Raw genomic sequence first — 144,179 nt, 5'->3', positions numbered from 1 at the left:
ATCCTTTACCTTCTCTTCAATCCAACAACAACAAATTGAAAAAAGAAGAAGGAGAAGAAGAAGAAAGAAAGAAGAAGCAGCAACTGCAAATCCGCCCAATTGCAAAATCATCATCGATAATAAAACTCTAATTGCAAAAGAAGAAAGAAAAAAGAGAGGCACATTCAGGAAAAATAGAGATCAGAAAAAGAAGAAAGGGAACCTGTGTTAAGTGAAAAAAAGGGAAAAAGAGGAGTTATGTTTGTGCCACATAAAGTGCCACAATTTGTGTTACAGCTCGCTCACGTGATAAGTTGTGAATGATAGAGAGGTGATAGTGGGTTCATGTGAGGACACCCCTCTACCATTCACATTCACAACTCGTCACATAAGTGAATTGTGACACAAATTGTGTTACTTTACGTAGCACTACTTTACATGACTCCTCAAGAAAAAGTGTTTGTTGGAGTAAGTGGAAAATAATAAAAAAACATGAGAAAAAATATTATTTAAATGAAAGAGTTTGTATAATAGATAAACTAAAGCGGATGTTTTTGTAATATTTAGGTAAAAATAAAAAATAAAAAAGGTTATTATGCGAAAATAGACGAAAACTTTAGACATACTTATTCGAATGCTCTATAACAGTGTGGTTAATTTACAAAATCTTTTGTAAAGTAATTGTGTAGGGTAATTTCTGTTAAAACTATGTGTAGTGTAAGCTGGACCTAACATACACATACATGGTTACAATATATATGTTATCACCTGAGCTAATCGAGAAACCATGTTCTCTTAGAATTCGAAATTGCAATGCGGTTCTGTAAAGATCGCTAGTAACGTCTGGATGTTGAAATTTCAAAACCTCTTCTATCTCTTGCTCAAAGTGGTAAGACACTCCTAACCGCTGCATTGAATCTATAAGCCTTAGTAAGAAATTTTGGTCTTTTGTGGATGTTAGCAAAGTTTTAATGTCTTGCTTCAACCCCTTAAGTCGAGTGCCATGGAACTCATACTGCAACACAACCAAAATATTCATATAGTAAAGATAACTAATTAGTGCATATATGTCTTAATAAATGGGGAAAAGAAGTGTAATACAATAAGTGGACTTACTGAGTACGGAGTGGTAAAGGACTCAATGAGTTTCTGGTCCCAAATGCTTGGGTGATAATTAGCTGATCGCCTTGGATTCACTTGTGTGTCATTGAACTTTGAGACGATGATGAACATGGGTGATACTGATAGCCCTTGCTTGCGGCATTTAATAATTGTTGTATGCTTCCTTGTTAGTGCAGCACTTCTTTTGTAATTTAATGTAGTGAGATATGAAGGAGAGGAAGAGATTCTTCTTAGTTCCATCAGGAAGGTGTTGTTTCTTGAACAAGTTGAGATAGAAATGGTTGGTGATTTTCGAAATCAAAGAAAAAAAGGATTTAGGTTGGATTGAGTTTGAAGCTTAATTATATATATAGGAGGATGATGGGTGAAAAAAACTTGAGGGAGAGAAATATCTTATTAAACAATTGTTAATGGCTTAACAAGTTGACAGCATCCCATGTGACTAATTCAAATTCAAATTTTAAAACATGTCGCCATCAGCCCACGTGAATAATTCAAAAAACATGTCTAATTCAAAGTAAATATTGAAGAGTACGGATAATTTATTGATCAAAAGCACGGCCTCATCATTTTTTTTTTGGCTGAATCAAAGACTTATTGAACCACATTAGAAACAATAGCCTGGGATGCCTCAACAAAGAAAACATTAACAAAACTTGGTGGGCCAAATCCCAGATCAAAACAACCAAACAAAGAGGGTTAAGGGACCAATTTTAAGTTAGCGTATAATGACAGATATTTTGAGAGGAGAGATTATTTAAAATATTCAAGTAGAGAAGATTTGACGGTGTAATTGAGATAAGAGTCTAAGAATCTCTTTCTTGTCAAATCTAAATTTTATTTGGAATTAGAATATTTTTTATGTGAGTATTTTGACTAGTAGTAAAACTATTTAATTATTCAAGAGTTTTAATGATGCAAGCGAAAAAAAGTTTGGATTTATTTTCGATAAACTGGACATTGTACCTGTAGATTTTTCTATGTTTAGTAACTTAGTGTGCATTTGGATTGAAATGAAAAATTAAAATTATTTCACTATTTAGCTTATTTTTGCTATTATTCATGAGCCTATTGCACTTTTTGACACTATTTATGAGCCCCATTGTACTATTTCAACTAACTTTTACTTTTATCTATAGTGTTTTTAGTAATAATTTTTCAATTTCAATAAAATAAACAATATCCAAACACATCCTTAATCTTTTTCTATACCTTTATACATTAAGCGTAGATAGAAGGTACAAAATTTTTGGGCCTATTTAATAGTGTTGTTCTAGTAATATTATTTATTTTTTTTAAATATATGTAAGTGAAAATATATGTAACGTCGTTTAAAAATGAAAATACGTGTACACGGATATCAAAGGCCCTTCTTGTTTTGCACAGATTTTCTTTCAGTAGTAGTGCCGACACAGGTGTTTTGCAAAAAGCTTAATGCGCCTAGGCTTTGAGTTTTGACATGCCATCAAGAAGGAAAAAGCAAGAGGAAAAGAAACAATGGTTGTTTTTCTTCGTAAGAGCATTTGTAGCAGTGGAGCTAAATAGCTATAATGCTATTTTAGCTCCACCAAAATACCAAATAGGGTCACGCAGCAAAGGAGCCAAAGCAATAATTTTTAGCTGAACTACTACAGTGCACATCTATAGATAGATGTGCACTGTAGCAGTCATCTAAAAAAAAAAAAAATTTTATTAAGCCCTCCCGATTAAAATAATGCTTGGCTGTTTATTTTTTTTCATTCTTTTTATTCTTCATCTTACCGTCCTCTCTCTCATCACTCTCAAGCTCCCATCTCTCCATCTCACCTCTCTGAAACCATCCGGTTCACTCTCACCATCTCACCATCTCATCACTCTCAAGCTAACTGACGCCGTCCCAGCCAAAGCTCGACCCACCGCCATCCCAGCCGAAGCTCGACCCACCGTCGTCCCACCCGCCGATCTCAGACCGAGCCGTCCCAGCCACCCATCTCTCTCAGACCGCCTCAGACCTCGCCGTCCCAGCTGATCCACGTCAGGTCAGTGAATTTTTTCATCTCTTTTTTTTTTTTTTTTATATGAATTCGTGAATTTTTTCATTTGGGTGTTCTTTTTTTGGCTTAATTTTTCTAGGTTTGTGTCATCATTTATGGAGTTATTTTGTGGTGAAAAATGGTGTGTTGTTGGGTCAGTGATTTTTTTCATCTTTTTTGATGAATTAGTGAATTGTTTCATTTGAGTGATCGTTGTTTTGGCTTAATTTTTCTGGGTTTGTGTCATCATTTATGGTGTTATTTTGTGGTGAAAAATGGTGTGTTGTCAGGTTAGTGATTTTTTTTTTTTCATTTGGGTGTTCATTGTTTTGTCTTAATTTTTCTGGGTTTGTGTTATCATTTTTGTTGTTTTTTTCCTATGGCGGCGGCAACGGCGGTGGTAACGGTGGCGGTTGAAGGTGGTTGTAATTGTTATTTATTGTATAGGATATATTATTTTATTATATTGAATATATTATTTTATTGTAATGGATATATTATTTTATTGTGATGTTTATATTATTTTATTGTGTTAAAAGCTAAAATAGATCCATTGCTGCAGTATATATATAGGTAAAATAGATAAAGTAACTTTTAGTGGAGCTAAAAAGCTAAATTTTTAGCTTCACTACTGTGATGCTCTAAGGCCATGTGCCTCACTTGTATTTTTTTTTTTTTTTAATGAGAACTTGAACTTGTACTTATCACCTCAAAAGATGACGGTGGCAGGTGGCATGAGATTTTGAGATGTTAATGGTGGCCGGTGGCAGAAAAAAACAAAAAAAAAGAAGGTAGGAAAGGTATTAGCGTAATAATGTCCATGAGTCTTTGTTTTTCTTCTGGTATTATACAGCACGTGTTTTAGCCTTATTTCTAGAGCATTAATGGTGGCAGAAAATAAAGAAGATATATTAAAGGCCTATTTGGCAGCCTACTCAAACATAAAATTACATATTTTAAATAACAGAACATATATTTTTACACACTTTTTTATCAACACGTATATTAAAAATGCTTAAACAACATTACTCAAACTAACTCACCAAATAGGCTCGAAGAATTTGAGGATTTTTTGGATATGAAATATTAGTGGAATATTATCGGATATTTTTAATAGTTTTTCTTCTGACCGAATACCATTATAAGTTTTTTTGAATTATTTGATTATTGAGTAAACTGTGCTTAAAAATTGTCTAAGTGATATTTAAGGATTTTAGAGAAAGTATTAGAGAGAAGTTCTTTTGTGGTGGCAGGTGGCATGAGATTTTGATATGATAATGGTGGCACGTGGTAGAAAAAAAAAAAAAAAAAAAAAAAAGAAGATGGAAGGAAAGGTATTAGCGTAATAATGTCCAAGAGTCTTTGTTTTTCTTCTGGTATGATACAGTACGTGTCTTAGCCTTATTTCTAGAGCATTAATGGTGGCAGAAAATAAAGAAGATTATTAAAGGCTTGTTTGGCAGCCTACTCAAACATAAAACTACACATTTTAAATAATATAACACATATTTTTACATACTTTTTCACTCACACGTATATTAAAAACACTTAAACAACATTACTCAAACTAACTCACCAAACAGGCCCGAAGAATTTGAGGATTTTTTGGATATGAAATATTAGTGGAATATTATCGGATATTTTTAGTAGTTTCTCTTCTGGCTAAATACTGTTATAAGTTTTTTTGAATTATTTGATTATTGAGTAAACGGTGCTTAAAAATTGTATAAGTGATATTTAAGGATTTTAGAGAAAGTATTAGGGAGAAGTTCTTTTGTGGTGAGCTAGCTGAGATAAGTAACCTTATCCTAATTGGGCTTATTTTGCTTATACTACTGTATTTTAACTACTGAAAATTGTTTACAATTGTTACAATTTTATTTTAATTGCTTAGCTATATTGATTTAAAGTAAAGAATAAAGAATTATCACAAATATATTTGATAATTGAACATATGATTTTATATGTATTTGAGTGAAATATATTTTTTGTTTAAACTATAATTTGATATATATGATTTTAGACAATCTAACTAGGTTTAGACTCCGATACCCAACCAATGGAGGTTATTCATTGGTTCTCTGACACACAGTCAATGGGGGTTATTCATTGGTATTGAAACTAATTCTATCTAGGGCATCACAAGTCTATCGTATTTTTGGACCCAGTTAATGGGGGATATACATTAGCACAGAACTAGTTTCATCTAAATCTGATGCCTAGTCACGGGGATATAGCGTGACCATAGTCATAAAGGTTGTTAAGAATGTGAATTATATTTGAATATTTGAACTGTTTTAAGTCATTGAAACTACTTATGTGTTTTTGGAACCTACTGTAAATTATAGCTTTGATATATGGCAAACTGATTATTTTCTAATCCATCTATGATATATTTGTAAGATTTAAAATATTTGATCTCCATACAATTTATTATTTTACAGATCTATTTTCTTGATAGAACTTATTAGGACTTTGGTTACTTATTAAGTTGTTAACTCCCCCCCCCCCCCCCTTCTCCTTTCAAATTCTAATCAAGAAAAGTAACATATTTTTGAGCTTCCGCTGGGATGCGCATATGAGTGAAGTTTAGGAATCATTGGAATAAGATTTGGACTTTAGGTTTAATATTGTCTTTTTTTAAGACTTTAGTCTCAAAGATTTAGTTTATTTTTTTTATGATGTTGGAAGATTATTATTTTGGAGATTCTTTGAGAATTGAACTATTGAAGATATTTTTGGATTTATTGATGAAATTTTCTTTGAAGATAATTTTTTAGTTCTTAAGAAGGCCTTTCACACTTGTAGGGTGTAAACTTTATAAGTGTGTGGCTGTTGTCACGTGCCTAGCTCTTACTTGGGTTCGAGGCGTGACAAGGTTCGATTAGGCCATCTAAATTTGGAGGAACATTGGGAGAGGAGGATTGGAAAACTTAGGAGAATTTGGTTGAAAAATACTCCCCAATATCTTTCCTGTCCATCAGTCAAAGCCCATTTTCTTCTCTTATCTATTTAATAAGAATTCTTCTTCTTCTCACCAGAGTAGACAGATAAAAAAATCTTGTATTTTGATCTCCTTCTTTGATCCATAACTCTCTAGATTTTTGTCTCCATTTAAGATCCACTCTTTCCAGCCATTCATCCAGCTCTAAATATAAAGTTGCTTCCAACTCCAGATTCTCTTTAGTAGGAGCTCTCTCTTGTACTTCTTTTATTCTTGCTTCTGTTTCTTTAATTTTGGTCTTAGCATAGCCAAACTGATTCCTATTCCAAACCATTAAGTCTTCACTGGTTTGCTGAATTTCCCTAGCCAACTTGAAACATTGAGAACCTTCTACATTACCTTGCCAAGCTTTTTCTACAATCCCAAAGCTTGATTCATCTCTAGCCCACATTGCTTCAAATCTAAAGGGCTTTGCCCTCACAAACCAATCCAAATGAGTGTCCAATATAATTGGAGCATGATTTGAAGTAGAGGCAATTAAATGTTTAACTCTAGCTTTTGGAAAGAGACATTGCCACTCTTGGTTGCACACAGCTTTGTCTAGCAGCTCTTTAATGTTAGCAAGGCCTTCACGTTTGTTGGACCAAGTGAATCGAGAACCGATAAAACCAAGATCAATTGGCCCAGTGCCATGAACAAAATTGCTAAAGCTTTTAGTCGAACCTTCATTGAGATATCTGCCACCTTTTTTATCCAAATTACTGTATAAACAGTTAAAATCCCATATTACTAACCAAGGGCTTGAAAACGCATTAACCAAGTTCTCCAAGCATTTCCAAAACCTTGCCCTGCCATTTGCATGGGGAGGGCCATAAATCAAAAGAAGGAGCCAAGGTGATGATAGTGGATCAGAGTAGACCAGATGCAATAACATTTTTGTCAGAGTAAATAATCTCTAAATCCACACCAACTTTCCAAAGGAGGGCTAGTCCTCCAAATTTACCAACAAGCTCCACACAAAACTCTCTACAAAACCAGTACTTGAGTGAATTCTTTCGATCTTTCATGACTTGGATTTAGATTCAGCTATAAAAATCACATCAGGACTTTCTTCCCTAATAAGAACCCTGAGGGCTCTAATTGTCGGGGTTTTACCAACACTCCGATAGTTCCAATCAAGGGTCCTCATGGCAAGGGGTGGGGCTTGATAAGGCCCGCCTCCTCGGCCATTTGGATATTTAAGGAAAGGGAAGACTCACTTGGGCTATCTAGCCGATCTTCATTAGATACCCTGGAGTTCAAAGGATTGCTAGCCACATTCTTAATTCTAGCAAGAGCCTTTAGAGTGGTTTTGGTTTTTGGACAAAAGCACAGCCTCATCATATATATATATATATATATATTAAAGCTGAAGCATAAAGAAAAATAATCCAACTGAATCCAAATTAGATTTCAAGTTTAATTTTTCAAATTTTAATGCCAAAGGTGAGGACCACAATAATAACACTTACCTATATATATAAAATATTTTGTTAAAGGATGCCCTAAAATTATTCATTAAGAAAATATTTTAAAAATTTTTTATATGAAAAAAATAACTAATTCTTTTTTTTATCAAAAAAAAAAATTCTAAAATTATTCTTTAATAAATGTGTTAAGAGCACCAGTTAAGAAGACCTATAAATAAATATCAACTTATTATCTATATATAAAAAGCGCTAACTATAATAACTTGGTTTATTCTAACTTGGTTTATTCAATCCGTTGCACTGTTTTGCTGCCTTTTACTCTTTTTTCTTTTTTTTTTTTTTTTTTTTTTTTTTTTTTTTTTTTTTTTTAGGTAATATTGTCTAGCAATCCTTTTTTAATTTTTATATAGAGCTATTAGTTAACACAATAAATTGTCACAATATTTTCACAATTATAAAGGTGTTAATTTCTTATAGGTCAAAATAAAATATCATATAAGAACCAGCCACAACTAAAAATAAAGGTATTGTGAAAAAAGAAGTAGTACATCCACAATATTTTTCACAACACTTTCATAACAAAAGTGTGAATGTGTAAAACTATAGTATTAGCTACATTTTTGTTTTGGTTCAAGTTGCACTGTGCACTAGCCTTCTTTTTATTTTTGGTAATATTGACCAATCAACTCTTTATATATATATATATATATATATATATAGCTGTTAGTTAACACAACAAATTGTCACAATATTTTCATAATTGTTAAAATGTTAATTCCTTATAAGTCAAAGTAAAATATCATACTAGAACTAACCACAACTAAAAATAAAGGTATTGTTATACTAACATAACAAATTTTATAATATTTTCACAATTATTGAGGTGTCAATTTCTTATAAGTCGAAATAAAATAATAAAATATAAGACTGTGACCAACTACAACTGAAAATAAATATTTTGTAAAAATGTTGTAACACTTGTTGTGTGGATCAGTGAATGTATAAAAGCCACTGTAGTAGCTACATTACTTTTTGATTTATCCAATATGTACTATTCATCACTTCATTAGCCCTTTCTTTTTTTCTTTCTTTTCTTTTTTCTGGTCATCGGTTTGTGCTCTTTTTTTAAATATTTATATGAGCTAGTATATATATTTTTATACTAACACAACAAATTTCATAATACACAATTATTAAGGTGTCAATTTTTTATAAGTTGAAATAAAATAATAAAATATGAGACTATGATCAACCACAACTGAAAATAAATATTTTGTGAAAATGTTGTAACACTTGTTATTATCAAGATATTTTCACATTGAGAACTCAATTTCTTCTAGATCAAATAAAAAATTGCTAAGTCCACAACATTTTCACATTAATTTCACAACAAATTATAAGTGATAAGCAACTATTGATGGATAAAAAAAATGATATCAGTTGTGGGTCCATTTTAAAATTAGTAACAACTTGGCATTTAGAATTTGTTATGTAAATATTATGGAGATAGCATTTCAATAAAAAAAAAATAATATATCAAACCGAAATTTACAATGGTTGAAAATAAAAGTATTGTGAAAATATTGTGACATTTTATTATGTTCCTAGACTTCTTTTTTCGTTTAGTCAAATTTGGTGAGCAAAAACTCATTGTTTCTCGCACAATTTTCTTTTGTTGGTTTTTTTTTTTTTTTTTTTTTTTCATGCATATTTTAAAGTGGCTGTCCCAATTAAAAATCAATAATAATTTACTATCTAGGATTTGTTGTGAAAATATTTTGGATGTAACATTACTCTAAAATAAAATTTTAAAAGATCATACAAGAGCCCACCATAGCTAAAATAAAGGTATTGAGAAAATATCGTGACATTTATTGTGTTCCTGACATTTTTTTTTTTTTTTAGCCAATTTGTTGAGCCAAAATTCATAGTTTTACAAATAGTTTTCTTGGTTTTTTTTTTTTTTTTTTTTTTTTTTTTTTTTTTTTTTTTTTTTTTAACACATTGTTTAAAGTAAAAAACACATTGTTTTACCCAAAAAAACAATTATAGAAAAAAATACTTTCCCCCTTTATGTTTGGAGTAGTTTCATCCCCTCAACTTTAAAGTTGAATAATTTCCTCTATCATGACATATGTGATTCAATGTTAGGAACATATGTTAATATAGTATTGGCTAATCCTTTAACAAAACGCACTTTACTTGTAATTGGGTAGATCTAGAATGTGTTTAATGTTTCAAGGAACAAGGTTTCAAGATCAAGTGTTAAAACCATGTAAGTCTGTCCAAGAAACTAGTGAAGAAGTGCTGGATTTTAAAACTCGACAACTAGTATCTATTGAGGTTTGAAAAGTTGCTGAAACCCGATGCTCGACAGCTATCTTGATAGATAAGCTATCTATCAAGGTTTATGAAAAACATATTTTCATCTCTGATTTTCATCCAATCTGGGGGTATATATTTGAGCTTTCTTTTCTCACAATTCTAAACATATATAAGGATTATTTTAAGGGCCGTAAAAGGTTGCGCGAGTGTGAAGCAAAGTTGTGTTCACACAAATTGTGGTCGGAGACCGAATTTGGCCTAATTCATCTTTCTCTTGAAGAAGCTGCTGCGTTTGTACACCACAAGGTTTTGTAACCAAGGAGTTTCATGATCTTTATCGTGTTGATGAATTGAAGAACTTTGCAGCCAATATCTTTCTCAAGTTGGTGAGTAAGTCGCGTACTGGGATTCGCGCATCAAATTGGTTAGTCATGTACTGGGATTCGTGCATCAAAAGGAGAGATTGTCACTACAGAATAAGTCCAATTGGGTATTGGGGTAAGGGTTCAACTATATGTTGTGGTGATTTTAAAATCACCTGGTAGGATTTTTGCCATGTAGGTTTTCCCCAATCGTAAACAAATCACTGTGTCAATTTAATTTCCACTGCATTTAGTTAATTGGTGATTTGTTTGTGCTACCATGCGTATTGCATGCTAAATGAATTAATTAATTAACTTGGCTAATTAATTTGTTAATTCATCACAATGGGTCAATACATTCTTGGCCTATCAAGTGGTATCAGAGCAGGCACAATTTGATTAGGGTTAATCTTTGCTGTGTGATCCATTAACCCCTGTTGTCATGGCTGCAACTGGCTTGAAGAGATCTTTGTTTTCAAATACATTTTGTTTTTCTAATTTCTACTTGTTTGAGTGTATCAGAAAATGCAAGTCTAAAAGTTATTTGAATTCTATTATGATGACTATTGAAAAAGATCTCAGTGTGACAAAGAAGAAATTAGGCTGTCGCAGAATGAAAATGTGCAAAAGAGTTTGTTTGAGAAGAGTGAAAGTCAAAGACTTTGTTCATAAAAGGCAGATGAGAGAAAACACCATTCTCACTAATTTGTCATCTAAGCATGAAGTATGTTTCGTGATGAAGTCCGCATTTAAGGTTATGGACACATGTTTGTGGTACCTTAACAGCGGCTGCTCAAGACCATGACTAGAGACCGATCTCTCTTCAAGGTTTTCGAGTTTAAAAAAGGTGATAATGTCACTTTTGGTGATGGGAGCAAAACACAGATTAAAGGAAAGGGAATCATCTCTCTACTTAGACTGCCAAACATTACAAATGTTCTATATGTAGAAGGTCTGAAAGTGAACCTATTGAGCATAAGTCAGATATGTGATCAAGACTTCATGGTATTATTCTCAGAAGGGAAATGCCTTGTCATGCATGAGTCTGGGAAGAAACATATAAGTGGTTTTCGCACTCTAGACAATTGTTATGGCTTGGTTCCCAATGCTGATATTATGTGTAATAGCATTCGTTTACCTAATGAAGATCTATGGCACCCAAGGATGGGACATGCTAGTTACAAACATCTTTCAATTTTATTTAAGCATGAGTCAGTTTTAGGGATACCAAAGCTCAGTAGAGTGAGTAATATGGTGTGTGGACCATGTCAGCTTGGAAAATAGACGAAAGCTAAACATCCGGGCACTCAGACATTCACTACATCCAGACCATTAGAGCTACTACATCTGGATCTCATGGGTCCAACCAAAATCTAGTCTCTTGGTGGAAAGAGATACATCATGGTTGTGGTAGACAACTTCACTAGTTACACTTGGGTCATACTCCTACAATCCAAGTCTGATGCTCTTAAGCACATTGAAGCCTTGTGCACAAGATTGCAGAATGAGAAGAGCCTGACGATTGATCAAATTCGAAGTGATCATGGTAAAGAATTCAAGAACTCATATATGGAATCCTTTTGCACGAGATCAGGTATATCTTAAGAATTCTTTGCTCCTATTACTCCTTAGTAGAATGTAGTAGAAAGAAAAAACAGGATTATTTAAGAGATGGCTAGAGCCATGTTGCACAACAAGGATGTGGCTAGAAACTTGTGGGGAGAAGTCGTTAACATTGCATGTCATACAATTAATAGGGTGTATTTTAGACCCGGTACCAAGAAGACTCCATATGAGTTATGGAAGAGAAAGAAGCCAAATGTAAAGTATTTCAGAATTTTTGGAAATACATGTTTCATTCTCAAGTATAGAGAGAATGTGGGAAAATTTGACTCCTGAAGTGATGAAGGATATTTCTGTGATACTCCTCTATAAGCAAGGTTTATCGGGTATACAACAAAAGAACCATGAAGGTAATGGAAATGGTGAATGTTGTTATTGATGAATCTTTAGAGTCTGGTTCTGAGAAATTTAGTAAGGAAATCCCCAAAGAGATTCTTCCTCCCAAGCCCAAGGAAGTTCAAGAAATTGTTGAATAAGAGCCCGCATCTCCAAGTACTCCCAGTACTCCAAGTGTTGTAGAAGATTCAGCAGATATATCTACTTCACCTGATTCTGAATCCCATGAAGAGAAAGGACCTTCCTTCAGGATCAAATTGAATCATCCTCCTGAAGTTATTGTGAGAAACATGAATGAACTTACACTAAGGAAGCGTACATTTGATAAATGTGTTCCTAACTTTGTGTTTTATTTTTGTTACTTGTCACAGGTTAAACCCACTAAAGTTGAGGAAGCTCTTTAGGATGAAAGCTGGGTTGTGCATGATGAACTGCTTCAATTTCAGAGGAATAATTTCTGGACTCTAGTACCTAGACCGGAGGGTGAGCACATCATCAGCACAAAGTAGATATTCCGCAATAAGACTAATGAGGAGGGTAATGTGATCCACAATAAGGCTCATCTTGTAGCTCAAGGATACTCTCAAATGAAATGAGTAGACTATGATGAGACATTTGCTCCAATAGCCCGTATGAAGTTCATCAGAATTCTCCTAGCCCTAAAATGTCACTTGAAGTTCAAGCTTTTCCAAATGGACGTAAAGACTGCTTCTTGAATGGGTTCCTTAAAGAAGATGTCTATGTGGCTCAACCAAAAAGATTCATTGATCCACACTTTCTGGATCATGTGTTGTACCTTAAGAAGGCACTTTATGGTTTAAAGTAAGCCCCTAGAGCTTGGTATGATCAGCTCGCACAATATTTGGTGTCACATGGGTTCATAAGAGAAAAAGTAGATCAAACTCTCTTCATCAAAAGAGAAGACGGTGAGTTGATAGTTGCTCAAGTCTATGTTGATGATATCATCTTTGGGTCGACTAAGGATGAACTTGCTCATAGTTTCTCAAAACTCATGCAGGCCAAGTTCGAGATAAGCATGATTAGAGAGTTGACTCACTTCCTTGGCTTGCAGATTCGTCAACAAGATTCAGGTATATTCCTATCTCAATCTAAATATGCAAGAAATCTTGTGAAAAAGTTTGGTTTGGAATCTGCTAGTTCTGTTAGAACCCCTATGAGCCCAAAGGTTAAACTCACTATTGACTTGTTAGGTAAAAGTGTAGATTCATCTCTTTATAGAAGTATGATAAGTAGTCTTCTTTACCTTACTACTAGTAGACCTGACACTAGTTACAGTGTGGGAGTGTGTGCTAGATATTAGGCAAATCCCAAAGAATCTCATATGATTGCTTTGAAAAGGATCATCAAGTATGTCAAAACCACTACCGAATTTGGTGTATGGTATAGCAAGGACATAAATGATGTCTTAGAGGTATTTAGATGCAGGCTGGGCTGGGAATGCTGATGATAGAAAGAGTACATCAGGGGGGTTGTTTCTATGTGGGTAATAATCTTGTCTCCTAGATGAGCAAAAAGCAGAATTTCATCTCATTATCTACTACAAAAGCTGAGTACATCGCTACAGGCAGCTGTTGCACCCAACTTCTATGGATGCAAAAACTCCTCCATGATTACGGTATTTGTCAAAAATATCTTACCATCTACCGTGACAATACTAGTGCCATCAACATCTCTAAGAATCCAGTTCAACATTCTCGAACTAAACACATAGAGATTCGACATCACTTCATTCGGGGGCTTGTCGAAGATGGTACTCTTACTCTTAAGTTCATTCACACCGATGATTAGAAGAATGATTTGTTTACCAAATCTCTTGATAGCAAAAATTTGAAAAAATGCACTTTACTTGGCTAATCCTTTGAAAAAACGCACTTTACTTGTAATTGGGTTGATCTAGGATGTGTTTAATGCTTCTAGAAACAAGATTTCCAGTTTAAGTGTTAAAGTCATGCAAGTCTGTCCAAGAATCAAGTGAGAAAGTGCCGGATTTTAAAACTCAAAAGCTAGCATCTATCGAGATTTAAAAGCTGCTAAATCCTGTGGCTCAACAGCTAGCTCGATAGATGGCTATCTATCGAGATTTATAAAGTTCAATTTTTCAAGTTGATTTTCATCCAATCCGTGAATATATATTTGGGCTTTCTTCTCTCAAAACCCTAAACATATATAAGGAATATTTTGAAGGCTGTAAAAGGTTACACAAGTTGCACAAGAGCAAATTCCACTAGTGCAAATTCCACAAGTGTGAAGAAAGGTGTGACCGGAAACCTAGTTTGCCCTAATTCTTGAAGAAACTGTTGTGTTTGTGAACCATAGGGTTTTGTGACCAAGCAACATCATTATCTTCATCATGTGATAAACAGAAGAACTTTGCAACCAACATCCTTCTCTAGTTGGTGATCAAGTCGCGTACTGGAATCCGTGCAATTGGTTAGTCACATATTGGGAGCCATGCATTGAAAGAAGAGATTGTCACTACTAAACAAATCCAATTGGGTATTAGGGTAAGGGTTTGTGAGAGTGCCCTTTTCGTGACACTCAGGCCCAAGGATCCCGGGCCTAAATGAAAAGGAGGATTTGGTGGACCGGGCCTTGACTCACCGCAGCTAACGAGCTGTTTAAGAATCAAGTGGGATGCAGAGAATACTCCTGACAATATAAAGAAAATGACAAACAAGGATATCGAAGAGTGCTAAAAAATTAACAAGGTAAATTCAGAAGGAAAGAAACAGGATTAGCAAAGCGATAAAAAATTAGTGCTGTGGGGATCCTGGGAAATATGAAGCAATGTTTCATTAATACATTATCTGTTTGATTACAGAAAGCTCACTAGGACGTGATACAAGGTTCAGTCAAGCTCAAAAATTGTAGTCTTGAATGGCTATTTCAGCCTTCAAAACTTGCAAAGTTTGATTCTCGTTGAATCCGAGTATGTGCAATAGTGGCTTTTACAGGATACCGGGAAGCAATACTTGTTTTTCCCTTAGTATTTTCCTTTCTGCACAGATTCTCTGATAGTTTTTTCTGGAGAATTTCTTCTTTCTTCTGTTTTTTTCTTTTTTTCGCTGCCCCTTCTTCACAACCCATCCCCTCCTTTTATAATGGAGTTTTTTGGTCTTCCTGGGGAATCGTTGGTTCCCCTGTTTTGCTCTTTTGCAAACAGAGCATGTCCTGTTCTCATCGTCTCGATAAGTCCCTTTTCCGTTTTTTTCTCATTCTTTCCTTCTTTCAGCTCTGATTCTTTTGAAAGTTCCTGGTTGGCCATCTTCTTTAGGACGTGCTGAGGTATGCCCTTCTCGGCATCCCCATTTCTGGCGTCTTCCTCTTTTCCCTTTTTTTCCTATTTGGGCGGAATCCTGTTCTGTCATTTTGAAAGTTGTTTGTTATCATTCTTCTTCCCTGTCTTGGTTCCCCAAGGCCTTTTCTATCTGTGCTATGAGAGGTCGCTCGCGTTCTTTTTTTGCTTTTTATTTCTTGTTTTCTTCTTCTGTCTTCTTTCTATCGAGCTGTCTCAGTCTTCCTTTTTCTTTGTGCCTGAAGGGATCCGCACCTATTGATGGTTCCTGAGGATCCTTGCTTCTTATACTTTGCCGTGGTCCTCTTTTTCTTTTGGATGCTTCTTTTTCTAGGCTTCAGGATCCTCTGGGCCTTTCTTTTATTCCCTCTGTATCTACTACTTTGGGCTAAGCTTGAATTTCCCTTTTGGGCTTGACTTATTCTTTTTTGGGCTTATTTCACTATAACCCTTTTTAGACCTCAACATTTAGCCCCCCGAGCTCGTGGGTTGCCTGAAGCCCATGCGTGAGTGATTTAGGTTTCCTAGGATTTTCGTGGGATCCCTTTTTTCTCAACTTCTACTAGGTTCCCTTCCTTTTTACTTGGGATCCTGGCCCTTTTCTGCTGCTTTTGGTCACCTCCTTTTTGCGTGTCGCGTTTCTTTATAATTATTACTTTTTGCAGTTTCCTCTTTACACGAGACGTGGCAGTTAAGTATTTGAGGTAAAACTCCTCTACCCACTTTTCTCGTTTCTCGTTACTTCTCATTAATAACCGCTGATTAATCCCTTCTTCAAATTAAATTTTTTGGCAATTGGCGCGTCTTTCCATAAACTGTTTTCCCCAACTGCTATTTGCGCCTTTATTGTAGCCGTTTCATCTTATCACTTTGCTTCTCTGAGTCTTTCACTCTTTGAGTTTCTCTTTCTTTTTCTCTTCTTCTCTGTTACTCCGGTCTTCCCCTTTTTCGCACTTTCAATCTCCTTTCTTCTCATAGTACGTGTTTTTTCCGATGGCTTCTTCTTCTTCCCGAAAGAGGAGAGAGCGTACTCCCAGTCCTTCTGAGGGTGAAGGTTCTTCTGGTTCTGCTTCGAGTGATTCTCATGAGGTTACCGAACGTCCGGCCTTCCCTTTACGGGATCCTTGGTATTCTCCCAGTTTATTTTTCCCTCATGTATCTCATGGTGAGGCTCCTCCATCCCCTCATGTTTGGATGTTTTCTGGCCAAGCAGGTTTCGCAGGTTCCGCCCAAGTTCCTGACCCTAGAGAGATTTTCGATCTCCAGGTTAGACAAGGAATCCGAGAGGTAGTTCCTATTTTCTTTGATTTTGTTCCGGGAAAGATTCAGGGCTGGCCTATATGGGTAGACAAGGAACTGTCTGATGCTGAGTTTGTGGGTCGCTTGGAGCGCGCCGGTATCCTAAAGGCAGTGGCTATTTCCAGAAACCTTGAGGGCTTCAGAGACACTAAAGGGCTCAGGCATCTGGTACGTCGTTGGTGCCCTTCCCTTCATACTTTTTTCTTTTCTGCTGGTGAATTGACGATCACCTTGGAAGATGTGGTTAATAACTTCCTCCTCCCGGTGTTTGGTAAAGAGAGCCCCTTTGATATTAACCTTTCTGGTGAGGATCTCGTGGTAGAAGATAAATTGTTTGGTCATTTTGGTGGTCGCGCTGCCTCTTCTGGTGGTAAGCCGGCTAGGATAGGGAGATGGGTGATGACCCTTTCTCATGAGAAGGATAAAGAAGTGAGGTGGGCCGGTTTTCTGGCTTTTTGGCTTAGTAAGTTTTTGTTTAGTGAGTTCCCTGGGTACGGAGTTAAGTCTTCATTTTTTCCGTTGGCAATCAAGTTGGCTCGAGGTACCCAGTATCCTTTGGCCCCTCTGTTTTTGGGTCATGTTTACTCTCAATTGGACCAGCTTCATGGAGATGAGACTGAGGGTGATTCTTGTTATGTGATCACTTCATCTCTTCACTGTGCTATTCTTCAGATTTTCATGTGGGACCGTTCTGCAGCTACTTTGGCCAAGTGCAGGAATTTGAAATTCGTGAAGGACAAGTTCCAAGGATCCCCCGACATAGTGAAGGGTCTTTGTGGCAATTCTACCGATGCCTTTCCCATCATCTTTCGTTGGATTAGCTTGAAAGGTGGCGGCCTCAATCTTGTGGAGTTATTTGACCAAGCAGGGAGCTTATATTGGAGATCCCCTCGTGAGTTTGGCCCTGGCTTTGCGTGTGATTCTGTGTTGTCTTCTTTTTTATCTTCTACAGGTAATACCTTTGACTTGCGTCGTGGTGATGAGGGCAGTCTGGCTTATCTTGCCTGCATTAGCCCCTCCTGGCTTCCTATGCCTTCTTCAAATGGCCCAAAATATACTCATTATTCAGCACACCGGGTGCTCCGACAATTTGGTTTTGACCAGGACATTCCTCCAATCTTTAAGGACGTGGTGCCATCCCTTCCTTCCTTGGATCCTTTCCTGAGGCTGCAGGCCTTTTCTTATTGGTCACGGAGGAGCCCCCAATTTGCAGTGCCTAACTCCCAGAGAGGAGTCTTTACTTCTAGTGGCTATACCAGTTATTGGAGAAGAGTACAAAAGTCTTTTGTTAACTATGTTGGCTCTGGTACAGTTTGGGAAGCCCCGAATCTTAACATTGTTTCTGCTCTAACATCCAATAGGCATTTATCCCTTCCTACTGCTGGGATTGTTTCTGCTGCTGCAAGCAGCAAGACTGGGTTCGCAGAGTGGCATGCCTCCAGGGGAGGTTGGGTGACTTATGGACATGATTTTCCTGAGACTTGGCTGGGTGATAGTCTCATCATTGGCGCTTCCTCTGGAGTGTCCATCAAGAAAGGTGCAGTGGAGACGATAAGTGCTGCCACTGCTCCGAGTAAAGGTAAGGATGTCAGGCCGAAGAAGATGAAAGCTGTTGATGTTGGTGAAAGTACAGGGGGTGTGGAGATAGGTTCTGAGACGAAAAGAAGAAAAACTGGGAAATCTCAAGCACACTTGGCATCTCAGGAAGGCAAGGATGTCAGGGAACCTTTGGTTTCAAGGACCCGGAAGAAGACCAAGGTAGAGTCTTCTTTTTCCCAGGTTCCTGTGACTGCTTCAGTCCATGGTTCTTTAGGATCCTCTGGTTTGGTATCCCAGCCTCCTTTAGGACCCTCTGGGCGTACTCGTAGTAAGCAAAAGACTTCCAGAGAATCTGTAGAGAGAGAGAGAAGGGCAAGACTTCTTTCCTTCTTCTCTCTTTTTTTTACCTGTTCACCTTGTTGCACTTATTTCTATTTTGCTGACGAGTGGTGATTTCCTTTGCAGTCCAAGCGCAAGTCTGATCACAAGAAAGGTAAAAGCCAATCTTCTGGTGACGACGTGGTATGTGTGTTCCCCCCCCCCCCTTTTTTTGTTCTCTCCCTTTTGTTCTGACATTGTGTTGTTAGCATTTTCCGTTGTTGTTTTTTTTTACTTGGCGCTGCCTTTTCCTCTTCTTCTTCCTTTAGGTGGAGGTATCCCCTCCTATGACTGGCAAGGCTCTGGGAGAGGAAACTGTCACAGCTTTTTCTGTTGCTTTTCCTGCTGTGGGGGAGGAGCCCCCTACTGGTGGCCCAACTGAGGAAACCGGGCAATCGATGCAGGGTTCCCAGGATTCTCAGGATCCCAAAGCCTCTAGGATTCCTTCATCTTAAAGTCCCCATCTTGAGCGCACTCCTAATCCCATCAGGACTGTGTTTCCTCAAACCTTGTCAGATAAAGGCGCTTTGGGAGACACCCCTTTATCCAAACAGACAGGTGAGCCTTGTTTCCTTGAAATAGCATTATATCTTTATTTTCTTTTCCAGTTTTTTTTTTTTTTTTTGAGTTCCTCCTTTTCTTTCTCCCTTTTGGTCAAACCAGTGAGAAATCCGTTCCCAGTGTTGCCTCTTCTTTAGAATCAGAAAGCTCAGAAGGTGAGTGCGAGCTGCTCCCATTGTGTTTCCTTTTCTTTTCTTTCCTTCCCTTCGCCCTTCTCTTTCCTTTTCTTTTATGGCGAAGCCCCCTGCATCTATTCCTTCCTTTAGCCATTTTGCCGTTGGTCCTTCACCTTTTCTTCAACTTGCCTTATGTTTTTTCCCAGAATCCTCAGGGAAGTCAGAGGATCAGGAATAAGAGGCTCTACCCCAAGAAGCCGGAATTGGTTTGTCCTTCTTTTTCCCCTTTTTTTTTTTTTTTTTTTTTTTTTTTTTTTAAGAATAAATCTGTTCTTCCTTTTCTTTTCTTTTTGAATATAGATACAGGCTTTGCAGGTTCTGAGCCTGTTATCCCTGAAGGAATTGTGAGACCTGTTTAAGTTGCTGACCTTCATCCAGAGCGAAAGGCTGCAAGTCCTCCTGTCTCTACAAGTGGTGACACAGTGATGGGGGATGCCTCGAAAGTGGCTGCCTCAGATCTTGATTCAAGGCTTTCCTTCTTCCTGGCTCGCTTTGATCTCTTGGAATTTAACAGTCTTCCTGCCAGCCACTTCCATGTTGTTGGGTCTTCTTATGGCAGCTTCCTGCGCTTCTCTGTTCCTGTGGAAGGCCTGCCGCTGCTAGAGAGTCTGTTCAAGAGTCACGGGGATTTCACCAATGGCTTTAGGGGAGGCGTTTTTCTAGGCAATATTTTGATGGAGTTGCTGTGTGCTGTGCTGGTTTCCCTGAGGAATTCCTCTGTAGATTCTTTGTTTGAAGAAAAGCTTCTGGAGTGGAGAGGGGTGGTGCAAGACTTTCTGGAGGCCAAGTTCAATTTGTCTTTTCTGCTAGATCACTTGCATCTGCTGGCTCATATGCTGTTTCAGAGGCAATCATTCAAGAGTATAGACATTGAGATAGCTGCTGCTGAGGAAGTTTTGGCTCATGCTCACAAGGTTTTACAAGACTTGAAGGTCAAGCGGCAGAGGATCCTTTCTACTTTGACCGTGCCTGTTATTTCTTCGGATGCCTCCTTGTTGGCCGGCCTCATTCCTTAGCTTATTTTAGATTTACATAAACAATTTGGGGTTGTATAAGTTTTTTTTTTTGAACATTGCTTTCCTCTTTGTTTCCTTTTTTTTTTTTGTTTCAAAACTGCTTCTCATTTCTTAGCATGTGAATCTGCCTTTTTCTTTGATATATTGTCTTTTCTTTCCTATGACTTTTTTTTTTTTCTTTCCTGAGTCCTGGACCATGATTTCCACAGGCTTCATTGTAAGTTCTGGTCCAGGTACCTAGTAATCTATTATACAAGTACTGAACTGGTATCTTTTCCTATACATATTTTTGAGATACGGTCCCAGTTCATGAACTTTGACAAGTTCCCCTTTTGCCAAGTGCTAGGCTAGGTATCCTGGATACTTTACTTTTATCTGTGATCCTAGACCTATGCACTTGGAACTGTCTGTGGGATATCTGAAGTTATTTGTGAGGTGGATCCTGGGCCATATGTAAAAGGGTATTACATACTTTTTTTTTTTATTTGACTCAGGTATCCTTCCTTAAATCTATCCAAACTTGGTCTTTGCAGTATTTAAAGAAAGACTTAAATGTTGAAGAAACAGGAACTTCATTAAAACATGGTCATTTTTAAGGAACAAAGAAAAAAAAAATCATTTAGTGCAGTATTGACCACAAAGTGTCAATCTATCATGTGTTCCTGAACAAAATCATCTTAGACCAGAATTCATGATAAAGGCTGAAAAATAAAAAGATAAAAATAAAAAGAACTTAGCAGATAGTGAAGCTGGTAAAAGGATCCTGAGGTACCGGGATCCCCTTGTCCTTATGTATAGTATTGCTTCAGCCATTTCCCGTTTATGGGTTCTGTCAGGACTGTCCCATCTTCTTTGGCAAGGAAATAATACCCACTCTCATGAGCTGCATTGATGATGTAGGGTCCTTCCCATTTTGGGGTGAACTTGGAAGGCCCTGGCAGGTTTCTCCTCACGTGCTCCGCCATCCTTAGTACTAATTGCCCTTTAGGGAACACTCTTGAGCGTACTGCTTGTGCATATGCTCTGGTCATTCTTTGCTGGTATCTCTGGCTCCTTTTCTTGGCCAGCTCTCTTTCTTCTTCTACTCCTTCCAGATCTGCTAGCCTCTTTTCATTACTTGCGTCCTCACTTTCTCCTTGATTTTCCTCCAGAACTACCCTTGGTGTAGGAATGACTAACTCCACAGGGCTGATGGCTTCTGTTCCATAGACCAGGGAGAATGGGGAGAATCCTATGGCTGTCTTTACAAAGCTTCTACATGCCCAAAGCACATCTGCCAAATGGTCACTCCATTTCCCTCCATACTCATGCTTCATTTTCTTAAGGATTTTCAACATTACCCTATTAGTAGCTTCAGTTTGGCCGTTTCCCTGTGGGTAGTATGGGGTAGATCTTCCATGCTTGATGTGGTATGCTTCAGTTAATCCCTTCATATCTTTGTTTATGAATGGAGTTCCATTGTCACTGATCAATCTTCTGGGGATCCCGAACCTTATAATAATGTGGTCTCGAATGAAATTTGCTATAGCTGCTCTAGTAGCTTTTTTCAAAGGGATGGCCTCTACCCATTTTGTAAAGTACTCTGTGGCTGCCATGATCCATATATAACCGTTGGATGGAGGGTTTATAGGCCCTATGAGATCAAGCCCCCAAGTATGAAAAGGCCATGGCGTCGTCATATCCTGTAGGACATTTGGGTGAGTGTGAATTGCATCTCCCAGGACTTGGCAAGCATGACATGTTTTGACCAGCTCCTCAGAGTCTCTTTTCATCGTTGGCCAGTAATATCCCAACAATAGTAACTGCTTGTACAGCCTTCTCTTCCCTGGGTGACTTCCACAATCTCTAGAGTGTACCTCTCTGACTACTACTCTAGCTTCCTTTGGTCCCAAGCACCTGAGGGGATCCCCATGGTATCCCTTTTTGAATAAAATGTCGTTCTGCAGGAAATACCGACACGCTAGCTTTTTGAGCTTGTGGGCCAGCTTCCTGTCGATTGGCAGGATCCCCTGAGCTAGGTATCCTATGAAAGGAACCTGCCAATCTTCTGCAATAAACACCGCGTAGCTTTCTTCTTTATCAATTGCCAAATGACATTCCTGGTATTTCCCCTGTATGATCGCTGCTTCCTTGTCCATATCTGGCCAGTAATACCCTATGCGTTGCATCCTTCTGTATAGGCTGACCTTTTCTGCAACTCCACATGCTTGGGCGTGTAATTCTTCTAGTTTCGACTTTCCTTCCTTCTTGGCGATACATCTGGACAATATTCCTCCTGGTAGCCTTCTATACAATTCTCCTTCTATCTGAGTGTAATCCATTAGTTCTTTGATGTTCCCTCTAGGGCCTACTTCTTTCATCTTTTCTTTGACTTCATCCCTCCAGTCCCACTGTTTGGACTCTCCGGGGTACATCCCTTGGAGGATCCTTACAATAGAATGTTCCTGCCTTCCTATTTTTATCAGCGTATCCCTCCCATTAAATGGTATTTAGGATCCCAGGGTGGCGAGCGCATCAGCAAACCTGTTTTCACTTCTTTGAGTGTACTCTATGCTGAAGGTTTAAAATTCCATCTCCAGCCTTTGTGCCCAAGTCCTGTAGGCTGCTAAGCTTTGTTCCCGTAATGCAAAGTCACCTTTCACTTGGGAGACTACAAGATTGGAATCTCCCAACACTCTCATATGTTTCACTCCTATGCTGAGTGCTATAGTCAACCCAGTTAAGTATGCCTCATATTCAGCTTTATTATTAGAGCATGAGAAACCAAGCTTGAAAGACAGGGGCATGATATCCCCATTTTCACAGCTTAGTACAATTCCTATCTCATTTGAAGTTGCTGTAACCGACCCGTCAAACCTCATGGTCCATTTCTTCCCTAGGATCTCCATCACTGCTACCTCACTAGGGATTTCTTCGCTCAGCGGGCCTTCCTCCTTTCTTGGGAATTGAGCTAGCAAATCTACCATGGCCTGGCTCTTGACAACCTTGGGAGTTCTTATACCTATATCATATTATAAGAGCAACACTAGCCATTGTGCTATCCTTCCTGTGAGAAGGGGCTGGTGTAGGAGTGCTTTTATGGGGTGGGACTTGGTTACCAAGAGGATTTGGTGAGCTGAGAAGTACCTCTTCAACCTTTGGGATGCATAAATGATCACTAGGCAGGCTTTCTCTATTCTGGGGTACCTGGTCTCGGTATCCTTGAGTGTTCTGCTTACATAATATACGGGTTGCTCATTTCCTTGGTCATCTTCTTGTGCCAGCAAAGCTCCTATTGCCTGAGAGTTCGATGCTAAGTATAGCAACAGAGGTCGCCCACGTACTGGTGCCTAGAGGGTGGGCAGATGATTCATGATGCCCTGAATTCTTTGAAAAGCTTCCTGCTGCTTTGTCCCCCAGGTAAATTCATTCCCCTTTTTCAATAGTTTGGATAGGCCTGCTGTAGCTGAGGCTAAATCAGGCACAAATCTCCTAATATAGGAGACCCTTCCCAGGAAGCTTTTGAGTTCCCTAACAGTAGTTGGTCTTCTCATCGTGGCGATAGTTGTGGCCTTGGCTGGATCCACGCTTATGCCTTTGTGATGTACCAGGAACCCAAGGAACTTTCCAGCAGACACTCCAAAGGCGCACTTCATGGGGTTCATACGTAACTTGTACTTCCTACATCTTTCAAAGACTTGCTCAAGTACTTGGAAATGTCCTGTTCTGGTTTTTGACTTGACCACAATATCATCTACATAATCTTCCATCTCCTCATGCATCATGTCATGGAAAATGGCTGTCATGGTCCGCTAATACGTAGCCCCCGCATTTTTTAGGCCAAAGGGCATTACAGTGTAGTAAAAGTTCCCAATCGGAGTTCTGAATGTCGTCTTCTCTGCATCTTTGGCTGCCATGCGGATTTGGTTGTATCCACTGTACCCATCCATAAATGAGAACATTGAGTTTCCTGCAGCTGAATCTACAAGGAGGTCGATATTGGGCAAGGGGAATTCATCTTTAGGGCATGCCTTGTTCAAATTGCGAAAGTCTACACAGCAACGGATCTGACCATTTTTCTTCTTCACAGGTACAATGTTGGAAAGCCATTTTGGGTGTTGGATGGGTTTGATAAAACCAGCTGTTAGCAATTTCTTGACCTCTTGAACTATTTGAGTTTCTACCTCAGTGTGGAAGACCCTAGCTGGTTGGACTACTGGCCTCATCCCTGGGTCCACATTAAGAGAATGGACTACCAACCCTGGGTCTAGACCAGACATCTCATCATAGGTCCATGCAAACACATCTTTGTATTTTTGAAGCAAGGTTACCAGTTGTTCTCTTTATTGAGCCACCAATTGACTGCTAATGAAGACAGGTTTTCGGGATCCTGGTTCTGTCCCAAAATCTATTTCCTTTAATTCTTCCTCAGGCTGAACCTGGGCCTCCTTAACTGGTTCTTCTGGGATTTCTTCTTGGGCCATCATGCAGCTTGGTGGTCCGAGACCTTCCTGCACAATGCATTCGGGTCCCGCACACCTTCACAAACGATAAATTAGCCTTCCCCCAGGTTCCCGCACCACCACACATTCTCGGGATCTTGAAGAGCTGGGCTCCCTCTTTTGTCTTTTTCATTCTAGAAGGTTCCTCAGGTCACGGGTGCCTCTCCCTCCTTCGTCTTCTTCTAGGATAGGTGCCCCTAGGGTCCTCGGGGCGGGGTTCTCATCATCTGGCTCCAACTCATCATAAAATATCGTTTCTGCAAAGTTCACTTCTCCCTGGCTGAAAGGATTATGGTTGGCAGGGATCCTTATGGGCCTCCCATTCAGTCTCCCTTTAATGCATTGATGGAACGTGGATGAAATAAGGTGATATTTATGAAGCCACGGGCGTCCCAGCAACACGTGATAAGAAACTTCTGCATTAATCACATGAAACCTTGTCAGAGCTACTATTGGCTCCACCCTTAAGGCTAGCTGCACGTATCCTTCTATTGATTCCACCGATCCTCCAAATCCTGTTATTTCCATGGGAGCCCCCAGGATCCTTTTGTTAACTAAGCCAACAGCTTCTAGGGTACTTAAGGCTATAAGATTGAGTGATGCCCCCGTATCCACCAGTGCTTTTCTGACTTGACGCCGTTTATGGTGGCCATTAGATAAAGGGGTCTACGGTGGTCTGGGTGCTCAATCTCCATGTCTTCATCAGTGAAGGTTATTGCATTGGTTGTCTCTAGGAAAGCTCGACTAGCATGTGACTCAGCTGTAAAGCATTCCATCCCTGAATCTGCTGTTATGCTCATGAAAGACTCTGTGGCCACCCTTCTTGCTTCTGGTCTGAATCCTAATTGATTGAATAGTGACCTGAACTTAGGATTCTTCTGGAGGGTCCTGACTGTGCTCGGGTGGAAGGATTCTCCTACTTCTGCCGGGTTCCCATGTATTACTACTGCTACCACCCCTTTTCCTTTGTGGTTAGGTAAGGGGTTCCTTTGCACTTCCGGCTCCTTCTGAGTGAGCTCCAGGGTTCCTTCTCTCAACTTTTTGTGGAAGAGTCTGTGAAGGGTCCAGCAATCCTTGATGGAGTGCTTGACATAATTATGGATTTTGCAAAATAAAGGGTTCTTCCTTTCTTCTTCAGTTGGTGGCCTGGACACAGTGAATGGCCTAACAACCCCATCTCCAATCCATTTGTCTAGGACATGGCTTAACTCCTCAGCTGTACATGGGATCACTGGTGGTTCCTCGAACACCTTCCCATCTGGTCTCTTCCTTTTCTCTCCTACTGATGCTATCATAGCTTGGGATGCGGGCAGCCTTTTTGTCCTCATGGTTTGTGCCATCCTTCTGGTTCTCTGTAACAGATCAACAAACTGCGTGATACATAGATTTTCAAGGTTGAGCCTATAATCAAAAAGCATGTTGGCTATACAGGTTTCCACGAGCTCCTTTTCTTCATGGTCCCCATATCAGTCTAGGGACACATCTTCAAATCTTTTAATGAATTGAACAGGATCTTCTCCAGGTCTCTGCCTCACCATTTGCAGATTCTGGAAAGTGATTTTGTCTTCACCAGGGTAATATTTGGCGCAGAATTTTTCCATCATCTCATCCCAGGTTTTGATGGACCTGGGTCTCAGCGTGGTGTACCAAGTGTATGCCCTATCCACTAAGGATTTGGCGAATTCCCTCAGACATAATTCTCTGTCTCCTGCATAGGGGCCCATAGTGTGGACAAACCTACTCACATGTTCCACGGCACTTCTGTTCCTCCCATCGAAAGGATAGAACTTTGGGGGGGTTTGTACCCCTTAGGGTATGGTTTGCCAAGAAGTTCTGGAGGGAACGGGGGATCTCGAGAGAATTGCTTGGGGATCCCTGAGAGTTTTTCCCTTTCTTGCTCCAGGAGGGCATTGACATCTGCCAGTGTCAAGTACTAAGGGTTGGCTCTTCCTCCCACTGCTGACCCTCCTTCTGGCTGCGTCCCATCTTGGTGGCCAGTAGGGGGAACATTGTCTCTGATTTCCTGTGTCCTGCCCTCTTTGAGAAGACGAACTTCTTGTTCCAGATCCTTTAACATTGCTGTCATCCTGGCCATGAGGTCTGGTTCCTGCCTTGCGTGTCTTTGTTCTGACACAATCTCCTGTTCTACCAAGGGTATCCCACCTCCTTGCCTGGAAGCTACCTCGTTTTCTCCTACGGGCTCAGAGGCCGTAGGTGGCACATTAGTTCCTTTGCTGTTTCTTTGTCTTGGAGGCATTCTCTATGAAGGGGTTGCTTCTTCCTTCTTCTTTGCCTAGTCCCCAACGGAGTCGCCAAAATGTGAGAGTGCCCTTTTCGTGACACTTAGGCCCAAGGATCCCGGGCCTAAATGAAAAGGAGGATTTGGTGGACCGGGCCTTAACTCATCGCAGCTAACGAGCTGTTTAAGAATCAAGTGGGATGCAGAGAATACTCCTGACAATATAAAGAAAATGATAAACAAGGATATCGAAGAGTGCCAAAAAATTAACAAGGTAAATTCAGAAGGAAAGAAACAGGATTAGCAAAGCGATAAAAAATTAGTGTTGTGGGGATCCTGGGAAATATGAAGCAATGTTTCATTAATACATTATCTGTTTGATTACAGAAAGCTCACTAGGACGTGATACAAGGTTCAGTCAAGCTCAAAAATTGCAGTCTTGAATGGCTATTTCAGCCTTCAAAACTTGCAAAGTTTGATTCTCGTTGAATCCGAGTATGTGCAATAGTGGCTTTTATAGGATACCGGGAAGCAATACTTGTTTTTCCCTTAGTATTTTCCTTTCTGCACAGATTCTCTGATAGTTTTTTCTGGAGAATTTCTTCTTTCTTTTGTTTCTTTCTTTTTTTCGCTGCCCCTTCTTCACAACCCATCCCCTCCTTTTATAATGGAGTTTTTTGGTCTTCCCGAGGAACCGTTGGTTCCCCTGTTTTGCTCTTTTGCAAACAGAGCATGTCATGTTCCCATCGTCTCGGTAAGTCCCTTTTCCGTTTTTTTCTCATTCTTTCCTTCTTTCAGCTCTGATTCTTTTGAAAGTTCCTGGTTGGCCATCTTCTTTGGGACGTGCTGAGGTATGCCTTTCTCGGCATCCCCATTTCTGGCGTCTTCCACTTTTCCCTTTTTTTCCTATTTGGGCGGAATCCTATTCTGTCATTTTGAAAGTTGTTTGTTATTATTCTTCTTCCCTGTCCTGGTTCCCCGAGGCCTTTTCTGTCTGTGCCATGAAAGGTCGCTCGCGTTCTTTTTTTGTCTTTTATTTCTTGTTTTCTTCTTCTGTCTTCTTTCTATCGAGCTGTCTCAATCTTCCTTTTTCTTTGTGCCTGAAGGGATCCGCGCCTATTGATGGTTCCTGAGGATCCTTGCTTCTTATACTTTGCCGTGGTCCTCTTTTTCATTTGGATGCTTCTTTTTCTGGGCTTCAGGATCCTCTGGGCCTTTCTTTTATTCCCTCTGTATCTACTACTTTGGGCTAAGCTTGAATTTGCCTTTTGGACTTGACTTATTCTTTTTTGGGCTTATTTCACTATGACCCTTTTTAGACCTCAATAGGGTTTAACGGTAGTTTAGTATAAGGTATTGGGATTCCTTTACTTGTAATTGTTTGTTTTGATAATATTGGATTCTTGGAAGTGGTGACCTTAAAATCACCCAGTAGGGTTTTTTGCCATGTAGGTTTTCCCCATTCGTAAACAAATCACCGTGTCAATTTAGTTTTTGTTGTATACTTTGTTTAATTGGTGATTTGTTTATGCTACCACGTACATCGCATGTTAATTTGATTAATTAATAAACTTGGCTAATTAATCAATTAATTCATCATAAGGGGTCAATACGTTTTTGGCCTATCACCCGCCAATCATGAAATGACATTTGTATGCTTCGGTATAGCAAAAGTGTAATGTCAAATGCTTAACATCATTGGGTATTTCTTTTCTATCTCTTATATGCTCATGCATGGTTTGCTTAAAAGAAAAATGTGCAAAGAAAAATAAAAAAGCAAAAAAAATCAAAATGCTTTATATATGTGGGAGTTATTTGACACTTATGCAATCTTGCAATGTTTTTCACACACAACACGCAATATTCTTTGCTACTTTTGATACATGTGCAAGTACAATGTGATTTGATCATCACAAGGAATACATGTGTTAATGTATGCTCACTAAACTGTCTTAACTTGTTTTTGAAATATAAAATTGGTTAGACTTGTTTAGTATGTGTGTGTGTGTGTGTGTTTTGGATCTATTAGCTTGACATTATTCTTGTTCATAGATGATTTTGAGAGCTTAAAATGTTGTTTGGATCTTTTGTTGTATAGCATGCTTGATTGCATTCATATTTGTGTTTTTCTCTTCTTGAAAAACTGTTTTTAAGCAATCTCGACAACTACTGGACACCTCTCGACAGCTAGGCTATCTATCAAGCCCTTTGAGCTTCTTTTTATTGCATTCTCGATAACTGCTTGACCCACCAAGAAACTTTCTGAATGCTCGATAGATTCTCGATAGCTTCTCGGTCCATCAAAATCCTTTTGCTGTGGACACCTCTCGATAGATCCTGGACAGCTGTTCGACAGATAATTCACTCGTTTTAAATCTTGACACCTTTCAACACTTCTCGATCCATCGAGATTTATGACTTTTCTATATATAGGGTCCGCGCGAATTTTCTTCATTTCTCCTCGATCTCTCTCGATAGTTTTCGTCTTCTTAACTTCCCAAACCTCTCTCTTAAACTCCAAACCTCAAACCCAAGTGTTCTTCAGTCTTAAAGAGCATTTTCTGCTTCTGGTATGTCTCTTTTTCATTCATTCTTCATGCATTTCACATTTTTGACCTAACTCTTGGGTTTTTGTTGAAAATTTAGGGTTTTTTCAAAATTGTTGGGTTTTTCACAAAATTTTTGGGTTGTTTTTTGAGAAAACGATTTCAAATCATCATGCATTGCATCACATTTGCATTATAACTATATTTTCATGCATTATAGATGTGTGATATATATGTTGAATTGCTGTGTGCTGTTAGGTTTGGATTGGGCTGAGCCCATGATGCTTTTTAAGTTTGCATGTAACATGTTCATGCATTTTCATGCATACATACCTTCAATTCTTTATATTCTTGTATATTGATGTTGTTGGTGCTTTACTGCTTGTCTCTCTCTTTCTTTCTTGTGTTAGCCTGCTCTATGGCACCCAAACGCAAATCCACTCCATCCTAGAACCCTCTTCGTTCTAGGGCATCTACTTCTTCTTCTAACCCCACTCTTTCTTCTGTTTGGTTCCGTGATGATAAAGCCCGAAAGGACTTTTCGGATAACTTTTCTGGACGAGGCATTCATTCTAAACGCCAAATCATCCTATCGGATTTTTCCGATACTGACCTTCCCACTATCATCTACAGTCGGGGTGGGGAGTCACTATATGGCATCCCGGTCACATGCCCGTACGTGATCATACAAGAGTTTTACTCCAACATGCATGGAGTTGATACTTCAGTACCTCAGTTTGTCACTCGCGTTCGAGGTACGCACATGGTAGTTACTCTGGATCTGATATCTAAGGTACTACACGTTCCTAGGGTAGCGCATCCTGACTACCCTAGCTGCAATCGTCTGAGGACTGTATCCAAAGACGAACTCTCGTATCTCTTTTGTGAGACACCTTCATCTTGGGGTGACCGTCAAAACACCCCTTGCTCGGGCTTTGCAAAAGGTCCGAGATTTCTTAACATGGTGATAACATTCATTCTTCATCCTTTATCTTACTATAAATGTACATTTTTAGACCCCTTAAATACAAACAGATTAACCTAGTATTTTAGCCAAGTAATTAACTTAGGTAAATTATTCAAATCTAGGTTAACACAAGTAAATCATATCATTGAAACAGTGCGGAAAATAAAGAACACAACAATATGATAACCTAGAAAAACCAAATCGGTAAAAAACCTGGGGAGGATTTAACCTAACTATCCTCAAGGTAAAACAAATCCACTATGAAAGAATTGAAGTTTTAAAATAGCGACTTAGACCACTAACATCCTATTACTACCTTGAGTAGAAAACTTACTACCATGACCACGTGATAGCTCCGAGTCCACGGACTACTTCTTTCTTGGATTCACAGCAACCACAAGTACTCCCACTTGTGTTCTTTTTAAGCTCTTTATGCAACAACTGAAGCAATCGCCAAGCTCTTGACATCAATCTTGATCTTGATAACCCTAAGTATATATGAAGGCAAACACCTCTAGATCTCACAAGAAATTCATACACACAGCATATCAACAACCTTTAAAACGTGACTAGGGTTTTTCTTTTTATACTAGAAGCAAAACATAAAACCCTACACATCATATGGGTTTGGGTTGAGTTGGAAAATTTTACAGAAAAATAATCTGCATAAGTTTCGATCGATTGAGTCTAATTTTCGATCAATCGAGCTTTGCAAATTTACACAATAAATCCTACTGTATACTTGATTCCAACGTTACACATAAACACACTTTGAGCAGTCTAAATCTAGACTAAATGTTTTGATCATGGTTTGCCAACATTACACATTGAAGTTCTAATACATTAGTTCCTAATTCCTTAGAATTTAACGAACTCCTCATTTGGCAATCTGTGACAAAACACATACCAAAACAAAATGCTCAAAGTTACAAAATAGCCCATTACAATAAAATGCCCAAAACAATTCAACCTAACTACTATCTATTAGTTGCAAGTGTAGACAGCAGCATGACTGAATCAACCTGTATATTCCTATAACACTTAACAAACACATAAACGCATGTGTGAAAAATACAAGTAAAAACAAAATAAATTCTTGATTTCACAAAGCAAAAAATAAAAGACATATATCATGAATAACCTCATAATATAAATCAATAATCAATGCAGCACATGTGAAATAAGAAACAAAAATAAAAACATAATGTCTCCCTATGACATATACAACTCATAAGAAAATAAATACATCATAAGAGAAAATAAATACATCACAAGCCAAAAACATACACAAAAAGCTCCTAGATACAATCTAAAGCTCCAAAAACTTCAAAGCTCCCCCTATCTGTCAAAATGTACTCCCCCTTTTTGTGACGAATTGCCAAAGGGCAATCAAGACTTATCATCAAAAGGAGGCAGCGGAGAACATCTAGAACTCACCAAATCAGCACGCAAAGCCTGAAACTCCGTGAGCACATCCACCAAAACCTATCTATGAGCCGCCTGAACGATCATAACAGTCTCCAGCATACTTCGCAAAGAAGCACCACTCAAGGAAGAAGTCAGTGGAGGATCAACAGCGGCTATGGGATCAACATACTCCTCAGCTGTAGGGTCACCAGAAGTAGGAGGCTGAGATGCAGCACCTGTAGAAGACTCGACTCGAGGGCGTTTAGAGCTAACTCTCATCTGAGCAGCTCTCTGCCTAAGGAAGGTGGCACCTATGGGAGCAATAATAACGATAGGCTCAGATGCAGGAAAATCCTCTAAACCTAGATGTAACAAAATCCTATAAATAAAAACAGGAAAGAAAAGACCATGTGATTTAGAACTACTCCTATGAACCTCAACCAAAGAACGAATGAAGAGGGTAGGAAAACTCATAGGAGCATCAATCACAAGGGCATACAAAAATGTACATCTCTCAATAGGAATAGTGTACAAATGAAAGATGGGCCAAAAGGAATGACAAGCAATCTGGAAAAACAAATAGTTGAGCTCTGTAAGCTCATGAGTAGTGATACGAGGATCGGGACCCCATCAAATGGAAGTACCAGTAATGTGAGACATGATCTCATCAAGTGGAAGGTCCTCATCATAAGGATAGACAGGCTATTGTACCAAAGGTACACCAAGAGCAGATGCCAATACCTAAGGAGTAATGACATACTCTTCTCCCTTTATCCAACTCTTCATAAACTGAATGTTGGATGAAGTGGAATGGACAGAGAGGTTCGAGTAAAACTCTCTAATCAAAATAGCCAGAGGGGGATGAGAAATGTCCAAAAGAGGTAACCAACCCCGACTCTCAAAGTTCCTACGTATCTCAAGATCTAACTCATCAAGGATCACCTTACGCTCAGCCCACACCGATCTAAAGATATAGAGTTTCTCAAAATTCTCTTGGTGTTTCTCACTGTGAAACCTCTCACTATCAAAAGTTGGAGTAGAGGTGGAGGTGGTTGTCCTATGGGATTTAATCTTCCTAACCATGATGCTAAGGATTTGGAAAGGATAGAAAAAAAAAATCAAAGAAAGAAAACAAAGAAAACCCAAGGGTAGATTGCATTAGACAAGGTTGGAGCAAAAAAACAAAAAAGAACAATCTAAATGATGCATGAATAGTACAAACACATGATGCAAGCTCTAATGCATTGAGAAGAGTTCAATGACACTTTAGAAACCAACAATTGACTTGGACATAGAGTTTTAGTAAAAAAAACCCAAATTTGAAAGTACCCAATTTCAAAAATCCAACTAAATTAACCAATTAATCATTATACTAGTTAGATAACAGTATATAATGACATAATTAACCAATTACACAAGTCAATTTTACCAAATTAATCCCAATTGACCAAAATCCCCAATTTGATGTAGTTTCAAGCCCTAGAATTTTGAAATTTTCCTAAAACACAAATTCAATCAAATTAAAGCATGGGATTCATGTTTATATCATCTAAGAACAAAAAACTAGTGATTTAATTTGAAAGAAAACAACTCCAAAAAAAAAAAAAAAAAAAACCCCAAAATCCAATAGGTCCAAAAATTACACCTAAAATGCATGAAATATGTGAATAAAAAGAAAAAGAAAGGGTAAAAAGGACATACCAGCACTTGAAGACAAAATCCTTCGAGAAAAATTAGGAAGAAAATGACCAGAAAAAAGGTTTGAGGTGGATCGATCGAAGAGAGAGAGCAAAACGATTTTTGAAAAGTTGAATAAAGTGAAGTACGCGTGAGAGAAAAAGCTTTTTAAAAAACCTTTCGACCAAATTTCGATCAATCAAAAATTAGGTTCAATCAATCGAAAATCAATTTCGATCAATCCAGCACCAATCAAGCACCGATCGAGCCAGGCAAATTGTAACCTAAATTTTTATCGCATTTTCGATCGGTTGAGCAACAAGTTCGATCGATTGAAAATCTAGAAAAAATAGTTTTTTGAAAAAAAAAAGCATTTTAATGCAGAAACTCCTCAAAGCACATTGTTTTATGGATGAAATGCATGAGTATGAGATGAGAAGTTTTTCAAGAACCCAAATCTTCCAAAATCAAGTTTTTCAATCAAATTTTCATCAAAGCTTAAACATTTAAACATATTTTGCATCAAAATCAAGGAAATTTTAATCTTGGATGGCCACAACAAGTTCACACACAATATAATGTACCAAGTTTAGAAAAAAATAACTTGAGATACATGTGAGGTGATAAATAGATAGAGATTAATCACAATTTCTACAAAATTCATTACATAAGTTTGAAGGTGACTATCACCTAAAGAGTTACATCATATAACTCCCACATCTCCTAGAAAACAAGCTTGCATTCATGTAAGTTTCTTGATTTGCCTCATAATTTACACACCAATTTTATTTGATTTGAAACTTATTAATATAGTCAAGATAATGTACACACCAATTTTATTTCAATTTAAATTTTATTATAAGTTGAGGCTACACCTTATGTTCTTTTTGTGCATGTGCTACACTTTCTCGAGCACATAATCATATGATATGCACTAAGATGTTCATGATTGGCTAGTAAACAGTTATGAGATGGCTATTTATGCTTTTCTCTTAGGATTTTTTAGTCCTTACAATCGAAAGTATGTGACTTCAATATCAAGATCATGTGATCAAAAACTATAAACAATTCCCACACAACATGCACTACAAAGCTCAAACTAGTAAAGTGCAATAAAATAAGCTCATCCAAGCTAAACAAGGTACATAAAGATGTTATGTAAAGATAATATGGTTAACCTTAATTTCAAGTCCAAGAAAAATAATGCAAAACACATTTGTCTTTCCTTTCTTTTCTTTTCTTTTTTTTTTCTTTTTTCTTTTTTTGAAAATAATAACAAAAACATCCTAGAATGAAATGCATGAATTTTATGCAATGCAAATCCGAGAGAGAGAGAGAAAAAAAAAAAAACACCAAGAAGAATGGTCACAAAGAATAGAGAGATGAAGTATAAGGACCATGTTAGAAAGACTCAATTAGATTGAGCCTTTTACATTCAAAAATTTTTAGATGCAACTCTTGCATTGGAATTATTATTCATATTAGAATGCTGAGCAACTCCAGGATTAGGAATAAAGGTTTAAAGCTTTTACTAATCCACAATAAGTACCATGGGATCTTGTGCTTGAGGCACAGGTACTTTTGGCTTATTTGCTCGCTTAGCAGCTTGCAACTTAAAACAGTTTGGACGAATGTGCCCAGACTTTCCACAAAAATGACAAACCCACATAGGTCTATCATGCAACCTGTCCTTAGGAGGGTTAGGAGTCTTAGGTTTAGACTCTTTGAGATTGACCCTAATCTTCCTAGAAGGTGTGACTTCTGCTGGTTTGAAAATCTCACTCACGAAAGGCTCAAAAGAAGAAACAAAGTTTGTGAAATGATTCTTAGGCACAGAGATGCTTTCTTCAAAACCTAGACCGGTTTTATCTAAGGGAGACTTTTGAATACTCAACATGTGTTCAAGTTTAGAACTAGAAGACCTATTTGTTTGTTCTCTAGCAACAGATAATTCAAGTTCCAAATTCTTAACTTTATCTAGCAACAACATGTTCTCGATCTTCACCTTATCAAGCAATTCATTAGCATCAAACAATTTCAAGAGCAAATTTTTTTTATCAAGTTTAAGAGAAGTAATTTTCTGTAAACCTAAATCAACATTCATAACATCCTTTACAACAACCTTGCAAAACTTATTATAGTCTTATTGTAAATCAGCATTCTCAGAGAGTTCCCCATCAGAAGGGTTCTCATCAACTATAACACTTTCATCAACTATAGTAGTAGCTGTGAAAGCAATGAAATTTCCATCCTCATCACTACCAGACTCATGATCAGAAACTTCATCATCACTAAGGGTTACAGCCATATCTTTACCCTTTGAACATTCTGATTTCACATAACCATACCCTTGACATCCAAAACATTGTTGACTCATAGAATTATTAGAGGTTTGACCTACTTTCACTTTAGGTTTTTCAGTATTGCTTTACTTTAGTGGGATCATTCCTCCTAAAATTTCTAGGTTCAAAATTGTTTTTACTTCTTGCCCTTCTATTATTGTTCCTAAGAAAATTTCTAAAGTTTTTGGCAAGATAAGCAATCTTTGTAGCAGAGAGTTCATCATCAAATCCATTCCCTTCAACATCATCAACTGACTTAAGAGCCATTGATTTGAATTTGATTGTCTTGGGTAGGTCTAACTCATAGGATTGGAGAGATCCTACAAGTTCATCAATAGGATAGAGTCCACATCCTTGCTTACAGTAATGATAGTCACTTTGGGTCTAAAGTCCTCAGTCAAAGATTTAAGTATCTTCCTAACAATCTTAGGTTGATCATAGATTTCACCCAAATTATAAGCAGAATTAACAATATCATTAAGCTTAGCATAGAATTCATCAAAACTTTCATCATTACACATTCTAATACTTTCAAATCTAGTTGTTAATTGCTGCAATTTGTTGATTTTAACTGCCTTTATGCCTTCATGCATAGTTTGGAGAATATTCCAAGCAATATGAGCAACCTCAACATTTGAGATCCTCTTGAATTCCTTCATAAAAACAGCATTCATGACTTTGTTATTAAAAGCGGCTGCTTCTTTCTAAGAAGTTTGCCACTCGCTTACAGGAGTAGTTGGCTTCTCCCATTCGTATTCAACGAAATTCCAAACTCTCTCATCAATAGATTTCAGGAATGCTTTTATCCTTACTTTCCAGTAGGCATAGTTGTTCCCATCAAAATGAGGTGGGATCACAAGAGAGTGATCGTGTTCCATGACAACAGAGGTCAAGGATTAACTTTTAGATCAAAGGATTTAAATGCTAGAGATAACACGCTCTGATACCACTTGTCGAACCATGTACCTTACCAATCCATCCAATGATCAATTGGTGAAGGATGATGGGGCACAAATCTTTTGTAGCATCCGATAGCAGACCAAGCCCATTGGTATTGGAGCAAATTGTGAAATCCCTTACGCATAAACACACTTTCAGCAGTCTAAATCTAGACTAAATGTTTTGATCATGGTTTACCAACATTACACATTGAAGTTCTAATACATTAGTTCCTAATTTCTTAGAACCTAACAATAACTCTATTACAGAGCCTTGTGCTCGATTTTTGTTATCCCTCTTAAAGGACATTTCTATTGACTTCCCTTCTCATTTTATTCTATCCCTTATAGATGTCTATAGGGATACGGTGACCCGTGATAAGCTCATTTTTCCTTCCGCTATCACGAGGCTTTTTCGCCATTTTTCTATCTCTTTTCCCGAGTCTCCTCATTTCACAGTTATGAGTGCTATAGACGCTACTACCGTTCGACGGAGTAAGGCATAGCTTAGACCGAGGCGGCCCTGGATAGAGACGGCGACTCCTCCAACTTCTACTGCTCCATCCACCTCTGCTCCTCAATCTTCTACGGGTGGAGTGACTTTCAAGGCCATCATGGCACAGCTTGTACGCATGGATGCTCGCCTTGACACACTCAGTGATGAGTTGTGTTAGGTGAACACCTGTGTTGGTCGTATCGCATGACGACAGGCTGTCATGGGTGGTTTCACTGTTGCTTCCTCTCCATCTCCACCGGCTTCAAAGGATGAGAGTGATGATGGCTCCAACAGTGATGATGCTGATGAGGACGAGGATGCTAGCTCCCCCTATGATGATGAGATATCTACTTGATGTACTTACCCTTTGTCACTTGTGACAAAAAGAGGAAGTAGTTTTGATATGAAAGTAGTCATATACATAGGGGAGAGTTAGCATAGGAGTTTTTTTTTGTGATAGGGGGAGTGTCTATAAGGGATGTAGTGAGGTTTTTTTTATGTATTTTCTTTTCTCACTTTTACATTAGCCTCTTGTATACTGGTCTTGTGACTATTTATTGACATACATTGTACTTCTCTTTTCATATATATGATGATGTATGTTTTTGTTCACCTATCTTTACATGTGTTGTTTCTTTTCTCTCTTTATGCACGTGATTCTTATATATTGTATGCAATCTATTATTTCTGTTTCACATTAAGGTACTGTGATGAGTTTTGTTTAAAGTGTTTCAAAAATACAGTTTGTCAAAGTCTTCTTGCCATGAACTCTCTTGTTGTAAAGTTTTTCAAGAGTTTGTGTTAAGATAGATTTTATTGTATTCAACAAGTGAGTATGAGTTGAGTGATTTATGACTTCTCTCATATGTTCATTTGTTCATTGTGGCTTTGTCACGGATTGCCAAAAGGGGAGATTGTTAGGACATATGTGATTCAATGTTAGGAACATATGTCAATATAGTATTGGCTAATCCTTTGACAAAAATTACTTTACTTGTAATTGGGTAGATCTAGGATGTGTTTAATGCTTCAAGGTACAATGTTTTAAGATCAAGTGTTAAAGTCATGCAAGTCTGTCCAAAAAACAAGTGAAGAAGTGCTGGATTTTAAAGCTTGATAGCTATCTCGATAGCTAGTATCTATCGAGGTTTAAGAAGTTGCTGAAACCTGATGCTCAACAGCTATCTCAACAGATAAGCTATCCATCGAGGTTTATGAAAAACAAAATTTTTGCTCTGATTTTCATCCAATTCGTGGGTATATGTTTGGGCTTTCTTTTCTCACAACCCTAAACATATATAAGAATTGTTTTCAGGGCCGTAAAAGGTTGCACGAGTGTGAAGCAAAGTTGTGTTCATGCAAATTGTGACCAGAAACAGAATTTACCCTAGTTCATCTTTCTCTTGAAGAAGCTGCAGTGTTTGTATACCGTAGGGTTTTATAACTAAGGAGCTTCATGATCTTCATCGTGTTGATGAACTGAAGAACTTTGCACCCAACATCTTTCTCAAGTTGGTGAGTAAGCCATGTATTGGGATTCGTGCATCGAATTAGTTAATCACGTATTGAAAGTCGTGCATTAAAAGGAGAGATTGTCACTATAGAACAAGTCCAATTGGGTATTGGGGTAAGGGTTCAACTGTAGGTTGGTATAAGGTACTGGGATTCCTTTACTTGTAACCGCTTGTTGTAATAATATTGAATTCTCGGGAGTGGTGACTTTAAAATCACTCAGTGGGGTTTTTGCAGTGTAGGTTTTCTTCATTCGTAAAAAAAATCATCGTGTTAATTTAATTTCCACTGTATTTAGTTAATTGGTGATTTTTTTGTGCTACCACGCGTATTGCATGCTAAATGAATTAATTAATTAATTTGTTAATTCATCACAAGGGGTCAATACATTCTTGCCCTATTTATATTTTGTACACAAGCATATAGTCCCTATTGTTACTCTCTTAGTTAAATCCTAACAAAATCTTATGATTCTTAGAATATTTCATTGTGCAATATCTAAAATGCCTCACTAAATTTTAATGTCCCAAAACTTTTCTGTGTATTTTGAGATTTATGTGTTAGTCATACTTAAAAAGTAAAAATGGTGATCTATGGTATTCTATTTGTTACCTAGAGAACACTAATTTATTAGAAGTTTAAATCTTATAGATTTATAATTTTTTCTAATAGAAACTTTAATGACATATGTCTTTTGTTATTTTGTTATTTTTTTTTCTTTTATTTCTTAAAAGATGTTCATTAAAAATTAAGTAAGCTAAGTATCGTAGTTAGGCTCATAAAATAAAATGATAAAGAAGGAAGTATGTATAACAAAATATTCATTGCAAATGGTTGTAAGTATTTAATTTGATGAAGAGTTTCAATTGTAGCATATGTCATCATTTATTATGAAAATATAAATATTGTAACAATATTTTATTAAAACTTAGTTATTTATTGTTAGGAGATGATGACATTTGTTATTATTCTTAGTATAATTTTTTTGTGAGTAAATACTATTTTTAGTAAATAGGTTCTAAAAATTTATAATACTAAATAAATAAATAAATAGAGAGTCATATATTAGATAACTATTCTAAATTTAAATACATAATTTGATATTACTTAAAAAAAAAATCTATCTAAAATTTTTTCTTTTAAGGTTGCAGCAACCCTTACTACTATACTCAAAAAGTGTGAATGTTATCCGGTATTGTAGGACGTTTTTGTCATATTCATCTTAATCTTAACCAATATCTCGTTTTGCCAGCTCCATACATTGTTTCTGCTTTTATGTTTATCTTTTACTATTTTTGTTTTATATAATAATAATTGTAGAAATGAATTCATGAGTTTGATTGAGTTAACAGTGAGACAACTACTTTTTTTGCTTGAAAAGCAATGGAGAATAGGGAGTTAAACTATTAAAGTGTCGGCAGGGTACTATTAAAGTGTCGTTGTTTGCTTTAATTGTTGGCAGCCGTTTCTCCCAATTTTGTGGCTCTTCTACTTTGTGGTTGTACTCTATGTTACGTAATTTGTGGTTATAATGCATGATAATAATGTTATATATCACATGGTTTATTTTATAGAATAGAATTTAAAATTAATAAAAAATTCAATTGGAATAATGACATGTAAAAATTATAAGGTCTCAAATGCTTATGACAAAATATTATGTGTAAAGTTGTAATTTTCAATTATGTTTTGTTGGTTTTAATTCCGTGTCAAATTTGATTGTATTTATTCAATCATTTCCCTGTATGTTTGTGGGATTTAATGTAAGGGTTGAGTGTGAGAGAAAATACATACCTCACCCAATTTGAGTGTTGAGAGTTGTTTTGGTGCATGTGGGAAGTATTGGGAGAAGCTATCAATAGGCGGATGCAATTTGGAGCAGATTGTGGGATTCGAATAACTAGTGAAAACATGACTCAGTGAAGTTCGTTGGGAGCTGGAATTCAGAGGGTTCAAGTACCTTGGGTAGATTAGGCTTGGAGGGTCTTCTTGATATCCTTGTACTTCAACTTTATTTACTAGTGGATCATTTCAGCTTGGAGAGCCGCAGAGAGGTTTTTCATTGAGTACTTTGGTTTCCTCTTTGATAACACGTCTTGGTGTTATCTTGTGTTTGCATCTCTCTTCCTTTACTAGTTGTGCTTTATATTTACTTGTTTATATATGCATATGCACTAGGTAGTAGTTCCGATTAATTACGCATTAATTACTCTTACTCTGCACTTAGTTGAGTAGGTTAAAAGCAATTTAGCCATTAATATAAAATTGGGGGTCTAAACAAGTTTTAGTGTTTTGCACTATTGAGCTTTCAATTAATATCAGAGCAGGTACAAATATTTGATTTGAGTATCTTTGTGTGATCTTTGACCCTTGCCTAGCTATGGAAAAGTCTAACATGAATTGCGGTGCATGTGTTTGTGATAATGACTCTATGAGCATTTTTAGAGAATGTCATAGTAATGAGCTCGTAGAATTGCTAAAATCAAAGAAACATGCTAGAATCTTCTTACACATGCTAAAATGTTTAGAGCTTAGGAATCACATGTTACATAATAGCTTGTATGAGTCTAATTCCTTGATTGAGAAATATAAGAAAAGGAATAGACATTTATGCAATAAGCTTGATAGACTTGAAAGAAAACATTACTCATCAGATGAGAGTAAAATTTTGAGTGAAACTTGTTTTAAGAATCAAGAATGTTTATCACATGCTTGCCTTTTTGTTCATACTGCATTGAAAGTATTTAATTCTTGTTTGTGGTATCTTGATAGTGGATGTTCAAGGCATATGACAGGTGATAAATCTCTCTTCAAGAGTCTTAAAGAAATGGAAAACAGATATGTCACATTTGGAAATGGTAATCATTCTCAAGTTTGATAGGCCAAAAATGTATTGATCCCTTGTGATTAAATTAATTGATTAATTAGCCAAGTTTATTAATTAATCAAATTAACATGCAAAGTGTGTGGTAGCACAAACAAATCACCAATTAAACTAAGTATGCAGTAGAAAATAAATTGACACAGTGATTTGTTTACAAATAGAGAAAACCTACACAGCAAAAACCGCACCGGGTGATTTTCAGGTCACCACTCCCAAAATTCCACTATTATCACAACAAGCGATTACAAGTAAAGGAATTCCAGTACCTTATACCAACCTACAGTTGAACCCTTTCCCCAATACCCAATTGGACTTGTTCTGAAGTGACAATTTCTCCTTTTGATGCACGGCTCTCAAGTACGTGAAAAACCAATTGCGCGGATCCCAATACGCGACTTCAATCACCAACTAGAGAAGGTTGTTGGCTGCAAAGTTCTTCAGTTCATCTACATAATGAAGATCAAGAAGATGCTTGGTCATAAAACCCTATGGTGCACATACACAACAACTTCTTTACAAGAATGACGAACTAAGGCAAAATTGTGTCTCTGGTCACAATTTGCTTGAATAAGACTTTTCTCAAAACTTGTGCAACTTGTGCAACTTGTGAACTCTTTGACAGCCCTTAAAATAATCTTTTTATATGTCTAGGGTTAGGAGAAAAAAGTCTCAAAGACACATTCACAGATTCCAAGAAAACAGATCAGAATTTCTAATTCTTTCTTAAACCTTAATAGATAGAAGATGTTGAGTAGGTGTCAAGCAGGTGTCGAGCACACAGGCTGAACAGCTTCTTAAATCTCAATACATGCTAGCTGTCGAGCTTTAATGAACTTGCACTTCTTAACTTGTTTCTTGGACAGACTTGATGACTTCAACACTTGATCTTGAAACACATTTTCTTGAAGTATTAAAAACACTTAGATCTACCCAATTACAAGTAAAGTGCATTTTGTCAAAGGATTATCCAATTACATAAAATAGTGACATATGTTCCTAACAAGTGAATCACATATGTCCTGACAAAGTTCTCAGAAAGGGAACGATTGAAATTTTGGGACTACTATTGTTGACTGATGTGCTATATATCAAAGGTCTAAAGGCAAACTTGTTGAGCATTATTCAGATTTGTGATGAAAAATTTCTGGTTCAATTCTCAAAGAAAGGATGTGTGATCCTAAATGAAGATGGTGTTCAAGTATTGAAATGACTTAGAACTACCGACAATTGTTATGGTGTGGTTCCCAAGCCAAATGTGTCATGTTGAAGTGCTCGTGTCAACTTATTGGAACTATGGCATCAACGTTTTGGTCATGCAAACTATAAGCAAGTGGCGAATGTTTCAAAACTTGAAGCGGTGGTTGGTCTACCAAAGTCTGGAAAAGTTGAGAAGACCATTTGTGGACCATGTTAAATGGGAAAACAAACTAAATTTAGTCATCCCAAGGTGAATGTCATCGCCATATCTCCTTTGAGTTACTCCATGTTGATCTAATGGATCCTACAAGGACCGAAAGTTTGGGTAGCAAGAGATACATCATGGTCATAGTTGATGATTTCTCAAGATACTCTTAGGTGGAATTTCTTAGAGAAAAGTCGGAAGCATTTGAGAAGATGGAGAAACTTTGCAAGACGCTTCAAAATGAAAAGGGGTTCCATTGCCAAAATAAGAAGTGATCATGGGAAAGAATTTGAGAATACAAAATTTGAATCCTTTTGTAATGAAAATGGAATCAAGAAGGAATTTTCTACTCCAAAGACACCTCAACAAAATGGGGTTGTTAAAAGAAAGAATCGTGTTATTCAAGAAATGCCTAGAGTGATGCTCCTCAACAAGGATATCCCTCAAAAGTTTTGGGGAGAAGCCGTAAACACAATGTTCTATGATGAAAAGAGAACAACACCATTTTGTTAGATCCCTCCCTAAAAAGCCTAGTGGACCTAAACACATTGTTTGTCACCATTGTGGTGCTTTTGGTCATCTAAGACCTCATTGCTCTAAGTTTCAACCTCCTAAAAGAATCAAAAGAAAAGAGAAACTTGAGCTTCTTGGAAGTTGTGCTAAGAAAGCTAGAAAGCTAAACTGGATTGGTTTGAAAATGGTAAGTTGTTGAAGCATGTGGTTAATGCTCTTACCTCCTTGTCAATGTGCATCTCCGATTCTTACTCTTCCAACCCTCATCTCACTTCTCATGACTCATTCCAAAAAATCATTTCGTTTGGATGAGGAAGGGTTTCTATGGTTGAACTTTTGCTCTTTTGGTCTTTGATCTAACTCTTTCGATCTTTGTAGGACTCCTCGTGCATTTGATGCTTCATTATCATGCATTTATGCATCATGCATCTCTTTATATGCATTGTTTTTGTTTTTGTTGTTGATCTTACATTATTGCTTTGTTTTGGTGTGAGTAAAAATCCAAAAACACATAAAAAGTGAAAATTTTCAAAAAGTTTGATCGTATATGTTTGAGCACATATCACATGTGAGTTTAGCCTAGTACCTCCGTACTAATGGCGTAGTGAATTTATGAGTTTAGCTTATTATGTATGCACATTTTTTAAGTGTGAGCGACATCTAGAAATCTACATTTGATTGTTATAAATAGATCTTCAAGCTTGTCATAAATGATTAGTCAATAGTCTTGTTTAATCTTGATTCATGCGTAGACTTATGTCTATATATCTCCTCACTTTTTTTTCTTTTTCAAAGAGCTCTACAATGTCAATTTCTAAAAAGAGAAAGAGCTGAAAAGGCCTTGCTTTGAAAACTAGTTTGACTAGGAAAAGGTGGAGCATATATGTATTAAAATGTCTGGTGCCAAAGCCAAAGGCTTATTTGTCAAAAATATCAAAAAGTTCATGGCATTGTTTCTCAAAAATTTGATTATGTCTGATCAAAAGTACGAAAAATGGAAGCCAAATGAAAAGTTTTCAATCAAATGTAAACACATTGGTAGGGGGTCATATATGTTCATTTCTACAAGTGAGACAGGTCACTTGACTTCGTGCTAGTTGTGTATGACTTGATTGAATTGATCATTGAAACTTTATACTAGACTATGGACTAGTTCATACTTGATTCACATACACAACACATAAGTCTAATGTTCCATGAATACCTATTTCATTTGTGTGATTGTACGTGTTCAAATATGATGTGTGTGTACTTAACCATATGTGGATCAAATCAAAAAGATTTTTGTTCTTTTTATTTGCTTTTGGAAGTGATTTGTATCACCCATGTTTTTCAAAGTTTTTCAAGTTGATTTTGTGTGAAAAACATATTTCTTGGGTGTTTTCATGACTTATTTCGTGAATAAACTCAGTTGCGAGTTTGGACAGAGAGTTTCGCGAGTGTCTCGCGAGTAACTCGCGAGAAGTGCCTACTCGAGAAGTACCTGCGAAAATTCCAATGCTAGCTGCGAAAATTTCCAGATCAGCTTTTCAAAGGGCATTATGTGAGACATTTGTTTTAAGCTTCTCTCATCTTCCCCCAAACCCCTATTTTAATGTTTCTACATCAAAACCCAACTAAATTCAACTATTTTTCATTCCATTAACATCTCTAAGGTAATCTTTAACTCTTTTAATTGATTTTGATCCTTAGATTATGTGTTTTAGGGTTTTATGTTCATAGTTGGGAATTTCTTAAATGCGGATTGGAAAACTTAATTTTTGTTAATTTTTTTTATTGGGTTTTGTTTTATATGATGATTTTATTTGGATGTTGGCCCTTGTGGCAAAAATAACATGTATTTAGGCAAGATTTTCATATGTTCATGCATTGTTTAACATACATGTGTAGTGTGTTGATGTAGGACACAATTTACTATTTAATTATTGTAATTTATTATTTTTGGTATTTTTATGTAAAAAACGTTATTTTAGGTTTAGGTGATTTATTTCCTTGTTTTTAGGTGCATTTATTGCTTTTTAGGTCAAATTTGGTTCCTGTTATAATTAGGTATCAATTAGGAGTTATTTTAGAATATATTTTCTTGTCTGTCACGTTTTATGGAGCCCTTAAAAAGGCCCCTAAGTTTGTAAACGTTTTTTAGAGACTATTATCAATAAACACAGATGTTTTGTCAAATTATCTTCTGGTGGATTCTAGTTTTATTTTCCATGTGGATTCAGGGAAACCCCTCGTGGATTCGAGGTTTACTACCAGGAACTAACAGTTTAGTTTCTATTCCATTAAGAGAGCATCGTGTGTGCTTTCTTTAGGCTTCCGCGACATCAGTTGGTATCAGTGCCTTGACTTACCCTGGTCTGATGGCTAACCGGCGAGACGATGACCACCACAACAATGACAGCGGTGACGACGTCAACAACCCAGTCCTCACTAGGGCTGAGTTCCTTAATTTTCGTGATGAGAATCACCAATTTTGTGAAAAAAGTCAGCAAATTATAGGTGAAATCAAGCAAAATATTGCTACTCTTCTTGCTAGGAATTCATCTCACAATTACAATGACCAATATATTCAAAAACACACACCTAACTACAAGAAAATTCCATCATTTGATGGAGATATGTGTAAGTTAGATTTTATCGACTGGCTTCTTGATTTGGAATAGTATTTTAATTTTTGGAAGATTTGTGATGAAGAAAAAGTGCGGTTTGCATCTAATAAATTGGACGATGAAGCAGAGGAATGGTGGGAGGAGATTCAAATCGATAGAAAATGGCGAGGTAAGCATCCAATCTGCTCTTGGCAAAGAATGAAAAAAGTATTAATTGATTTATGGTTTCCTAATGACTATTATGAAATACTAGATTATACAAGTGTTGATTATAAATCTGTATATTCATATGAAAATCAATATGTTCACAACATGAAAGGTCAAAACCAAAATTATCATAGCCAAGTCCATGTATCAAGTAAAGGAAAGAGTTTGAGGGTTGAGAAGAAGCAGCCTATTTCTAGAGAAACTTTTGAAGTGGTTAAAAAATGTCAAGACTTGCAACAAGTTGTTGAATTGAAACTTGAAAAGAAGATTGAGTTGATTGTGGAAGATCACAAAAATCAAGAGATAGTAATTATTGAGAGTATTGTGGAAGATCCACTTGAGGTCAAAGGTGAGGATGAGTCCATCACCCACAACCCCCAGGTTCCGGTTGATTTATTGAAGACGACTACACAATATGTTGATTTTCTTGGAGTAGAAAAGTTTAATTTTATTATCAACCCATTTTTGATTGATGTTGCAAATAAATTGAAAGTAGATGAGAAGAAATTTTATGCTACACTTTATGAAGGATTCAAGTTTCAGAGCCTAATCAAGTTATTAAAGCATTCGAAGTATTTGTTTATTTGGAGCGGAAGATTTCAGATTTCAAAGATGAACTCAAGGACGAGTTTGTTTCAAGTGGAGGGGTCTGATGTAGGACACAATTTACTATTTAATTATTGTAATTTATTATTTTTGGTATTTTTATGTAAAAAACGTTATTTTAGGTTTAGGTGATTTATTTCATTGTTTTTAGGTGCATTTAATGCTTTTTAGGTCAAATTTGGTTCCTATTATGATTAGGTATCAATTATGAGTTATTTTAGAATATATTTTCTTGTCTGTCAAGTTTTATGGAGCCCTTAAAAAGGCCCCTAAGTTTGTAAACGTTTTTCAGAGACTATTATAAATAAACACAGACGTTTTGTCAAATTATCTTCTGGTGGATTCCAGTTTTATTCTCCTTGTGGATTCAAAGAAACCCCTCGTAGATTCGAGGTTTACTACCAAGAACTAACAGTTTAGTTTCTGTTCCATCAAGAGAGCATCGTGTGTGCTTTCTTTAGGCTTCCGCGACATCATGTGTGCACTCTATGTGTTTGATAAAATGCTTAAATGACATTTTCTCGTTGTTTTGGACTCCGATGAGTGCCAAATTTTGAGGATCACCATAATTATTCATGTTTATCATGTTTTGATCATTGGTTGTGTGTTTTACAAACTTTGCCCCATGATTACTTGCTCATGCATTAGTCATGCATCTCACATGCACATTAGATGCACCTTTAATGCACACACTCTAACACTTGACATGTTTTGCATTCACTCATGCCAGTTAAGTCTTTTTAGACCTTTTAGCATATATAACATGTTTCTTATGTCTATATCATGCCTTGGTCTATATCTTGTTCCATCATTCTTAGCATGTCATGTTTATTTTATGCTTTGTAGCATTTTATTCTTAAGATGTTTTATCTTTTGCTTGAGCTTCATTTTCTCATTCATCTTGCACCCTTCATGCATCTTATCCTTGTTCATATATTCTTTTCTTTCCCTCCTTCCTCTTGATTCATTTGTTTATTCGTGACAAAAATGGGGAGAGTATACTAGAGAGTATACCAGAGTGTATTGCCATTTCTATGTGACTCATGTGCACATTCTTACGGGGAGAAATTCTATCCCGTGCACATTCATAGGGGGAGAAAACCATAAGGGAGATGCATATACCAAGGGGGAGAAGACATCTTTTTTTATGAGAAAACCTTGTTTTGTTTTGTTTTATATTATGCTTGTTTTCTTCTTTGTTTTATGGTGCTTTGAGTTATATTTAGTATCTATACTTTGTTGCTCTCATTGCATTGTGTTTATGTGTTGGGCATGCATACATCTTTATGCCATTGTGCTTTGTTGATTGCATGTTCGGATGATCATTGTAGTCATTTCCATATGACTATCATGTGTTTGATCAAGTTGCTCATATGTTTTCACATCATGTTTACATGATTACATATTTATTTGTTACTTATACTTGTCCTTTTATTACTTGCTCTACCTTGAGGATCTAATGTGTTTTGTGCAAGTGTTTTAGGTTATAGGTATATATGTTCCAAGTGTATGAGTTTTAGATTTAGGTATGAGTGAGTTTTACCATTGTTCCCAAACTCACGTTTAAGTCTAAAGTCTATTATAGGGTGTTTTGTCACAGATTAGCCAAAGGAGAAGATTGTAAAGTTGTGAATTACAACTATGTTTTACGTTGGCTTTATTCCATGACAAAAAGTGTTGTAATTACATTAATTTATTTTCTTATATTTTATGGGATTTTATTGTATTGGGTTTAATATTAAGTTGGTGAAGAATCAAGCATGAAATGAAGAATCAGTGCAGTTTCACAATTAGCTCACAAGAAGTTCGTAAGAAGAGTAACCTGCGAAAAGGGCATTTGAGAAGGACATGCTGAAAACTAAAGAGTCAAGTGCCAGAGTGCTTTGCGAGACAGGCCATCTCGCGAGGTACTCGCGAAACATTCTGCCTGGAGGATTTTAAGTGTGACTTTTTTACCCTTCACCCATACTATATATACCCTCATTACCCACAAAAGTAAGAGAGGCTATTTAGAGAGAAAAACCTTAGATAGGTTTTCTACAATACAACACACCCATTGTTTAGAGAGAGAGCTACTCATCCTTAGTGAGAAATCATTGTAGCCTCTTCTCCTTCTCTCTCCCATTGTCATACATTGAGAGGAGATTTGTACCCAAACACAACCCACACCTTTTTCAGAGTATAGAGAGTGTTTTAGAGCTTGAGAAACTTTGAGGATTTGCCAAAAGAAGCCAGTGAGACTTGGCGGATGAAATCGGGCATATTATGGGATCCGGAAAGCAAGAGAAGACATGACTCCAAGAAGTCCGTTGGTAACAGGAGTTTGGAGGGCTCAAGTACATTGGGTAGACTAGGCTTTGAGGGTCTTTTGTTATTTGTGTACTCCAACTTTATTCTCTAATGGATCGATTTCGACTTGGAGAGTTGTGGAAAGGTTTTTCGTCGAGTTCTTCAATTTCCTCTTCGGTAACATGTCTTAGTGTTATCTTGTATTTACATTTCTCTTTCCTTACTCTTATGCTTTACTTTTATTGTTTATTGTTCATATGTATGCACTAGAGTAGATTCAGTGATTATGCTTTATTTACTCTTGCTCCGCACTTAGTTTAAGTTAGAGTAAAAGCAATCCAGCCATAATTTTTAATTGGGGGTCTGATCAAGCTCGGTGTTTTTAGCACAAATCCAAGCGCTTTCAACAACAAATTATCATAATATTTCACAATTTTTGAGGTATTAATTCCTTACAAGTCAAAATAAAATATCATACTAAAACCAACCATAACTAAAAATAAAGGTATTGTGAAAAAAGAAATGCTACATTCATAATAGTTTTCACAACACTTTCATAACAAAAATGTGAATGCGTAAAGTTATAATAGTAGCTATAATTTTTTTTTTTTTTGGTTTGTTCAATTTGTACTATTTACTGGCCTTTTTTTTAGTAATATTGCTTGGCCAACTCTTTTTATATTTTATATATTTTTTATATACAACTGTTAGTTAACACAACAAATTGTCATAATATTTTTACAATTGTTAAAGTGTTAATTCCTTATAAGTCAAAATAAAATATTATACTGGAAAGAACCACAACTAAGAATAAAGGCATTGTGAAAAAAGAACTGTTACATTCACAACATTTTTCACAACACTTTCATAACAAATCATAGGTGGTAAATTGTTATTGGTTCTAATTTAAACTTATCAATGAAATTACTTTTTTACCCACCAATAACAACTTGTAACAATCTACTACTTATGATTTGTTATGAAAATATTGTAGACATAACATTTCTCTTGTGAAAATGTTAAAACATTTTCTTGTCGTCATAATATTTTCAGAACTATTGAAATGTCAATTTTTTACAAGTCAAAATAAAATATTGTACCATTCTGTTGAGCCAAAATTCACTGTTTCTTGGGTTGATTTTTTGTATTTTTTATTGTATTTTTATCTTTATGCACCATTTTAAGTAAAACACATAGTTTTACACACACACAAAATCAAAAACTTAGGATAAAAACACTTTTCATCCTTTACGTTTAGGATAGTTCACAATTCCTCCTTAAATTTTAAAATCAAACAATTTTTCTCTTAATATTTTTGGAAAATAGCAAATATATCATATTGTTATTCTCTCAATTAAACCCTAATAAAAACTTATGATTCTTAAAATATTTCATTGTGTAATGTCTAAAATACCCCTACTAAATTTTAGCATCTCATAAATTTTCTTCACGTACTTTGAGTTTTAGATAGTAGTAATGCTTAGAAAGTTAAAATGGTGATATAGGATGTTTTATTTATTTCCTAGAGAATATTAATTTTCTAGGTTTAAATATTCAAAACTTATATTTTATCTAATGGAAAATTTGATGACACATACATTTTGTTATCTTATTTATTTATTTATTTATTTTCTTACCTAAAATTGGTGTTTATTAAAAACTATGTAAACTAAACATTGCACCTAGACTCATATAGGATGATGAAGAAAAAAGTATGAATGACAAAATTTTTATTGTGTATGGTTGAAGGTATTTGATGAAGAGCTTCAATTGTAGCATATGATATCATTCATTACGAAAATTTAAATATTGTGACATGTCTTAGTAAAAATCAGTTGTTTATTGTTAGAAGATAATGATATTCGTTAATATTCTAAGAAGTTTTTAGTGAGTGGATATTGTCTTTAGCAAATAAGTACTAAGAAAATATTATAATAAAATAGATATTCATATGTTAAACAGCTACCATAACGTTGTGTGATAAAAATTCTTATACGAATGAAATTAACTTTGATGACATACATTTTTTATTTACATAGTTTCATACTTCTTCAAATAAAAGTTTTATTTTAATTTTTTGATTCAAGAGATAGCATGTGCAAGATACGTGCCACCCTAACTAGTTGTACCTTAAAAGGTTACATGTTTTTTATTTTTTATTTTTTATTTTTAATAGGAAAAACTTTATTGAAGACCAAAACAAAATAGCAACAGAGTTGCCTACAAATTTACTGATATGCCTCCTTCAAGATTACATTTACAACGGGTTATTCCCTAAATCAAAAATATCCTAAAACAAAATTAAACATTTACTATCTAGTTAAGAAATAGGCTACTATGTTTGCTTTGCGGTTAAGGTTACATGTTTTTTATTCACTGCAATTCATTTTTACAACATAACCTTCCATTCTCTCCTAGCAACTAACAAGTCTCCACTGTCCTTGTTAGAGTTATAAATGAGTCGAGCTTAAACGAGTCGAGCTTTGTCGAGTAGTGCATGTTCACAAACGCTTGAGCTTGGCTTGAGCTTGTGACAACCCTAAAAATAGTGTTTGAACTTGAACTCGTAGGAAAGCCAAAAAACTTGAGCTTGGCTTGACTTGGCTTGATTAATTAGTCAAGCCAAAATCAAGCTTAATATCAAGCTCAAACTCGAGCTCAGGTCAAGTTTTTGAACTTGAGATCTAAAAAAATTACATTATTAAATACCTAAATCTCTAAAATTAAGAAAAAAGAAAAAGAAAATAGTATACTCATTTTATTATGTATCTAGTCTTACTTATGATTAGCTATTATTCAAATTAATAATTTACATAATTAAATTCATCATTTATCATTCCTTATCTGCAGCTTTAGCAAATAAATATAATTTTTACATTCACGTTAGATGATGGACTAGAAAAATACATGTTTGTAACTATTATGAATGAGAAAATACTAACATGTTTCATAACTTACTTTGGATGATTGATAGAGAAGGATCATATGTGGTCTACTTAATTATTTATTTATTTTTAAATGTAACTATAGTCTAAAGTGGTTCTTGATCAGTTTAAAGGGAAGGAAAAAATTAGAGTAATATAGGTAATAGTCTCATGTTAACCATGTCATTATTAAGATATGTGTAATGAGTATATTAAGCTTACACAGATAAACTTATAAATGAGTCTATGCTTGAATTGTTGTGTATCAAGCCTGATAGCTCACGAGCTTGTTTGTGAACAAATTTTTTTGCTTGGGCTTAGCTTGTTTATTAAACAAGCCTAAAACTAAAGCTCAAGCTTAGCTTATTTATAAACATACAAACATGAACAAGCTTTTTATCGAGCTGAGCCCAAGCTGTTCAAGATCGGTTTGATTCATTTACAGCCCTAGTACTACTCCTTGTACTGATTCTCGCTGTATTCATTAAAGCTTTCTTCATTCTTGAAATCAAACACAAGGTACAGGTAGGTAACATATTACTTTTGTCTCTAAATTTTACAAATAGTTTTTTTTAGTCCTTAAACTTTAAAAAGTTCTATATTTAATTGAATTAATTTAGTTCATTTTTTAGTTTATACTAATTTAACAAATTTATTTATATTTAAATAATTATTAAATTAATTATGACATCATTACGGTTCAATCTCGATTTAACCTCGACCTCAAACCTCAAAAACTTTGAACCTTTTTTCTTTTACCGTTCCCTCATCTCACAATTTTGCTTCTTTTTCCTCTGTTACACACACCCATGCCCACACGGACAAACCAATAAACAGAGATAGAGCACTTACACAAACACCCACACGAACATACCAACACAAAAAGAGAGAGCACTGTTGCGAACTTGTGGGTCGACGGAATGGGTCTCAATGCTTGTGAAACGCTCAAAGACTCACTACTTGTTTCATACTCCCCAAAAAACGTTAAAATGCCAATGGCTTGTTAAGTACGATTAAAAGCTAACCCATATTTGGTTGCTTGGAAAAAAAAAAATACCGCCCGTTTGGTAGAAGAGTTTGAATAATGTTGTTTGTAGTTTTTTGAAATACGTATGGGTGAAAAGGTGTGTGAAAAAGTGTGTAATGTTGTTTAAAAATTGAAAATATATTATTTAGCTACTCTGCCAAACAGGAGTCTTTATATTTCTCTTGCTTCCAGGAGTGTGGAAAAGAAGCTTTCTCTTGAGCCAAGTAGTACTATAGAGCTCAAATAATGGAAAAATAAAAGTTTCCAGCGACCAAACAGATCAAAATTTACATAGCATAGCACAGCACAGCAAATAACCACCCACGTCCACCCTCAAAAACCCCATTGTGTAAGACACGAGCCATGGATCAGCAAATCATTTTTCTTGTGTTGGTTCCACTAAATGTAAGTAATGAGAACGAACTAGACTTTTAAGGATATTGGTTAAACACAAAATTATACCCAAGCTTGGAAGGAAAAGGAAATTACACGAACTGTTTCAATTTCTCCACTGGATATTGAAAAGGCAAATAAACCCGAGCCGTTAAAATTTCCCCAATGTTAACAAACCACAATAGTAGCAAAACTTTTGCAATAGCTAGGAAAGCAGTAAGTCCGTGCGGAAAAATCATTCTTTGATTACATCAAAGCAGCTATTCAATGGAATTCAATGTCTCCATCTCAGGACATGAGCAGGACAGGTAGAAACCACAATAGTAGTACAACTTTTGAAATCATCTAGGAAAGCAGGAACATAAGTCCCTATGGAAAATCATTCTTGATTACATCAAAGCAGCTATTTTATGGAATTCCATGTCTCCATCTCAAGGCATGAGCAGGACAGGTAGAAACAAACATAGGACAGGTAGAAACAAACATACGAGGACTGAGCAGGCAACAAACTAACTTCTCTAAATTGTAATCCCTACGATCCTTTATCTAAAAGAATCATAAGTCTTAGAACTATAGAACACAACATAAATGTTGAAAGTGGCAGACTTTAAATTCTGTACCAACACAGAGTGTAAGGGCTACAAAACCTCCTACATGATCACACATATTAAAGCAGGGTGTTTATTGACATGCTTAGACCTGCTTACGGCTCATCTATAATCCTGGTAAACAGAAACATCTATCTTACATAATTTAAGAGATCCTGCATCAGAGACGTGATGTCAATTGAGATAATAATATTCATTCTAATTCAATTTCTCTTCTAGATGTATTTTACCGGATAATGAAATCAACCATCAGCCAGAGTGGATAGAGAAAACGGATACAAGAATCATAGAGTAGACGATGAAAAAAAAAGGCAGATATCTAGGACAAAGCTAACAAACAATGGAAGGTCATCCCCACACATTATTTATGTTGAAACAAAATCTTTAGCAGAACATCTGAGAGAATGTAATTCATTCAGTCACGAGTCTAGTTCATCTCCACTATGATGAAAATTTTAATCCAACCCCACTTCTATTCATCCAGGGGAAAAAATCACTCTCTTTAACCCAGAAGGACAAAAAGGCATAGTGAGCAACCTATCTTCTAAGCACAAAAATGAAATCTGTAGAACAGGCTTCAATCTGTTTACCTTAGTGAAATTACATAAACTAGATGGTCAAAGTGATTCATATAATGCCCGTCAACTTGACACAGCTTAATCAAACTTCTAGTTTCCCCATAAAGAAGGCATAACCTTCTTGGAAGTCCTTTTGCACCCCCTTCCATTAGAGAGAGAGAGAGAGAGAGAGAGAGAGAGAGAGAGGGGTGGGGGGCAACTCTGCTCCATTGCTCTCTCCCTCTTCAACTTTGGAGTTTGAAAAGAATTCCAGAAAGAAATAATAAACTAAAGAGTCTCTCTCTCTTTGTGCAATTAGTGGCACTGCATGCGCTCAGAGAATCACACTGAATTTTGCTAATATACCCCACCGTCCATCCATTATACTCTCACTATATCTAACATCCAAAATACCTCTCTATGACCAAATTAGCATCACTGTAACAACTGAAGTCATTAACAATCTCCTCATCCTATAAGCAAATGTATGTATTCTCATACCAGCTTTAAAATTTAGGTAGAATATACAGCACAACATCAACCGAATTTATATCAAGATATATTCTAAAGACCAACAAAATAAAACCATAAACCCCATAAGTGAATTAACTTTACTCATATCATAAGCAAATAATCCCATGTATGCAAATTTATACCAAAATTTTGAAAACCCAATGAATTTAACACGGGTTTCAACCAAAATCAGTTCCTTTTTAACAAAAAAATAAAAAGCATATCATACTTACCAAAACAAAATAAATCAAACAAAACCGAGCTCCTTAAGCCCTATTTTTGAAAGCCTCCAACATCAGCTTAGCTTGCTCGTGCACCAACTCCACCCTCTTCACATACACTTCCAACTCAGCCTCCCTTACCTTCTTCCACTTGGTCTCCAACTCCGTTGCCTTGGCACTCCCAATGCCCGTGACCAATTCCATCTTAAACCTTTTCCCTAACCTCGAAAAACCCTCCTCCCCTGACTCCAACACGGAGTTCAAACACGGATAACTTGCCACAAACTCTTCTTCCTTCTCATCCTTCACTTCCCCATTATCCAAACAAGCCTCCTTCTCCTTCTCCTTCTCCTTCTCTTTTTCCTTCTTCTTCGCCGGCAATGCTATTGCAATCGAATTGTTATTGCTATAAATATTGTTATTAGCAATGCCCCTTGTAGGAGGCTTCGCCTTTCTACTGCTACCAGCTTCAATACCCCAAATCCTTTTAGATAATTCAAAACACCTATGCTCATGAGGCTTAGAGAAAACAGGGTTCTCACCATTATCGCCGGCTTTTTCGACATTGACTTGGTACTTCTTCTTCATCCTTCGAACCTTATCGACCAGCTGGTTCTTAGACACTTCAACACTGATGTTTTTCTTGATGAACTCATGGAAATCACCCATGTCCGAAATCGGGTCCGACCCTTTCTTGGATTTGTATTCGATCATGCCCTTCAGGACTGCCAGCTCATTCTCATCGCTCCACAGGCGTGGAACGCCTCCAGTGTGCTTCTTCGAGTCCTCATCGTCACCGTTGGTTATTGCTGATGATGATGCAACAACTTTCCTCTTCTTGGAGTTAATGGGCTTGGCGGCGGCGGAGGACTTCTTGGGCTCCATGGGCTTGGAAGCGATCGGCTTGATGGTGTAGGCGGAGAGAGATGGGGAAGGCGGGGAGGACTTGTCGTTGAAAGATTCGGATTCGGATTCGGAGTCCGACCCAGACCCGGATTCGTTGTCGGATTGGGGGTTGGAGTTGGAGACTTTGTTCGATGAAGGGATTACAGTGAGCTTTCCCGCAGGGGATTCTTCATCATCATCTTCATCTTCTTCCTCATCATCATCAGATTTTTCCTTTTCTTGAACAGCGTTGCTTACTTCATGTTCTTCTTCTTCTTCTTCGTCGGAGGCAGCATCGTTCTCAGAGTCTACTTCCTCTTCTCCAGAGGAAGTAGCAGCGGGAGGTGGGTCTTCTTTTAGGCGCTTCGGAGCCATTGTTTTTGAACTTTGAGAGAGAGAGAGAGACGATGAAAAGGGTATTTGGGAGTGAATGAAAGAAGGGATCTGGGAGGTTTTATATATGTGGGCAGTAGGGTTTTAACCAGGGACTACGCCCACGTGTCTCGGCCTCTTTTTTTTTTTTTTTTTTTAATGCCAAAGCCAAATGTCACACTAATCACCAAGAGTGAGTTTGGTTCAGTTTTTTTGTAAAAGTACATAATAAAAAAAATATATTTTCAAAAAACTGAATGTTTGGTAAAATTTTTTAAAAAGTATTTTTTGAAAAAACTGAGTGTTTGACTAGCACTTATAAAAGTAGCGGTTTGAGTTCTAAATTATCAAAAATGACAATGTATATATAAGAACATTTTCAGCAAGTTAGATAAATTTTTGTACTGTTTGATATTTACTTTTTGCCTACCCACTTTTTTAATCTTTATTTTTTAATTAAATTTTATTTTTTTCTTTTTCTATTCATTTTCAACAATTATATTTTTCAAAAAAAAGTATTACATCCACAATATTTTTTGCAATACTTTTACAAGAATCATAACAAAATCTTATATGGAAAGTTGTTACTAGTTTTAATTTGAAGCCACTACTGAAATTATACTTTTACCTACCAATATTAGCTAATTACTTAAAATTTATTGTAAAAATATTATGAAAATATTGTGGTATTATTTTTAAATTATGATTTCTTATTCTTTGTCTTTTCTTTCATCTATACATTTCCTTTTTTTTTTTTTTTTTCTCTTGCATTTTGTCCACCACACACGTATACCCATCACATCCTTTCCTTTTTTTTTTTTTTTTTCTTTTCTTTTTTTTTTTTTTTTTTTTTTTTTCTTTACTTCCACTTGATTCCAAAGCTACCTACCTCACTTTTCTTTCTTTTTTCTTTACTTCCACTTATTCCGGAAGCTCCCTCACTCTTTCTCCAGCTCTCTCATTTTCTTCTCTTTTTTTTTTTTTAATTTTTTTTTTACTTGATTCCATAAATTCTCTAGCTCTCTGTGTGATACGTCTCACATAATTTTGCTTGCCTTTTGGTGTCATTATCTTCAAACACACATAGACACGCATGGAGAGAAAGGAGAAATCGCCTTTGCTCCACCACACTGCCACTACTGCTCCTCCTCCTCACTGCAAAGTGCATGCAACCAGGGGTCATATCGGCTTCTATTTTTTTTCCTTGTTCTTGATTAGTTGTTGTTTCTGATTTTAGATTTGTCAGATCGGCTTCTATTTTTTTTTCTTGATCATTTATTGTTGTTCTATTTTTTTTTTTCTGTTCTTGATCTGCTGTTGTTGTTGTTTTGATTTTAGATTTGTTGTTTAAATTATATCAGTTTTATGAGAGACATAATTTTTTTGCTTTTATTGTTGTGGTTTGATTAATTTTAAGATTATGTTTTTGAGATTGTATTTTGATTATGCTTGAGTTTGTATTTCTCAGATCAGATTAGACAGAAATAAAATTTCTCAGATCAGGCGTGAGAACTGATGAGGACTTTTTATCAGGGTAATTTGGTAATTGAGTAACCAGCCCAACGGATACCTTAAACGCGCATGCACTTTTTGGTTTATGGACCTCCAGCAGTCCATAAGATTTACGCGTTCTCAGTGCGTTTTTTGCCTTGGCCCAAAATGCAACTTTTTCCAAAAAGTTGCGTTTTGGGCTGAGTCAAACACACAAAACTCTCCAGCTTTTTAATAAACGTGCGTTTCAGCTCCTAAAAGCTGAAACAAACGCACACCAATATAATTTGAGAAAATCAAGAACCATGGAGGGTATGAATACACTTGTTTGAACCCCTTCATAAGCCCAAAAAGTGGGGAAATTATAAGACTTTTAAAAGACTTTTACCTGTTTAAAATTGTTGAGCTAGAAATTTTTTTTAAACAAAAACTGATTACTGACTCAGCAATTTTAAACAAGAGTCTTTTAGTGGAATAGTGAACAAGTAACGTGATCCACTAGAAGAATGTATAATTTCTCCCAAAAGTAGGTCTTGCTAAGTGGGCTGGGGGCTACTTGCAAAACCCAAGGTTTATGAAGGAGATTTGTAGCTCCTGCTATGTATTACTGAAGTTTCAGATAGCCATTTTAGGTCCCTAGAGCACTCTAATTTGTTAGCTGACTTTTGATGCATTCTGCCACATTGAGCAACTTCCTTCGAGGGTGAATTAGCTAGGAATATGCAGCTAATTAGCTTAAGTCAATTAATTTCTTTATTCATGACTAAAGCAGCCCACCCAAACAAAGGCAAATTTGAACCTTACCACTAGTTTAACACCATAGAGGTCTATGACCTCATTCATTATCCATAGATCAGTCCTTAAGGATGCCCCCAAACTTGCTAAAAGCACTCCATTAGATCCAACAGGACTAATCTTGGATTAAACATTGAAAATCTAGTTTCAAAATATAAGTCCTTTAACAAGGAGTAGCAATATTTTTGGAGGCCTTGGGATGAAAATAGTGGCATAGAAGATTCTTCCCTCTCTCCCTCTCCACCTCCCTCAACTTTTCATTCCTAATATGTGAAAAACAATTTCAAACATTGGATATTGTGCCCATTTTTCCCATATTCTTCCGTCCCTTGTTGTTTAGCACTTGATTTCACTCGTGTGAGGCATTGGAAATTTGGACTTGACTCCGTTGGTTTCATCACATTTTAAAGAACCCAAGAGAAGTTTTCAGCTAATTTCCCTATTTATTGTCCCCGACATTGATTTGTAAAAATTAAAACCACGCCAATATGAAAAATTAATCATCATTGGCAATATGGCACATTTACAACTTTCTTTTTTTTTTTTTTCTTTTTTCCAAACAATTTAGGTTTTCAATTGTGTTGAATTTCTAATGATCTAATATTTTGGATTCCCTTTGGTAGTGAGAAAATAGTGTACAATTTTTTTTATAAATCCACTTATTATCATAAAACTAGTGTGTAACATTTAAAAACAATCACAATATCAATATATATATATAATTTAGAATCTAATTAGATTTAAACTTTTCAGTTTTTGTACCCAATAATTTACTTATCACAAAAATTAAAAAAATTAGATGAGACACATGGCACAAAATTGAATTTCAATTAAAATTCAATTTATAACCTAATTGAATTTAGATTCTTTAAATTTTGCACTTAATAATTCACTTGACACAAATTTAAAAATTAGATGAAACACCATGGAGCAAAATTAGACTCCAATTTAGAATTTAATTGGATTTTATTTCAACTTTAGCTATTAATATATATATATATATATATATTTGGATTTTTTTTAAAAAAATTTTATAATGGGGGTGGGAGATTTTTGTAGATAGAGTATGCTATTTTTGGCCTTAGGGCTAGGCCTAAATGGCCTGGGCCTTGAGTCGGCTTGTTTAATTGGTCAGTATGTTGTGAGATTGAGGAATTGAGGGGAGGGTGTACGTCAACCATATGCAATGTAGTTCCTCAAAGTAGTGACAACACAATTATAATGAAGACTTTCAACAGATTACATAATGACCAAGAAAATATACTTCTTTAAACAAGTTGGGGTGTATGGGAAGATAAAATCATAATAGACTACGGACTAATATATGGTTCACAAGTGTAAATGTATAAGATGGCAACAATAATGAGTATTTATATACTTTCTTCTGTACAACCAAAATCTTTTTGCTATCAGTAGAAATGTAGATGATACAAGTCAATCCGTTCTCAGCCAATCCTATTTTCAAAAATTAAACTTCCATCAGCTGACAAATAATCATTTACTGAAATCCAAGAATGAAATTCAAGTTTCATATTCTGTTGTTGGATGGAATTTTGATGTGGGCTAGTTCTTCTAACCATGATGATCTGCTCATCTTGCCTCCGAGAATTCCAAGCAACTTGAATAAATGCCCAAGACAGAGAAAAAAAAAATTGTAAGCATAGTCACATGAATTATGGGGAAGCTCTTAATCTTCAACAAAATTTACAGTTTGTACATATGGAGTTGTTTGAGATAAACTTCCAGCCATATTTCTATCTTGAAAACTTGTGCGTTATTAGATTGATGTGTCAGGAAAATTTTAACTAAACAACGAAGAAGGTTCAACACAATCAACCTGCAGGCGGTGGGAAGGGGATTAAGAAATCCTTGCCGCCTAGTTTTGGCCATTTGCATCTCATAGGACATACTATAAAGTTGATGTAACTTAGACTCATTGACTCCGACAGTGATGCAAAATCTTTTTGAGGATTTTAACATGTACTCTATACCTTTTTTTTTTACAATAAACACAACTTGAAGTTACTTGCATGCAGCACACCAAGCATATGCAATATGCTAGAAGAAAGCTTCTTCCAATTAAAAATTCTTATGTACCTATTTGAAACGAAAGCTATGGAGATAGATTCTCATCATCTGAACTAGAGTTGTTGTCCATTCGCCGCCCCATTATTGCAGGAAATAGCCGTGGACGTATATCTGTAGACTGCTGAGATGACACTGATGGAGCCTCTTTCTTGGTAATCCTCCCTCTCTTCATTCCGGCATCTCTAACTTCTTTACATGCCTTATCTAACATTCTCAAGAAATCACGTACAATTGCAAACAAGCGCAGGCCTTCATCCTTTCCTGCATTCCCATGGAAGTAATCTGCAGTACTTTTCACGAGAGCCATTATTTTCTTTTCTTCCTCCAAAAGCCCTGAAATATCAGCTTCCACAAACTCCACAAAATTGGCTAGCACATGATTGAATTCGCTGTCTTCATCCAGACTCTTCATCTCAGCATTTAAGAAACCTTTAATTTTTATCAATGATTGGCTGAGTTTTGATACTGTAGATGTTAAAAGATCAGCATCTATGAATGCTGCCTTTTTAACATCTTCCAGTTCATTGCTTAAACCTGAAACCACCAGAAGACCAAGCCTGCGATAGTGCTCTTCTGATTCTTCAGTGAAATCGTCAGTAAAATCATCTGTCTTCATGCTGGATAGGCTCTGACTTTCTCTGGCTGTACGGACAGCTCGTATGCCTTCAGAACGGATAATCTCCTGAACAACGAAGTGCAGTAGTGTGGTCTTGCCATCCGTTCCCTTTACATCAGACAGTTTCAAGAGAGTGTCAAGCTTAAATGCATGTGCACCACCTCGGTAGGTACCATCATTCATGCGGTTTCCAGTTTTGAGAACCGCTTCTAAGAGTTTTAGGAATAGTCTGCTATTTCTTAGTTTGTTACAAGCAACCTGCCATTTAAAACGAGGCATGGTTATATAATTATGAACATCTGATACTGTTTTCTAAAGCAATAGAAGATCTGGCACATTAATGCAACATTCCACATAACCTTTTTAGCATATTAACTAAGAGAATGCCATAGTCCCCAATCCTGTACCTATGTATGTATACTAAATAGGAAATATTATATCAGAAATATAGCAATATAAAATTAAGTGTGAGACACAATTCCTATCTCTAGTGTCTCACCTCTAGAGTTGCCAAGGATTCTTTAATGTTAGAGACCTCCTCCTGAAGGGAACTCATGAATAGAAGTGACTCTAGTCGTTTAAATGCAAATGGAATGTCAACCAAGATTTTGAGGAATTGCTCTGCAGGGCCAAGTTGAGAAATATCACCACTATATAGCCTGAGCTTCAGTTCCTCTTCTGTTGACGGTGCCATCTTCAACAAAGTTTGAAGAAGCTCAACGGGAAGCTCATTACCTGATTCAATTAAATACTAGTAAGTTTTTGATGACTTCAAACCCAACAGTAAAGCATTTACTAAACAACTTTGGCTAGGTGGATATGAAACAAGGCATTAACTGTCATATACAGGCTGTTCATTGCAAGTAAAACAAATAATAGCAAGTAAAACAAATAATTCATTGCTTCTTTGGGGTAGGTTTACACAAGTTTTAATTATGTACAGGCCGTTCATCCTTATTTTCTTTAACATATTATGCTCACTTGTCATTACACAAGCATAGTAATGAGGATGAATGGCCAGCAGACAACATGCTTGAATCACCCATGAAGGTGAACTTCGTCTGAATCCCCCTCACCCCAGTTGATGTCAGCTAAAAAATAAAATACTTGAATCCTCCAAAATAGTTTTCTTACAAAACTTGCTTCTTTCATCTGGCAGAATAATAACAATCAATGCTTTATACGCTGTTCATTATGAATAATTTTACACACTGCAAGCTAACAAGAATTATTAACTAATTACGAAAAAATGGTGATGTTAAAAATATGATATAGGGTTATTAATAATTAACTATAGAGAAAATTCAAACTCAACCTAGCAATTCTATATCAACTTCTGGAGTTCCTAACTGGTCCACCAGATAACACTCATCTCAATTGGTTCAAATCTAAACTTAGATGAAGATTCAAGACTTCTTTTTTTCTTTTTTCTATCATTACAAATCTTGAAATTTCAGATGTAAATCCAACATGACATAATTATTTATTTGCTTCTCATAGCACACATTTTATTACCAAGCAGCATCAACTATTTCCTTAAACACAGCAGTTTCTTGTGGGTCCAATTATGGGGAAGCTCTTCACTGATGAAGTTAGAATATACCCTTGAGCTGAAGCACATAACATATAAAATGAAAAGGTTTGAATACAAAAAGATTGATTTGGAATTTAAGAGTGGATATTAAGGAAAAATTCTCCACGTGTAAGGAATAAAGGGCACACCATATAAATGAACTGTACTCAATTGATATTTGATAGTTGAAGAATTTTCTTAATGTATTTTTTCCCTACGATAAGGAACTGAGAGAGAGAGAGAGAGAGAGAGAGAGAGAGAGAGGGAGGGAGAGAGACCTTCTTGAAGAGCGTCAATGACTTCTTCTGTTGTCACATTCAAGGCTCGTAGAAGAATTGATAAATTTTGTGCCTTCTTAGCATCAATAATCTGAATATACTGGATTGACGGTTCAAGGGACGCCAACTCTCTCTTGCGGTTAATTTTATTTTTATCCATGTTGTTATAACCAAATAGAGACTCTATCATCTCCTCATTGAACCTGAAAAATTGTAATGAATTCAGAGGTTAAAACGACTGATTTGACTTTTGCTTATTCATGGAATTTGAAGTTATATTGATAGAGGTATATCCTTACTGAAATGATCCAGAATTGATCTCATGCCAAACCATTGATTGATCAGGGTTGGCAAGAAGAACCTTATCCCAGAAGAATGGCTTTAACTTGGTTTTTGGGGCTCCAGATTCACCATCAAGATCACCTCCCTCGCTAGAATCATTACTTCCTCGATGATTTAGTCCAAAATGTGAAGGTTGATATTTCCCAGGCATTGCTTTTGGTGGAGCAGGTGGAGGGCGAGCAACTTTAGGTGGTGGTGGGGGTTTAGGAGCAGAAGGAGCAATAGGAGGAGGAGGAGGAGGAGGAGGAGGTGGTGGTGGACATGGTGGAGCAAGAGACATAGTAACTGATCTTCCAGGAGGAGGCTTTAAATGAAGAAGTGGAACTGGCCCTGTACCTTCTGATGATAATTCCCCAGCCAGTGTGGAATCATTGGTTCCATGCTTCATGGACATGTTGGTAAGGAAAGAAGGATTCACTCCGCTATTAATACTGAAATCTTTGTTACTTGAATTTCCTATACTAACAGACTTTTGAGAAGAACCTGAAAGATTAAACTTACACACATCATCAGAAAATGCACTACTATAATGGAAGATAATAATGAGCCAATGATAAATAAAAACTGACAAAAGAATACCACCTGAGAAATCACTCATACGTAAGTTGAGAAGTGGCCTCTCATCTCTTTGTCCCTTTTTAGGTCCAATTTTGTTGCTTCCACCCTTAAGACAGCAAATGAGGAGCAGTGCAAGAAGGGCAAGGACTCCTACTGCAGTTGCAGCAGCAACCACAATTTTTTTCATCTGATAGCTATCGTCCTTTTTCGGTGAATTCTGTGGAACAACAGAGTGATGTGGTGGCAAATGTTTAGGACGTGGAGGAGGTGAGCTGATCACATCAAGTGAAGGAGCTGGCGCTTCAGGGGGCTGAACAGGGGGGTTTGGATTTGGAGATGAAGAACTGGAAGGTGCTAGATTAGATGGTGCTGGACCATAATTAGGTGATTCTGCTTCTGTTGTGCTAGGAGCTGGAGCTGGACTTGTTGCTATCTGTCCAGGTGACTGACTAACCAGATGTCTTCTGGGGGCATTTGGCAAACTGAAAAGCAACTCAGCGCACTTGATGAACCTATTGTTGAAGCTATCTTCATCAGGATGAAACAGAAAACTTTTTCTTCTTAAGCAATCCAAAACTAGTTGTCTCATATGGGGAGGTAGAACCCTTATGGCTTTGTCTATTTTTCTTTTTGGCAGCAATCTTGATTTTGTATTCCTGATTGCATCCTGTAGGATGTTCAAGTCAAAATCTTCAAGAAGATCCTTCCTGTCTATCAATTCTTTCCTGCAATGGACCCATACCTGCTCCACCTGTAGTCAGAATATTGCATCAAATATCTCTGTAAATCATTCAAACCTAACTCTAAAAAATTGATATTTTCTGAGTTCAGTGTGAGAACTATAAAATTTCCATTACTTCCCTTAATTGCTGTTGCATACCTCGAATCACTAGAACCCTTACTTGTATCAAGGAAGGCAAGAAAAGATGATGCAACAAGTGAGGATTTCTAGTACATACACGTACATTAACAAGAATGCACTTGTGTAAAGATTATGGAAAGTAAAATCATTTATCTACATAGCTAAATCAGTTTGAAAAACAGTAGTTACTATAGATCTGCCATTCTAGATCTAGTATTCAGTCTTTTGGATTGGCATCTATTCTCTATTGTTGTATCTCAACTATCATAAGTGCTTAGATGAGACTGAACCTGTTTCTTACACTTATCTGCTTTTTTAAAACACCAGAACAAGTAAAACGGCTAGCAAAGAGCAGGTCCTTGAACTTGTTGTAGGGTCAACCTATAAACACAGCCTAAAAGCCAAAAACATTTGAAGCTCCAATGTGCTGTTACTTGCAAATTGATTTTCCCAGGTATTTGCAAACAGAATATCTAAAAATATTCTTACTTTTGGTCATCATAACATTTGCTTCCAATGTCACATGTAGAGGAAGAGACGAATTAACTGTTAGACTGTTAGTAGCAACCAAGAGTAGAACACAATTGGGGAGCTAGCTAATCTTCCAATTATGAAAGAGTGTTTATTGCTTTCAGCAGAAAATAATGGCAAAAATAAGGTGCAAAAAGTTGCATAGTTTCATTTGAAGGAGCAAGAATGTATCATTCACAGATATACCCTCATTGCTCTCTCACCTGCTCATTTGACTAAATAGTATAACCAGGGACGAAACCAAGATTTGAACCTGGGGGGGCCAAAGCATGAACCAAAAAAATTTCAAGTGACATGGTTTATTATAAAAAAAAAAATCATGGTAGGCAAAATAATTGCATTTTATTACCATAAATATTTAAGTCAAGAAGGAAATAATATGAACCAAAAAAGTTGAAAGTTACAATATGATATTCTAACATTTTCAAAGAAGAAGAATAAAAAAAGAAGAGGACTTCGGATCTCCAGATTTTGGGTAATTGGAATAAAAATGTTGATTTTATCACGTTGACCAACTCACCAATATGATAAACTCATACTTTTGGATGCAATCAAAAATCACACTAATGAAGTTTTCAAAACTTTGTTTGAGGATTTTAAAAAATTGGGATATTAATATTAAGAGTTGGCAATGCTACATCATTAATATTGGTTTCTAAAAGAATTTTGCATTTTATCTTTTCAAAAAATTTTAAATATTGTAATTGACTTTTCCATAATTTATAAATCACTTAAAAAGTCATATAAATTATTGTCACTCCAGTAAGGGAATTTTTTTTTCTATGAGATTTTTTTGGTTTTGAATTATTGAATTATGATATTGGTGATTTGTGAATTTTTTGTTGTGTTGTATTTAGACGATGGAGGGGCCACGGGCCCAAAGAAAGGGTTAGATGATTAGTTTCTTTTGGACTATTTGGACCAATCCAAAAATTTGAGGGAGCCAACTATAAACTCTAAAATATGAGTTTTCTAATATACTAAATTTTTTCAAAGAAATGGTTTTTTTTTTTTTGTTGGGGGGGGGGGGGGGTCCTTAGTGGGTCCGTCCCTGAGTATAACCATTCAAAATTATGAAAAATGAGACAGAAAGCAAGACATTTATGTAGACCTAATTTTAGAAAATCAGTCTTCCTTTCTACCACTGCCAAAGGATATCTTTGTGATGAACAAAAAAACGTTGTCACATTAGGAGTTTTCCACTTTATACTTTACTAACTACAAACTACAGTATCCCATTGGGACAGAGGAATTTTTTTTTTTTTTTTTCCTCTTTGTGACATCATTTCTTAGTCATCAAGCTGGAAATATTTTTGAAAGCTCAAATACTCTACTAAGTATATTTATCTAAATCCCTCTTTCACTATTGAGAATTCAAAAGGTTGGATTAGAGTTCTCCAAAGTTGTCATAGGATGGAAGGCCAGAATTGACAGGGCCTTATGCTAAATTGAATTCAATTAAATCTTTTCTCTTGAACTTTTTGTCACCTTTGATTTAATTTAGACCCAATTTGATCCATTAATATCACAAACTTAATATTTACAGACTCAACTAATATTCTAAAGAAAGTGATCATCAAGAATCAACAAGCATTATAGTCAAATTCTCTTCATTTCAGAAATCATAAAACTCAGGAAACTGGCATTATTACTTCTTTGACAATTCCCACAAACCGAAGCAGAGTCATAAGGCAACCAATTGCAAACTACCATCCTAATACCAGAACCGCAAAATGGGTTTAAATCTGAAAAACCATAATTGCTACTAATAATTCAAACACAGCAAAAATTAAAATAAAATAATGCATGAGTTTTCATACCATTTCATCTTGTTCATGCGTTTTTGAGGAATCTCCATTGCTAAAAAATGTGTCCATGGTCCTCCTCTTCGCGTCTGATCCCCCTATCGCCAATGTGCAAAGCAAACTCAGGAAGACAACCGCATAACCAGCCCTTCTCAATTCCATGTCTTCCCAAATCACTCAAACCGCATATTTTCCTTCTCATTTCATCGGAATTTGAATGAAAATCCTTCAAAACCACTCTAACCAAACCAAACCAAACAAAACAAATATTTATAATCTCTCCTTCTCAAATAGCCTTTAGCTTCCAATACCGCTACGTATAATTCAACATTATGAATTGGAATTCGAACGTGACCATGATACATGTACACCAAACATGTGTATCAAAGATTGATATAATGCTCAAAAGTGATCATGTTAAGGCAATATCTTTGCAAGAACCAATGCCACCAACGTAAAAGAATTAAAGAAACCAAATCATGCAAAGCTCTAAGCCAACCCAGAAGCTGAAAACTTTGTTTGAATCCGAATTTTTGGGTGGTACGGATCAAATTTTTTTCTTCTTTTTTTTTTCCAAAAATAGTTTTTGAATGTGTATGGAAGAATTTTCTGTTGGGATTTTTTTTCATGCGAAAGATTTGATTTTTTTAGGAGAGACGAAGAGAGAGAGAGAGAGAGAGAGAGAGAGAATGACGCGTAGAGACTCAAAAAGACGTGAAGAGAACAATGAGGGACACCCATGAAATATTTATAATCTCTCCTTCTCAAAATTAATTTTTGCTATCTTTTCCTCTCTCTTTTTTTACATTTGTTTTTTTTCAAAATAAATCTAATCGCTTAATACTAATTTACCTGTTTACAATGATCAATGTCTACTAGAGCACGTTACACTCACATCATCCACAAATAAAGTTGTGTATACAATTTTTTTAACTGAAATTGTGATTTCTAATAATTTTCCTTATAAAATTATCATATTATAATATATATATATATATATATATATATCATATCATATCATCATATAATAAAAGTTGGGTTTAGACGCCGTGGTTACGCCATGTGACTTCACCAAATTGTAGAAATTTTATTAAATTTTTAGATTTTTAAAAAATTAAAAATGAATAGTATATTACCAGGACTCTAATTCATTTTTATCATTAAGTAGTTTATCTCTTTAAAAAAATAATTAAAAAAATTGCTTCACATCTACTTCATGTAAGATTGTAAGTGTAGATTAATAAAAAAATTATACAGATATTATTATTAATTTTTTACAATTTTTTTCTTAGCTAAATAATCTTGATACTTATCTACTACTACTTCTCAATCCTAGAGTATATCTATTTAACCGACATTACTAAGATAGACTCATGTGTTCCTATTCCAATCGAAGCTGAACCCAAAAGCTAGTTTCTATCTGTGAGTTTCTCTCTATCTATATAGTTTTGTTTGTCTTTTGTTGGCTTTTCTGTTTGGTTAGAATGATTCTTTTGTGAAATTTCTTGTGCAAGTGAAGTGAGTATTCTCAGAATGTGACAATAACCCATGTTTTTATATGGTGATTTCATAAATGGGTATTCCCCAAATTGGTTTATTTCTAATAATTATGTGAGTTTGATTGTGTGTGTGAGGTTTTATGTGTTAAATTTGACATGGGTATTTCCTGAATTTACATGGGTGTGTGACTCTTTGTTTGTTGACTGATGATCGGTTATTCTAAAATTCCTTTGTTACTATATATTGCAAAGGAGTTTGCATGAGAGTATGAAGATGAAGGCTGGGAAGATTTTCTTGTTTCTTCTTTGTTTGAATGTGATTACCATTGGAGTGGTAAAGAAGCTCCCTTTTGTGTTTTGTTCCTTAAATCTTTGATTTTTTTTTTTTTTTTAACTACTAAGATTGTAGGTAAATTAATATTAAATTAATCAGGACTTTAATTCATTCATATCTCAAATTCAAAAAATCAAGACTCTAATTCATTCTTATCTCTAACTCATTGATATCATAAAGTAAGTGTATCTCTTAAAAAAAAAAAAAAAAAAAAAAAAAAAAAAAAAAAAAAAAAAACATACGGCTTCCAGTAAGGTTTTTTTTTTTTTTTTTTTTTTTTTTGGGTATTAACTTTAACGTAAACAAAAAAAATTAAAAAAAAAAAAACTAATAACAATCTAGCTAATAACGATAATCATTTTTTTGGGATAAAGTATTTTTAAAAAAACTAATATGTAATTAACCTAAACTTCTTGATTAGGTAACTTCAAGGAGTTTAGAGTATTTGATTTTTACTTAGACTCCTTTTCTAGGTGAAGTATGTATATATATACACCGTTAGTCAGTGTAGTTTTTCATTCTCCAACTTATTGTACAATTTTTTTTTTTAGGCTTCCATTTTTCTACCTACAATCATGTAGGTATGTATTTTTTACTCTAAATTTTTATTATAATCAATTAAATATGTTTTATGTATTTGTTGCCTTTTGTTTAAGCTAATTTCCTTCTTCTTTTTTTGAGGGGGTAATTTCCTTATATTTGATCTAATTCATACGTTAATGGTTTGATCGAACTTAATTATTTTGTTGTCCAATATATATGTAAGTTGTCGTAGTAAATTCCAATCATAGATTATTAAATTTACATACAATTTTGCAATCTATGTGGTACCTTTTTTTTTTTTTTTTTTTTTTTTTTTTTTTGTCAAGAAAGATTTCAAGCATTCTAAGAAAGGTTTGTAATCTAGATGTAGAATTTTGAATTTTTTTTTTTAATTAGAACAAAGGTTTTATTCCTCGAATAGTTCTATCTTTGAAAAGTGGTCAATTTTATATTACTTTTTCTAAAGATTTTAATCATTAATATTATTGTTAAGAATACTACAAATCACTTATATTGTAGATTCATTAGATATAAAATTCATATGCGAATAGTGTGATACATGTAACTACAAATGATATTATAGCACAATTGGTATGTTAGAAAATAATTTTGTATTAAGGTGCTGCATTTTATATTTGATGGTTGTTATACCAATGCAATTTATTCCTTTCATTATAATAATTACTTATTTGGTTATAATAATTATATATATTCTACAAGTTTTAACATAAAACCGTGCAACACACGAACATTACATATCATATACTATATAATAAAAGTTGAGTTTAGAAGTCGTGATTATGCCATGTAGCTTCACCAAGTTGTAGAAATTTTGTTAGATTTTTAAAAATATATATAATTATTTTTGGTTTCACACTAATTGTTCATATCAACATTACTTAAAAAAAAAAATTCATAGTACACGTATACAACTACTAATATCAACCTTTAATTCTATTTTTTATTTTTTTTTAAACACCTCATGGATAGCAAAATTATAATTGTTCTTATTGATTTTTTTTATACATCTCTATCAATTTTTAGATAAATACAAATACTTTACCCTTTTTTTTTGTGAGAGTTTCAATCTACAACGTCCGCTTCTGATGATAACTCTTTATCATCAGACCAAGACACCAATCAGTTTTTGTTGTAGGCGGGAATTGAACCCCAGATATCTTATACAACTATTAGAGACTTTACCAATTGAGCTAACTGGAACTCACTTCCTTATACTATTACACATATTACCAAGACCTTATGGAATCTACCAAGCAGCAAAATCTAGACCAATGCAAAGAAAATATTAAAAAGATGGCACATAATTTTTAGCTTAAAAATGAGTCCACTTATAAACTTTTTAAAAATAAATTATAATATAGATGAGACTTCTTTATCATTTTCTTATTTATTTATTTATTTACTTATTTTTGGGTCATGCTATACATGTTTATATCTCTATGCCGTTTTGGCAAAAGTGAGTAAGTGACCACATAATTGATATTCTTTTTCTTTTTTTGACAGAAAGGTAGTTGTGAGTTGTGACTACACAAGGGATTGTTTACAATTTTTTTATTTTATTTTATTTATTTATTTAAAGAAGATGTCTAAGGAACAGTTGACTTGAAACAAACAAGCGTTTTTATTAGCATATTTGTAGACCCAATAGAATGTTAGTGTCATACGGACCCATTTTGTTTATTAATATAAATCAAATTTGGTTTAACATGCCAGCTCGATGCCAGTATGTGTTTGCTGAGATAAAATACGAACTTTCAATTTATTTTCACAGTTCTTTAAGATTGTGACAAATGTTCCAATTAATCTTCCCTTTCTCTTTCATTAATTGGGGTCAAATTAAAGTCATTTATTATTATTAATATTTTTTTTTCTTTTATTTGAGATAAAACTATTCTAGCCTAATTTAGTATATGCGTATGGAGCTCATTCTTAGAGACTTGAGAACTCTGGCCCTTGCCCTCTCACACCCCTAATCTTACAAGCATTTGTGAAATAATCATCAAGTCAATGATGTGTGGTGATATTGTTTTTTATATTATTTTTAAAAGGATGAATTCATTTTTTCTTTTTTATTGCTTTGCTTGTGAGTTGTGAGGCTTCTTGAGTTTTTCTCTCTCTCGACCAATTTATAAGTTTATGTTTTAATCAACTCCCAAGAGGCATTAATATGCTTTCTAGGATATGAATTAGCAAGTTGCAGGTGTCTTTCAAGATTAAAGTGAGTGGTTAACGATATAACACATTTTGAAACTTAAGCTGATGGGTAAAGTTTCAAAATAAGTTATATTGTTAACCACTCAGCTTAAGTTCCAAAATATGTTATATTGTTAACCATTTACTCTTGTTACTTCAATCTTGAAAGATACCTACAATTTGTGTAAATAAGCCTTGAAACCAAAGTTTCTATTAAGCCCATAAGACTAGGTTGGCAAACTATGGGTGTGTTTGGATAGAACTTATTTTGCTGAAACTGAAAACTGAAAACACTATAGCAAAATAATTTTTAAATGTGTGAATAGTACTGTGGGACCCATTTTTAATGAAAAAGTTGATAAAAAGTGTAATTTGTGGGTCCGTGAACAGTGCATATGTGCACTGTTCACTGCAGAAAGTCAACAATTGCGGTTACTGTTCATTGAACAGTAACCGCAATACTCCAAATGAAAACGCGTGAAAAAAAAAAAAAAAAAAAAAAAAAAAACAGAAACGCAACGCAACGCAACTTAAGTCCAACCCAAACACACACTATGACTTTGTGTAATCAAAAATAGGAATCTTGTGTTTGAAGCCAAGTTCAAGTTCAAGTTCAAGACAAGCCAAGGTTCAAGCAGCAAAAGACCTAAAGTTTCTAGAATCTCAACTCCAACTTGATTCCATCTCGACTAGGGTGTGTGTGGGTTGGAGTGGGCGGGTGGAAGGCAATATTTTTAACTAACCCACCAATGGCAAGTTAGGAAAATTCCAATCTACCGCCAACCCACTAATCTATAAATCCGGTGAATCAGTTGAAAATATTAATGGTTTCAACTCGTCGAGTTGACAAATGCAATTAGCTAAATGAAATTATTTCAATTAAATTGGATTATAGTTTCTTCCCTCAAGTAAAAAAAAGGAAATAAATAATTGAAATTTTTATTAAAAATAATCACAAATACTACATTATTTTTATTAGAATGACTAAAATTTTATCACACAAAAAATAAAAATATCTCAGAATCTTAAATTAGATATGTACATAGAGTAAAAATAATATTAAAATCTTAAATACAGTGGTTGGAGTTTATTAGGAAGAGAAATAGGAAAATGAAAAAATAAAAAGAAAGAGAAAGAGATGAGAGAAATAAAGTGGGTGTGTATGTGAGGTAGAATTTTGCAACATATCTATATATAGGTGGTCAAGTCGGGTTGTGGCGGGTTAGAAATATCTCAACCCGTTATTCAAGCCAACCCACAAAATTATCTATCTAACCCACCCAACCCCACATGTCTCACTTAATAGACCTGTATGGATAGGGTTGGGCAGGTTAGTGGGCCAAGCGTTTTTTTTTTTTTTGCACAGTTCTCAACCAATCAAGTCAAAATCTTGACCAATCAAGATTCGTTCAAGTTTTGTTTCATGGTTACGTTTCTTTCAATAGTTTGATCAAGGTTTTTGTGGTTTTCAACTCAAATATAAAAGCAATCCTAGAGCATGTTTTTCAAGACTTTTGGAGAGGCATATTTTGTACACAAGCATTGGAGATCTTCCAAGATCCTCTTAAGGCGTCAGCTGAAGATCTAACTCAAGTTCTAAAGATCTAGTAATTGAAGTGAAGTTGCTACAAACTAGTTACACTGAAATTGTTGGTACAAACCTTCAAGTTGGTACTTGAAGTCGTGAGCAATAGGTTCATGTTCATTAAAGTCTATAATAGAAGTGCTTTTGGATTCATGACTACGTGAGGTGCATGAGGTACTAGTAGATTTAGGGTAAAGTATATTTGAAAACTTTCATTCTATTCTAGTGGATTTTGTTTTACCTTAGGATTGAAAGGTTAAACTCTCTCAATGGTTTTTATTGCGGGACAAGTTGTTCCATTGGTTTTCCTTGAGTCACCATTGGTTTTCGAGCATAATTGGATTAAAACTCATCTTGACTGTAAAACTTGGCAACTTGCCACAATTAGGGCCTAAATCCCTAACAGATTCAACAATTGTTTTCTTCTCTTCTCCATCTTCATATCTTGAATCTTTGTCTTTCTCTAAACGTTGAACTTTGTTATCAATCCATCAAAGAGTAACCATCATTGTTTCTCTAAATCTTCCCACAATCCCTAATCCTTTCCTTTTTCCACCATAGCAATATAATGTGTAATTGTAATTGAATCTCTAATCCTTTTTCATTGTTCTTTTGGTGAGCGAGCAATTTTGTTTTTTCTTGTAGAGAGTCATGGGCTATGGGATGGTAGCAATTGGGCATAAAACTAACAAAATAGCTTGTCACATTAATTAAAGGGCCCAATTAATGGGTACGTTTAGGGCATTTGTTAAAAAATCATTTTAGGGAAGTTTTAATACAACTTTTATGGGGAAAATGTGTTAAAAAAAAATCAATTTTTTTTTCTTTTCCCCTAAAATAGTTTCTAAAATATTTTTTTAATAAATGCCCTCAGGGCATCCTTTAGAAAAATCCTTTAATAAAATTGATTGTGAGATTTACTATTTATGTGAGATAAAGGAGTGCTCATTTATAGCACTTTTAAAGTATTTTATAATTTTTTATTTTGTTAGAGTACCAACATGAAAAAAGTTAAAGATCTTAAAACAACACCATAAAAGTTCCAGAGGTCTTATCGCAATTCCCCCAAATATAGGTTTCATTCTCATGGTATATGTAAGCTTGTTGGTATTGAAAAATTGGCCCAAAGATGCAATTCATAGTGCAAGAATTCAAATCAAAATCTACTATGAACTTATTTGTGTTTTTAAGTATTTTTTATAAGGAAAGAAGTTTATTATGGTATTTATTAATGAAAATTCTCTTTTTCTCTCTCCTCACTTATTCCTACCTTCTCTCATTTATCACTCATTAATGCAAATTATTAATCATGATTGATTCCCTCTTACAGTCTCTCTATTTGTTACATTCATATGGCATGATCAATAATGCACCAGTAATCGTCATCGATTCCATTCATAAATCATAACTTGACGTGAGTAACGGACTTGACTTACCAACACGAATTAGGATTTAAGAGCACATCAATCACAATCTGACATGCGCGTATCGAGTCAATAATAATGACCCGACAATATCATTTTGGAAAAGCCAATTCCTCATTTATGATTAGAGCCATTAATCACAAGGAAAAATTTTCTTATAATGACACCATTTTAGGGCTTGCTATTATTTTTCATGACAGCTTCCATTGCCATTGGCCCAGAAAACAAAAATGACTTGTCACCAGAAAGATACATTAAACAGATCACTACAATTCTCAAAACCTCTAGGCACCTCTTTTGTTTTGGGATTTATATAGTAAATCATGTTCCACATTCAACATATTTAGAGAAACGGGGCTACAAAACCACAACAGTACCCAGTAACAGATACTGATCCTACTGCTTGTCATGTAAAACCATGAAAGCTGCCATAATGTCAACCTTGGGATGTGCTACTGCTACCACATTGAAGGTTCCAGTTACTTTGGGTTTTTAGGTAGTCAATACTAAGGTGCGGCCCCCCAAGTGAGCATGTCTTTTGCTGGTGATGATCTTCCATCACTGGATTCCTATAGAACAGTAGCGAAAACTCAGTTACCAAATCTGAGATGCCTTGAACCTCAATTTCCAACAGCTAGTGACTTATGGCTATATGCATATATATTTACAATGCTCAAATGTGCCAAAAAACCAGAAGTACAGATGCTGATAATCTATGAAAAAATTAGACTAAATTCAAGAAATAAAATCTCAATACCTCCTTCCATTAGGATCTACAGACTCTTCAGCCATAAAATTTGAATCCTTTATATCAAGAACAGGTACCTACGAGTAAAATACATTGAAATGATTAACACATTTTACACAAAACAACTACATTAATTGAGAATATTGGTGTAGAAGTTTATAGTAGCTTTTTTTTATTTATCTTTCTCTTACTTCACTTGATTGACTTTCCTTTTCCTTTCCTACTTCAATGCTGTCAGGTTCCAGTGGAACAATTTGTTTACCAAGCAGCTTTGCCTGCTAAAAGGGAGAAGAAAAATTGTTAATTCCAACTTTGACACCAAGAAATAAGTGAGCCGTGCTGAATATACTCACTTTCATCTCTTCAATACGTTGAATAGCATTAGTAAGAAACTTCTGGTGCACTAGAGCATCATAAATCGAGGTGATCTTCTCTGTATCTGGATTGTAGGACCTTTTTTTTTTCCATGTTCACACAAATAAACTCAATTAATGTCAGAATTCTTAAGCCTATGATAAATCACATTCACATAGTTATGTGAATTCTACAAAGTAAATTTGAAAATATAAAGGTAAATGAAAATTTGACCTCATTTTTTGCTGCATTTCATCTTCTAGCTGATTGAGATCATGGAGTTCTTCTCCAAGAGTCTATAAAGCCAAACAGAGAAAAATCATATACTTATGTGTAATTTTTTTGGTTACTCATGAAAAGCACACTCTTGTAAGTTGTAAGGCTAAAACTGTAAATAATTCAAATGCTACCTTAAGTCTGAGCTTGTCATGCCATTACCAGTTTGTGAATCATTTTGATGGAGAAATAAGAGAGAATAAGAGAAGAAAAAAAAAAGTCAGAAGAAAAAACATGCATAAATTGCTAAAGGTCTGTGCTGCTGTGTATGTGTGTGGGAGAGAGAGAAAAAGAAAAGGTCATACTTTGCTATCTGTTCCAGGATTTCTCCTTCATACTTCGAATTCTTGAGGCTTCGATATAAACGCTACAAGTAGAAAGTATAACACAGCAAGGTAAGTTTGCCCATATAGAGAGAGGGGGAAAAGAAAGTGTGGTAATTAATTACCTCTTCATTCTCAATAGGCCTGCACAATCAAACAACAGTATTATGTTATTCAAAGAAAAAAATAATAAAACAAACTTGACTTAAAAATAAGGTATTCAGGATAAACCAAACCACAAATAAAATCAGAAACATTTTCAAAACACACCCTCCTCGTAGTTCATTAGGCCGGTCAATATAACGAAGAAAGATATCCTCAATCCTACAAAAAGCAAGACAAAAATCATCTCAAAATGTATTTGAGAAACAATAGCACAATAGAGGAAGAAAGAGATATAAACCAAGTATTCAAAAATTAATATTGATAATCAACCTTCCATTGCTTGCAAAGCTAGTCAATCGACCAGTAGGAGAGAACATCACAAGACCAACATCTGTATCACATAAAACTGCTAATTCAGAAGCCTTCTTAATAATTCCATCCTTACGCTTACAATATGTTACTTGAAGCGAGCTAGGATTCTCAATTTTCTTCACAATGAGCTTCTTGCGAACCATTGTCAATCACAAGAAGAAAAGATGGAAAACAATTTGTTCTTGAGTACATTGAGTAAATAAAGGGAGTTTATAGGATAAGGAAAGGAGAGTGCATTAATTTGTTCACGCCATGCAAAAGAAAATATTGTTAGGGTAATTTGACAATTGTCAAAGATTCCTGGAGTTTATAGGATAAGGAAAGGAGAGTGCATTAATTTGTTCACGCCATGCAAAAGAAAATATTGTTAGGGTAATTTGACAATTGTCAAAGATTCCTCAATTCATAATCGCTATAGGATTTTTCTGAAGTCATTTGTAGTAAGATTTTCTGGGAAAGTTGTAGATTATCTTGAAAAGCTAAAACGTAAAATTTTTCTAGAGTCAAGCTTACGGTTACTGGATTTGAAAGTTTGTAGAAAAGTTTGATTTTACCAAGATTTTTATAACACAAAATTTTTCTGGCTGATTCCTTCAAGTAAAAAAAGAGGTTTGCGGGAACTACTCAAACCTCAAAACTTTATTATTGAATCATCAAAATGACTTCAATATTCCTTTTTAAGTTTTTATTCACATAATTTTTGTGAATCCATATGAGCGTTAAAGACATTCAAAATTTCGTACCTGATGATATTTTTTAACTAGGGATAATAAGGATTCTAAAAACAAAAAAAAACAAAAAACTAGGGATAATATGACATTTATTACATATGTTTTGATATTGAAAATAAAAATTTTGAGAGAATTATCAGTGTTTTATCAAATAAAAAAAAATTGTTGAAAAAAATATGGCTTTTCTTGAAAATAAACAAAAAAAAAAAAAATAGGGTCATCAAAGTCATTATATATCTATGAAAAAAAAACTAAAAAATAAATCAATATTATTATTACTTGGATTAAAAAAAATTTTAAAAAGAAAGAAAAAGAAAGAAATATATGAGTTGAGTGGATCCATGGGTTCATATATTTGTCTATATAGATCTTACTCATGGATTAACAAAAATGTGCAAAAACTCTATTGTGTGTGATGTGTAAGATATGAATTTCTTAGTTACTAGCGGTTATCCTATACGATGTGCGAGATCTATAAGCTTATTTTGAAATATTTTTTATATAATATTTGGAAAATAAATTCAAATTATATTACACATCATTAAAAAGATAAGAAAGGTAAATTGTAAAAATTAACGTAATTAAGAATATGAATCAACTATCTTAAATGCACCATTATTTTTTCTATTTTTTTATTATGTGTGTTATTAAAGTTGCTTTTACCTTTTGTTGGTTTTGTTCTTAATTTTTGCTAAAAAAAATTAAACTTGTTTAAGAATATCATATTCCAAATTAACAATTTATTATATAAATTTTAGAAAAATAACTATATTTTCCTCCAAAAAAAATATATAAATTCATTTTAAATAAATACATGGAAAAATGCATTTACCTCATTAAAAAATGCATTTACATAGAAAAATTTGCATTTGCCAGTATGGAATCTTGCTTATATATGTACTAACTTACATGTCATTAAAAGGAATTAGAAAAATAAATTGTTAAGATTAATATAATTAAGAATATCAATGTATTTTTTGAGTAACTTTACAAATATTTAATTATTTCTACTAACTTATGTATAAAATTAATTTATATATATATTTTATTAAAGGTTTTATTGAATTTTCTTATACCTCTTAATGATTTTTTTTTTCAATAGTTTTCAAAGCAACTGAATGTGGGCAAACTGCTATATTCCAAATCTATTTTTTTTTTTTAAATTAAAATCAATTGTTTCTAATATAAATTTGAGAAAATTAACCATATAATTTCCTTTAACAAAGCATGGCCACAAAAAAATAAAAAATAAATAAATAAACAAAACACAATTTCCCTATCTTCCACATGGACCCACCACAATTTCTACTTAATTTTTTTTAAAAAAAAATAAGAAAGTTTATTTTCACTTCTAAAGAAGATGTCATGTGATATGACCATTGTAAAGTCTCGATTTACAGTCCAAGATCAAAACATATGGGATATTGGCCCAATGAGCCTAATACAATAAATTTGTAGAGAGTAGGTCGAAAAACTAGACCCTAATGAATTGAACAACGGCTAGTTTTGATTTAAATGATAGTCAAACACAAATAAAAGATTTTGATCTTAATATACTTTCAGTCTGAGGAGGTCCCCCCTTATTTAAATTAATCACCGATGGATACAAAGATAATTTAGCTTGCTACAGTGTTTTATCTCTATTTTTCCGATCCCTCTCTTATGAAGGGTCTCTCACATTATATAACTCCCTTTGGGTCATCTTGGTCTTACACTTGTTGATCATCTAAATCCCTAGTTGAGCACTCGTCCCATCGATACCATTTCTGGTTTTCTGTGAGTTGTGTGGCCAAGGCAGCACCATTCAAAGGTTTCTCCACATAAATGCGGCCAAAAAAGTAGATGCAATGCATTTAATGCGGTGGTAACAGTTTTCCCTTAGATATTTTTGGATTTCCTTCTTTCTAGTATGTTTGTAAGGCACGTTCCTATCATGGAAGCTTCTTGGAGGGTCACTTTAATTGTCAGAATACATATCTGAGCTGCATTCATCATATCCGAGGAGAAATTCCTCCTCGGATTATTCTCCACTCGTTCCCTACTTATGAGACTTTAACTGAGAACTCCTAATAGTTGTTTGTTCATCCTCAGACATATCAATATCCTCGGACAAAAACCAAGGCCCAATATATAATTTTGGGCCTTTATCCCTACAATCATAATTTATTAAGATAATTTGAATTTTTTTTTTGAAAAAAAAAATTTTGAATTTGAGTCTGGTTTTAACTTTTATTTATGAGCATTAATTTTGAATTTGTCATTTTCCAATCACTTTTTCTAACCATTAATTTTCTAGCAACTATTTATGTATTTTTCTGAAAATGCATTAATTTACTGCTTTGTGTAGAATGACCTTTAAAACTTAAAAATGACATCTTTTTTTTTTTTTTTTTTTTTTGATAATTTGATAGTTGCAACAAAGAAGCGGTGATTTGAATCCTTTTTAGCAACTTCTATTTTAATACATTATATTTGCTGAAAAAGGAGAACAATATGATATAAAAGCATTAATTTTGCATTTTTTGATTTCTTTTGTTGTATCTGTATTTCCTTCGTATCATAATTTTTACTCTCATTTATTTGATTTGAAGATCAGAACTCAAAAGTAGCACAAATGAGGCAAGAGTTTTTGTTTTTATTTTTTATCATTATGGAGCATATTATGTTGTTCAAGTGCATGAAAATCATTCATAGGATCTAAATCAAGCTAATAGTGTTGTTCAAAACCTTGAAGTTCAGTGTCAGCTCAAGGCATTGTGGGGTCTAAGGCAACTGACTACCTTAATTGGGCTTATTAATTCTTATATTTTGAATATTAATCAAAGATTTATTTAACTTTGGATTTTTTTTTTCATTTAAAATCTATTTTTTAAATGCAAAATTATAAATTAAAACAAATCCATCATATTACTTAATGATTATACTACAAAAATAAACACTATTTATTGAGTGAAGCAACCATATACTAAAAAATATGGTTGAAAATTTTAATAAAATTATATATTTGATATATATAAATAAAATTTGAGTATATATTTGATATCTATAAATAAAATTCGAGTATAAATTAATTTGCTAGTAAGAGATTAATGAGTTCTTTCAGCATTTATGTGTGTGAGATTAAATGAGTTATACATTTTAAAATTGAGAAAAACGAATCATCATTACCACATACCATAAAAAGATTTTTCTTTAACTGGTTTTTCTTCAATTAAAAAATAAACTACTTTTTATTTATTGGTGAATATTTGGAGTTTAATTAATACTTCCATTGGCACAGCTCTATTGGTAAAAATTTGGGGCCTTTTTTCACTGGAAGCCTTAGGCAATTGCCTATTTGCCTCACCCATTGAATCGACACTTGAGTATAGAAAAGACCTTATTATTACTTTTTTAATTTTAAAAATTGTAATAAATTCTTGGAAATACATTTCTACTAAAATTCTTAAATAGTTTTGGAGTAAAATAAATTAAAATAAAAAATTAAAAAATGGAAACTTGATATCAAATCAGACTACAAGTAGAAATTAATTTGAATTTGATTTGGATTCTCATTTTACTCCTACTTTAATATATTATACACAAAAATTCATATATTTTATTTTGTGATACTAAAATTACTCTATTATATATGATTTCATTTGTAAAAAGATGCCGCATGCCATGATGAATAGGATAGTTTGAATTTAGCTATAAAAAATTGTATTTATGTTTTAGGTTTAATTCTAATTTATAAGCATTAATTTTTGAATTTATCATTTTCCAATCAATTTTTCAAAATATTTAATTTTCAATGGCCATTTAAGTATTGTTCTGAAAATGCTGTAATTTACTATCACATGTATAATGACCATAAAAACTTCAAAACATAAAAGAAAATAATTCAATCAAAATTTCAAAAAAAAAAAAAAAATTTGAGAAGAAATCAAAATTTTAATTGCGCTCCAATTTAAAAAAATAAAAATAAATCCATACATTTGAATGGGTAATGTAACCCACATTTAAAAAAAAAAAAAAAAAACCTTGATATATAGAAACAAGACGATTTTTTTTTCCCCTGAAAAGTATGACTCAAGAAATTTGAAGATATTCAAAAAGGTCTCTAATGCTGAAAAGTACAACCAAATTAGACCATCAGTTCTATCAAAAAAAAAAAAAAAATTAAGACCATCAGATTCCTTTATGTGGCATTAGCATTACTCATTTTTAAAATTTAATTATTGATAAGTAAAATCACGAATGGGGATGTAGCTCAGATGGTAGAGCGCTCGCTTAGCATGCGAGAGGTACGGGGATCGATACCCCGCATCTCCACCATTGTTTTCTTCTTTTCATTTTTCGGGTTTTCCAACTAAAATGGCGTCGTATTGTCTCAGTAGCAGATTCTGGTTGTCTAGCTGGTGTGGAATTTGCTGCAGAACTTTATGACTTTGTCCATGTGAAAATTATCCTTATGAAGCAGGCAATCATACTCTGAACATGTAAGGCACATTGCTTTTTTTACATTTTCAATTTAAATCTGTGTTTTTGTTTACAGCCCTTGCTTCTTACTATGTTGGTTTCCCATATGCTTTAGTTGCTGCAAATGTTATAAGTTTGACAAGAGAATAACTGTTTTTGCTAAATAAAACTCCAAGAGATGATATTATCTTCAAAAAAGGATACCATCCAAAACAAAATTCTCTATACACATGAAACTGATGTTTTATGCAAAATATGCACAAAACTTATGGGACCAAAATTTCATGGAAATTTGTTGCATTAACTTTAGAATTTAACTTTAATTTTCCTCTTAAGAGTTTCTTTTTTTCCTAATGATTCAAAATCTGGAAACAATGATAAGCTGGTGCCTAATCAAAAGTCCTGAAGTCCAATGGAGTGGCATAATGGAACGGGGCAAGGGGTATCATTAAATTTAAACTCTAAGCACTGTTATATGAATATCAGAGGAGGACAGTTATATGCAGATTTTCCCCATGGGCCTGTCTACCATATTTAGAAGCAAAGAAATGCTACCAATGATCAAAGCAAGGTTAACTTAAAGGAAGATAATTTGAAATTGATTAGGTGGGAAATCTAGAATAAAGTTTAGTTTAATGTTAAATTCTAATTCTATTGAACTATCTTAGCAAAAAAAAAAAAGCACTCTATTGAGCTAGATAGTTTGCAGTCCACAGGGAATCTCTGATGTTGTCTTAAGACAGGAAAAAAAATTCCATTTTCAAGAGAACAAGTGGGGTGGATTTTGTTGTCGTGTTCAGTGTTGTGTCATTTAGTTCCTTCAAGGGACAAATTTTTATGTATAGTTGTAGTTTTGAAAGTGTATCTCAAAATGTCAAGTTGTGTTTGTGTGGTATAATTTCCGTAGTTTGAATGGTAGCTTAATTTGATGTGAAGCATCCCATTTAAATATTCAACAAAATAAGAAAAATAAACCTAAGATTTCTTTAAATCTCATTTTTAATAGTTTTCAGCATGCTCAATTTAGCATTTTGTTAATTTGTTAAAGGCAAAAATACACTTTTGGTCCCTAAATTTTGGGTCCATTCTCAATTTGGTCCCTAAATTGATTTTGCTTCTAAGTCAGTCTCTGAAATCAGAAAATCGATTCTATTTTGATTCTTACCGTCAATCCAGTAACAGAAATTGCATATGTGATAAACAGAGTGTACTATTGGCATGTTATATGCTAACGTGGCTAATGAAATAAAATAAAATTATAATTATCATTTTTTAAATGCCACGTTAGCATTTAGATTAATAAAAAAAATCCAACTCATAAAATTTAAACTAAATTAAAAAACAAACCTTAAATCTAACTATTATTATTATTATTATTATTGTTGTTGTTGTTGTTGTTGTTGTAGGGTCACAATTCGGGGCCCAAGCCCAAAAGGTATGGGGTCTTGGTCCACAGAGCCCGGAAACAATGAATTTGTAGAGAGTGGGCTGTAGAACTAGGTCTTAGCGAATTGGACAGCGGTTATTATTGGGCTATAAAACAGTTGAACACAAGTAAAACACGTTAGTATCCATAGATCCTCAGTCCGAGGAGACAAGATAAATGTATGTCGGTCACTGTTTGAAAATTATGGTCGTTTGTACTGCTACCGTATTCTCTCTTCTTTTTTTCCGTCCCCCTCCTCATGGGGACTTCCCTTCTTATATAGTCTTCTTGAAGCCATCGTGATCTTACACTTGTTGATCATCTGGACCCTTACTTGAGTGCTTATCCCATCGGACACCCCCTTTCAGCCTTCTGTGAGTTGTGGTGGCCAAGGCAACACTGTTCACAGGTCTTTTTCACATTAATGCGGCCAGAAAAGTAGTTGCAACGCATTTAATGCGGTAGCAGCAGCCTCTCCTTGGATATATTACGTTTCCTTCTTTCCTACGGGTCTGTAGGACGCATCCCTACTGCTAATGTTTATTAGGGTGGGTCCTTCTAGCAAAAAGAGTGCATATTTGAGCAATACTCATCACGTCCAAGGAGGCATTCCTCCTTGGACCGTCCTTCAAACACCCCCTATCCACGAGACCTGGGTTGGAAATCCTATTGGCATCCATTTCCTCTCCTCGAACATTGTTAATCGTCCCAGATAGGGCCCAAGGCCCATTACATGATTTGGGGCCTTTGCTCCTACAATAGCCCCTCAAAATTCCGGTTTTTCCCTCTTATTCGAAGAGAAAAAGGTGGAATTTTGATATTTAATGAATAAGTCACCACAATTCCTTGATTCACACATGTAGGAGCACCCTCTCACGTGCCTCATTACTGCTACTGATGTTTTGTAGTCCACGAGGCGCCATTAATTGCACCAGGCGGCTCTATGTCCCCTCGCATCCAACGATGGGGCGCTTAGTCAACGGCAGATATTCCTCTAAATTTTGGGCAGGAGTAATCCCGTTCATTTTTCCTCGCTATATAAGGCTCCTAAGGGAGATTACTTTCCCTTTTTTAGAAAAGACATTCAAGCGTTCCAAAGCACTTTAGCATTTTCTCTCGCAAAATACTCTAAGTCCCTGAGTTCCATAGTTGTTCCTGTAAGGATTCTCGGCAAATCCTTTGAAAGTTTGAGAGATTTAGAACTCATACTTCCCATAAGTTTTCATTTCCCCATATTCCCTTGCTCCCCTTTTTTGTTGTTCTCCTTAGCCTTCTTTCATTTATAAACCTTTCTCCGTGCCCTTTAGGGTTAACTAGATGGGTAAGTTTAAGAGCCTAGTAGATTCTCTGGCCAGTATGGAAGGTTTTAGGGCCATGTACCATATCTCGCAAGGAGTGGGTCTAAAGTATTGCTCCTCGGACCAAATCCTAACCAAGAGAGAAACGGGGCAGGTTGTCATTCCTATGATCGCTTTCATAGAAGGAGGGATGACGATTCCTATGGGTAGGATAACTAGGGATTACTTGCACGGCCATAGGTTGGCCCCCCACCAGTATGCCGCTAATATGTTCCGGATTCTAGGGTGTGTAGATGCTCTGAATGAACAGATAAACCTCGACCTCTCATGGCACGATGTTGTTCACTTGTACGAGTGCCACTGCCTTTCCGAATCGTATTACTTGAAATCCAGGTCTGACGAGTTGAGACTGATATCTTGCCTTCCCAAGTCCAACAAAGGCTTGAAGGACGATTATTTAATCGTCTCCGGAGCATGTCATGATGGTCTTTGCTGCCGAGTTAGGGCAGGAGCACCAGGTGAGACATTCTAAGATCAGGTCCCTCGGTAGGGATCTTAGTCTTTTAAGCTTTCCCTTTACTTGTTTTGGTCTTAGTTTTGGTTGTTTGTTTTCTTGGACTAACGTAACCTTTTCTTTGAATGTTTTGCAGACAAAGTACACACTACCCCAAGGATCAACCTAGTCAACGTCCAAGCTCTCAACTACCTCTTAAGGTCAGAGATCTTTGTAAGCGAGGACGAGCAGTTATGGGCCGCTCACTTCATTTTGGACTACGAGCCTTTATCTCGTGCCTTCGTGGACGTAGGCTATGCGATAAGGGCTGGGAGTCCCCGATTAGCTTGTATTGACGTTTCTAAACTAGGCTTCTTAGCTCGGAGAGACTTACCACTAGTCCAACCGCCCACTAAACGCGTTCCCCAAGAGGTAGCCGTTCCAGGGGAGGAAATTGATTCCATGCACTCGTCCCTCGAAGCCGAAATCGATCATTTCCACTTCAACGAAGAGGGTGAGGTATCAACAAGGCCCGTAGAGCTTTTAGATTCTGACTTGGATCTTGATCGCTTCTCGACAGCTCACTCTCCAGAACTAATAATTGCTCGGATCAACACAAGCCAGGAAGTTGAAAAGGAAGGCATGGACCTAAAGCCAAGATCTTGTCTGAAGGGCCTTATGTCCAACAAGAACAAAGGGCAATCCTCCAAGGATGCCCCTAAGGAGCAAGTTCCTGCTAGCCTTCCTCCTCTACCTCCTCCTCCCACTGACCCCGCACTACAACCCATTCCAAACTTGAGGCGGAAAAGGCCAGTCGAAAAACTGGAGGAGGGCGAGGTCGGCCCTCAGAAGGCCAAACAGCAGAAAAAAGGCAAAGAGCCTAAGGACAAAAGGACAAAGTCCATAGACAGCCGAGATGAGGCTGCACATAGGAGAAGGCAGCGCACCTAGTCTCCTTGGCTAGAATTGGACGGCGCTCCCATCCCTTGGGACGCGACCCTTTGGGAGTCCCAACGAGGGCAGGCATCGTATCTCGCTGAGGCCTTGTAGCAGTCCCTCCTCTTGCCCCGTGACATGGATGGGCTCCGGACTACGAGGCAACCGGACCTCTTCATGTCATTGAAGAGGGATCTTGCTATGGTAAAATGAAGATTCTCCATTGTTCAAGTTCCTTATTCTATGCTCATCTATTTGTCATCTCTGTTTTGACGATTCTTCCATTACTTCTATGCAGGTCACCCAGCAAATCTTTGTGGCCGAGGAATGGGTGAAGAATTCCCGAGAGGAGGTGAACGCTGAGGTTCAGTCCTGCCTCAAGGTTAAAGAGGCTATTAAGGCTCAGGACAGTGCTGAGGCGGGCCTTAAGACCATAACGAGGCAAGCTGAGGACATGCGCCAACAACTTCACTCAATAGAAATAAATCTGGCCACCGAAAAGCAAACGGTCATAGACCTCAAGGCGCAACTGCAACAGGCAAAGGAGGCGGCTCGGGTGGCCAGGGAAGCGGTTGAGGCTGCAGTGGCAGCCTTTTACGAGTGTGGGGTGAAGGACACCAAGGCCAGGCTGACCGAGAAGGTGGCTGTGGTTTGTAGGGACTACTGTACCGAGTCTTGGGGAGTAGCAATGGACCGGGCGGGAGTTCTTGTAGACTCCAAGCTCAGGAGGATCGAGAATATCTTCTTCCTTGAGGATATTCGAGAGATTCCTGATTCGAATCCTCCTGAGAAGCTCCTTTCCGCCTCGACTGCCGTTCTTAATCCCATCGTTCCTAAGGGGAAAGGGGTGGATGAGGAGGCACAGCCACCAGCCAAGGACAAGTCGTTTGAGGACGCCCTCACAATTAGAGATGTAGTCTTGTGGGCCAAGGATGCCAAATCTAAATCCAAAGCCGGAGATGATTATCCCGAGACTGATGGCCCCGCAAAAAGCCCAACCAAAGATAAAGCCTAAAACTTTAGTGTAGGGTTTTCTTTTGCAATTGTTTTGTTCTGCCTTTCATTTCCTTGGCTTTTACCAATGTTTGTAAGATAACTTCTTTTGGAGTTTAATGAATGATATAATTTCTTCTTCTTTGGACTTTATTTTTACCGCTTTAACTTTATTGTCGTCATGAATGAATTCGGACTGTGTTGCTAGATTTCTAATGGTAACTCATTATAGCTAAGTATGAGCAAGGGAAAAAGATTCTTCCCCAATACTTTGTGCTCTTTTTGAGTAATTAATTTCCCTTGGGTTTGTGGTCTGAGGGGCCACGCGAGGCCTAGGTTCTGCTTAATACTTGTATAAAGATATGGAGTGATTAATTTCTCCCAAACCTGTGGTTCGAGGAGCCACGCGGGACTTAGGTTCTGTTTAATACTTGGATAAAAATATGGAGTGATTAATTTCCCCCAAGCCTGTGGTCTAAGGAGCCACGCGGGACTTAGGTTCTGTTTAATACTTGGATAAAAATATGGAGTGATTAATTTCCCCCAAGCCTGTGGTTCGAGGAGCCACACAGGACTTAGGTTTTGTTTAATACTTGGATAAAAACGCGAAGTGATTAATTTCCCCCAATCCTGTGGTCCGAGGAGCCACGCGGGACTTAAGTTCTGTTTAATACTTGATAAAAATATGGAGTGATTAATTTCCCCCAAGCCTGTGGTCCGAGGAGCCACACAGGACTTAGGTTTTGTTTAATACTTGGATAAAAACGCGAAGTGATTAATTTCCCCCAATCCTGTGGTCCGAGGAGCCACGCGGGACTTAGGTTCTGTTTAATACTTGTATAAAGATATGGAGTGATTAATATCCCCCAAGCTTATGATCCGAGGAGCCACGCGGGACTTGGGTTCTGTTTAATACTTGGATAAAAACACGAAGTGATTAATTTCCCCTAAGCCTATGGCCCGAGGAGCCATGCGGGACTTAGGTTCTGTTTAATACTTGTATAAAGATATGAAGTGATTAATTTCTCCCAAGCCTAGGGTCCGAGGAGCCACGCGGGACTTGGGTTCTGTTCAATACTTGGATAAAAAACGCGAAGTGATTAATTTTCCCCAAACTTGTGGTCCGAAGAGCCACGCGGGACTTAGGTTCTGTTTAATACTTGGATAAAAACGTGAAGTGATTAATTTCCCCTAAGCCAGTGGTCCGAGGAGCCACGCGGGACTTGGGTTCTGTTTAATACTTGGATAAAAATGCGAAGTGATTAATTTCCCCCAAGCCTGTAGTCCGAGGAGCCACAAGGGACTTGGGTTCTATTTAATACTTGGATAAAAACGCAAAGTGATTAATTTCTCCCAAACCTGTGGTCCGAGGAGTCACGCGGGACTTGGGTTCTGTTTAATACTTGCATTGAAAAATGAGAGATAAGTAGCACAAAGACTTTTCACAATAGAAGGGTATATCAAGAGTCAAAACTTTCATTAATAATAGTACCTTTTCAGGTTGTTTACATTCCAGGGGCATAGTACTGCATGCTCATCCAAATCTTCTAAAAAGTATGCCCCTGCACCGGCTATTGAAGTGATACAATATGGCCCCTCCCAATTTGGTCTGAGTTTTCCCCATGTGGGATTTTTTGCAGTGCCCAGAACCTTTCTTAATACCAGGTCCCCAGGTGCTAATGGCCTTAGCTTTACCTTGGCGTCATAACCTTGCTTAAGCTTGTGTTGGTAGTAGGTGAATTGGACCATTGCCCATTCCCTACTCTCCTCAATAAGTTCTAAACTCTTCTCTAGCAGCTCATTTTTGCCACTGGGACAGAATGAGCTTGGTTTCAGTGTTGGAAAGTTCGTTTCTAGCGGAATGACAGCCTCAGCCCCATTGGTCATCGAAAAGGGGGTCTCCCCCGTTGATCTGTGGGGTGTGGTTAAATTCGTCCACAGGACATGTGGCAGCTCTTCCACCTATCTTCCCTTTGTGTCATCTAACCTCTTCTTTAGCTTGTTTACTATGACCTTGTTAACGGTTTCGGCTTGCCCATTCCCCTAGGGGTAAGCTGGTGTGGAGTATCTATCCGCAATTCCCAACTCACTGCAGTACCACTGAAAGTCTTACTATCAAATTGAAGACCGTTGTCCGAGATTAGGGTATGAGGGACTCCGAACCTGATGACAATGCTTCTCCAGACAAACTTCTTGGCATCCACATCTTTGATATTTGCCAGTGGTTCGGCTTCGACCCATTTGGTGAAGTAATCAGTGCCGACGAGTAGATATCTTTTGTTCCCCGCTGCTTTAGGAAATGGCCCTACGATATCCAAGCCCCACTGAGAAAACGGCCAATGGCTAGACAGTGGATTGAGGATCCCTCCCAGTTGATGTATATTTGGGGCAAACTTCTGGCACTGACCGCACTTCTTCACGTATTCGTGTGCCTCTTTCTGCATGTTTGGCCACCAGTAACCTTGGGTGATGGCTCTATGGGATAAGGACCTGCCCCCTATATGGTTTCTGCAAATTCCTTCATGCAACTCCTCCAAGATAAGTTCTGTGGCATCAGGGTGCATGCAGAGCAAGTACGGTCTTGAAAATGAGTGTTTATATAGTTTCAAATGCTCGGATAGCCAAAATCGAGAAGTCTTTCTTCTAATCTTGTCGGCTTCGCTCTTTTCTTTGGGTAAGGTATCCTCTTTTAGAAATAGTATTAAGGGGTTCATCCAGCTAGGCCCCACTCTGACGTGTGGATGTGGATTACTTCCGTCTTCACCACCGAGGGCCTGTGTAGATCTTCCATAAGTATAACCCGAGGTAAACATTGAGTTGAGGAGGTGGCCAGTGTGGCCAAAGAATCAGCGTAGGTGTTTCCACTTCTGGATATGTGCAGTAGGCTAAAAGAATCAAAACGCGACCGCAGGCGTTTACCTTGGTCTAGGTACTCTTGCATTCTTTCATCCCTTGCCTCTAATTCCCCATTTACTTGACCCACAATAAGTCTTGAGTCCAAGAACATGTTTACGGATTTTCCGCCCAATTTCTCGACTATGGACATTCCTTCCAGCAGGGCTTCATATTCTGCCTCGTTATTTGTGGCTGAAAAGCCTAGTTTCAGCGATTTTTCAATGGTAATCCCCTCGGGGGAAATCAGTACTAGTCCCACCCCAGAGCCCCTTTGATTTTCTGCGCTATTGACGTATACCTTCCAACAGGTGGGCCCTTGCAGAGAGATTGCACCAATCGATTTTTCATCCATGATTCGTATTCCTTCTCTAGTGAGGGTTCAGTAAATTCAGTCACCAGATCTGCAAGGATTTGGCCTTTTACGGCGGTGCGAGGCATGTACTTAATGTCAAAGGCGCCCAAAATGGTGCCTCATTTAGCAATCCTCCTTGTATAATCAATGCTCCGAAGTATAGACCTGAACAGGAGTTGGGTCAGAACAATGACTATGTATGCCTAGAAATAATGGGGGAGCTTCCATATAGCTTGAACAACCGCCAAGATGGCCTTTTCTAGGGGAAGGTAGCGAATCTCAGCCTCGTGCAATGACTTGCTCATGTAAAAGACAGGCTGTTGTACACCGTTGTCCACTCGTATCAGTATTAAGCTTACTACATGAAGGGCCACGGCAATGTAAGCGAACAAAACTTTGTCGACTTCGGGGCTAGATATGATGGGTGGCCGAGACAAATACTCTTTGAGCTGTTGGAAGGCCAATGTGCATTCTTCGGTCCATTCGAACCTTTTCCACTTGTTTAATAAGAGAAAGAAAGGTCTACATCTATCCGCCGAATGAGAAATAAAACGGTTCAAAGCGGCAATCATGCCGTAAGCTTTTAGACCTCCTTGGGATTCCGAGGAGGCTGCATGCTGTGGATAGCTCTAATTTGGTCGGAGCTGACTTCGATACCTCTGTGGGTCACCATATAGCCCAAGAACTTTCCTGATCCCACCCCGAACGAACACTTAGACGCGTTAAGGCATAGCCTATGTCTTCTCAGGATTTCAAAGATGTCGCCAAGGTTTCTCACATGTTCGGACACCAATTTACTCTTTACCACCATGTCATCTATTTAGACTTCAATGTTCTTACCCATTTGCAGCTCAAACATCTTGGTCATCATCCTCTAATAGGTGGAACTGGCGTTCTTCAAACCAAAAGGCATCACTTTATAGTGGTAGTTTCCGATAAGGGTGACAAAAGCTGTCTTTTCTTAATCATCTATAGCCAGGGGTATTTGATGATATCCTTGAAAGGTGTCTACGAAGCTCATTTGAGGATGTCCCGCGGTTGTGTCTACCAACCGATCTATTCGAGGCATAGGGAAGGGGTCTTTTGGGCAGGCCTTATTCAAGTCCGTGAAGTCTACACAAACTCACCATTTCCCGCTCTTCTTCTTCACCACTATAATATTGGCCAGCCACTCAAGGTAGAAGACTTCTTTGATAGCCCCTGCTTTCTTAAGTTTCATCACCTCCTCCTTGACCGCATTAGCATGCTCTTTTGACGGATGCCAAGGGGGTTGCTTCTTGGGCATAACAGATGGATTAACGTTAAGGTGGTGGCATATGAAGTCCGGATTGACCCCCGGGGCCTCGTAAGTGTCCCATGCAAACACGTCCACATTTTCCCTGAGGAAATCAATTAGCAATGCTTTCTCTTGGGGAGGTAGTTCCGAGCCAACTTGAAAGAATCTTTCCAGATCAAGGCCCACAGGAACTTTTTCCAAATCCTCGCAATTTGCCTCCTCGATTGATCCCCCACCAGTCATAGCCGGGGTTGTTAATTGCTATAAGTCGTTATTAGTAGAGGTTGAGGGTTCAGCACTCGGTCGTCGTGAGATAGCGGACACCATGCATTGTCGAGCCATGGCCTGGTCCTCTATAACTTCTTTAACCCAACCTTCCGACAAGTACTTCACCTTCTGGTGTAGAGTAGAGGAAACAGCCCTTAAGGCATGAAGCCAAGGCCTAGCTACAATGGCTGTGTAAGGCGAGTATGCGTCCACCACTATAAAGTCCACATCCACTATATCCGAACCTGTTTGTATGGGCAGTCTAATCTGGCCTCTCGGAGTAACGGTTTTCCCTTCGAAGTTTACCAAAAGGGAGTCATATGCCGTCAAGTCTTCGAGTTTCAGATTCAGCCCCTTGTATAGGTCGGGGTACATTACTTCCACAGCGCTACCCTGATCGACTAACACTCTCTTCACATCATATCCCCTAATCTTGAGCGTGATGACTAGAACATCATCGTGGGGTTGGACAATTCCGACCTTATCTTCATCCGAGAAGCCCAGCATGGGTGAGGCCATCCTCTTAGCCTTTTTAGACTCCCAGTCGTCAATCTCAGCAGGAAGTCGAGCCACCGACATTACTCTAGAAGGATGAGAACCAGTCCTTCCGGGAGCGACGAGAATGACATTTATTGTGCCTATAGGCGGTCTCAAGGTGTCCCTCTATGTCTCAACGTTCGTCTATTCTTGTCGGCCACTGGAATGATGTAGGAGATGACTCAATTTTCCCTCTCAGACCAGTTGGTCCAAGTGGTTTTTCAGGTTCCTATAGTCTTCGGTGGTGTGTCCCAGTTCTTGGTGGTACTAACAGTATAGGTTCTGGTTGCGTTTCGTGGGGTCCTCCACCATCCTATTTGGCCATTTGAAGAATGGTTCGTTCCTGATTTTCTCCAAAACCTGATGTAATGGATCTCGGAACACAGCGTAGACTGCTTGCACTCTAGTAGATCCAGGTTGCTTCGTGTAGTCTCTCCTCGATCGGTTGTTGTTGCTAAATCGGTCCGACCTGAAGTCCCTCCTCTCCTGAGGGAGAAACTTTGTTTTACCCTTACCCAACTGTTGGTCTTCTTCGATCCTCTTGTACTTGTTGATTCGGTCCATGAGTTGGCGCAGGCTGGTAACCGGTTTCCCAGTTAGGGATTTTCTTAAACCGTGCTTGGTCGACAAGCCTCTCTTGAACGTACTGATGGCAACGTCATCATAATCGCCCTCTATCTCATTATACAATTCCCAATACCTATCCAAGTAGGCTTTTAGGGTCTCCCCCTCTCGCATGGATAACGATAGAAGGGAATCCGAGGGTCGAGGAACCCTGCTGCTCGTGATGAAGCGAGAGCCGAAGGCGTGGGTTAGCTGCTTAAAGGAATTTATGGAGTTTGGCCTGAGGCCGTCAAACCATCTCATCGTCATCGGTTCCAAACTAGATGGAAATACTTTGCACATCAAAGTTTCGTCTTTGGAATGGACGGCCATCTTCTGGTTGAACTGACTTACGTGCTCTACGGGGTCCGTCCGACCATTATATATGGTGAAGGTAGGTTGATGGAACCGTTGAGGGAGTTCAGCCCCCTCCATCTTGCGTGTGAAGGGTAACTGGGAGATTCGGTCCAGGGCTTTGCTCATGGCGTTGTTTATCAGGCCCTTGAAGGACGAACTTCTATGACTGTGTTTGTGAGGTTACTCTTCCTCATAGGAGAAGGTTTCACTTGGTGGAGTTCTCGACCTTCGCCTATATTCGTTGTCCTCTTCATCGCTGGTGTCCGGGTTGGAGGAGGGACGCCTTCACTGTGCTCTACATAACTTCCTCTCTAGGTTATCAATTTCCTGCTGTAGAGCTCTGTTATCATCCCGCTTTTGGGATGCATGACCTTTCCCCTTTGAATGACTTCTGCTTATATAGAAGGTATGTACACTTCCATCTCATCGCTTGTCTTGATCTCTTTCCCGTTCGAGGTTAAGAAAGTTGTCCTGCCATTGGGAGTCTGCGAGCTCCGTTCGGTGTGGACCTGATCCTTCCATATTTAACCATTGCACTTGCTAATGCACAAGTTCTTCCCACAGACGGCGCCAATTGTAGGGTCACAATTCGGGGCCTAAGCCCAAAAGATATGGGATCTTGATCCACGGAACCCAGAAATAATGAATTTGTAGAGAGTGGGCTGTAGAACTAGGTCTTAGCAAATTGGACAACGGTTATTATTGGGCTATACAACAGTTGAACACAAGTAAAACACGTTAGTATCAATAGATCCTCAGTCTGAGGAGACAAGATGAATGTATGTCGGTCACTGTTTGAAGATTATGGTCATTTGTACTACTACCGTATTCTCTCTTCTTTTTTTCCGTCCCCTTCCTCATGGGGACTCCCCTTCTTATATAGTCTTCTTGAAGCCATTGTGGTCTTACACTTGTTGATCATCTGGACCTTTACTTAAGTGCTTGTCCCATCGGACACCCCCTTTCAGCCTTCTGTGAGTTGTGGTAGCCAAGGCAGCACTGTTCATAGGTCCTCTCCAAATTAATGTGGTTAGAAAAGTAGCTACAACGCATTTAATGCGGTAGCAGCAGCCTCTCCTTGGATATATTACGTTTCCTTCTTTCCTGCGGGTCTGTGGGACGCATCCCTACTACTAATGTCTGTTAGGATGGGTCCTTCTAGCAAACAGAGTGCATATTTGAGCCATACTCATCACGTCCGAAGAGGCATTCCTCCTCGAACCGTCCTTCAAACGCCCCCTATCCACGAGACCTGGGTTGGAAATCCTGTTGGCATCCATTTCCTCTCCTCAGACATTGCTAATCGTCCCGAATAGGGCCCAAGGCCCATTACATGATTTGGGGCCTTTGCCCCTACAATTATTATTATTATTATTACCTTTATTATTTTGTCCATAAGAACATAAGAACTTGTTATTCATGTTTTTCCTAAATCCAAGAAATAAACCCACCAACCAAACCAATCTTTGGAAAACCCCAAATCCAAATCCAGCAACCAAATCTAATCTCCATCAAATTCATTAAAACAAAAAATAAATTAAAGAAACCAATAATGCAGGTTGAACCTAGAATAGGAGCAAACCCATAATCAAACTTCACGTTCTCACAATCAAATCCAAAACAAGAGCAAGGATACCCAGCAAACTTTATGTTCTCACAATCAAACCCATCACCACCATCAATTAAGAGCATGTCAAACTCAGCCAAACAAACCCATCTCTCAGCAACCAAACACAACAACAAGTAACAACAAACACAAAGGGAAAAAAAAAATACATCTCCTTCAATTTCGTACCCAACACTAACCCAAATCCAACCGAGATATCTCTCCCTCTCTCAAAAATCTTAGCTTTGTGAAGAAATTTTTAGGGTTTGCTACCCACACTTTACCTTCTCAACAAATTCTATCGTTTTTAGGTTTGGAGCAAATCAAAGAGAAAGAGAAATCAGATAGACAAAGAGTGAGAGAACAATGGGTAGAGAAAGGGATTAAATTGATGTTGTGATGTTGGTGACTAGGAAAATTTGATGTTGGGTTGGGTTCGTGGGGTTGAGATTGGGGTTTAGTAACTAAGCTTTTTTGTTTTTTGTTTTTAAATTTTTCTAGTTTAAATTAAAATCGAGAAATTAAATTTTTTTTTCTATTTTTAATTAATTTATATGCTGATGTGGCATTTTAAAATATTATTTTAATGACCAATCATTACCATAATTAGTCACGTCAGCATATAACATGCCAACAGTGAACTCTGTTTGCCACGTATGTATTTTATGTTACTAGGTTGATGGCAAGGGCCAAAATAAAATTGATTTTCTAATTTCAGGTACTGACATAGGAGCTAAATCAATTTAAGGATCAAAATGAGAATTGGCCCAAAATGTAGGGGACCAAAGGTGTATTTTTGGCTTTATTAAAAGTGGACAAAATAAAGTTTATTGTAGGCTGGGACATGATTCTCAAATATATATATATATATATATATATATATATATATTTATATATTTTAAGTGGAAGTACAATTAAAATTCAAATTAAACCCAAATTACTAAATTAGTTTTTAATTTTTGTCTAAAAAAATATCATGAATTTTTTTTAATAACACAAGCTTAACATCAATAGCATCACTACAATAAATCATTCATGTGCGTAAGTACGGGTTACATTCTAGTGTGTATATAATAATAATAATAATAGGTAAAGCTAAGAGAAACTCAAATTAGAATTCCAAATTAGAGTTCAAATTTTGCATCATATGTTCTAAATTATTTATTCTTAAAGAGTTTTATTTTTTAATTTTAGAATCAAATGTGAGACCACATCATAAATATTCATCTAAGTGAGTTATTAAGTACAAAAACTAAAGAGTCTAGAATAAATAAATCATAAAAAAAAAAAATTTAATGCTTCATAGTGATAAAAAAAAATAAAAAAAATAAAAAAAGGACAATATACATTTTATACCTAGCTAATAATATCTTTACAAAAATTTTTAAAGAGTTAACAAAATATAAAAATGACTATTAATAGTATTTAAATTATATATATATATATATATATATAAGAATTATATTATGCATCTTATTATATATCTTTAAGTGTATTCATATATACAAAATTAGCAGGCAAGTGGCTCTGACTAGTAAGATTGCCAAACTAGTCAAAAATTCCAAATCTTGAATGTAGAGATTTGACTAGTTTAAGAAGACATGAGATGGCGAATTTGGTTGAAATTCAACACTTAAAGCATTTATACAACTAAAAAAGAGATTATTGTGACTATTTTGACATTTTTTTACACTTTGGACCAAATACCTACCTCAATGCTACAGGACTAAAAGAAAATCCAATTAGGTTTTAAATTAGATTCTAATTGTTGTTCAATTTTGCGCCACGTGTCCTATTTTAGTGTTTTTTTTTTTTTTTTAATTTTTTGTTCTAAGTGAGTTAATAAGGTGCAAAAGACGAGGTCTAATATAAATAAATCATCAAAAACTCAATAAAAAAAATGAAAAAGAAAGAGTAAACTCATGTATATCCAAAAGAAACTAAAAAAAAAAAATGAGAGAGAGAAAGAGAGTAATTTGAATCCATATATGTGTGCAATTGTAATTTTTTTTTAATTGTACCATGCATATGCACGGGTTATACACTAGTAAAAGTAATGTTACATCGTGGGTTCCAGTTATCTCAACTGGTAAAATCCCTGATAGTTGTATAAGAGATTTGGGGTTCAATCCTCGCCTACATCAAAAACTGATTAAAGTCTTGGTCTAATGATAAAGAGAGTTATCATCAAGACTAGCGAATGCCATAGATTGAGACTTTTTCTAAAAAAAAAAAGAGTAATGTTACATTTACAATATTTTTACAATTATTTTACAATAAAATCTAGTAATTATGTTACTGGTTCTAATATAAGTCCACCATTGATATCACTTTTTACTCACCAATAATAATATGTCATTTAAATTTGTGGTAAAAATTAATATTGTGAACGTAATATTTTTCTGTAAATAAAAATGTATAGTGGGATTTTGACCAGGCCATCCACCATAAGAATTGATATCCAAATTCATTTTTCTCCTAAAATTGAACCCACTTTTGATCATCAAAATCATTGGTTCTGGTTCAACAATTTTTTTTTTTTTTTTTTTTTTTTTTTTTTTTTTTTTTTTTTTTTTTTCGGTACATGCCAAATAGCCAATAATCTAACACTGACTGATGGGCTAACCATGTGCCTCTCAATCCTGATATTTTTTCTGGTGCTGAATATGTAGTATTTGATCATCCAATAATAATTAGTATAAATCCACTAAAATTTTTGTAAAATATTTCATAACCGTGGAAATGACATAAATGATTTCAATAATGGATCCAAAATAATAATAATAATAACATTGCAAAAAAATAAAAATTTTGAAGCATTATATACATTATTTATTTAATAAATAAAATAATTGAAAAGTAGTAACTTTCTTACTTGAGTGTTACGGTAGTAGTATCTTGTCCACTGGATTTGGATGTGTGAGTAAAGGAACAGTGAGTTAAAGATGTCACACTATGAGTAAATTTATGACAACAAATTATTCTAAATTTTTTTGTCATAACTCTGATATAAAAGATTGTAAGTAGTTAATCATCATTTACACATGAACTAATTATTTTTTTGATTAATCACATTTTGCCATGTTAAAAAAAAAAAAAAAAAAAAAAAAAAAAAAAATTGGTGTACCTTTTCTTTTTGCCATAGTTGTTTTCCCAACCCATGAGCTTACTAGTAAGCATTTGACCAAGTGTGTGGTGGGTTTTTTTTTTTTTTTTTTTTAATTGATTCCCTTCAAATATGGGAGTAAGCCCAATGACACAATCACACTGACATACGAAAAGCTGGATCTTCTTATTCAGGAAAAATAAAAATAAAAATTCTGGTTTTGAAAAACAAAGAAAATATAAAACACACAAATATGTGGGGAAAATATGAAACACACAAATATATGGTGTGGATGGTACTATAATCTGTAACTCCAAATAAAGAAAATATAAAACACACAAATATGTGGTGTGGATGGTACTATAATCTGTAACTCCAAATAATGCTGATCGATTTTCCCCCAGATACAAATATGTGGCCTGGATGGTCATGGTACAATAATCTCTTATCTGTCACTCAAAATTGGCGGACAGATTACCCCAAATTGACAACATCTGCATGGCACCGTTAATTAAAAAAAAGAAAAAAAAAGTTTACTTCTAAACTAGTTACTAATACAAGGGGACTTATAAGACTATTGTGTTATTTATGCAAGTCACATAATTTATTAAAGAAAAAATTTTAGCTCTCTAAAACAATTTAGAGTTATCTTTCTCCAATCTAGTATGTGGCGAATGAAGAAACTATTAATGTGTAATTTTAGTTACATAACTTTTTAATGAGTGACATGATTTTGTTTAAATAACACACATGTCAGTCTTGCAAATTGTCACATAGTGCGGGTTAGAGTTAAACTTTGTTTTTCAATATAAAAATCATGTGACCAAAACTATACATAAAAATGATATTTTTAAGTGTCACATAGTAGGTTGGAGAATATTTTCTTCACATAGTGGCTTGATTCTTTGTTAGTATGTTTTTATTAAATTTCGTATGTAAATTATTCCACAATTTTTTTTGTCATAACTCTGATGTAAAAGTTTGTAAGTAGTTAACCATTATTTACACATGAACTCATTATTTTTTTCACCAATCATATTTTGCCAACGACACAATCACACTGACATACGAAAAGCTGGATCTTCTTATTCAGGAAAAATAAATAAATAAATAAATAAAAATTCTGGTTTTTCTTAGGTGGTAAGAGGAAACAATCTTGTCCGACTAGCTTGGCCCATGTCAAACAAACAAATGAGACCCATAACTCATAAAAAAACGAAAACAAAGAAAATATAAAACACACAAATATTTGGGGAAAATATGAAACACACAAATATGTGGTGTGGATGTTACTATAATCTGTAACTCCAAATAATGCCGATCCATTTTCCCCCAGATACAAATATGTGGCCTGGATGGTATCTTTTATCTGTCACTCCAAATTGGCGGACAGATCACCCCAAATTGACAAAATCTGCATGGCACCGTTAATTTAAAAAAAAAAAAAAAAAAGTTTACTTCCAAACTAATTACTAATACAGGGGACTTATAAGACTATTGTGTCATTTATGCAAGTCACATAATTTATTAAAGAAAAAAGTTTAGCTCTTTAAAACAATTTAGAGTTATCTTTCTCCAATCTAGTATGTGGCGAATAAATAAACTATTAATGTGTAATTTTAGTCATATAACTTTTTAATGAGAGACATGATTTGTTTAAATAATACACATGTCAGTCTTACAGATCATCACATAGTGTGGGTTAGAGTTAAACTTTGTTTTTCAATATAAAAATCATGTGACCAAAACTATACATAAAAATAATATTTTTAAGTGTCATATAGTGGGTTGGAGAAAATTTTCTTCAAAACTGGTTTGGAGGTAAGCTTTTTCCTTGATTCTTTGTTAGTATGTTTTTATTAAATTTCGGTTAATGTAAAATAATGTACCTAAAAATTTATATATTAGTAAACAAATTTAAAAAAATATTTCAAAAAAGTTGGTGGCTAACTCTCTTAATCTGGGTCTTACAAACACATGAAACTCACATATTATAAGGATGGTTGCATGTAATAGCTCTGTAAGATTATAGCTATAAATAAACCAAACTATCTAGGAATAGTCCAAGTTTGGTTTATGAAAATGTTTGTTTATGTTCATTTGTTTAGTAAACAAGCCAAATTTGAAATCCAAGTTTAGGCTTGACTATTAAACGAGCCAAGACCAAACATAATAAACTTGTGAACGAGGCTCAATTTAACTATACATAATATTATACTTTTATATGTATATTTGTCTAAAAATATAATTATATATATATATATATAGACATGAGAATGGTTCATGTAATTTTGTAAGTAGGTTTATATAATATCAAATTATTATTGTAGTTATTTGATAATATAATCAATTAATTCGTAGTAAAAATTAATTGATTTATGAAGGTAATAAGTAAATTAAGTAACTCGTGAACAAGTTTAAACTTAACCAACAATAAAATGAACCAAACTTGAATATGTAATTATGTTTGACGATGAGCTCTAGCTCGACTTGTGTTCGCAATAAAATTAAATGAACAAGTCTCTAAATCTTTAACAATAGGCTCATTTATAGTTTCACACATAAGATAATAATGTACTTGAAATGAGATAAAGTCTAGATTTTGGAATGTGAGAAGATCCATGATGCCTTTATTGTGGCCTCCATTTTGGGGGAAAGTGCACTTGACCTAGTGCAATACTTTATCGCTTTCTATGACTTATTTCACTACTAAGACCAAAATCAATCGCTCAAAAACTATTAAATAGATTCATTTCAAATGGAAATATATATTCTAACTAATCTTATGGTCCTTATTTTTTAGTTTTGCATCATAAATTTTAGTCATAGCAAGAGCATGAATACTATATTTTAGTCATAAGCCCTAAGAACCATGAGCAAAATCAACCTTCTTGAAATTTCTATATTCTATCAGACATAACAAAAGCAAATAACATGAATACCGGAAATTAATTTGTAATTTAATAATAAAAAAAAAATCATGAATGATGGGATAATGGTATTTCCAATATGATAGGCTGTTGGTCATGAATGATGGGATAATGGTATTTCCAATATGATAGGCTGTTGGTCTTTCCAAGGGCTAGCTCTTTGTATCCAGAATTTTTTTTTCTTCTACTGGAAATTAATTTGTAATTTAATAATACAAAAATTCTGATTGATGGGATAATGTTATTTCCAATATGATAGGTTGTTGGTCTTTTCAAGGGCTAGCTCTTTGTATCTAGATTTTTTTTTTTTTTTTTTAGTAGGTATTTATACTTGAAATGAAAATTCTAGTTTCTAGGAGCTAAGAACTAAATAATAATAATAATAATGAAATCCTGTACAGGGGTTTTTTTTTTTTTATGTACAGGATTTTTTTTTAAAAATTTAGTTCTTAGCTTCTAGAATTTTCATTTCAAGTATAAGAACTAAATAATAATAAAAATCCTGTACAGGATTTTTTATTATTATTTAGTTCTTAGCTTCTAGAATTTTCATTTCAAGCATAAATACCTATTAGTGTAAAGCCTTTATGTATAACAGAAAGTCAGTCTTCTCTGCAGCAAAAGAAACAGAAACTAGTTTTCTATCCTCAGTGTTCTAAATTTTTCCTTGCATTCCCATCTTGCTTCCTTCAATTAGCCAACATAGAATTGATCACATTCACAAATAATTGGCATTAGAACTTCAGCTATCTAAACATTAATAATAATAAAAATCTACATTTTGGCATATATACCTGTCACAAAAACTTTGTAGCATTATCCAGTTATGGCAGCACTCCAAGTCCATCTCTTCGTCTTGCCCCGTTGGAGCTCCTTAACACCTCATGGAACACTGAGGCCTAGGCATATGCGGTGCATGGCGAGCAAACAAGTGCTTTCTAATACAGCAACTGAAAGGCAGTCGGCCAATTTCCAGCCGAGCCTCTGGAGTTACGAATATATACAGTCATTGAAGAATGGTTATGAGGTGGGATTGCTTTTCTTATACTATCATTTATTAATTTAACCATTCTTTCTTTCTATTTTTCCTTGGAAGTTTGGAACATAACATATCTTTAACAATCATAGTATATACATGTTTAGTTCTATATATGTAAGACGGCAATTCCTATATATGCTCAATTATTGTCAAATATCATGATCATGCAGGCTGACCTGTATGAAGATAGGGCAAAGAAGCTGGAGGAAGAAGTGAGGAGAATGATCAATAACAAAGATACGAAGTTATTGACCACACTTGAATTAATTGATGACATTGAACGGCTCGGTTTGGGATACCGGTTCAAGGAAGAAATAATGAGAGCCCTTGACAGATTTGTCACTTTAAAAGGATTTGAAGAGTTTACAAATGGTAGTATCCATGACACTGCCCTCAGCTTCAGGCTCCTTAGACAACATGGGTTTGGTGTCTCTCAAGGTACCCACACTCTTTTAACTGTGTGTAATTTGGTTTTGTCGTTATTGGAAGGAACTTAAGAGTGTGATTGTTTCCTTAAAAAACACAGATATGTTTAATTGTTTCAAGGACCAAAAGGGAAATTTCAAGGAGTGCCTTAGCAAGGACATCAAAGGATTGCTGAGTCTACATGAGGCTTCATATCTAGGTTTTGAAGGAGAGAACCTCTTAGATGAGGCCAGGGAATTCACAACCATGCATCTCAAGGACCTTAAGGGAGATGTAAGCAGAACACTAAAAGAAGAAGTGAGACACTCTTTGGAGATGCCATTGCACCGCAGAATGCGTAGGCTAGAACAACGGTGGTATATAGATGCATACAATATGAAGGAAGCTCATAATCGCAAGCTACTTGAACTTGCCAAGCTAGATTTCAACATTGTGCAATCAGTACACCAGAGAGACCTGAAAGACATGTCACGGTACAATTCACACCATGTCCCTATAATATTGCATATTGTCCATACAAAGTTTATTTTACCCAAATATATATTGCATTTTGTCCATATCCAGATACCAATTTTTCTTCAGAAATTGAATCAAAAAAATTATTCCTATAATTTTTAAATATCTATTCAGTGATATTGCTATAATAAATTTGCATCTGGTGATGTCGTAACATCTGCTAGCTTCTATTGTATTACTTAGATGGTGGCAGGAAATGGGCCTTGGAAACAAATTGAGCTTTGCCAGAGACAGATTAATGGAATGCTTCTTTTTTTCGATTGGAATGGTCTTTGAGCCTCAATTTAGTAATAGCCGTAAGGCGGTAACAAAAATGTTTTCATTTATAACCGTCATTGATGATATCTACGATGTTTATGCCACTTTGGAAGAACTGGAGATGTTTACCGATATCGTTCAAAGGTTTGTACTATAGTAGTATCCATCACTAAATTAGAGTTTAGTTTTTCTTGGATTCTAATTAATTTAGTATTTTCAAGCAGATGGGATGTTAAGGCCGTGAAAGATCTCCCTGAGTATATGCAGTTATGTTTTCTAGCTCTCTTTAACACTGTTAACGAGATGGTTTATGACACTCTAAAAGAGCAAGGAGTGGATATTCTTCCATACCTAACAAAAGCGGTATGTATCATATATATAGCAATTTAATTTCCAATGTTAATATTTGTTCAAAATTACTTTAAATTGATAATTTTAGTACGGAGAAATTAAATGTAACTAGCAATTTCTTCTTTTATTTTAGTGGGGGGATATATGCAAGGCGTTCCTACAAGAAACAAAGTGGCGTTATTATAAACTCACACCATCGTCTGAGGACTATTTAGACAATGCATGGATATCTGTATCAGGAGCTCTATTACTAATTCACGCCTATTTTTTGATGAGTCCAAGTATCACAGACAGGGCACTAAAGGGCTTAGAAGATTACCATAATCTCTTACGTTGGCCTTCAATCATCTTTCGACTTACCAATGATTTGGGTACTTCAAGGGTATGCTCTTTCTTTTTTGGCATTGAATCAAAATTTTGAGAACTCATTAAGAGTGGCAGTGATTTATCTACATTGACAAGTTATTAAAAAAAAAAAATTTTGTGATACGTACAGGCGGAGTTAGAGAGGGGTGAAACAGCAAATTCAATCCTGTGCTACATGCGTGAAACAAGTCGTTCTGAAGATTTTGCTCGAGAATATATAAGTAATTTGATTGATAAAACTTGGAAGAAAATGAACAAAGATCGGTTCAGCGATTCTCCATTTGAAGAACCTTTTCTAGAAACAACAATTAACCTTGCTCGGATATCCCATTGCACATACCAGCATGGAGATGGGCATGGTGCCCCAGATACAAGAACAAAGGACCGAGTTCTATCATTGATAATAGAACCCATACCATGTTATGACCCTAGTACAAACTTCCACAGCCAGATCCACCTTTAGACATATAAAACCTGTATATTGTTGGTTGAGCTGCCTATGCTTAGTGTGTTATACTTTGGCAAATTAGGCACATGTTTGATAGTTAGTTAATCCTGTTAGCCAGTCACAGCCATGTACGGCCATGTAGCCGAATATAAAGGAATAAATCTCGTTGTAAGCCGCTTATGTTGAATAGTAATGCAATGCTCAGTTTTACATTGAGATACTAGCTTGGAGGTTTGATTCCATAAAAAGGATCGCTAAAGGTTTAGTTTCCTAGCTCAAAGAACCATAATCTTCTTTAATTGTGTGTTGTCAGAACCATTGAGCTCTTAACATACCCAACAAGTGGTTAATAGAAATGGGTTCTTAACACCCAAAAAAAAAAAAAAAAAAAAAAGAGAGAGAGAGAGAGAGGGGGTCTCTCTTCTCCCAAATCAAAAACATTTGAAGCATCATATATAATTACATAATTCTAGAAGTAAATTTTTTATTTTATTTTAATTTATTTATTTATTTTACCTAGGAATATAATTGTAACTAGCTATGTGTCTTCGCTATTGATAAATACCCCAATTCACATAGAATAATTGTCACTTTGTCAGTTGATGCGCAGCCAATTACCAACCAACCACTTGGAGCTGTGATTGTGGGAAGTCCTTAAATAAATTCCACAACGTTCGTGACTAGGTGTCCTTTAGTTTTTTTTTAATCAAATAATTATAAATTATTTACTTAGATTTTTTTTAATCTCACTTTTTTTTTTTTCTGTGTAATAACATTTTTGACTACTTCCAACAAATTTTTTAAAAAAGTTTGAACAAAAAAAAATTAATCCAAAGATTCCAAACGCGCACAAATATATAACGTGGTTTTATATATATATATATATATATATATATATAATAATATTTCAAACATATAACATTCATGTTAATACAATATATATATATATATATATTTTTTTTTTTATAAAAATGCAATATGTACAGGCATGATATAGAGGCCTAGCCCACCGTTCAGCAATGGTAGTACCTTGGGGGAAATCGCCAATCGAGAACCAATTGACAGCAGATGCAAGTTTCAAGACAGTCCCATCTGGTCAAGAAAATTAATGGGTCCCACTTGTTGGGTATGTTAAGAGCCCAAGGGCTTTGGCAACACACAAAATTAAAGAAGAATATGGTTCTTTGAGCTAGGGAACTAAACTTTTAAGGGACGTTTGATTTGCTATAATGTGCTTTTGATATGATGCACATTACGATGATGTAATATTACTTCTAGAATTATGTAATTGTATATGATGCTTTAAATGTTTTTGTTTCGGGGGAAGAGAGACTCTTTTTTTTTTTTGTTGGGGGGGGGGGGGGTGTGTTGAGAACCCATTTCTATTAACCACTTGTTGGGTATGTTAAGAGCCCAAGGGCTCTGACAACACAGAGAATTAAAGAAGAATATGGTTCCTTGAGCTAGGGAACTAAACTTTTAAGGGACGTTTAATTCGCTGTAACGTGCTTTTAATATGATGCACATTACGATGATGTAATATTAAGATTTTTGGGTTTTTTATTTTTTTTATTTTAACATTACTGTACGTTTTTAGACCCGTTAAAACACAATCAGATTAACCTAGTTAATTAGTTAAATGATTACTTAGTCAAATTATTCAAATCTAGGTTAACACAAATATATTATATCATTGTAAAGTGTGGAAAATAAATAACACAACGATATGATAACCTAGGAAAACCAAACCAGTAAAAAATCTGGAGAGGATTTACCCTAACTATTCTCAAGGTAAAATAGATCTACTCTGAAAGAATTAAAGTTTACATAATAGCAACTTAGACCACTAACATCCTATTACTACATCGAGTAGGAAACTTACTACCATGACCACGTGACAGCTCCAAGTCCACAGATTACTTCTCTCTTAAATTCACAGCAAGCACAAGTACTCCCACTTGTGTATCTTTAATCTCTTTATGCAACAACCGAACTAATCATCAAGCTCTTGATATAATTTTGATTCTTGATAACTCTAAGTATATGTGAAAGCAAACACCTTGAGATCTCACAAGAGATTCACATACACATAAATAACAACACTAAAACATGGCTAGGGTTTTTCCTTTTATACTTAAAACAAAATATAAAACCCTACATGTCAAACGGATTTGGGTTGAGTTGGAAATTTCTGCAGAAAAACAATCTGTACAAGCTTCGAATGATCGAGTCTAATTCTCGATCAATCGAGCCAGACAGATTTACACGATTAATCCTGCAGTATACTCTGATGGGATTGACGAGAACACGTTACCTTGACGAGGTCAACGTAATAACGAAGGTACCCCCTGATGACGAACAAGCCATTAACGACGAGGAAAGGAAGGTCATTCAATGATGCCAGCAAGTAACCTGGGCAGTTACGAAACCAGCAAAGCAGACCGTTGGAGACTAATAAAAGCCCCATAATTGGGCTTGAGGTGTTATGAAAGAAGGGCATTTACACTCCAACGGCTAGCAGTCAGGCTCACAGATATAAAACTCTCACATTTGCAGCATAAGGTACGATACTAAGATTCTGAAAATATACTTCTTACTTTCTAGTTCTGCAAACAGCTTGATTGTTTTAACTTTGGCATCGGAGACGTTGTGGCAGGCACCATACCGGTGACCACTTTCCTTGAAGAGAACCAGGCGCTAGCAGGGAGTTCCATCTGCCTACTGAAACTGACGAGTTTGCACCTCATCAGTTTGGCGTCGTCTGTGGGAACGATATTTTCAGATTCATATCTGAGAGCGTAGTTCCCATCAACCCTCTACATTCAGATGGAATCCAACCCAGACTCAGCAGCCTTGGCCCAGCAAGTCCAGGCCCTTGCAGCCACCATTAAAGAACTCACCAAACAGAACCAGGAAATGAAGCTACGGCTTCAGCAAGTCTAACAGGCTCAACAGGAAGAGAACCGGTCCAAAGATAACTTGAAGGAAGAAGAGGATAGTCAACGAAGAGGAACCCCTCACAGACCAACTACTCCTGACGAGCAAAACTCGAACCTCCTTCGAGAAATGAGGAAGGAAATGGACGAGCTGAAGAGCGCCATTAAAGAAAAGACGGACCGAAGTGTGGAAAAAATGGTAAGAGCTACGGATTCACCATTCACCGCCGCGGTACTAGAATGCCCTCTGCCTTCAAAATTTCGCTTACCTCAGCTTGAGCCGTTCGACGGGCTAAAAGACCCCAAGGATCACCTTAATACCTTCAAGACGACTCTGGGACTTCAACAACCACCTGACGAAATACTGTGCCGTTCCTTCCCGACAACTCTCAAAGGAGCTGCAAGAGAATGGTTTACTAAGTTGCCAAACTCGTCTATAGACAATTTCGATCAGCTGAGTAGTGCCTTCTTGCGCCACTTCATACGGGGACAACGCCCAAGGAGGCCAGTAGACTACTTACTCACCATAAGACAGTGAGAGAAGGAGACTCTGAGGTCATATGTCAAGCGATTCACCCGGGAAACTCTGGAAGTAGACGAAGCTGATGACAAGGTACAGCTGACGACCTTCAAAGCAGGATTGAGATCCAGAGACCTCGTGGCCTCTCTTGCAAAGAACCCCCCGAAGACGATGGCGGAGATGCTCTTGAAGGCACAAAAGTACATGAACGTGGAAGATGCCCTAACTGCCATAAAAGATACCGAGAGGCCAGGAGACAAGGCCAAGAGGGAAGACGACCGTAGGGGGCAAAAGAGAGACAAACCAGAACGTCGGAACAATGACGGGAATAGGAGGAAGGACGATAAAAATTCTCGGACGGTAAAATTTACTCCCTTGGTTATGCCTGTTGACAAGATTTTTACGCAGATCAAGGACGAGCACTATCTCAAATGGCTCAGGCCATTACACTTATCCCCCAACGTACGTGACAAGAACAAGTATTGCCGGTTCCATAGAGACCACAGCCACAACACAGAAGATTGTAGAGACCTGAAGGAGCAAATAGAGGAATTAATACGGAAAGGGAAGTTACAGAAGTATGTGAAGAAAGGAGAATATAGCAAGTTCAAAGACGACAACAGGACCCAGCGTGAATCCTTCACTCCGGATGACGACCATCCGTCCCAGCCTCCACACAAGGTGATCGGGGAGATAAACACAATCACAGGAGGACCATTCTCAGGAGGATCATTTAGATCACTCAAAAAAGCATACCATAGACAGGTGAACAGCGTCCATACCATGCCTCCTTCCAAGCACCGACGAACATGCCAAGACATGTCCTTCAATGAAGGAGACGCCAGGGGAGTAAAGCAGCCCCACAACGATCCCCTGGTCATAATGCTGAATATAGAAGGGTTCAATACCAAAAAGATCCTTGTTGATAACGGGAGCTCAGCGGATATCATCTACTTCCCAGCCTTCCAGCAGCTGAGATTAGATCCAAAAAGGCTTCGCCCTTTTGACTCTCCACTCGTCAGCTTCAGTGGAGACAGGATCTACCCCAGGGGTATAGTGACACTGACGGTGACGGCAGGGACCCACCCATTGCAGTTGACAAAACAAGTAGACTTCCTAGTGGTGGATTACCCCTCATCCTACAATGTCATCATTAGGAGGCCCACCCTCAACAAGTGGAAGGCGGCGACGTCAACCTACTGCTTGAAAGTGAAATTCCCGACAGACAACGGCATGGGTGAAGTGAAAGGTGATCAAGTCCTGGCAAGGGAATGCTATCAGGCCGTACTGGCAGGAAAGGAGAACCACACGTGGACGATTGAAGAAAAAGAGGAAGACGGGATGGAGACCTTGGAAACAGTGGAATTGGTAGAAGGAAATGCGGCCAAGACGACCAAGATAAGGACGACGCTAAGCCCCGAGATGAGAACAAGACTCATAAAGTTCCTTAAGGGGAATCTGGATGTCTTTGCATGGAGTCACGAGGACATGCCGGGCATATCTCCAGAAGTCATCCAGCATAGGCTGAATGTGGACCCCAGCAGGAAGCCCGTTCAGCAACGACGAAGAACCTTCGCCCCAAAGCGAGATCAGGCGATTGTAGAGGAAGTAACCAAACTCTTGACAGCTGGATTCATCCGGGAAGTATATTATCCTGAATGGCTCGCCAACGTCATCCTGGTAAAGAAAGCGAACGGAAAATGGAGAATGTGTGTAGACTTCACCGATCTGAACAAAGCATGCCTAAAGGACAGTTTCCCTCTACCAAGGATAGACCAGCTCGTGGACTCCACCGCCGGACACAAGTTACTGACGTTCATGGACGCCTTCTCAGGGTACAACCAGATAAAGATGGCTGAAGAAGACCAGGAGAAGACAGCCTTCATCACAAGTCAAGGACTCTACTGTTACAAGGTGATGCCTTTTGGGCTGAAAAATGCTGGAGCTACGTATTAGAGAATGGTAAACAAAATGTTCAGCCAATAGATTGGCAGGAACATGGAGGTGTACGTGGACGATATGCTTGTCAAGAGCAAGGAAGAGCTCACACATCTGGACGACTTGGAGGAAACTTTTGCAACCCTTAAAAAACACCAGATGAAGTTGAATCCAAGCAAATGTGTTTTTGGGGTAGCCTCAGGGAAGTTCTTGGGATTCATGGTGTCCCAAAGAGGAATAGAAGCAAATCCAGAGAAAGTACGAGCTATCATTGACATGGCCTCACCCAAAATCGTCAAGGATGTTCAAAAACTCACAGGAAGAATAGCAGCTTTAAACAGGTTCGTCTCTAGGGCCACAGAAAAATGCCTGCCCTTCTTTAAGACATTGAAGCAGGCTTTTGCTTGGACTGACGAGTGCGAAGCGGCGTTTCAAGAGCTGAAGCAATACCTGAGCAGTCCGCCTTTCCTAAGCCTGTCCAAAGAAGGAGAAAACCTATACCTGTACCTGGCGGTGTCAGCCTCGGCAGTAAGTGCAGCTTTGATTAGAGAAGAAGGTAAGAAGCAATTCCTGGTTTACTACGTCAGCCAAGCTTTCCAAGGGGCTGAGTCCAGATACCCAAGGATTGAAAAGATTGCGTTTGCACTAATAGTAGCCTCACGCAAGCTCAGGCAATATTTCCAGTCAAATCCTATTCTCGTAATGACGGACCAACCAATCAAGAAGTCAATGAGCAAGCCAGAAGCAGCAGGAAGAATGGTCCAGTGGGCAATTGAACTAAGTCAATTCGACATCGAGTACCATCCAAGAACAGCGATCAAGGCACAAGCTCTGGCGGACTTCATCGCAGAATTCACGTTCCCTGACGAAGACAGGATTATCGATGAAGCAGATAAACTAATAATACAGACTGATGGTTCGTCAACCCAAAAGAAGGGGGGAGTAGGGGCCGTCATAACCACTCCCGACGGAGAAGTGCTGAAATATGGTGTCCATCTAAAGTTCCCAGCCACCAACAACGAAGCTGAATACAAAGGAATACTGACGGAACTGAGGCTTGGGAAAGCTCTTGGTGCCAAAAACTTGTTGATCTAAAGTGATTCAAAGCTAGTGATTGGGCAGATCAAGGGAGAATACGAGGCAAAAGAAGAAATGATGCAGAAGTACCTCAAGTTGGCAAGACAACTAGCTCAGGAATTCGATACAGTGGAGTTCATACAAATCCCAAGAAGTCAGAATATGGGGGTTGATGAAGTGTCAAAGCTAGCGTCATCAAGAGAAGAAGGGACTAGCACGGACCTGGCGATGGAAGTCCAAAAACACCCTAGTAACAAGGAAGTTGCAACATTCACCATCCAGAGCACTGATACCTGGATGATGCCCATAATGTCCTTCCTCCAGGACGGGCACCTGCCTCAAAACACTGAAGAAGCCAGAAAGATCAAGCAGAGGGCAGCCAGATTCACGATCCTGAATGACGTCTTGTACAAGAGAGGCTTCTCTATGCCCTACTTGAAGTGCGTCGACGAGGAAGAGGCCAAATACATCTTGGAGGAAGTACACGGAGGAATTTGTGGCGACCATGCCGGCTCCAGATCCCTAGTAAACAAAGTGGTAAGGGCAGGATATTTTTGGCCAACCATGCAGGTGGACGCTGCTGAGATCGTCAGGAGGTGCGACAAATGCCAACAATACGAGAATGTGCAGCAGCTTCCAGCAGAGAAAATGACGACCATAGCTTCCCCATGGCCGTTTGCACAATGGGGAATCGATATCGTCGGTCCTCTGCCCCAAGGTAAAGGTCAGGTAAAATTCCTTCTTGTTGCTATTGACTATTTCACAAAATGGGTTGAAGCAGAGGCCCTAGCAACGATCACTGAGGCTCGGATCCAGAACTTTGTGTGGAAGAACATAATTGGCAGGTTTAGGATTCCCTCGACGATCATATCAGACAATGGAAGGCAGTTCGACAGTCAAGGCTTCAAGGAATTCTGCTCAAACCTTAGGATCAAGAATCAATTCTCATCCCCAGGGCACCCTCAGGCAAACGGGTAGACGGAAGTGACGAACCGGACGCTGCTCAAGATTATCAAGACCAGACTGGACGATGCGAAAGGTGCCTGGCCAGAAGAACTACCAAATGTCCTGTGGGCTTACAGAACCACCGCCAGAACCCCAACAGGAGAAACCCCCTTCAAGCTTACCTATGGTACAGAAGCAGTAATCCCAGTCGAAGTAGGGGTCACAAGCATCCGGCGTGGAACTTTCAACAAAGAGATCAATGACGACGAACTACGATTGAACCTAGATTGTCTGGACGAAGTAAGAGTCAACGCATCCAAAAAGATGACGAAGTATCAAAGAAAGATGGCCGAATACTATGACAAAAGGGTCAAACTGAGACGCCTGGACATAGGTGACCTCGTCCTACGCAGGACCACCATGGCAACTAAAGACCCTACCCAGGGAAAGCTGGGTCCTACATGGGAAGGTCCCTACCGAGTCATTCACTACTCAAGATAAGGAAGTTATCACCTGGAAACCATGGACGGACAAAGGCTTCCTCCACCATGGAATATTGAGCATTTAAAAAAGTACCACCAGTAAATGTAATAGACAAAGGCAATTGCTCCTGAATTCAATGAAAATTTCTTATCCTTTGATGTCCTTATGCAGACAGGTCTGGTCAATTGTAAGTCAAACTAACAAGAGTCCACCTTGACGAGTGTATGTCACCGACGACAACACCAACGAATATGAGAAAAAGGCTGAGTGATAAGATTCCACCAAGACGGATGTAAATCACTGACGAAGTCCTAAGTGACGAGATTCCTTAATGGATGTAAGTCACCAAAAAAAAAAGGGGCTAAGTGATAAGATTCCGCCAAGACGGATGTAAATCACTAACGAAGCCCTAAGTGACGAGATTCCTTAATGGGATGTAAGTCACCATAAAAAAAAGTGGCCAAGTGATAAGATTCCGCCAAGACGGATGTAAATCACTGACGAAGCCCTAAGTGATAAGATTCCGCCAAGACGGATGTAAATCACTGACCAAGGCACACGAGACGTGCTGGAGATATAAACATAATCCTAAGGCCTACGCGAATGGCAAAGTCCCACTGAACGAACTAAGGACACTGGCGAGCCCGCAAGGAAAAGAACAAAAAGAAAAAGAAGAAGGATAGAAACCCACAACAAAGATAAAGAATGACGAGCAAATCACAAGGAATTTGCACTAAGTACCAGATAAATACAAGGTACGCTAAGAAGTTTATGCTAAATCACGCACATGTACACAAACACAGACAGTAGTGTAACCACAAAAGCAGGTAAACATTAAATCATAGAAAAGCCCAAAAACATAGGGCAATTATCCTTGTTCTCTTAACAGGGCCAAAAGATATTGTTCTGAAAATTAAAATAAAAACAAAAAATATATGTACATCTCCAAAAAAGGGCCTAAAACATAATGGGCAAATATAAGTGATAAATTTTTCTAAGGATCAGGCTCGGGCGTCTGGAGCGTCAGTAACCGGGTCGTCAGCAGCAGAAGCGTTCTCAGCATTAGGGACATCGTCATTAGGAGCATCACCTTCAAGCACAGAGGATTGGGCAGCCTCGTCAGCAGCCATCTCTTGATCCACCACTTCCAAATCCAAATTCGGCAGATCAACCCCTGTAGGGTGCTTGACGAGGTATCTACGAAGAAGTTCAAAGCCCTTGAAGTACCAACTGAAGAGTACTGTGGAATACTCCTCAGTTTGCTGAAAAGCCTCGACGGACCTAGCCGCAATCGTCTTCAGCTTTTCCTTCGCCGCTTGAAACTGGTCCTCCTTCTCCAAATTCAGCTGACGTTCAACCCTAAGATCAGAGTTCAAAGCCTTGACTTGCTCCTTCAAGGTTGCAGCCCCGTCCATGGACTCTATAAGGTCATTTTTTAGTGCGGAATTCTCCTTTTCCAAAGCCTCCATCCTGGACATCAAAGAAGCCACCTTGGCCTCTTGAGTAAGATACTCAGAAGCAAGGTGAAGGCTCTCACCCAACACCTGACGAAGGAAGATAAGTGCGTCAGTTAAAAAAAAAAAAAAGAAAAAGAAAGAAAGAGGGAAGATTGATATAAGAGGAAACCAAGGAAAACATATGGACGACCTTACCTGTACAATTTTATGGACGTGTTGACCTGCAACCACGTTGACAGGCACTCTAGAAAAGACCCTAAGGTCCTCAGCCCTCACAATGTTATGTGCCCGCTCCACAGCCGCTCCCTCGTCGTCAAAGATGGACGAACCAACCCTTTCCTTCTCTTTGTCCTTGGCAGACAATCTCGGCCTCTTCGACGACGGGGTAGGGATTTCCTCAACTGAGGTGGCTGGGGAAGCCACCCTAGTGCCTTCAACTCCTGAGACGATGGGAGTGGCATCCGCAGGGGGGACGACAGATGGTCCCTTCCCCGTAACGCAAATTACCTTCTTGCCTAGATTGGACAAGGGTTCATCCTTCTTGGCCCTCATCTTGGCATACATGTCCTTATTAAACTTGGTTGTCATCTCTAAAAAAAAAAAAAAAAAAAACTAAGAAATCCAAAGTTATGTAGGTAAAGGACAGTACTGACAAAGCAAACACTTACTCTTCTTCTCCTTGATGGTAATACTGCGCAGAACGTAAGGAGACGGATCCGGGCCTAAACAATAGAAAGAGAGTGTTCGCGGATCAAGAAGATCGTCCCAGCTCTCAATCGTCTTCGCGTATTCAGTCGCCTTCTGGACACGACCCCGGTATTTGCTCTTCAACTTTGGGCGTTTCTTAACTGTAAAAGAAAACGAGCAAGTGGTTAGTGACGACCAAACATGCAAGACAAAAATAAACAGATAAGAAGAAACATGGACGCACCTAAGTTTGGGGTTCCCCACTGACGAAGCAACCTTGGGATATCACCCCAAGCCTCGCTAGAAGGGGTCTCAAAGTCATCCTCGGACACGAAAATGAAACGTGACTTCCAGTACTTGAATGACGAGGCTAAACCCTTAATGATTCTATTCCCCCTCGTCCAAGGAACTAGTTCATAATATCCATACTCCTTTGATTCCTTCAAACGGTAGATATGGACGAGCTCACTTACTTTGATCATGTCCTCATTGGCCGCTAGCCAGATCTCCATACAATTAATAACTATCCTCCAGGAGTTAGGCATAAGCTGCCCGGGGGCAATGCCAAAGTAATCCAGGAGCTCCATCACAAAAGGATGGACGGGTAACCTAAGTCCTGAAGTGAAAGCGGCCTCGTAGAAACACACTTCACCAGGAAAGAAATGACAAGCCCGATCATCAGGACCAGGCTGACGAATGCGAACCCGTGCAGGGAATTGAAACCTATCCTTAAACATGGCCACTGTATCAGCGTTCAGCCCACACTCTTCGTTGAAAGCGTAAAAAGCCCTAACCTGACGAGGGATAGAAACGGCTGTATCACCCTCGACCGGGCCACCGCTAGACGACAACCCAGTGTCTAACTCGCTGGATCTCACCTCAGACATCCTCTTCGTCTCTCTCTCAAACCAAGCCAATGATCGACCCAAAATCGGAGATAGCTCCCCTAAAACCACACTCAAACCACTACCTTCAAAGAGATAATCCCCAATCAAAGGAAAAAAGTCCCCAGAAACACCCAAAGCCACCCCTAAGCGAGCAAAAAAGAAAGAAACTAAGGGGCAAGCTTCCCAAACCTCAGAGGAATCAACCATGAAAAGGGATACCCAATCCTAAACGCCTAAACACAAAAACAACAAAAATAAAAGACCAAGGGAAAATCAAGAATTTATAAAGAAGTTCATGAAGAAAAAAAAAATCTGAGAAATCGAAGGAATAGCGTACCTTAAAAGGAAGAACGGTCGAGGCCGAAGAAATTGGTCGCCGGAGCAAGGTTGAAGTCACCGAAATGAGAACGGAATGATGGCAGAAACGAAACAAAAGGAACAAATGCTCGGAGTAGGAAGGGAAAGAAAAACCAGAGTGAAAGAAAGGAAAAGTTTTTTTTTTTGGAACCCAAAAACCCAAAGAAACTGAAAAGCAGTGGGAAACCCAAGGGTCATGCCATTAATACCCTCAATCAGCATATGCCACGTGGCCACGTTCCATACCGCGCCGCCATCCCTCATTAAATTCGAAACGAAACCCCAAGCGACACAAAAAACCCGAAGAACGAAACTTTTCACCTTCTGTGACCCTCATGACACGTCACTGACGACCACAGAACCTGGGGGGCAACTGATGGGATTGACGAGAACACGTTACCTTGACGAGGTCAACGTAATGACGAAGGTACCCCCTGATGACGAATAAGCCATCAACGACGAGGAAAGGAAGGTCATTCAATGATGCCAGCAAGTAACCTGGGCAGTTACGAAACCAGCAAAGCAGACCGTTGGAGACTAATAAAAGCCCCATAATTGGGCTTGAGGCGTTATGAAAGAAGGGCATTTACACTCCAACGGCTAGCAGTCAGGCTCACAGATATAAAACTCTCACATTTGCAGCATAAGGTACGATACTAAGATTCTGAAAATATACTTCTTACTTTCTAGTTCTGCAAACAGCTTGATTGTTCTAACTTTGGCATCGGAGACGTTGTGGCAGGCACCACACCGGTGACCACTTTCCTTGAAGAGAACCAGGCGCTAGCAGGGAGTTCCATCTGCCTACTGAAACTGACGAGTTTGCACCTCATCATACTCGATTCCAACTTTACACATAAACGTACTTTAAACAAGTTTAAAACAAGACTAAACATTTTGAACATGGTTTGTCAACATTACAAAATGAAGTTCTAATACATTTAAATTTAAAGTTTTAGAACCTAACAATTACTATAATTTAAAATTAAAATATATATAATATCATCTTAATCTCATCACATTCCTAAACAATGTAAAATTATATTCTTATGTTAAGATTACATTAATATAAGATTACAATAATCGTGATACTACGGTCTAATATAATATAGGCAAACCAAACGTCCATAGTGATCCTTTTAATGGAATCAAACCACCAAGCTCTCTCGCTCTCGCTCTCACTCTCACTCTCACACAGAGGACAGAGCCACACTACCCATTCCATCATAGTCCATAGCTCTTTACTTCTCAGTCTCTCTCTCTGACTCTCCTTCATGAATGGTTCTCTCACTCACAAACTCCTCAAGCACTCTCTATACACCGCTACCGCTACCTCTACCACTACCACCACCCATTTCCCACTCACCTCTCTGCAATGCGGAACCATCTTACAGTCCCTCACCAACACCAAATCCTTCACCAAAGGCCACCAACTCCATGCCCACATCACTATTTCTGGAACTCTTCAAAACAACACTTATCTCAGCACCAAACTGGCTGCCTTCTATGCCAGTTGTGGCCGTATGCCCCAAGCCCAGTTCATTTTTGATGGGATTGATTTCAAAAATTTATTCTTGTGGAATGTCATGATCAGGGGTTATGCTTGTAATGGCGGCTCTTCTTCTTTCAAGTCTATTGTTTTGTACCGTGAAATGTTGGCTTTTGGTTGGAAGGCGGATAAGTTCACCTACCCTTTTGTTCTTAAGGCCTGTGGTTATTTGTTGCTTGTAGAAATTGGGAGGAGGGTTCATGGTGAGGTTGTGGTTAGTGGGTTGGACTCAGATATTTATGTGGGTAATTCTCTGCTTGCCATGTACACGAAATTTGGGGATATGGGGATGGCGAGGATGTTGTTTGATAGAATGCCTGAGAGAGATTTAACTTCTTGGAATACTATGATCTCGGGCTGTGTGAAAAATGAGAGCCCGAAAGAGGCTTTGGTGGTTTTTGATATGATGGAAAAAGCTCAAATGACTGTAGATGGGACTACTTTGCTTGGTCTCCTCTCTGCTTGTACTGGCCTGATGGCCTTGGAGCTAGGGAAAGTCGTACATGCGTATGTTGTTCGACACAATGCTGAAATGTCTAACAAATTTTTGAGAAATGCTCTTATTGAAATGTATTGTAGTTGTAACTCTATAGCTTACGCAAGGCGACTATTTGATGAGTTGAAGTTGAAAGATACAGTTTCATGGAATTCTATGATTTCAGGTTATGAACAGAGTGGAGATGCTTTTGAGTGCTTAAGACTTTTCTGTAAAATGGTTTCAGAAGGGGCACTGCCTGATGAAGTGACTATTGTAACTGTTCTTAGAGCTTGTGATCAGATCATGGCCTTACAATTTGGCACATCTATTCATTCATATCTTGTTAAGAAAGGGTTTGGTGTGAATATCATAGTGGGAACTTCCCTTCTAGACATGTATTCTAAATGTGGAAGCTTGGCTTCTTCACGTTGTGTTTTCGATGAGATGCCCAAAAAGAATTTGGTTTCTTGGAGTGCTATGGTTACAGGATATGGGGTTCATGGGAGGGGAAGAGAGGCTATCACCATTTTTCATGCCATGATAGCAGACAATGTTTGTCCAGATGAGGGTGTTCTTACTTCAGTTTTGTCGGCATGTAGTCATGCAGGACTAGTACATGAGGGCAGACAAATATTCCATGGAATGACCACCAAGTACAATGTTAAGCCTACTCCTGCTCACTATTCATGTGTGGTGGATCTTCTCAGTAGAGCAGGGCACTTAAATGAAGCATACGAGCTTATCAATAGTATGGAAGTTGTTCCTACTGATGATATATGGGCTGCACTGCTTTCTGCTTGCAGGCTGCAACGTAATATGAATTTAGCAGAAATTCTGGAACAGAAAGTTTTTGAAATGAACCCTAAAGGTGTGGGTAGCTATGTTTGCCTTTCCAATATTTATGCTGCAGAGAAACGGTGGGGTGATGTTGAAAGGGTAAGAGCCATGGTGAGAAAGAAAGGACTGAAAAAACCACCAGGCTGCAGCTTTGTCGAGGTAGATAAGAAGGTTCATCGGTTCTTAGTTGGAGATAGGTCACACCAACAGACAGAGTATATATATGCCAAGTTAGAGGACTTAAAACAGCAACTGAAGGAGGCTGGATACAAGCCTGATACAAATTCAGTGTTTTATGATGTTGACAAAGAAGTAAAGGAGAAGATGCTTTGGGATCACAGTGAAAGACTGGCTATTGCTTTTGCTCTTATTAACACAGGTCCAGGGACCATAATCAGGATAACTAAGAATCTTCGCACATGTGGAGATTGCCACACAGTGACAAAACTAATTTCTAAGCTCACGTGTCGAGAGATTATCATGAGAGATATCCGTAGGTTTCACCATTTTAAAGATGGATCTTGCTCTTGCTCTGATTATTGGTGAGTTATACTAAGTGCAATATAATTGTACATTTGATACAGAAATGAAAATACAGATCTTTTATTTGAAAAGCAGATACCCAGCACTTTTTTCAACATTGCCACTATGGATGTTTATTTTTTCCCCAGAACCAACTCTTTTATTTGATTATTTAACTGCTGCTTCTCTTCACATTTGGCCATGTTCTCACTTAAATATAGAAAGGATCTTGTCTATCAAATTAGAAAGTGCACCACCGACACTCATATCTGTTTCTTTGTCCCATGGGAATGGCTCCATTGGCTCAGTTGCTTCTAGCAGATATTCAATTGGCATTTTTGGTTTTGATCGCTCCAATTGACCTATGTGGTGGTTGTACTTTTCTGGATCTGGACAGTAATCCTATGAGAGAGAGAGAGAGAGAGAGCATTTGATCATTTCAATTTTGAAGGAGCATATACTTTTTGAAGTATGTAATTATGATAATTACTCACCTGATTGGCATGCATCCTCTTCACAAATGTCTTAAATATGTTGAAATTATTTTTCTGCAATAGATCATCTGATAAGCGAAGATATGTCACCCCATACATCCGTAGTTTTGGTGGGCCCTCTTTGTTGACACCATTAGGTCTAGCATTTAGGAGGATTTGATTATAAGCATCACGATCATATCTTGAAAGTGCATTCTCTCCCGCAACTTCTAGGTTCTCTCTCCAGCCTCCACTCAAAACCTGAAAATGCATGTTCAACATTGTGCCAATGTGATTTTTTTTTTTTTTTTATTCATCATTTATTGAAGGTCTTTCTTTAAATTTCATTAATACAAAAATGTCTTTTCTTGAGATGCTAGGCATGGTGCTGTGTGTGTGTGTGTGTTACTTCATATTTCCCATAGTATTTAACAGTCAACAAAGGAAAAATATATATATATATATATATATATGAAAAAGAATTTTGTGGATGTTATCAAAAAGAATTTTGGAACATGAAAAAAATCTAAAACAACTCATAACACCAAACAACATATCTCATCAGAAATTAATAAACATGAGAAGGGAGGTCTTAAATGGGTTGAATTTATAAGTTTTTACCTGCTGAACAAGTTCCTGAGGTCCACTTTTGGCGTCAGAACTTTGTTCAGAGTCCCTCATCTCAAGACATGTGAAATTCAAAATGGCATAATGCCTGGATAGCATCCTTGCTACGGGTCGGTACCCATCTCTATCTTTCAAGTTGTAGTATCCTGCAGTAAGCTCTGCAGCATGATCATCAGCTTTATACCACCAGTGGATTCCGGAGACCTGTTCACAATGAAGTGTGAATCATTTCATTGATTAAAGATGGTGGATGGTAATATACGATGGCTACAATATGATGAGGTATACTTTGGCTGCTAACTTGACTTTACAGCCTAGGAAAGCTTTATTTGCTTCATCCAGGATCTGGTCACCATGGCCCAGTAACTTGTTAGAATACCAAGTCAAGAAGAACTTCCCTTTCTCAGTAAGGTATGTACCACTTGGTCCAAAGAACTCTGTAGATGTGGGTGTGTCATTATATGTCCCTGCATTATCTGGCAATTCCCACTCGGGATGTCCTACACTTGTTGCAGCCTCTTTGAACTCTGCCTTGAGATATTTGTCATAGCACTGCAACATTTAATAAGTAGTATGTAGCTAAGTGCTAGAAACATCAAAGATCACATGGTTGTACTGCAAGTTGGACTAGATTGATATTTATTACACATTTTTTTTTTCTAGGATTTAATTGTTATTTTCCTTTCTGTAATTGGTCCATTATTATTTACTTTCATACTTGATTTGGAATTTATTTTGATTTCCTAACTTGGTCAGAAAGTTAGATCATTTCTTTCACTAATGTAACTTGGAACCCTAATTAAAGACCCCAAAGTTCAGTATTGTTCTGCTTGATTTGGTAAATAAAATTTCTATTGAATTCTTCCCATAGCTTGGTGATGATTTAGGCAATCGTACATGTTGATTCTTAAGTTCTGTTTTCCTTTTCCCATATTCCGAAAAACCCTAAATGTTGATTTCTAAGCGGATCTTCTTTTTTTCTTCGTCTCAAATACTTTCAGAATTTTGTGCTTCATCATCTTTGCTATTAGAGCCCTTTTTCCTGCCTCACGCGTGCACTTACATAAAAGCTAAAACCTATTCCTTGAATATTTGCTCAAGGACTTCCAAAGCAACAAAAAACAATCTCACCTGAAATTCTCCAATGCCTGGGAAAACCCATCCTTGATTTTGTGGATAAGAGGGATACCTTAGCTCCCCCGCAGGGCCAAGCCCCACTTCAATGTCTATTATGAGTCCATCTTCAAAAAAATCTGACATACTGTCTCTGAAGCTCTTCATATAGTCTCCATATATCTGTATGGTTCAATAATCAATTTTAACATGGTGTCAGTATATAACAGACGTTCATGTAATTAGACGGATTTCAAATCTAACATATAGCAAGTCCTAGTTTTTATCATAGAACATATATTTAACAGTTTCAAAAACCCTGAGGAGACTACAGTAATAGAAGGCTATGGATGCAAGTAGTCTAGTCCAATAGTGTGAAGTAGGATTACCTCAACAGCAGTTCGTCCATAGAAGAGAGGCTCGTTATCCACACCAAGACTGAGGTACTCCTTGTTCCTGTTACCTGAGCGATTGGTGTAAAAGACATCAGGGTCTGATTCTCCGATGTCCAGTACCCATTGTGGCAGTGGGATGTTAACAACATCTCCTACGTTACCCCCACACTGGTGGAATGACATTATAGCTTGTAACTTCAATCCACGTTCTTGGACTATTTGAAACAAGCTCCTATAAGCACTCCAATCATACTGCTTAGGTCCTTGGGATTCAGTGATCCCCCACCAGACATCTACCATTACCCCATCCACTCCAGCTGCTCTTAGCTCCTTGAGCTGTTTCTCAATCCTGGCTTTGTCTTCCAGGACATTATTAATTGTAACAACTCCCAACTGATGCGCAAAGAAAGAGTAAATAATATATAAATATATATTAGCACATATTAGTTTTTAATATCATCTTAGAATACATAGATCGAACATTAGCGATTGTCATGGAACGGATGCTATAAATTAAAATTATATTGCATCTGTAAAGGAAAAAAAAAAAAAAAGTTTTGTGTATAGGATTTGGTTGAGACTTACTGGGAGCATTACATAGACTGGGACATAGTTTGCCAACATCTTTTCATTGTAGGTGAGAGAAGAAGCCTGCATTTTTTGAGTAAGAGAAAAGTTATAGGAACTCTACAAGATAATGGAAGTGGAGATTCCACAATTCGTTTTCTTTATTGGTTGCTAATGTGAGACATCACAACTTACTACAGAGTCTTGCGTCCTTTAATATTTATACACATATATAGTATATCATTTTCTACTAATATGGCACCTTATCTTGCGTTAAATGGATACGTATATTATTCAGAGTCTGTGAGGCTTAAGCGGTGAACTAAAAACCAAAATGGAAGATGGCAGCCCACAATGTTGCCACTGGGCCGGGCTGATTCTTTTAACAGAGAGAGGGGACCATCCCTATCTCAAATCTGACACACTCTGCCTTGATAGCCGAGGTGGAAGATGGGCCCTTCCCTTCATTACTTTCGGCGCAAAAAAACATTATTTTCTCACTAAAAATAAAAATTTTGAAAAAAAAAAAAAAAAGATGATCATCTTTTTCATGACATTTGGAGTTTGGACCACTCCACTTGTAGGTTCAATATATTCCACTTGTAGTTAGAGTTGAATATATTCTTTTTCACAATTGAATGAAGTTATATTCTTATAGGTTTTGTTGTCGTTTGAAACTATCTTTGAAAAGAAAATCATTTTTTTTTTTTTTTTGTTACTTTGTCAACTGACATGTGTTTCACTGTTTTGTATCACTTCTATTAATGTTTTTTTTTTTTTTTTTCCTTCGCTACTTTTTTTTTATTACTTCACTTAAATACAGTAAATTGTCTATGATAATTTACAATTAAAGATATAATGACCTACTTAACACAATAATAATGATTGAGTACAATTTGTATAATGAAAAGATAACATTAATTTTTTAAGAGTTTGACTTTTTTTTATATCAAAAAGAATTTAAGAGCTGAACAATTATTTCATACCAAAATTTTTAAAGGTAAACTACATATTTAGTTCCTATCTTTTATAGCATATTTTAATTTGATCCATAACCTTTTAATTGTGTCAATTTGGTCCATAACCTTTCAATGCCGTGTCAATTTAGTCCTTATTATTATATCTTGGATGAAAATTTATGACATGTCAAATTGTCAAAATAAAATTTTAGTGTATTGTTACATAAACGAAAGCTAATTTTTTTTTTTATTTATTTTGACCATTAGATGCATTATCAATTTTCATCAAAAAAATAACAATAAAGACTGTGGGGCCCAATAATCTATGGGTCAGGCCCATTTGCTCGTGGAGAGTCCGAAGGCCCAAGCCGAGAAGAGCTATGGCCCAAGCCCAATAACATAGAGCACAAGACTGTTTTGGAATACAGCCGAGGACAGTTCAGTCCTCGGCAGATCCAAAATCCCACCGGAATAAAGGGGTAAAACTGGTATAGGACTAAACTTGAAAGGAGACCTAAAATATCTTGGGAAAGTTACCCTTATGACCCTTCCCAGATAAGACTCTGCACCTAGCAGAGCCGTATTCTTCAGCCTTATCAATCATCCCCAACAATTCTGGGATTAGACTGATGGGACAAATATCAGTCTCGTAAAGGTTGACCCTACACGTGGACGAAGGACAGTTAACGCAGACGAGTATAAAAGAAGAAAGTAAGTAAATCTAAGAGAGGCCCATCCCACCTCCAGAAAAAGAGAAACTACATGGGTGAGAACACCTAAACAACACCTGAGATGACGGAAAAAACCCATCGTCGGGTAACCGGCGTAAGACCTTAATGGTCCTTGGATCAAGTCCGAGGAGACCCATCCCATAGGATGCGACGCCGTAGGGCTTAAATGTTCAAGCCCAAATCCTTTTTCTACACGAATTCCTCTAAAACCAAGACCGGGTATCGCCCCGTGACCAACGGCTAGCTTTTCAAACCCACTCTCTACAAATCATATTGTGAGGGATCTTTCATATGCGAGCCCAACACCATTATTGGGCCGCAAAGGAATTGTGTCCTTACAATTAGCGCCGTCTGTGGGAAAAAGCTTGCGCGTTGGCAAGGGTGGCGTTGGAGTCAACTCTCTAGCAAGCAGAAATTCTTGGGGTTTCCTCCGTCTCTGGCGACATACAGTTGCTGCTCCGGCATAAAATTCTGCTAGGGGCTACGCCTTGCAGTGCCAAAGGCGTGGGCATCTCTAGGGGCTTCCGACCTCAAGCCACCTATTTCCGCCCTGGTATAGGGGCTTATTGTCGAAAAACAAACCTTACAAGTTTTGGACAGAACCAAGGCCTTGCATGGTCCTCGGACTCAAGCCTATGGGGAAACCAAGTACAAAAAATAAACCTTACAAGTTTTGGACAGAACCAAGGCCTTGCATGGTCCTCGGACTCAAGCCTATGGGGAAACCAAGTACAAAAAACAAACCTTACAAGTTTTGGACAGAACCAAGGCCTTGCATGGTCCTCGGACTCAAGCCTATGGGGAAACCAAGTACAAAAAATAAACCTTACAAGTTTTGGACAGAACCAAGGCCTTGCATGGTCCTCGGACTCAAGCCTATGGGGAAACCAAGTACAAAAAAAAACCTTACAAGTTTTGGACAGAACCAAGGCCTTGCCATGGTCCTCGGACTCAACTCAAGCCTATGGGGAAACCAAGTACAAAAAAAAAACCAAAGTTTTGGACAGAACCAAGGCCTTGCATGGTCCTCGGACTCAAGCCTATGGGGAAACCAAGTACAAAAAAAAACCTAAGTTTTGGACAGAACCAAATGGGCCTCGGACTCAAGCCTATGGGAAAACCAACAAAAAAAAAAAAAAAAAAAAAAAAAAAAAAAAAAAAAATTCACAAGTTTTGGACAGAACCAAGGCCTTGCATGGTCCTCGGACTCAAGCCTATGGGGAAACCGAGTAAAAAAAAATAAATTACAAGTTTCATACAAAACCAAGGCCTTGCATGGTCCTTGGACTCAAGCCTATAGGGTAACCAACTGCTCGGATGGGAAAGTTCCCGGCTCAAATACTGTAAAATGTTAAGGCCGATAAAAGTGTTAGGATGATGGTGGGACACTCCACTATTTGGTAGCCTAAGGGGGCTGTTCATTTTGGTGGATGATATGTCTTTGAATGATTACTTCCTACACCGCATAGAGCATCCAGCTCTAATCCCAGCATTGTTTCGGGCAAGTATCGTTATTCACAGGTACGCATTGCTATGTCAAGCAATTCTGTTAAAGTTATGGTGACATCTTTTTATCAGCAAGTATTTTGGCCTTATTTGTCATCGATTCAAATGCTATATTATTGTGCCGAGCAGCGTTTGCAAATTTAAAAAAAAAAAAAGAGCATAGAGACAGAACATGCGAAATAAAATAACAACAATTTTTATTAATACGAAAAATTATTACAACGTACAAAGAGGGGCTCAAACAAGCCTATACAAAATGTGAACTGCCTAAGCAACGATAACATCCGCAATACAGATAAGTAAACAGTCAGGCGTCTTTTAAACTCGTCTTCAAAGTCTCTCCAATCTCTACCTCAATACTGCTCATATTACGATAAGAACCTTCTTTGGAAAAAGATGAAGGAGAAGGAAATAGTAAGGAAGAAATCAATGAAGAAGATGGAGGAGATGAATGAGGAAGATGGAGGGGTGTCTGCACAAAAGTGACGGCTTCCTACTTGCCTTCTTATAGGAAGGGCAAAACGGAAGGTATTAAATTCATTCAGGTTTCTAAAAGAATCTGAAGAATAAAGATGTGTCCGTTCCACTTCCCCACCTTATCAGATGAGCCGTCGGACGTAAATAAGTCTTGTAAAGGGAATGTCATTAAAGGCGCGTCTTGGACAGCCAAACGGCAGGAGCGAGTCACGAGCAAATTAAAGGGAGCGTCTTGTAAGCCGATATATCTTCTGGGCAGGTGGAGAAACCGTCAGCATTAATGGAGGGCTATATTAAAGGAGCAGTAATAAAGGCTCGGCATTGCCAAAACCCCCCTTTCCAACCGGGAGGTTGGACAGCCGGGTTTTGAGGGGCTATTGTGGGGCCCAATAATCTATGGGCTAGGCCCATTTGCTCGTGGAGAGTCCGAAGGTCCAAGCCGAAGAGAGCTATGGCCCAAGCCAAGGAGAGCTATAGCCCAAGCCCGATAACATAGAGCACAAGACTGTTTTGGAATACAGCCGAGGACAATTCAGTCCTCGGCAGATCCAAAATCCCACCGGAATAAAGGGGTAAAACTGGTATAGGACTAAACTTGAAAGGAGACCTAAAATATCTTGGGAAAGTTACCCTTATGACCCTTCCCAGATAAGACTCTGCACCTAGCAGAGCCGTATTCTTCAGCCTTATCAATCATCCCCAACAATTCTGGGATTAGACTGATGGGACAAATATCAGTCTCGTAAAGGTTGACCCTACATGTGGACGAAGGACAGTTAACGCAGACAAGTATAAAAGAAGAAAGTAAGTAAATCTAAGAGAGGCTCATCCCACCTCCAGAAAAAGAGAGACTACATGAGTGAGAACACCTAAACAACACCTGAGATGACGGAAAAAACCCATCGTTGGGTAACCGGCGTAAGACCTTAATGGTCCTCGGATCAAGTCCGAGGAGACCCATCCCATAGGATGCGACGCCGTAGGGCTTAAATGTTCAAGCCCAAATCCTTTTTCTACACGAATTCCTCTAAAACCAAGACCGAGTATCGCCCCGTGACCAACGGCTAGCTTTTCAAACCCACTCTCTACAAATCATATTGTGAGGGATCTTTCATATGCGAGCCCAACACCATTATTGGGCCGCAAAGGAATTGTGTCCTTACAAAGACTAAATTGACATAGTACTAAAATGTTCAAGATCAAATTGACATAATCAAAAGGTTAGAGACCAAATACATAGTTTACCCAATTTTTAATCATTAAACCCTTAAATTATAGTATATAAATATGAAATCAATATTCAAACAAAATGCCTATATGACAAGACATAAAAGAAGAACGAGTTTAACTTATTATTATTAAAGAAAGAGAAATGTTTATATCTAATATTTTCACAACACTTTTTTAAAAAGGATTTTTCACAACAAATCTTAAGTGGCAAGTCATTATTGATTGTTAATAATGGGCAAAAACGTAATTTCAAATGTGAGTTCAAATTAGAACCAATAATAACTTATTTTCTACAATTTGTTGTGAAAGTATTGTGAAAATATTATGGACCTAAACATTTCTCTTTCTTTATGAAGAATAATGAAGAGGTGCACTTCTATTATAAGAGTTCCCACATTACAAAAGATAAAATTATGAAAAAAATAAAATAGAAGGTCAGCACAAATAAAGGTAGAAATAATTCATTCATTAACGGCAAGTTATTATGGAAAAAAATTCAAAATTTGAAAAGAATTTTTTTTTTAACCATTTTAAAATTTGGTAGCTTTCTTCCAAATAAACTATACATAAGTTCAGCCGTTAAGGTACAACGGAAGATATTGTATTCATTATTTTATTTTTATTTTTATTCAAAAGACCAAAATGCTAAACTAGTTATGAAAAGACATTTTAGGCTTGGATAGATAAGTGACTTGAAGTACAAGAAAATACCAAACGATTTCAAGGAACCAGTTCGGGCTGAAAGGATTTTATAAAGAATTTATTGAATTTGACCAGATTTAATCGGGTAAAATGCTTAAATGGTCTTATTAAAGAGTCTAAATACGTACTTGGTGGGGATGGCAATTTTACCCTACTCCGCTTGACTTGCCCCTCTTTCCTTCACCCCACGTTGGTTTTCCCCGCCCAACAAAGGTGGTAGGACTGAGATGAGGCAAGATTTTAGCTCCGCACCACGAGGCGGGATAGAGATGAGTTTTGACTTTTTAGACCCAACCCATCCCGCCCCGCATTGATAAGAGTTAAATTGTAAATTTTTCATACCCTCAAACTCAACTATTTAAACAAACATATCATCAATTTATTTTATTCTACCCAACAACGGTTTTTGCCACTTTTTTTTTTTTTTTTTTTCTAACAAGGTTGGAAATAAAATACCAATTTTAACATTTTCTTTTGTCTTTATTATAAACAAATTTATATACCGTTGAATCATTGATTTTGTATTATGAGATTTTTGTTTTCGTTATGATATTGTCTTGTTAAACACTTTAATAATACTATTCCATTTTTGCTAAAAATTAGTTTGATATGATGGGATAAATTTATTTGTAATTTCAAGTATATTTTTATTAACGAAGCGGGTTTTATTAAAAAAAATTGTAATAAATGTGGGCAAATTAACAAGAAGTAGAGTTTTATAGAGCGAGGCGGGGGCAAAGACCCTATCCTTCAAACCTATCCCACTCCATTGCCATCCCATTTGAATCATTAGTTCACCGGTGCCATACACAGATGAAATTGATTAGCGTATAATAACATTGTGAGTTTTTAGTTTCTAAGGTCATGTTAGTCTCTTTGAGATACATTACATTTGTTGCCAAATTACAAGGATAACCGGTCCCCCAAGACAGACTAAAACAAAACAGTTTTTGAACACGTGTAGGAGGCTAATGAATTCACTTCACACACTCACTGAGTTATCCTGACCACAGCTTATTGTGATATCTAGATATAGCAGAAATTGATATCCAAGAAGTACGTTACCTCTTGTTGTTGTTCTCTGGTCGAAACCGCAGGCGCTACAGCTTGGAGACTCTTCACTATACCACCACCAGCACTGAATGTAGTAAGTGCATGACTAAGTCCTGCCCTCTTTACTTGCAATTCTCCTGCTGGTGCAACTTTAACTTGATTCGCGGATGGAATTTCCCAGTGAATATGCCTATGGTGAAGCCCCAGTACTCTCCTTCCCATCTCACCTTGTGTTGAATATAGAATGCTTTCCATGGTCGCTATATATGTATGGTTATCAATGTGTTTCAACTACTAATGATATTATATATATATATATATATATATATGTGCTAATCAAGTAGCAGAAGAGGAAATCAAAGATTAATGAATGAAACTATATATTCTATAGTGGAATTATGGAAGACTTCTCATTTTTCTTGCTAAAGAATTCTGGTTTATCGGTTCTTATATAGGTTTTGTGGTTGGAGTATTTCTAGTAGGCTTTATGAGCCTGTAAAAAATTATGTATGCTTGGCGGCTTTTAATGGAGTCCTCACGTTTGTATGCACCTTAATTAAAGTACAATCGTATACCCTTTTTTTTTTCTTTTTCTTTTTTATGTCATTGTCCTCTGTTTGTTCGTTTCTTTAACCAGAAATAGTGAAAATATGTAAATAAACCCTAGTCTGTTGTGTAGACTAACTGCTAGGATTTTTTATCATACAAGCTTTATGATGATATGTGGTCGGGTTACAATCAAACCCTAATTTCAGTTAGGTTTAGGGTTTTAGTTTTGTAAAGGTTTCTCATTTTCAAGAAATCTTGCTCATTTTATACTTGATATCAACAACCTACCTATAGTTTTAAAGGAAATTGATTATCATGGCATTGGGTAGTCGGATTTTTTTTTTTTTTTTTGTTGTTGTCAAAGTTGGTCAAACTTCACGTTTTTAACTTAGAACCTCTGGACTAAATTAAGAAGTGAAGGTGTTTGAGTGAGCTTTGTATATTGGATCAAATCAAGGTTTTTTTTTTCCCAATTTGTGTGTGGGTGTGTGTTTTTTAAGGTTTTAGGATTTCATATGGGCAAAATGGGGTAGCAACTATTGAGTTCAACCCGATGATGGGAGTGTGTAGAGAATTCCTCATTGGTTTTAGAAGCTTACATCGGCTAGAGCCTAGAAGAATAACAAGGAGATGCACTTATATTATAAGAGTTAGGTCCCACATTGAAAAGAGAAGCAGTAAGGAAGTAGGACATCCTTGTAAAAAGAGTGGCAGAGTAGCTTTATTATATGTGCGAGTTAAGTGCAAAGCTTTGTCTCGTGAGAAACTAGAGGATAGCTTTGCCTAGTATGGGAACACCTTTGAGTGTATTGAGTTGGTTTATTGCATGTTGAGAGTTTTTTTTTTTTTTTAGTTGTAATTCCTATTATTAATGGTGAATGTTGTTGGTGTTGATCATGGAGGTAGGCTTGGAGTTAGCCTAGCCACATTAATTTTTTTATATCTTGTAGTGCGTGCTATTTATTATTTTGTGTGCATTTTCACAACAGCGACAATTATTATATGACCTTGAGGTAGTCTCCCATGCAACGGTACAAGTATTTGACACATTCTTGGTAACACATAGATACATTGTGAGTATGACTACTGCATTTATTTTTAAGTTTTTGCTAATAATTTCTACATATTTATTGCTTTATATGTTGATGAATATGCTATTTCCTATGAAGAGTAAGAGAGAAGTTAATCTGACGTCTTTGTTGAGTAAGAATTTGACATGAAGGCATCTGAGCTACCAAGATGATCCTAGGAATGGAAATTTACCATTAGAGGGTTTGCTAATAAATTGTGTTATCTTAGAAGAACTATCTGCTTCTGATTTGGAAAGGCTATCTGCTTCTGATTGCTACAAATTTCAAATTATCCACATAGTCACATCCAAATTCAAAAAAGGAGTCAAAGCATACTAACGCAATTGAGTGTCTCATATTTGATGATGTGCACTAGACCTGATATCTCTCATGTAAAGGTGGTCTATAGGCTTATGGTAGATCCTGGAAAAGAGCATTTGGAGTGCATCAAAATGGATCTTCATACATATTCTAGGCACTTGTGACTGTGATATCCTATTTTCTAAGAGAGCTTGTACATATGCTATCGTTTTTTTTTTTAAATGAAGACCATATTGGGAATCTTGATTTTAGAAGGTCCATGACATGTTATATGTTTATTTTTATTAGTAAACTAATCAATTGAGAGTCTACTCTACAAGGTACTTTATCCGACGTTTAGGCAGAATATACGACAGTAATAGAGGTAGCAAAAAAGTCATTTGGCTTAAAGTACTGGATATATATATATATATATATAAAAGGAGCTATTACAGTGCTTCCAAAACACCAGCAATGGGTAATCAACGACGGAAGACCAATTACAACCGTTGGAAAGTGCCGCAATAGGTCCCAAATTGGGAAATGAATTTTTTTTTAAAGACCTATTACATCGCTTTTAAACCGCCGCAGTAGGTAATTACAAAATAAAAACCTTTTAAGCCTTTTTTTTTTTTTTTTTGGATATAACAACATCACAATCCAAATACATCCTAGATAAGAGCTTTCTGAATACAGCAAAGAATCTCTTCAATCCAAATTACATCATTGACAAGGTTTTGAGATTGTCTTGCTAGAATGTGGGCTGGCTTATTGCCAATCCTGCGCACATGAGAAAAATTAACAACGCCAATTTCAGCGCCTAACCCATGAATGCTTTCCACAATAGCAGCAACAAAAGTGGGTGGCTATGTAAGTCGTTTGAGAGCATTAGAAATTGTCAAGGAATCACCTTCCAACACCCCATCTCGCAGCCCCAAATGTTGCTAGCAACATACCAGCTTCATAGGCCTTAGCTTCAACTTCAAGTGCCGTCAAAGGGGATTTGATTTTTCTACATAAAGCTGCCAGTAATCTGCCTTCACCATCTCTTATTACAACACCAATGCCTGCCTGCTTCCATGATGTAAAAAGAGCCCCATCTACATTAATTTTACATAAACCCACTGAAAGAGGCAACCAAGTAAAGAAGAAGTGCTGTTGTTGTGTGTCAAGTAAGTGCAAAACCGGATCTAATGCAACTTCAACACATGCATCCATTGCAGACCAGTACTCTTGAAGATAACTTGTTGCCCAAAGAGCCAAAGCCAGACCTGATTTGCCTTCACCTCCATGATAAATTTCGTTATTGTTATTCCAGAGTGCCCAAGCAATCATTACAAGTTGTGAACACTTCTCCTCTCCAGCTGCATTAATCATCATGACCAACCATAACAGGTCTTGAAAAGAATCAAAATGAACTTCCAAAGGCAGTAGCTGTAATTTTGAAGCAGCCCAAGTTTCCTGTGCTTTTGAACATCCCCAAAAAATGTGACCATTCATCTCAGCCTTTTCACGACAGCAAACACACGTCTTCAGTAATTACATTATGCCTCCTTAACTTGACTTTGGTCGGTAAAGTGTCACGACAAGCACGCCAACAAAAATGTCGTACCTTATGAGGAATGGGCAAAGACCAAATTTTCTTCCAAAACTTCCTCAATAAACTACCATCAGAAGTAGTTTCACAGGTTGTAGATTTGAACAAACTAACCTACAATTTATAAGCACTCCTAATCGTGAAGTTTACATTGGTAGTTTCAGCCCAAACAATTTTATCCACTGGTAGAGTAGCACTCAAAGGAATGCTCTTGATTAATTCAACTTCATAAGGAATAAAGAGACTGTCAATCACCTCAGTTTTCCACTTGGCTGTTCCTAAGTCTATCAAATCAATAACATTCATATCAGCACTCAAAAACATCCTTGGAGAAAGTACTCTATGAGATGAAACCCCTGGCAGCCACTTATCTTGCCAAATTTTGATAATTGCTCCATTACCAACTCTTCAATGCATCCCTTTAATGACTAAGCTTTGGGCAGAAATTAAACTCCTCCATGTATAAGAAGGGTTGTGTCCAATCGAAGCATGAACAAAATCATCCGTTGGGAAATATTTAGCCTTAATGACCCTATAAACAAGAGAATCACCTCCCATTTAAAGATGCCACCCCTGCTTCGCAAGCAAAGCCATATTAAACCATTTTAAATTCTTGAACCCCAATCCTCCATTACACTTAGGCTCACACATTTTTTGCCAACTAAGTCATGCAATTTTCCTTTCCTCCTTTTTTTGACCCCACCAAAAATTCCGAATCATCCCCATCATTTCATCACAAAGCGAGTTTGGAAGTTTGAAACAACTCATAGTGTAAGTTGGAATTGCTTGAGCCACAACTTTTATTAGAACTTCTTTCCCCACCTTGGACAGCAATTTTTCTTTCCAACCTGCCAACACTTTCCCCAATTTCTCCTTGATGGCATTGAAAGTAATTATTTTATTTTTTCCCCACCAAAGAAGATAAGCCAAGATATTTCTCATGTTGCTTAATTATTTGGGCACCAAACCGATTTTTTATCTCCTCTTGAACATCTCTTAAGGTATTGTTGCTGGAGAACAAAGATGTTTTTGCACGGTTTAATTGTTGACCAGAAGCTTTCTCATACACAACTAGCAATTGTTGTAGTTCATCACACTCCTTTAACGCTGCCTTGCAAAAAATCAAACTATCATCTGCAAAAAAAACAAATGAGACAATCTCGGACCACCCCTACAAATTTTCACACCCTCCATATGACCCCTATCCACTGTTGATTTAATCAAAGCAGACAAGCCTTCTACACACAAAAGGAAGAGGTAAGATGACAAAGGGTCTCCTTGATGGTTCCCCTTAGATGGAATAATGTGCCCCCTCGGAGTCCGATTAATTTTAATTGAATATGTAACTGTAGACCCCCATCCGGTTAGCAAAGCCTAATTTCTCCATAACCTTTTCAAGCCAAACTCACTCTACCCTATCATAAGCTTTACTAATGTCTAATTTAAGAGACATTTCCCCAATCTTACCCCCTTTTTTGGCTAATATAATGCATAGTTTCAAAAGCCACCAACACATTATCAGTAATCAACCTCCCATGGACAAAAGCACTCTATGTATCACTAATAATTGAAGGTAAGATCTGCTTTAACCTATTTGCAATAGCTTTTGAAGCAATTTTGTAAACAACATTGCATAAGCTAATAGGCCTATAATCCGTTATCTTATTTGGCTCTTTAATTTTTGGGACAAGAGTTATGTGAGTTTCATTAAAATAGGGTGGAAAAATACCAAAGTTTAGAAAATCAAGTACTGTTTTGGTGACCACCGCCCCACTAGTGCTCCAAAAATGTTGAAAAAAAGAGGAGACATCCTATCAGGACCTAGTGCCTTAAGAGGGTACATTTGTTTCAAAGCACTACTCACTCCATACTCCACAAAAGGCCTAACCAGCCACTCATTCATTGCTTAAGTCACCTTAGGTTGCACGGCCAAAAGCAAATCGGAAAATTCTAGTGGGTTGCTAGTAGAGAAAAGATCCCCAAAATACCCAATTGCTATCTTCTCCATTTTATCCTCTTCAATTTGCCATACCCTATCATCATTTAGCAAACCCTCCATGAAATTCTTTTTATGTCTAGCTGAAGCCTTGGCATGAAAGAAAATTGTATTCCTATCACCATTTTGGAACCAATTAATCCTTCATCGTTGTCTCCACATGTCATCTTCTCTATCCAACCAACAATTCAATTCAATTCGTGTATGTCTTAATGCTTCCACTACTTCCTTTGACATGGGCTACAACTCTAGCCACTCCAATTTTGCTTGAAGCTCCTCTATATTTTTTCCCACATGACCAAATTTAGTAGCATTCCAAGTAGACAACTCGGCTTTACACCTCTCCAAACAGTTTTGAAGAACCCAATCTGATTCAACGAGTTAACCACTCACCCATGCATCCTTGACAACCTTTTCACACCTCAAATCTTTCAACCACATTGATTCAAACCTAAAAGTTTTTCGAAGTCTTTTTTTTTTCGTTGTTGAAACAAGTGAAGGGATAGTGGAGAGTGATCTGAAACCGAAGAAGACAAATGGTGAAGCTTAGGTATTGGATAAAGAGACATCCATTCCAAAGTAGCCAAAGCTCTATCCAATCTTTCTCTTATTTGAACCCCACTAGTTGTTTGATAAATCCAAGTTAACTTAGAGCCAATGAAAACCAAATCACATAAACCACAATGATCAATAATAGACACAAAATCTGCCATTTGCTTTCTAGGACGTATACATCCACCCTCCTTCTCTGAGAGACCTATAATCTCATTCAAATCACCCATAACCAGCCATGGTAAAGAAGATGTGTGTTTCAAATGTTTCAATTTTTCCCAAGATTCATGCCTCTTAACTGTATCCAGATGACCATAGAAACCCGTAAAATGCTACTAACCAATTTCCCCACCATTTACCCATGCATCAATATGACTTTGCGAAAATGTCTTAACATCTACCCTTAACTCTTCTTTCCACAACAACATAAGGCCACCACTATTCCCAATACTAGGAACAATAAAACAATTTTTCATGTTACATTTCTCCTTAATCAAATCTATCCAATCTTTTTTCAGCTTTGTCTCCATAAGGAAAACAATAATGGGCTCTTCTTTATGAACTACCTTTGCTAAGGCATTCACTATTCGAAGGTTCCCAAGCCCCCAACAATTCTAACTTAAAAGACTCATTATACTCGGCAGGGTTGCTGAGCAACCTCCGCCGTTAGAATAGTTGACATACCTCCATTTTCTTCCTCTTCTCCCCTTCAAAAGAATGAACTTCCTTACTACCTGTATCAACAACCTTTCTCTTTTCACCAGGGTCGGGAGCCACTTTCTCCTCTATAGAAATATTCCTGGTATCAACATTTCGTTTCTATGTCTGTTTGGGAGTACGGGTTTCTTAAGAAGAGCAACCAGAGAATGATTGACTTATGTTTTCATTAGAAGATAAGACTCCCTTGAATGATTTCCTAGGCCTTCCACATACACCTTTCTTTTCCTTAGGAGTAGTATTTCGACCCATATTAAATTGCTCAATCTGGGTCGCTTCCAAAGAGTCCACATCAGATCTGACTTCATCCCTAATTAAATACTGAATTTCCTTTGCCACGTTTGTGCATGATGTGGCATGATAAAATTTAGGAACTGTGGCTGATGCAATACTAGAATTTTCGGGTTTCAAATTTGAAAACACTGGAGTGGAGTTAATCCCCTTATCTGAAACGTGTAACTGCTCCTCTATACTCAGAACCACCCTTGTATCGTCATTCTTTGCCTACAACAGCCCTATTGATAGCTTCACCGATGAAGAGACATACTGATCATCCTTCATAATTCCTTCCACAATCCGAGACACCATAGCATTTGCATTTGTAGCACGAGAATTAGATGAAGCAAACGTTTTATGAAAGCCACGACTCAGTCCAAGATGATCTTGAGATGCCTGAATGTCTAGACACTCCATCAACACCTTGATTCCTTACTTCATATCCTTTAACTTCAACAAAAGACTTCTTTGCCAGATTAAAAAGATGAGCCCTAATCCACGGCCCAAATTGCTGGTCATCTATTTTCAAAGTACCCTTGCTTTGCAGCCACAATGAACAATCCTTATCATCGTGAGAAACAGACCCACACCAATAACAAATATTTGGTAACCTTTCATACATAAAAGCAACCTACCCTTCATTTTCCTCATCCCAATAAATCTTTATTCCTCTGCACAAAGGCTTAGAGACATCAACAACCACCCTCACCTTCATGAAATTGGCTCCTAACATTTCCCCTAGATCTTTTGGTGTAATAACATGTCCAATAGTCTCACCAAAGCTAAAAGCAGTCTCAACAGTTTGAAGCGAAAAGGGTAAATTGTGGATTTGCACCTAAATTGCAGCTGTTTTAAATCCCAGCATGTGAATAGGGGTATAACCATCAAATTTTTCAAACAAAACAAGATGTATGTCGAAAGCCCACGGTTCCCCTTGGAAAACTCTTTCAGTATCAACTTCCAATTCAAAAGCAAACAGCAGAATATTGTCGCCACCAACAGTAACATTGAATCCTCCTTTAGTGCGCCATAAAGGTCTGAAGGTCTTTGCAACAGCCTCAACATTTAGAGTTCTCCGAGTAAAGATTTTCCCAGCAAGAACAAAATCCCTCTTCTTTCTATTAGCCCTCAATGCAATCCGATTTTCCTCAGACTTCAACAGTGTTAATTTCTTCCAACGACTTGATAATTCCTCCATTAAAAACTAACTAAATGTCGGCAATGAGTAAACTTTTACCATAATGCAAATATAAATACCACAAATCTTCAAACAAAGCAAAAAAGAAGTTCTACCAAGCACAAAAGTAAAGAAACACAAATCTCCAAGCAGACACAAGAATACTAGAGAACCCACCTTCCTTCTCAAAGAGAAGGGAAACTACATACTACAAGAATGAGAAGCCAAACTACCTCTACGGGAAAGCCAACTGCTCTTACTTAAGAACCAATCCACTTTTATCTGATTTCCTCCTCTTTTATGGTGGTTTGAAAGTCCCACAATAGGTATGAAAATGAAAATTGATTTTTTTTTTTTTATATATATATTTTAAAAGACCTATTACAGCACTTTTAAACCACCGCAATAAGGAATTACAAAATAAAAATCTATTACGGCGGTTTAGAAGCACCGTAATAGGTCTAAAAATGAAAATATTGAAAGCACTGCGATAGGTGCAGTTCACTTGTCAAAAAAATCAATCATATATATTGAAGCAAATGGAATAGAATGTATTTAAGTAAGGGAAATGAATAGAAAAGAATGGAATTAAGCAATCTTGTTTGGATGTTTTAAAATAAAAGAATGCAAATGAATGGAATGTAAGTAACCTTGTTTGAAAGTAACATAGAGGGAAATGAATGGAATCATTTTATGAAAATATTACTATTAGACCTCTATTTTAAAATAAATGGCTGAATATATATGGGTATTTTAGGAGTTTTAGTAAAAAAATTTAAATCTAATTTCATTCCCTCCAATTCCTCCTAATTTTTGGGAAATGAAAATTTGAGATTTTAAGAGAATAGAGAGGAATGAATGTTTCCTCCTAAGTCCTACCAATTCCATTTTCTCCCACGTAAACTCTCAAATAAGGGAATGAACTTTTCATTCCCTCCATTAAAACTCTCAAACAAGAGAAGGAAAAAATATTCTAAAGACCTCAAACAAAATATCCTTTCACTTGACTATAAGACCTCTAGGATAGTATATGAGGATCGTAAAATTAATAAGAATGATATATTTTTTTTTAAATCATTTCATGTGAAACTATAAGCCATCTCCTTTTTCTAATTAATTTTTTTCTTTTTTTTATATGACAAACTATAAGTTCATTCAAGTAATTAAAATAGTTGTTCTCAATTGCTAAAATTTTATAAGTTTTTTTCTTTAAAAAAAAAAAAAAAAACTACTCTAGTAAAATTACTACTACTAGCAAAAGTTTCTAAAAATTTAAAAGAAAGTTCATTATTATTTTTTTATTACTTTAACACTTAAACATTATTATTATTATTTTTTATTAATAAAAGTTAGATCACACTACATGTGTTTGCATCATGTGACTCAATGTGAGTATTATATGTTGTACAACATAATTTTGTAATGTGACTTAGTAGATGTACCTGAAGATTATTAAAATAATTTACTTTAATTAAACTCTATTGCTAAAGTTTTTAATAAAAATAAAAAAATATGAAATATCAATCAAATTAAAACTCAATCATCAAAAGTTTCAGAAATTTCATTATATTTTTTAAATTATTTGTTAATCAAATAAATTTTTTTTTTTTTTTATATAATAAACTTAAGCTTACATGTGCATTCGTCGTTTACTTTCAATTTTATCATTCAACTTAATTAAATTATTAATATTCATATAGTTTAGTGATTCTTAATTAAACAGTGCAACATGCATAAAACTAGATATATTTTCACAAGTATATGGAAGCCGCCATATAAAAGGGGAAAATGGTATTCTTGCTGCCTCTATGTTTGTATGAGAGAGAGAGAAAGAGAGCTTTTCACATGTCATCACTGATGTAAATCTTTGTGGTAATTTTTGAGTTTTTTTAGAGAATATAATCTCACTATCTTATAATGAAATTTTCATATGTCATCACTGATGTAAATAGTTATATCATCAAATCACATAAATTATGGTGTTTTTTTTTTTTTTTGCTAAATTATGGTGTTCTTTTTGTTTGCGTTTGATGATGTAGTTTTATTTTACTATTATTGATTTTAATAGAGGAAGTGCTATTGATACATCATATTCGGCTATAGGGTAGTGAATGTGACTATGTGAGGTCTGCAAAGTTCCAAACTCCAAAGATACATATTGTCACCTTATTAAGTGTTATTAATTGATATGTGTGTTTAACTTTTTGTTAACTTCATAATATTGTGCTAACTATAGTTTGTGAGGCTTGAAAATTTTATATATCATTATTCTAATATATATTTTAATTTAGTTTGGGATTTATTTTATATTTAAACCTTTTTTAGAATCATGTCATATCATTTTTTTTTAAATGATAGAATAAATTGTTTCATATTTAAACATAATCATCCTAGCTAAGAGACTTGTAACTCAATTGGTTGGCACATTATTCCTCAAAAAAAAAAAAATTGGCACATTCTAATATTTCGATCAAAGATATCTAAAGTTTAAATCCCCCTTTTTTTCATTATACTAGTGAATTATTAAAAAAAAAAAAAACCATAATCATTATAAATGCCTATTAATAACTAATATCATTATCAAATTTCATATAACACAAAAAATAAAGAGAGAGAAATCATATGTTATTAAACTTTCTTGTACATTGTACAGGTTATCTGCTAGTAATCTATAAATTTAGAAATACCAATCTATAAGCCTGTTTCTTTAATTTTATTTGCATTTAGAAAAATATTTATAAAATTATCTCATTTTATTTTGTTTCAATACTCTTAGAAATTTTTTATTTATATGTTAGATTTCAAAAAATATTTTGAAAAATCAACTTTTGGTTGTGCTAAAACGTCCTAATATTTTTTCATCCCGTTGTTTGGGAGTTTTATTAGAGGGAATAGAAAGTTCATTTCTTTATTTGGGAGTTTAAGTGGAAGGGTATGAAATAGGTAAAAGAGAACACTTATTCATCTCTATTTTCTAAAAATCTCAAAATTTCATTCCTCCCAAAAATTGGGAGGAATTGAAGGGAACGAAATTAAATTTAATGAATTTTTTTACTAAAACTCTTAAAATACTTCTATATATTTTAAAAGGAAAATTACAATAAACCCACTTGTGGTTTGTCCCGTTTACACTTTACCTACTTGTGGTTCAAAACTTAACATTCTCCCTTCATCACATCATTTCTCTCTCCTCTCTCATACGTTTTCTTAGAATTTCGGCAACATCGTTACCGAAATTTGCTTATCTCCTCATTTTGCCAAATAATTTTGAACGGCACCCATATCTCAAATAAACTTGATTTTTTACAATATTAAGCCGTAAGAATCAAAATGATGGTTTTTAGTTGCCATTAGCAAGGATAAGTTTCTCTTTACGAATGGATGACATGATGAGAATGTTGGGTTATTTGGGTAACACATGTGGCTCACGTGTGCCCCTCTCCGTCTCATTTTAAAATTTTAATGTCCAATTTAGAGTCTGAGACGCATCAATACAATTCTCTTCGGTGTCAATTCAGCCACAAAAATAGAAAAGAAAAAAGAGGACGTTATAAATGTGAAGATAGTTTAGGGCGTAAATTTATTTTCCCTAAATAAGAAGTATTTTCACTATTTTGTAAGTTGGTGGTAATCAAGAAAGAATGCAACTATAGTCTAATACTATAGGTTTTTTTTTTTTTTTTTTTTTTTTGAGGAAAGTCTAATACTACCGTATAGGTAGTTGCAGAAAGCAACAGCTAAAACTTTTGGTAAATATAATCCATTTTGCTTTCCTTTCACTCTCATAATTGGCCTTCACGTGCCACGTTAACTCTTTCCCAATCCTTAAAATCACAAAAACCAAACCAAGCGACCAGCCAACCAGTGAACCAACCAAACACTATTCTAGGCTCTATCTCTCTCTCCTTCGTTTTCTCTTACCCACCATGAAAAGAAGACGAAAAAGAACCCAAACTCAAACCCATCTTTGCTAAAATCTACAGAACCAAAACAAACCCTATCAGATTCAGAATTCCTAAGCTCAAATCTTTGAAGCAAACCCCAGAAACAGAAAGAAAGAAAAAGAAGAAATGTGTTATGTGGGTAAAGCTACAAAGATCTTCATCTTCATAGTGACAGTGCTGGTGGTTCTTGGACTGGTATTAGGACTTGGGCTTCTCCGCCATGGCCTTCAGAAGACCCACAAATGCTTCGGTGACTCCTGCCAATCTTCTTCTTCCTTTTCTTCTCCTCCGGCTCCGGTGGTCTTCCCTAACCCTGGTTTCGGCCCACCTACTCCAAATCCAAATCCAAGCCCTGACCCCAGCTCCAACCAGCCCAGCCCACCTAACCCCAACCCCAACCCTAGTCTAAGCCCACCTCCACCTAACTCCAACCCAATCCTAAGCCCACCTCCAACTAACCCAAATCCAAGTACACCTCCAACTAACCCAAATCCAAGTACACCTCCGCCGCCAACTATGGCGGTTCCGCCGCCAATGAATCAGCCTAGTCCGGTGCCGATCACACCTGGCCCTGCGCATGCCTAGCAGCATTGTTCATTTAGTAAGAATCCTAGAAATTTCTTATGCCATTGTTTTTTTTTTTTTTTTGTTAGCTATTTCATTTTAAAATTATTCATAAGTCTTAGATGAGGTTTTTGTACAGGACAATGTGGGTTAATTTTGGTGGTTTTTTCTGGTTCTGGTTTTTGTAATGGTGGATTTTTTTTTTTTTTTTTTTTTTGGGTATGGACTATTGAGTTGAACCATTTTTCTGTTACTTGGTAGAATATTTGGTTACAATAAGTGAATTTACAGAGTTATCACTGACCACTGTTCCTGTTTACAATAATGACCTTGTACTGTTGACTTGGGATGTTGGTTGTCACAGTAAGTTGACTAGGATGTCTGGTTGTCTACTTTGAAGTGAGACTTGCTGATGCGAGTAATTAGTGCAAATAAGTAAATATCCACTACTGTCAAAACTTGGCAATTTCATTTTCAACAATGGCCGAAGCAGCAATTTTAAATTTTAAAACAAATTTGGCAATGCAGATGCTTCCCATTTTTCTTTTGACCCAACAATGGCTGAGGCAGCATTTTTCAATACTCTGGCGTTTCCCATTTTTCTTTTGATCCCAAGTAAAAAAATAAAAAATAAAAGGGTGCCCAATTTCAATGCAATTGTCAATGTCATGGCTGATTGATAATTGATTGAATTCCAGGACTTTAAAATTTTTTTTCTTTTTAAGGTGGTTATTCCAGGTAATTCATATTCTTTGCTATTTCATGAATTTGTTTTTCCTTGACCTTTTGTTAAACGAACGGGCCCGACCCAAGAGCTATCATGTGCTACAGCATAGGTGTCTTCCACAGGAATGCTACTTGCCTACAGTGGCATTGGGATTGTCTTGAAGTGATAAAAATGGCAGTTTACCTTTTCTGGCCTTTTTATTTTTTTTTTAATTTTTAGGTTCAAGAGTTACTATTTAGAATTTACTGCCTTTTACTCGCTCACTTGCTGGCACTTTTAGGGCTTATTTGGTTTAGAGTAGTTTTGAGTGATATCACTCAAAACTCATAATTGAGTTATCAAAAAACGTGGAATCTACACAAATTTTTTTGTTTGGCTTGATTTTCACATTGTGTTTCCATCACTTAAAACTCAAAAATTTTGGAGTTAGAGTGATGGAAACAGGAAACACAAAACTGGTGTTTTCAAAAACTGAGATACAAAACTCAGTGGCACTAAGGTAAATATTCGGATTTTGTGGGGCCCATAGGCTTCTGTGTTGTCTTGTACGTTCAAAGTTGTTTGGTATTACCGTTGCAAACAACCACAGCACCACCACAACAAACCCAATGCCGCCACAACAACACCACAACAAAATACCACCGAAACACAAACCCAGCGCCGCCATAGCACCACCACAACAAAACACCACCGAAACACAAACCCAGCCCCAACCAGTGCCGCCATAGCACCACCACAACAAAAC

At 36.7% G+C, this 144,179-nt stretch overlaps 10 protein-coding genes, 1 long non-coding RNA gene and 1 other non-coding gene across 13 annotated transcripts in view; 5 read left to right on the top strand and 7 right to left on the bottom strand.

Moving 5' to 3' along the window:
• The window catches only part of LOC115955294 (probable terpene synthase 9), a 4,961-nt gene extending 3,559 nt beyond the window's left edge, over nucleotides 1-1,402 (bottom strand). The window contains exons 1-2 of the mRNA XM_031073384.1: nucleotides 1,096-1,402; nucleotides 748-994 (exon numbers count right to left, since the gene is read on the bottom strand). Of these exons, the coding sequence (XP_030929244.1) occupies nucleotides 748-994; nucleotides 1,096-1,341 (493 nt within the window). The 5' untranslated portion in view covers nucleotides 1,342-1,402. The remainder of the gene's footprint in view (nucleotides 1-747; nucleotides 995-1,095) is intronic.
• Nucleotides 1,403-55,662: 54,260 nt separating this feature from the next.
• On the bottom strand, nucleotides 55,663-57,131 carry LOC115958447 (STOREKEEPER protein-like). Its single transcript, XM_031076859.1, has one exon. It carries the CDS (start codon nucleotides 57,073-57,075, stop codon nucleotides 55,861-55,863), a length of 1,215 nt encoding a protein of 404 aa, XP_030932719.1. The 5' UTR covers nucleotides 57,076-57,131; the 3' UTR covers nucleotides 55,663-55,860.
• A 3,544-nt stretch (nucleotides 57,132-60,675) lies between these two features.
• On the bottom strand, nucleotides 60,676-68,659 carry LOC115955285 (formin-like protein 3). Its single transcript, XM_031073369.1, has 7 exons — nucleotides 68,027-68,659; nucleotides 64,838-65,564; nucleotides 64,213-64,738; nucleotides 63,914-64,116; nucleotides 62,562-62,797; nucleotides 61,456-62,320; nucleotides 60,676-60,976 (listed from the first exon to the last, which is right to left on the bottom strand). Exons 1-6 carry the CDS (start codon nucleotides 68,171-68,173, stop codon nucleotides 61,472-61,474), a joined length of 2,688 nt encoding a protein of 895 aa, XP_030929229.1. The 5' UTR covers nucleotides 68,174-68,659; the 3' UTR covers nucleotides 60,676-60,976; nucleotides 61,456-61,471.
• Nucleotides 68,660-76,360: 7,701 nt separating this feature from the next.
• Nucleotides 76,361-77,976, bottom strand: LOC115956774 (agamous-like MADS-box protein AGL104). The gene is made up of 9 exons (XM_031075070.1): nucleotides 77,747-77,976; nucleotides 77,582-77,635; nucleotides 77,437-77,455; nucleotides 77,294-77,355; nucleotides 77,123-77,129; nucleotides 76,947-77,008; nucleotides 76,712-76,811; nucleotides 76,550-76,633; nucleotides 76,361-76,435 (listed from the first exon to the last, which is right to left on the bottom strand). Exons 1-9 carry the CDS (start codon nucleotides 77,929-77,931, stop codon nucleotides 76,361-76,363), a joined length of 648 nt encoding a protein of 215 aa, XP_030930930.1. The 5' UTR covers nucleotides 77,932-77,976.
• Nucleotides 77,977-82,760: 4,784 nt separating this feature from the next.
• TRNAA-AGC lies at nucleotides 82,761-82,833 on the top strand. The gene has a single exon. It is a non-coding gene; the product is annotated as a tRNA-Ala (tRNA).
• A 10,077-nt stretch (nucleotides 82,834-92,910) lies between these two features.
• Nucleotides 92,911-93,495, bottom strand: LOC115956773. The gene has a single exon (XM_031075069.1). The coding sequence runs from the start codon at nucleotides 93,493-93,495 to the stop codon at nucleotides 92,911-92,913; it is 585 nt and encodes a 194-aa protein (XP_030930929.1).
• Nucleotides 93,496-93,720: 225 nt separating this feature from the next.
• LOC115956771 lies at nucleotides 93,721-94,539 on the bottom strand. Its single transcript, XM_031075068.1, has one exon. It carries the CDS (start codon nucleotides 94,537-94,539, stop codon nucleotides 93,721-93,723), a length of 819 nt encoding a protein of 272 aa, XP_030930928.1.
• Nucleotides 94,540-102,588: 8,049 nt separating this feature from the next.
• LOC115957700 (isoprene synthase, chloroplastic-like) lies at nucleotides 102,589-105,682 on the top strand. The gene is made up of 7 exons (XM_031076010.1): nucleotides 102,589-103,082; nucleotides 103,265-103,532; nucleotides 103,621-103,993; nucleotides 104,220-104,438; nucleotides 104,519-104,657; nucleotides 104,779-105,027; nucleotides 105,142-105,682. Exons 1-7 carry the CDS (start codon nucleotides 102,882-102,884, stop codon nucleotides 105,472-105,474), a joined length of 1,782 nt encoding a protein of 593 aa, XP_030931870.1. The 5' UTR covers nucleotides 102,589-102,881; the 3' UTR covers nucleotides 105,475-105,682.
• Nucleotides 105,683-117,899: 12,217 nt separating this feature from the next.
• On the top strand, nucleotides 117,900-120,224 carry LOC115955675 (putative pentatricopeptide repeat-containing protein At3g11460, mitochondrial). Its single transcript, XM_031073913.1, has one exon. The coding sequence runs from the start codon at nucleotides 118,021-118,023 to the stop codon at nucleotides 120,154-120,156; it is 2,136 nt and encodes a 711-aa protein (XP_030929773.1). The 5' UTR covers nucleotides 117,900-118,020; the 3' UTR covers nucleotides 120,157-120,224.
• On the bottom strand, nucleotides 120,194-130,537 carry LOC115955676 (beta-amylase). Of its 2 annotated transcripts, none has more exons than XM_031073914.1 (8): nucleotides 129,978-130,537; nucleotides 123,326-123,391; nucleotides 122,735-123,133; nucleotides 122,364-122,528; nucleotides 121,521-121,784; nucleotides 121,227-121,436; nucleotides 120,627-120,866; nucleotides 120,194-120,534 (listed from the first exon to the last, which is right to left on the bottom strand). In XM_031073914.1, exons 1-8 carry the CDS (start codon nucleotides 130,218-130,220, stop codon nucleotides 120,340-120,342), a joined length of 1,782 nt encoding a protein of 593 aa, XP_030929774.1. In that variant the 5' UTR covers nucleotides 130,221-130,537; the 3' UTR covers nucleotides 120,194-120,339. The 2 variants fall into 2 exon arrangements, with proteins under 2 accessions (XP_030929774.1, XP_030929775.1); XM_031073915.1 differs by lacking the exon at nucleotides 129,978-130,537 and adding an exon at nucleotides 123,503-123,521.
• A 972-nt stretch (nucleotides 130,538-131,509) lies between these two features.
• LOC115955677 lies at nucleotides 131,510-132,147 on the top strand. Its single transcript, XR_004084174.1, has 2 exons — nucleotides 131,510-131,587; nucleotides 131,684-132,147. It is a non-coding gene; the product is annotated as an uncharacterized LOC115955677 (long non-coding RNA).
• A 10,122-nt stretch (nucleotides 132,148-142,269) lies between these two features.
• LOC115956770 (circumsporozoite protein) lies at nucleotides 142,270-142,728 on the top strand. Its single transcript, XM_031075067.1, has one exon. It carries the CDS (start codon nucleotides 142,270-142,272, stop codon nucleotides 142,726-142,728), a length of 459 nt encoding a protein of 152 aa, XP_030930927.1.
• Nucleotides 142,729-144,179: the final 1,451 nt, after the last annotated feature.

Source organism: Quercus lobata, chromosome 8, assembly GCF_001633185.2.
Source record: "Quercus lobata isolate SW786 chromosome 8, ValleyOak3.0 Primary Assembly, whole genome shotgun sequence".
NCBI classification, from domain to species: Eukaryota; Viridiplantae; Streptophyta; class Magnoliopsida; order Fagales; family Fagaceae; genus Quercus; species Quercus lobata.
This window is presented reverse-complemented; position numbering and strand designations above follow the sequence as displayed.

What these genes read in the sequence shown, in the direction of transcription:
- LOC115958447 (XM_031076859.1), bottom strand. Translation starts at nt 57,075, where the DNA reads ATGGCTCCGAAGCGCCTAAAAGAAGACCCACCTCCCGCTGCTACTTCC.
- LOC115955285 (XM_031073369.1), bottom strand. Translation starts at nt 68,173, where the DNA reads ATGGAATTGAGAAGGGCTGGTTATGCGGTTGTCTTCCTGAGTTTGCTT. An exon ending in CGCATGAACAAGATGAAATG is followed by an intron (nt 65,565 to 68,026) that starts GTATGAAAACTC and finishes TTCTGACTACAG; the next exon opens with GTGGAGCAGGTATGGGTCCA. An exon ending in ATCAATTCTGGATCATTTCA is followed by an intron (nt 64,117 to 64,212) that starts GTAAGGATATAC and finishes ACAATTTTTCAG; the next exon opens with GTTCAATGAGGAGATGATAG.
- LOC115956774 (XM_031075070.1), bottom strand. Translation starts at nt 77,931, where the DNA reads ATGGTTCGCAAGAAGCTCATTGTGAAGAAAATTGAGAATCCTAGCTCG. An exon ending in GAAATGCAGCAAAAAATGAG is followed by an intron (nt 76,812 to 76,946) that starts GTCAAATTTTCA and finishes GAAAAAAAAAAG; the next exon opens with GTCCTACAATCCAGATACAG. An exon ending in AACGTATTGAAGAGATGAAA is followed by an intron (nt 76,634 to 76,711) that starts GTGAGTATATTC and finishes CCCTTTTAGCAG; the next exon opens with GCAAAGCTGCTTGGTAAACA.
- LOC115956773 (XM_031075069.1), bottom strand. Translation starts at nt 93,495, where the DNA reads ATGTCGGTGGCTCGACTTCCTGCTGAGATTGACGACTGGGAGTCTAAA.
- LOC115956771 (XM_031075068.1), bottom strand. Translation starts at nt 94,539, where the DNA reads ATGAGCAAAGCCCTGGACCGAATCTCCCAGTTACCCTTCACACGCAAG.
- LOC115957700 (XM_031076010.1), top strand. Translation starts at nt 102,882, where the DNA reads ATGGCAGCACTCCAAGTCCATCTCTTCGTCTTGCCCCGTTGGAGCTCC. An exon ending in TGGGTTTGGTGTCTCTCAAG is followed by an intron (nt 103,533 to 103,620) that starts GTACCCACACTC and finishes TAAAAAACACAG; the next exon opens with ATATGTTTAATTGTTTCAAG. An exon ending in GACCTGAAAGACATGTCACG is followed by an intron (nt 103,994 to 104,219) that starts GTACAATTCACA and finishes TGTATTACTTAG; the next exon opens with ATGGTGGCAGGAAATGGGCC.
- LOC115955675 (XM_031073913.1), top strand. Translation starts at nt 118,021, where the DNA reads ATGAATGGTTCTCTCACTCACAAACTCCTCAAGCACTCTCTATACACC.
- LOC115955676 (XM_031073914.1), bottom strand. Translation starts at nt 130,220, where the DNA reads ATGGAAAGCATTCTATATTCAACACAAGGTGAGATGGGAAGGAGAGTA. An exon ending in CCAGAGAACAACAACAAGAG is followed by an intron (nt 123,392 to 129,977) that starts GTAACGTACTTC and finishes CAAAAAATGCAG; the next exon opens with GCTTCTTCTCTCACCTACAA. An exon ending in AAGTCAAGTTAGCAGCCAAA is followed by an intron (nt 121,437 to 121,520) that starts GTATACCTCATC and finishes CATTGTGAACAG; the next exon opens with GTCTCCGGAATCCACTGGTG.
- LOC115956770 (XM_031075067.1), top strand. Translation starts at nt 142,270, where the DNA reads ATGTGTTATGTGGGTAAAGCTACAAAGATCTTCATCTTCATAGTGACA.